The following is a 144,179-nucleotide window of genomic DNA, read 5'->3' as shown; positions in this document are numbered from 1 at the left end:
TGGTATCAAATAGTATTCAGCCCACTTAAACGAAGGGGGGGGGGGGGGGTTACCCAACATTTGGGGCTATGTCATCCTGCCCGCAACACACAGCAAGGAAGTGGTAGCCTACTGTAAAACCGTTTCAGAAAGGGGGCGGGGCTGGACAAGATGAATACACTCAGTTGTAAATGGCCACATCTGCTATAGAGCTCCTGCGGTCACGTGACTTTTGGTTGGGAGCCACCATTTTGGCAGTCAACATGACCACCGGTGCCAGTGTTTTCTTACCGAGCGAGTATACTTCTCATTTTAATTCAAGTGAAATTCGGCTTTATAGTACAAAATTAGAGAGATTAAATATAAGCGACCCATATAATTCACCCGGTGTGCTTTTCAAGAGCATAACCTCCTGCTCTGAAGACGATGTACCCGACTTGCGCTACGCAGACATCCACAGCTATCTTGTAAGCTTTCCATCAGTGTACTCAGGAGACTCCCTCAGAGCGTACAAAAGCTTGGAGGCTTACAAATGGTGTCAGTCCGGCTTCGTAAACAACATTCAACTGTGGAGTCTTACATCCAAAAACTTCGGCATCATCACTGCAAGGGTAAGTATTAAATTATTCCAGTTTGATAGGCAGTGTCACGTTAGCATTGTTTGTTTATTAGCTTGGCTAGCTACGGAAGTGTCACGTTAGCATGTTTTTTAGCTTGGATAGCTACTGCAGTGCATCTGTAACTTGCTAGTTTGTATTTTTGATCGTACTCAACCAAAGTGGCTGGCGTTTTTTACCTTTATTTATCTGTTTTGGAATTTCATATAGGTTAATCACTCCCAAAGGCTTAATGAAAGTCAACTAAAGCCATGGGTGGTGGTGAGGAACGACGGTGTTGTGCTGGGAGCCCACTGCAACTGCACAGCGGGACTCGGGGAGAGCTGCTCTCATGTGTCAGCTGTTCTCTTCAGTCTGTGGGGAAAAAACAACGCAAGGCACGAGGAGATCAGCTGCACATCCAAAAAATGCAAGTGGGCCTCTCCCAGTGAGGATGCTGCGAAGAATGTGGAGTACCTGCAGGGCAAGGACATCATATTCAACCATACTCAACAAAATAAAAAGGGGAATTCCACCAAGGGTACCTCTGCGCCCCCATCTTTCCCACCCCTGACTGCTGCTGAGCAAACACAGTTCTACCAAAATCTCTCACAGTGCCGGACTCAAGATGGGAAGTCCTGCAGACCTGCAGTCCTGTCAGTTGTTCGCGGGTACGCCACATCCTATGTACCCAAGGCTGTCAAGCTAGATTTACCTGAACCCCTTACCAGTCTGTATGACAAGAAGGCAAGAGACCTGAACCTGGCTGAATTACAAGAGCGTGCAGAAGGAATATTTGAGGACTTGACTGTCAGTGAGACAGTGAGAAAAGAAGTCACAAGAAACAAGTGAGAAGCGAATCAAAAAGGTTTATTTTCTGTTGACGCACAAATTCATCACTCAAAGGGCACCACAGAATCAGGTACATTTGTTAGTCCACAACATACACTCACAATTTTATCAAGATAAGTAACATCATTTTCTTTCTCTATGTCTGTGAAAGTTATTGGCACAGTGCTTTGTAAGATAGTATATTTCTGACGAAGTACTCCTATGACTCTTTCGATGTGAATCCTTAAAGAGGCTAGAGATCTTGTATTCTCTATGTCAGCAGGATCTAACTGTGTTTTTCCACGAGTAAATGCTGGAATTTTTAATTCAGCCTGACACCTTTCAACAGACTCTTTCACCAGAAACCCCCTGTCTGCCAAAACAACATCCCCTGGGAAAATATTAGGTAAAAAAGTACTGTGTTCTGTAATGAACTTATCACTGGTGCGACCTCCCCATCCAGTAGAAATGAAACAAATTGAACCTTGAGGGCAAATGGCAATTAAATATTTCATGGTGTGATGTGATTTGTATCTTGAGTAACACTGCGCACTGGGTCGCAATCTACTTGGTTTCTCTAGAAATATTTCAAAGCAATCAATGATACAAACAGTCTTCTCGTAGTCACCATTTCTAAATACATATGGAAGAGATGTTCTTAAAGATTCTCTTTCAGGCCACACCACTAGGCTTGGCACCAGTCTACAATACATCAAATTAACACAGTTTTTGAAGTGCCTGGAGACAGTAGTTGGGTCGATGCCAAAATAAAAACCCAAAAAGTCAAATGTTAAGTTCATTCGAAGCTTCATCAAAGTCAACATGTATTGTTGAAAACATGTTATTGATGATTTAACTTTGAGAAATGGAGCCAGATATTGAAAAATGGTCATGAGACATGCATAGGTTGCCAGCCCAGTGAGGACATTCACCTTTTTATCATTGTTATTTAAACTAATCTCTGTCAGGGTCTTCCTATTAATCTTTTCCCTTAACAACACATTTTCAGCCCTTAGAGCTTGGCATTCTTGCTCAAGACTCTGGATGCGGGTACAGCAGGTTTCAGAGGTGCATGGTGGTGTTACTGGTTCAGGCTGGACAGGATCATCGGCTGAGTCTTCCAACGGATCTGTGATGGGGGGCTCCTTCAAAGGCTCTGTGATATGGTCTTCTGGGGCTGCATCAGTTGATGTCCTGATGAAAACACAGAAGCAGCAAAATAAGCTTTCATGCATACAATACTGATGGCAGTTTGACATGTTTACATGTTTACAGTTTGACATGTTTAATGGAAATCATATGATATTAGCCTTCATTAAATGACTGGTGTGACGTTATTGTTTATAACCATATCACGGCAGTTAACTATTTGAAATAAAATAATCTGAATAACACACCGATCACAAGTAGACCCAACATGTAATCAGACAGGAGTTTGATCTACCCACCTTTGACGGATGGCTTCTGCAGATATCTTTGCCTGCTCTACTTTGTGCAGTTTAGCCTTCTGCCTTCTGTTAAAAACCTCCAGTCTCGTTTTATGTCTCCTCTTCTCTGGAGATGGAAGGTAATCGAAAATTGAGGGGATAAAATCCGGACTCAACGGATTATCACTCTTTCTCCCTACAAAATAAGAAGGAATATTTCAACACGGGTTTGTTTACCACTAGCTTGCTACAAGCTAACTTGCTAACTGGCTAGGCTGCGCCAGAGCCACACTTGTTGAGTTAAAAAGGGACATCACAGTGTCCGTTAGCTATAATAACTGGGTGCTACTTCTTAAATTAAACTAATTAAATTTAATTAAACTGACCAGAAACTTTTTGTAGCATTGTACTGTATTCCTTCACCCACCTGATATGAAGTGATCACTGCATAAGCGAAAGCCAACGGCCGGGGGGTCCCATCTTTCAGTCTTTTTCTGAAGGCTCCTGGCTCTTTTAATCGCTCCAATCCACTTCTCCCTCCTCTCCGCGTCTTTAGGAATGCGATAATACGATACACCTTTCTTTTTCCCACGCCTATTTGTGCAACCTGGTGCACAGCAGTTATCCACCATCCTTGACAGTCTGCCAGTGCCTGTCAATTTACTGCCGCGATGACTGCCAAAATGGCTGCCCCTGTCGTATCTCGTCACGTGACCAGCATATATGACATCATCTGCAGGAGCTCTATGGCACCCATCACAACATAGAACCGTTTTTAATTAATCACAGAGGATGCTTATTAGATTGCATGCCTGCCTTTTTTATTGATTTGCAGGAACTCTACTCTGTTGAACTTTCAAAGCCGTGAAAAAAGGGCATAACAGTGATATTGATATTCACACAGTGTTCATTTAAATGTGCTTACAATTCATGGGCAGTTGATTTTGTTGTATCCACAGGGATGGACAATTTTACTGAGTAAGGTTTTTTAATTAGCAGGACCTTTTTCAAAAGGTCATCGTGCACTTGATAATCAAGCAACCTGTGTCAGGATTTAGCCGCTAGACTTGTAATATTCAATTGAAGATAGCTGACTGTCACACAGCGTTTTCACTTATTGGTGATGCAACATCTTTGAGTAAATAAATGCTTTTGTTCTATAGAAAGACTTAGCATCCATAAGCCTGGTCTGATCATTCTGTACGTGCAGCAAGATTTTCCAAAAGCTTTACTGTTAAAGCAACTGCATCCAAGTGTGACTGTAGGTTAATGCAAGGTTCAGTACGAGTCAAGGCCAAGTTTCATGTCACATCACAGCTCTTCATTCATTAGTGAAGAGCTGTGGACTGGTGCAGTCAGAAGCAGTTAATAATTCATCCACCTGTGCAGCGTTCAGAACGCTTTGAAAGGCCAGCATCAGCAATCTCGCTGGACTTCAAATGAAGAAAAAAAGACTTCAATTAAAACTGATCAATACAATGAAGAGAGCAAAATAAGTAGGAGAAGCCTGGTTCCTTTGAAGCTGTTGTCTGTGAAGCATTACAAATAGAGGAAAAACTATGATCATCATGGGAAACTGTTGAAAAGATATTCACAGGAGTGTGATTACATTCTTGATACGTTTTGTTTGCAACCTCAACCCCATTATTTCTCATTCTTTGAAAAAAAAAAGGAAATTAACATAGAAGCATTACATTAAATGTTGATACATGCAATGCTTTGTATGATACCACAGACTGAGCTTAAAAGTCAAGATGGTATTATTTTATATTGTCAAAAAACCCTATGAAAAGACAAAAACCCTTTTCCATACTTCCTAACTTCACTACACTGTCTATGGCCCTTTGCTCAAAGACCATTGGTTCCTACTGCAGGTCAATCTGAATATCTTGGTTAGTTAATAAAAAAAAAGGTTTGGTTAAAATATTATTTGGTGGAACTGTTCACATTTGAGAGGTTACACACATTTGGTGCTCTGGTATGTATTCACAATGGCCTGTTCAGACTAAATGTTTGGTAATCTTGCAGTATGTTCACGTCCTCCAATCTTTGTTTGAGAGATGGGGCTGTTATTTTTAAGTCAATAAAAAAAAATAACAGCTCGGTATATCCATCTATGGTCCATTTTTCTGTTGATATTGTTCAGTACATTGCTGAAGATAGCATTGTATGAAGATGGCATCCTAGAACCCTAGAGACTTCCGGTTCAGAGTGACGTAAACAACGTGAGATGCCTAGCCCGCTATACAGCAAGCTAGCTTTTCTATAAGCATTCTTAATGGCAATGACTGCAACTGGCCGTTGATCTCTGGCTAGCTTGGAAATATTGTTATTAGTTTCTGCTTCAAAGTGTAGCACATAGGGTGGCCATCCGTTCGGTTTCAGGTCAGACCGTCCGGTTTTGAATTTCTGTATCGGTCTGCCAGCGCAGCCTTGAGCCGGACGCTCATTTGTCCTCCTTTTAAGCAGCAAAGGAAAAGGTGCTGTCGACAGACATGCTAGCACAGACAAGCACAAAAGCAACGTTCAAAGCGCAGGTGCCTCTTCACTTTTATCGTTTTTCCGTGAAGCTTCTTCTCCTCAAGATGACATAATCTCCATCAAGCATCACCAGTCATATAGGAGTGTAGACTGTGGAACAAAAGTTGATTGCGCGATCTACAACCACTCAATAGTCGCACAACTGCTGTGTCCTATGAAGAATACAGTGATGCAGTCCAGGCCTGCAGCCTGAAAGACATTGATATGGATGGACTCTATGAGGAATATGGCATGGAAGCTGGTCTCAGCTCTTCAGAAATGGAAAGTTGCCACAGTGAAGAGCGGTATCTGAAACTGCTTTCCAAAGCAAAAGTCCCACTTGTGAATCTAAGGAAGGTCAGCGTCTACATCTTATCCATCCCATGTAGCAATGCACATACAGAACGTGTGTTTTCAATGATGACCTCAGCATGGAGAAATGAGATCGTCTGGATGTGGACAGTGTCAAGGCACAGCTGCAAATTTGTGTCAACTTCACATTTGAGTGCACAGACATGTACCAGAGACTCCATAACAACAAACAACTCTTGGAAGCAGCCAGGAAAGGGCAAAAGTATCGAAAATAGACATTCAACCATGTGGTTAGTACACTACAGTCTTAATGTGTTTTGACTTTGAAGGATTCAGTGAAGCCAGAATAAAAACTAAAAGATAATCCCAAAGTGTCCTCCTTTCTGGTGTTATGGAAATGGATGGAGGGTTTGCTTGCCAGGTTGTTTTGTTTGTATCTAAAACGATAAAAAGTACTTATTTTAAGTACTCCTAATTTGACAAGTTATTGCTACCAAATTAGCTCACTGATGCCTTCATCTGTGTCTGTACTCTGCCAAGAGTCTCCTCATTCTCTGTAATCCTACGCCTGCCCTTTGATTTTCTGTTTTTCCTCTATCCGCAAAAAGGGAGCACACCAGCAGACCTATTTGAATCAAGGATCACAAACCAGGCAGCGAATCAGAGGTCTTGGATTGAGCTGTTTTGGCAGCGATACGGTGCAGGGGACAACATTGGAAATACTTTGCACTGAGTAGTGTGATGTATCAGATAACACCTTCTGATAACATTCTGCAAATGAAATTTTTTACAAATACATCACTAGCATCACCACTTCCAAATACCAACAAAAGAAAAAGGCCATAAGATGAGTTTGCAGAGTTTCTCTTCATGACCTTCTGCCCTGCGTTGTTGTTATTAATATCTATTTGAAGTCTTTCCTGTAATGTAGAGAAGAACTGAATATTTGAAGGGTCCCTCTCTGTGCCACAAAGCCATCCTCTGACATCAAGAGGTCATGTTGCTGCTGCCTCTCTACAGGACCAGAAGCATCCAGACGAGCAAACTAATCAGAACATGGACTCCCTGACTCAATCATCCCGTCAGGGCAATAATTACTCTAACGTCATCTTAATTAAAACTTGGCTCTGTAATTAAGAGTCATTGTTTACCTTGCAGGGACGGCATTGATATTCATGTCATCACACACTATTCCTGGCTTTCATTGCCCTTCCTTTGCTTCAGGCTCCGAGCCTGTCACTTTTCTCTTTGGTTATTGATGCTCTTTTTCCTGTCAGAGAGGCACTGTGCGCTTGAGGGGGACCTCCAGCAACACCCAATTATCCCATGTTTGCTGATTGTCCCTGAATGGACAGCGACGGAACGCTTTGATGAGTGGACACCTTCCCAGGAGGTAGGATAGAGGCGAAAAAGGAGTAAAGGAAAGGCAAGTAGGGGTCAGGGATGGTCCAGATGGAAGACGGGACAGAAAGGTTGAGTAGAGGGAGGTAATAAAAAAAGAACTGAAAGTGAGTTTGTGGTGGCATTTGAAATGTCCTAGCCTGTTAGATCATTCAGCGACGCTGAGAGAGTAACAGTCAGAGAACCAACACAGTCACCGGCTAAAATATGGCAGATTTTAAAGAATCATATGTCTTGTTTAGAGTCTGGAGGGAAAGCATTCCCAGTTGGTTTGTCTTTGGGTTATGTCTGTACAATGCACATGCACTACACTAACTCCTGCTTTGAAATTAATAACCTTTCTAATGTGGATATAAAAACTGTGCAGCTGTGTACTGCTGTTCCTGGAGCTTCTCTGTGGTTGTAACGTTTTCCGTAGTAATGGATATTTATCCTACGCGAGGCAGAGCCTGGCCCTGGGTCGATGTTTATGGCATACATTCAACAATTTTTTCTCAATTTCCTTCTCCTCTACTGTTTCTGATCTGTTTCTGTTTGCATCTTCCAAATCATAATACTAACTTTGCCAAAACTCAAAATCGACTAAGCGTGCAAACAATAGATGGGGTAAAACATTCATGAAAGTGTTTCTTAAGCTGTTAGCGCCTTTTCTTTTTACAAACTCTGAATTTCCCTTTATCCATTAAATATATTGCAAGCCTGTGGACATGAAGGTAAAATAAAAACACAATAATTAAATAATAATAATAACTTCAATCAAAGTCTGTTCAGCATAACTTGTTAAAAAAGAGACTTTATCATATGGCATGTCTATCCGTCTAAAACAGACATGGGCAAACTACGGCCCCCGGGCCACATACGGCCCGTTAGGTTTTTTAATCCGGCCCGCCGAATTTGTCCAGATTATAGTAAAAACTCCTTAATTTTCCACTTTCCCTGCAATGCCCACGTTTCCTCAATAGATGGCGCACTCTAACCACATTAACCATTATTGGAGTGGCGAATATTACCGTATTTCCGCTCCATAAGGATTTTAAACCGCTTTATAGTGCGGTAAATACGGCACTCTTTATTTTCACTTGAGCCCTTCTGTGAAAATGAGCGGACCAAAGAAACGGAAAGTGGACAGCGAATGCCGAGTGTTTAATAAGAAGTGGACAACAAAATACTTTTTCACTGAAGTTCGATCAATGGCTGTATGTCTGTATGCCAAGAAACTGTTGCGGTTTTCAAAGAGTACAATATCAGCCGTCACTTTGCCATGAAGCATGCAAACTATGCTAGCAATCAATCAACACAAGAACGGGTGGCTACTGCTCAGAGGTTGGCAGCTAATTTACAGAGTCAACAGAACTTTTTTCACCAACAAACTGCGATTCAAGAGTCAAGTGCCAAGGCAAGTTATTTGCTGGCATTCAAATTAGCAAAGGCTAGCAAGCCTTTCTCCGAAGGCGAGTTTTTGAAAGAATGCATGGTAGAGACAGCAGGTCTCTTGTGTCCGGAGAGCAAAGCCAAGTTTGAAAAAATCAGTTTATCACGCAGGACAGTGACTCGCCGCGTGGAACTGATTGACGAAGATATAGTCAGTGAGTTAAACAAAAAGGTGGAGTCTTTTAAGTTATATTCACTAGCGATGGATGAAAGTAACGACATAAAAGACACTGCTCAGCTCCTAATTTTTATCCGAGGGATTAACGACAGTTTTGAGATAACAGAGTCCTTTTGAGCATGGAATCACTGAAAGGGAAAACGCGAGGAGAGGACTTACAGTGGGGCAAAAAAGTGTTTAGTCAGCCACCAATTGTGCAAGTTCTCCCATTTAAAAAGATGAGAGAGGCCTGTAATTTCTATCATAGGTACACTTCAACTATGAGAGACAGAATGAGAAAAGAAAATCCAGGAAATCACATTGTAGGATTTTTAATGAATTAATTGTTAAATTCCTCGGTAAAATAAGTATTTGGTCACCTACAAACAAGCAAGATTTCTGGCTCTCACAGACCTGTAACTTCTTCTTTAAGAGGCTCCTCTGTCCTCCACTCGTTACCTGTATTAATGGCACCTTTTTGAACTCGTTATCAGTATAAAAGACACCTGTCCACAACCTCAAACAGTCATACTCCAAACTCCACTATGGCCAAGACCAAAGAGCTGTCAAATGAGACCAGAGACAAAATTGTAGACCTGCACCAGGCTGGGAAAACTGAATCTGCAATAGGTAAGCAGCTTGGTGTGAAGAAATCAACTGTGGGAGCAATTATTAGAAAATGGAAGACATACAAGACCACTGCTAATCTCCCTCGATCTGGGGCTCCACGCAAGATCTCACCCCGTGGGGTCAAAGTTATCACAAGAACGGTGAGCAAAAATCCCAGAACCACACGGGGGGACCTAGTGAATGACCTGCAGAGAGCTGGGACCAAAGTAACAGAGGCTACCATCAGTAACACACTACGCCGCCAGGGACTTCAATCCTGCAGTTCCAGACGTGTCCCCCTGCTTAAGCCAGTACATGTCCAGGCCCGTCTGAAGTTTGCTAGAGGGCATTTGGATGATCCAGAAGAGGATTGGGAGAATGTCATATGGTCAGATGAAACCAAAATAGAACTTTTTGGTAAAAACTCAACTCGTCGTGTTTGGAGGAGAAAGAATGCAGAGTTGCATCCAAAGAAAACCATACCTACTGTGAAGCATGGGGGTGGAAACATCATGCTTTGGGGCTGTGTTTCTGCAAAGGGACCAGGACAACTCATCCGTGTAAAGGAAAGAATGAATGGGGCCATGTATCGTGAGATTTTGAGTGAAAACCTCCTTCCATCAGCAAGGGCACTGAAGATGAAGCGTGGCTGGGTCTTTCAGCATGACAAAGATCCCAAACACACCGCCAGGGCAACGAAGGAGTGGCTTCGTAAGAAGCATTTCAAGGTCCTGGAGTGGCCTAGCCAGTCTCCAGATCTCAACCCCATAGAAAATCGTTGGAGGGAGTAGAAAGTCCGTGTTGCCCAGCGACAGCCCCAAAACATCACTGCTTTAGAGGAGATCTGCATGGAGGAATGGGCCAAAATACCAGCAACAGTGTGTGAAAACCTTGTGAAGACTTACAGAAAACGTTTGACCTCTGTCATTGCCAACAAAGGGTATACAACAAAGTATTGAGATGAACTTTTGTTATTGACCAAATACTTATTTTCCACAATAATTTGAAAATAAATTCTTTAAAAATCCTACAATGTGATTTTCTGGATTTTTTTTTCTCATTCTGTCTCTCATAGTTGAGGTATACCTATGATAAAAATTACAGGCCTCTCTCATCTTTTTAAATGGGAGAACTTGCACAATTGGTGGCTGACTAAATACTTTTTTGCCCCACTGTATATGAACAGGTGTCTGCTGTCATCGAGAGAATGAAGCTACCTTGGAGTAAACTTGCCAATGTCACCACGGATGGATCGCCAAATTTAACTGGAAAAAACGTCGGGCTGCTGAAAAGAATCCAGGATAAAGTGAAAGAAGAAAACCCTGACCAGGATGTTATTTTTCTTCACTGCATCATTCATCAGGAGTCTTTGTGTAAATCTGTATTGCAGTTTAATCACGTCGTGGGTCCAGTTGTAAAACTTGTTAACTTGATACGAGCAAGGGGACTTAATCATCGCCAGTTCATTACGTTCCTGGAAGAAACTGATGCGGATCACCAGGACCTACTTTACCACTCGCGCGTCCGCTGGTTAAGTTTGGGGAAAGTGCTTCAACGAGTCTGGGAGCTCAAAGAGGAGATTCGCTCATTTTTGGAGTTAATGGGGAAATTCGACAAATTCCCCGAGCTGAGCGACACAAACTGGCTTTGTGACTTTGCGTTTGCTGTGGACATATTTTCACACATGAATGAACTGAACGTGAAGCTACAGGGGAAAGATCAGTTTGTGCACGACATGCACACAAATGTGAGAGCCTTCAAATCCAAGCTGGTTTTATTCTCCAGGCAAATGTCAAACAAATCTTTCACACATTTTCCCACACTCGCCGTGCAGAAAGAGGCAGCCCGAAATGCGAAGAAATACTGCAAATCACTGGACGACCTGCACAGAGAATTTTGCCGTCGGTTCTGTGATTTCGAAAAAATTGACAAGTCACTTCAACTGGTGTCCTGTCCCCTGTCACAAGACCCCGAAGCAGCACCGCAGGAGCTGCAATTGGAACTGATCGATCTTCAGTCTGACTCCGTCTTAAAGGAGAAGTTCTAGTCTCTTAAACTGAATGACTTTTACGCTTCACTTAACGAGACCACGTTTCCAGGCCTCCGGAGTACTGCACAGAAGATGCTGGTGTTGTTTGGCTCGACCTACGTGTGTGAGCAGACGTTTAGCGTCATGAACATCAACAAAGCCCATCACAGATCCAAGTTAACTGACCAACACCTCAGATCTGTCCTGAGGATTGCCACAACAAAACTAACTCCAGACTTTGATGCACTGGCAAAAAAGGGAGACCAACAACACTGTTCCCACTGAAATTGGTGAGTTTTTCTGCTGTGTTATAAAAAATGCATATGGAAAGTTTGGAAGTGCGTCTTTTAATTAAGAGCAATGCGCATTTACGCACAGCAGCGGTACAGTAGCTGAATTAACACGCCACACATCGCTCTTAATTTTAATTTTGTGGCGAGTTTGTAGAGCGCGCAGTCAAGACAATCCATCCATGATTTTGCGGGGTTTAACACAAGTAGATATTATTGAGCTTGAATATTTCGTTGTGTAATAATGTTTTGAATGTTGAAAAAGTGATTCAATTTTATCAATAAATGTTGATTTCTTTAACTTTGCACCTTCGATTGAAACTTATTAAAAACAGACGCAATCTTGATAAATCACAGTGTGTATGCTATTTTAATCTATTTACATTTCCTCCTCCCAGTATCGTGCAAAATAGTGTGTAAACGCCATATCTTGCATATTCCTTGAGACAAACTTATTAACTGATAAGGGCTATTTTGCTCATTTGAAAGATAGTTAATAAATTGGGTTATAGTGTTCTTACTGTGCTATAAGGTTTGCACACACTACATGTAATGCTTTAGTATATCCGACCCAAACACTCCATCCAAATGCTCCTGGCCCGGCCCCTCTGTGAAATTTTAGAACCCATTGTGGCCCGCGAGTCAAAAAGTTTGCCCACCCCTGGTCTAAGATGTGTCTTGGATTTGCTATAACCAAAAGATAAATGTCAATAATAATTATGATGTGTTTATTTATTTGGATCCTTATTAGCTGTTACAGCTCCTGAGGTCGATGAACACAAAGACTTCAGTATATACAGACATAAAACAGGTTAAAGAAAAGAATATACAAATGACAGCTCACGTGTTTCATTAATATGTTTATCAGAAGCAGTTTATAGTTTGAGTTTGGCGTCTAGGCTCAGGCCTCATCACTCCACATAATTATTTACATAGAACATTGAGTGATGTTTAGATAACTATACCCCAGAGCCTACAGGTGGAAGCTGGGGAGGAAGCTGGGGTGGTGGTGGGGCAGGCGAGCATCGGCAACGTGAACGTAACAGCAGCAGCAGCAGCGAGGTGAACACATTAGCGGCGTGGAAGCAGCAGCATTAGCGAGGCATCCATCCATCCATCCATCCATCCATCTTCTCCCGCTTTTCCGTCAGGGTCGCGGAGGTAACAGCTCCAGCAGAGAGCCCCAAACTTTCCTTTCCCTGGCCACATCAACCAGCTGGGGGATTCCAAGGCGCTCCCAGGCCAGCGAAGAGATATAATCCCACCACCTGGTCCTAGGTCTACCCCTCGGTCTCTTCCCAGCTGGACGTGCCTGGAACACCTCCCAAGGGAGGCGCCCAGGTGGCATCCTCACTAGGTGCCCAAACCCACTCAACTGGCTCCTTTCAACGCGAAGGAGCAGCGCTTCTACTCCGAGTCCCTCCCGGATGACTGAACTTCTCACCTTATCCCTAAGGGAGATACCAGCCACCCTGCGGAGAAATCCCATTTCGGCTGCTTGTATCCGCGATCTCGTTCTTTCGGTCATGACCCATCCTTCATGACCATAGGTGAGGGTAGGAACGAAGATGGCCCGGTAGACAGAGAGCCTTGCCTTCTGGCTCAGCTCTCTTTTCGTCACAACGGTGCGGGAAAGCGACTGCAGTACCGCTCCCGCTGCTCCGATTCTCCAGCCCATCTCACGCTCCATTGTTCCCTCACTCGAGAACAAGACCCCGAGATACTTGAACTCCTTCACTTGGGGTAAGGCTTCATTCCCTACCTGGAGTGGACAGTCCATCGGTTTCCTGCTGAGAACCATGGCCTCAGATTTGGAGGTGCTGATCCTCATCCCAGCCGCTTCACACTCGGCTGTGAACCGATCCAGTGAGTGCTGAAGGTCACAGACCGATGAAGCCATTAGGACCACATCATCTGCAAAAAGCAGTGGTGCAATCCTTAGCCCACCGAACTGCAGACCCCCTCCCCCACGACTACGCCTTGAAATCCTGTCCATGAATATCACAAACACAATTGGTGACAAAGCGCAGCCCCGGCGGAGGCCAACCCTCACCGGAAATCGGTCCGACGTGCTACCGAGGACCCGGACACAGCTCTCGCTTTGGGAATACAGAGATTGGATGGCCCAGACATTGGATCACCCCATACTCCCGCAGCACCTCCCACAGTATCTCCCTGGGAACCCAGTCATACGCCTTTTCCAAATCCACAAAGCACATGTAGACCGGATTAGCGTACTCCCAGGCCCCCTCCAGGATCCTTGCGAGAGTGAAAAGCTGGTCTGTCGTTCCACGACCAGGACGAATTAGCGAGGCAGAGGTAGGTAAATCTGGCAGCTTAAATAGAGCCCCAGATTTAGGAGACTGTGTTTGGTTCTTTGCAAGAGTGGCGAGGGGCGTTATGTGAAAATGCATCATTGGTGCTCGAGTTGACTGCCTGAACTAGCTCGAAGGCTTCGCCCCATTTTTTGGAACGTGATGCTTTTCATGGATTTTCTGATACATTTGGCCATTTGGCGGCCACCCTTTTTAAACCTTAACTACGTTATGTGTATAACAATATGATTGTAGCAATAAACCCAGAACTGATTAGTACATTTCCAATCTTATCAAATCCATTTGGCTTATTTTCAACTGATTTGTGAAATATCTTTTGTCCTCCAATCCATGTTGACAAGTCCAGTTATAGTTTTGGGTTGAGGGGGCACAATAACTGGTGGTGTTTGTGCAAATCTGAATGTTCCACAGGGTATTTTCATATGTCCATATACCCAAAAGTCATGTCGAAATTACACTCCAATCACTTCCATCAGTACGAAACACTCTGGTTTTGAACAGTGTTCATAAAAGGTCTGGTTCCTCTTTGAACAGCTGCTGTAGTCATAGTGGATATGAGTAACTTAAAACACATTCAAGCCACTGCAGGTGGAGAGACAAGCTATCCACCCATGTCCCAAACACATTATTTAGCATTTTGTTTTCTGTATAATCATAGATTCTGTCTCAGTGCTAGCAACCCAGTGGATATGTGAGCAGGTGTGTGTTGGTTTCTCACATTAGGGTATCATCCTCTTGGAATAAAGTGGAGAGCACATTAGGAGTTGCAGTCAGCAAAGCAATAGCAGTGCTGGAAAACTGTTTAAAACTACTGTTAACATCTGTTGCTATTCAATGGAACGCTGTTATTAACATTTGTAGATCTGTACTGTTAACAGTCAGCTTGCCAACCTACTGCTGTTTCAAAGACATATTTTTGCCCTGAAACTAAAGCTAGTTATATTGGTAATAAGTTCATCAACTGATATTTCCATAGATCCAAGGCAGTGTAACCACAAACCACTCAGCACTTTTATTAAGACTACCACTTTGTCAATTTAAGATGCAATTTCCCTTTTTAGTGTATGAATTGAATGCCAGTGCGAAAGAATCAATTCCATTATCTGTAAATTCAATGGAAAATAAAGTATTCTGAATCTGAATCTAATACTCCAGTTTTTAGATCAGTGTTTTGAAGTTATTGTTCTCTTGTACAGCCCATCCATCAAGTTGTTATCTTGCAAAGAGTAGTTTACTTGTCATTGGGAGCATCACTCTGTAAAACAAGTTCCACTGCCAGGATTTGATTTGGGATAGATTGGTTGGAAAGCTTTTGTTACATCAGAAAATATACACCAGCTTGTTCGACTGCCATAAAGTGACCAACAATTAAATAAATGCTGTATTAATCAAACCCATGTATGTTGAATTTCTTTAGCAATCGATTTTTGGGCCATTTGAACACCATACAGTATCTCCCATTAAATCAAATGTCAAATTTGCGTCAGAGTGTAATGCAAAGATAGTCTCAGTTATTTTGGGATGCCAAAAAAACAGAACTTTCCTGATGGGTCAGTTTTAGGACTCACAGCCATTTGTGCAAGTTGTAATAATTACAGTTAAGGCTGATAGGATAGTCCGTTCCTATGTTTAAATGTTCTGTGAGTTGGGTGATATTCAGTCATCATGCCGGCAGCAGTCAGGAGCTGGTGAGGACACAAGGAGATATTAGTTGTCCAGTAATAAGAACAAGATATATTGATATATCGTTCAACAATTCATGGAGTACTGCAAGATCTGGTGGTTTATTCAGGGGACCGTGGACTTGTTTGTGTGGGTTTCCTTCTTCCCGGCTCTGTAACAAGGCCATGGAATCCTCCAAGGGACCAATTTCCTCCTGTTCTGTGGGCCATGTCCTTGTTTTGTGTTCAGTTGAAAAGGAGGAGAAAGAGGGAATAGAGGTGAGATTAGAGTAATTGGTGTACATGTAAAACCTAGACACCTGTCACTATTTTGTGTCGCCCCACAGTCTGTCAAAGATCGACTGCTTTTTTCATATGTCTCCTGGGAGACATATGTTCACTTTAAGCTGAACAAAAATGGAATTTCAGTACAATAACAGAAAATACTGTAGTGGTTAGTAGTACTGCTCCATATTTCACATTACGACCCTCAAGAACTCGCTGTTTGTCTGCCCTTTGGCCAGCTTGCACATTATTTCCCACCCTCACCTAGCCAGTGGTGCTGAGCTGCAACAAATAAGGGCTCATTATAGACGTCCACCAAGAGGGTGAACCTAACCCTGAGCCAGACAATGCGTCCGCCCTTCATTACTGCAGGTGATTCTGGATGCAACAGGGAGGAGGGGGAGATGATAGCTGCTGTCGGGGCTGCACAAACAGGATGTGACTGGTAAGTCAGAAAGCTCCAGCTCTGTTTCTCCACATTGTGCATCAGGGAAGGTACACTGCCCTTCTGACCCTGGATCAGCAGCCCCCTTCACAAAACAGGATAAGGTCATGGTCAATGTATCAATGTTACAGATTACTATTGTTGCCTTACTTTTCCTTGTGATAAAGGAAAGAACTTCCGTAATTACAAGGGAATAACTCAGGCGTAATGTCAACCTTTTTTATAGTTTCTTTAACTGAATTTGCTTTGCTTTGCTTAGAGTACCAATTTTGTGCAAGCTGTATGCAGGTCAGAATGACTTTCCATGGTAGCACTAAAAGGTCAACTGTTGGAAATACATGATGAGCAGATAGGCACAAAAAAAAGAGATAAAGTAATAAAGATAACTAAATTCACTCAAGTATTCATGTTTAACTTCAGAAAATAATTGAACCATTGTATAACTTCTATGGTGTCATTCCTAACAAGTTTCCAAATGCTTTACTGTGATTGCTGGCAATTTTCTTGCTCCTGTTGCTTTCAGAACATAACAGTTTCCTTATTACTGTCAATGAATTGAATAGTTCTAGAGCACTTGCCTTTTCTATGAAGGTGTTCACATTTTCAGTGAAGATTTTTGTTCTTATGGAGCAGAAATGTGCTGAACTGCAGTCCACCCAGGGTAACCGCCTTTATGACAACACTAATACATATAGAAGAATGTGCAACGGGAGGATTTCTCAGGAAGAATGACGCACAGCCTGTCCGGAAGGTAGAGTTGCTGAACTTGAGTAAAGACTTAAGCCTTGACTGACTGAGCTGAGAAAGTGAACAAAGGAAGCACAAAAAAAATATACAAGGTATCGGTCTAAAAGAAGGAGCAGACGAGAAGCGGGCAATTATGGTTTTTAAAACCCGGCTTCCAGACAAGCTCAGACCAAGTAAGGAAGGACCCACAGCACGCCAAAGAATTGCACAATTTCAAAAGCAAACAAGTGATCTTACAGAGTTCAGGGAGAAAGGAAAGCTCACATACCAGCGCAGCAACAGGTACATCTGCAAGATCTAACGGCCCAGGTGACAGAGGCCAGGTGTCAGTTCAACAAGAACAACAGAGGAAGGCTGGATGGACTGCTAACTCAATTCTTCGCTTTGGCCAATTCAGAGCTACAAAGTTTGTGAGTGTGGGGACTCGCCCCTGAAATTATGATTTGTTCTTGTTTTGGGGGAAATGATGTGCTGTTTGTTTGGTTTTGTGCAAGGTTTGCTGTTATAATGTGTTGGATAATCCCTTTTTTCTGTCTCATTTATGTAAACGATCAGGTATGTTGCTTTTCTTTGTGTATATGATTTAAGATTCTAACTGTTTGTGTGTTTTTTGGGATCAGCAGTGCGGGCAGGAGTTTGTGTGCTTGCGGTTGTGTGTCTTTGAGTGTGTGTGTGTGATGCTCAAGATTTTATATGTACCTCTTAAAAGTTTCAAGTTATTTCCCCAAAAAAGTGTCAGATAGCGTTTTTCAAGAAATATACCTTTGAGACCTGCAATAATATGGGTCCTTGATGGGCCATTTGTTCCATTCATCACATTCACCTTTATTTAAAATGATTCAGAAATAAAATTCAACATTTGGAGCCAGAATCTGTGGTTTTGGTCCCAGGTCTACAGGTACAGCCCCTTCAGTGTACTGAAATTGTACATACAGTATCTTGGCAGTGTGTAAATTTCTCATGAAGCTGAGCAGCTGCCTGACTGATTCCTAAAAGGCCGACCACTAAAAGCATAATCTCCACCATAAATCCACATCTCTTTATAATAAATTCATTAGATCTGCAGAGCTGAGTATGCAGATGGACACAGTGCAGCATACTGCAATGAAAGGATAATGTATGTCACTAAAACAAACGCATACGCCTGTAAATGTGTGCTCAAATTCACATTTCATCCATTCTAAAAACACACATTAAAGTTAGGTTAAAAGGAATATTTGATACATGTTTTAAAGGCAAATTAATTTCCACTATTTACGTACTAAACACAAATGAAATTAGTAGTGCTGGGAAATTATTACAATTTGTAATCGCGATTAAAAGCATTGATATGCGCAAAATTCAATAATGAATTCAAAAGTATTGTATTGCGCACTTTTATTTGAAAAGAACTGCTGTGTGAATCACTTTAAACAAAGACGTTTTTTAACAGCAGTATTCCCTTTACACTGTTGCAGGTAAAATACTTCTTGTGAATCTCAACTTAACATTAATGAAAGTAATCAAATCAAATATAAACCAAAGCTATTTGCCACTGCGGGGCATTAACGTTGTATCTACTTTGTTATAGAAAACAAGTTTCCCTCACAGTGATAAGAAACTTCTACTCTGCAGTGATTACATCTGACTCTGGTTCTATCAGCTCCGCCGTCTGGAAGAGATTTAAAATGTCCATGTCAGAGTTCAGTTCCTTTCTCCATGTTTCTGTCCCCTCCAGTTCGTTCTGAATCTGTTCATGTGAGCGCTCCGGCCCCAAATGCTCTCATTGGTTGAGACGCTCAATGACACCCATCCTAAGCCAATACCGATCAACATCCCACCCCACCCATGATTTGTCTGTATGTGTATTCAGAGCCAGTGAGCAACGGACTTTCCAAATAATAATAAAATATATATATATATAAAAAAGAATGTGTGATAAAATAATGTTGGCGTTAGTTAATTAATGAGTTAACGCAATAAGGCGTTAACTTGCCAACCCCTTGAAAATATAGACTGCATGGTCTTGACATTACTTGTAGTTAAAGTCCTGTGGCCTATCCTTCTGGACAAAGATATCAGTGAGTTTTTGTAGTAGTCCTTTGGATTTGTCTCTCCGTCTCATTTCTTGCTGGAGCTAGCTAACGTGGAGGGGGGGCCAGCATCAGTAATGCCCGCCACCCCCCGGTGCTTTTTAATTCTAGTTTTATGACGAGACCAGCAAGCCTACATATATTTTACCCTTACATTACTTGTGAAGAAGGAGTCTACAAACATTCCTATGCTTAAAATAAAGAGATAGTAACAGGCACACACTTTTAGCCCTGCATGCGTTACAGTTTCAGTTTTGAGAGGGGGGGCCGAACTGGTCCCATTACCCTTGTTTCCCTATATGCAACAGTTCTCAGGATGCGCCAATGGGTAATCCAAACTATGGATATTCCTCGTTGATTGCTGGTTGTGCTAAAACATTGCTGCCTATAAACAATCAAATGAGCAAAAGACCACATTGTAAAATAGGGCTCGCTTTGGCGGCTCACATCTTTCAAGCAGACACAATTAGCAAAATAATAGTTGAAACGGACCCTGTGACAGGGAAACCATCTCAGGCGCCATCTTTGATTTGAGTGGGTACATTTGCTGCACATCTTCTACACCAGAGGCCAGAGAATATCCAGCCTCAGTTCTTTGAGGTCTTACTATTTTGACTTCAAACCTATCAGCAGTGTTTAGCTCTGCTGTCTGGTTGGAGCTCTTTTCTGTGCTGTTACTTGCTGTTTCTTCTGACTTCAGCTCACCAGATGTAGGGTGCATATTCCTATGGAGCACGGCCACCCCCAACCCTTAGAGCTGAAAGTATAATATCTTCACTCTCCCCCCCATGCCTCGCCGTCTGTCTCCCCTCAACCACCGCAGCACCAAGCCAGCGGGGTGGAAAATTGCGTCTTGTCATTTAATTTCCCCAACCCCCCCTTACCCAAAAATCTTTGTTTTCACAGTATTAATCTTTCTGCTTTGCTCCACTTAAGTTGAAAGCTCAGCAGAATGAAGCAGGCTGTATCTGAATCTGCAATCTGTGGGGACGAGTCTGAGAAGGCACAGAAAGATGAATAATGATCAGCCGCCTTATTCGCCCTCATGTTACAGTCTGCTCCCCAGAGAAAGCACTAAATTACCACCACCCAAGGAATCAAGGTTCTTTATTGAAATGCATTACTATTAGGAAAATAACAACCTCATTTGCGTCCTACAGGTGAACACTTGTCTGTTTCTGTCAACTATTTGATTAAGCCAAGCACAAGGTTTTGTAAAATACATTGCAAAGGAATCTTGTCCTGATTAAAATATTGTCACTAAGAGTCAAGAAAAGGCATGTTAATTCCCATGTAGTATCACACCACAAAATGAAAATATGGCAAATATTACATTTACATTTTCCAAAAATGACTTACTGTAGGAATAACAGGATGTTGTGTTGATAATAATATGTTAAAAAAAGGACATGGTTAACTTTACCAAAAACATAATTTTAAAGATCCAATAAAATGTGCAGTTTCTGTACCAAGGGTGTTTGATTCAGATTCAATGATGTCCAGGAAAGTCTGAAACTCATAATGTCTAAATGTGGTTCTACATTTATCCATCCATCCATCATGAACTGCTTATCCAGGGTCGAGTTGCAGAGGAAGCAGTTCCAGCAGATTACCCTATACTTTACTTTCTCTGGCCAGATCAACCAGCACTGACTGGGGGATTCCAAGGCACTCGCAGGCCACCGTGGAGATTTAATCATTACAGCTGGTCCTGGGTCTGCCCGTTTGTGTCCTCCCAGCTGGTTGTGCCTGGAACACCATCCCAGGGAGGCGACCAGGTGGCATCCTAACTAGGTGTCCCACCCACCTCAACTGGCTCCTTTCTACGCAAAGTCTCTACTGCGAGACCCTCCTCGATGACTGAACCACTCACTCACCCTCAGAGAGATGCAAGCCACCTTCTGGAGGAAAGGTGGGTGCTTGTATCAGCAATCTCGTTCTTTCACTCATGACCCCCCCCCCCCCCCCCTCGTGACCACGTGAGAGTATGAATGAAGATAGACCAGTAGATTAAGAGCTTTGCCGTCTGGCTCAGATCTCTCTTCATCACAAGTTAGGGGTAAAGTAATTACAATACTGCTCTCCCTGCTCAGACTCTCTGGCCCATCTCACGCTCCATTGTCCTAGTCCTTCATTTAATTGTGGTTAATACCAGATCTGAAACAGGATACAAATCCTAACCCTACATGCCCATCCAATACCCCAGCCCTACACTCTTATGTTAAAGCTTTGTTAATCAATGATTATGTCATGAGTTGGCCTTGAACTTTAGCACTGTGAGGTGCAGAATTGTCCAATATCGATATAAAGGCCAGGTTCCTGCAACTCCTTACATCCTGGGGTTGTTTGGTGTAAAAGGGTCAAAGTTGTCCCCTGATCTAAGCAGAGGATAGAACAGGTAGAACAAAGGAAAGTCAATGCAAAGTACAAGCTAGAGGACACGTGTCTGACTACCAATCACCTTGTTTGGTCCCTATAGCCTCATTAAAAGGAATGCATTTGATCCAGTCAGACGCTCCCTACCCAGAGTTACCAAGAGCGATCAATTTGTACAAGCCAAGGCAGGCTCATAGAAGACACATGTTTAATGAAAACACAAATAGATGTAGATAGAAAAAGGCATTCATTCAGGCGCAGGGCGGGGATCAGATGGGCTCACGATTTCACCCAGGGAGTGTCGGGAAAAGAGGATTATACTTATTAACCTTTCTGAAATGGCTCATGAGCCAAGTCTTTATTGATGACCCTGGTTATGAAGTCACAATGATTTCTCTAGGAAGCTGAAATGAAAGGTTAAACTATTCACATTAATTGCTTGACGAGGTTGCTTATCGACAGCCCCTTAAGCTTCAGGCAGCACGGTGAGAAGAGCAGAGATAGGAGAGAGCGTCAGAGAGGAGAGGGTGGCCAGGGATTTGATGTTGCTGCGAGTTATGAACAAACTGTTTTTTGATAGCACCAAGCTTTCTAAAGGGCCTATGAATAACTCAGACGGTAGGCGCTGACGACAGCCGCCACGAACCTCAGAGGATTCCATTTTCAATGAATAAAATCACTAGGGGACTTCACGTTGGCAAATACAAAGCATTTGCACATAAATGTCCAGCTCTCACTGCTGGGGCGCACAGAAAAGATGCCACTCTTTGTCTGATTACATAAAACACCACATAGCATTCATGTATACGCAGTATGCACAAACCATGTTGAATTACACAGGACACAATGCAATAAGGCATGTACAGAGCTAGGGTATCCAAAGTTGATGCTAAGGTTTAATCACTTCCATGCCAAAGGAAAATAAATCTATAAGATGAATTTAGCCCTTGGTCTGCAACATCACTGAGGGATAGTGATATATAGTTAGTTGGTCAGTTGTCCCACACTCTGTTCCTAGGACATGCCATCTCAGCTGGACAGACACCACAGAATATTATTGCGGATGTTCAAATTCTTTATGATTTTAGAAACCCCCTGGCCTTTCGTTGCAGGTCTAAATTTAGTCCAGCAGTAATAAGTAAAAGTAAAAGTTGATAAGGGTATGATGGTATGTTCAATCAAAGCATTAGTTTGAATTTGGATACTTTTATTGTGGAATTTATGTTTTAAGTAATATATTAATACTGTCATTATTAGAGAAACAGCAATAAAGAGCTATATTCAAATCTATTCAAAAGCGTATTCACATTAAGCATTGCTCTCTTTGCACTGTGGGGCTTATAATTGATATACAATACGATACAATACAACACTTAGAGGCCCTATTCTGCTTTTTCTTTCTTTCTTTGCTTTTGAGTTTTCTCTTTTCTGTAATGTGTTATATACGTTTTGGTGCATGTAAATGGTCTGCAAAGGCCACAATCCCTGTTGTCCCTACACAGGGAGTTTCCCCGCATACCCCTTGCCTGAAACGCCTCCATTGGACTCCTTTGTTTACTTCTGTAACACAGGGACATCACTGTGTAACACTCATGCTTCTTTTGAGCTAGAAAACATTGTACATTATACGCTAAGGGACGGAACATCTCTAAGTGGTTGACCAAGCGCAACAGAGCCGGCCAGCTAACCAATCAGAGCAGACTGGGCTCTGGTTTCAGACAGAGGGTGAAAAGAGGTGCTGCAGCACAGGCAGTATGAGAACAATAAAGAGCTTTTCAAACATTAAAGCATGGAGACATGTCCCAGTAGAGACACAAAATACAAATATGAACCTGAAAATAAGCAGGATATGTTTAAAAACGTTGATGGATTGATGAGGTAAGGACAGGCTAGCTGCTTTTAGGGGTCAAAACCAGAATGTACATTTTATTATAACTGTGTTATCCCCGAGCCTACAGGTGGAAGCTGGGGAGGAAGCTGGGGTGGTGTTGGGGCAGGCGAGCATCGCCAAAGTAAACGCAGCAGCAGCGAGGTGAAGACATTAGCAGCGTGGAAGCAGCAGTAGTAGCAGCAGCAGCATTAGCGAGGCAGAGGTAGGCGGATCCAACAGCTTAAATAGAGCGCGAGATTAGGAGACTATGTTTGGTTGGTTGCAAGAGTGACGAGGGCCGTTATGTGCGAATGTATCAGTCAACTGCCTGAACTAGCTCGCAGGCTTCGCCCATATCTCAAAAATAATTTTACAAAAATCTAATATTTTTGATGCTATCAGAGTCATATGATGAAGTTAAACCATGTCCTTCAGATAATGTTGATTGAGGTGTGTGCGTGCGTGCGTGCGTGCGTGCGTGCGTGCGTGCGTGCGTGCGTGCGTGCGTGCATGCGTGGGCAGAGTTGATAAACGGAGGGCTGGGCTGATTTGTCGTTTATCTGCTCATTTGAACAAAGAGCTCAGTTGGACAGAGAGTTCATATCCGGGCTGGGCAAACACCTGATAGCCTTTCCTGAACTTCCACACTCACAAAGCTTTGTTTGGTATATCTCCTCACTGCTGTTGTAGCACTGATAGAAGTATTTTATTTTCTATTCCAAGGAAACATGCTACAGGTGGAGGTGGAGGGTTGCCAATGTGAATTTGTGGCAACGGCATACATATATTTAAAGGGCCAGTCCCACACGGATTTAATCTTTAAAGTTATTATGCTATAATGACAGACAGCTGTGTGTGTGTGTGAGTGTGTGTATGTGTGTGTGTGTGTGTGTGTGTGTGTGTGTGTGTGTGTGTGTGTGTGTGTGTGTGTGTGTGTGTGTGTGTGTGTGTGTGTGTGTGTGTGTGTGTGTGTGTGTCTTTTTTTACAAGGTGCACTCAGCTTGTGTTATACTGATCTGCATCTCAGGTAACCTCCCCTCCCAGTGCTGTGTCTGATTCAGCAGCGAGGAAGAACCATGTTGTTTTATCTGTCCAATAATCCTGTTTACTAGAACAATAAGGCTTCCTCAGAGGAAGACATTGTGTTCATTCTCCTCTGGACAAGGACCTCCTCGCCTCCTCCTCCTCCTCCTCCTCCTCCTCCTCCTCTGAGAGATGGTCTGCTGTGTCCTCATGTCTGCTTGTGGTTGTTAACAAGCCCAGTATTCAGTGTGAAGGGTAAGTCCTGCACAACATTATTACACATCAAAACAGCAGGTTACTCAGTGAAAATACCTCCAACCCCCCCCCCCCCCCTTTTGACAGGTGTTCATGCATTATATATTATATATATAAACTTTAGTGCATCCAGAGCAGCTGCCCTCCATTTGTGTTCTTTCAATCATTTCTTTTCAATCACGTTTGGCGCTTATTAACGTCCCCTAATACACACAGTTCTTCAATTTTGTTTTCAATATTTATTTGCATCATCATTCACATAGGTGTTCAGTAAATCATTTTCTTGATTTACTTACAAGTTTTCCATGCCTTTCAATTCTTTCTTTATTTTTCATGTATTCACTGTATTTAAACATATACTGCATATATTTTTTGTTATTCTTTTTAACAATTTTTCTTATACATTTGAATTAGTGGTCTTATTTATTTGACAACTGTGTGTCAGTGATGTATTATTGTATTCCTTTCATAAGTGCTTGGATAACCAAATATTGTTAAAAGTTGTACGATAACAATGATTTTCTCTTTATTTATTCATACATAGAAACCCCATTTATAAGAAAAATAAATATATTTTTTATTTATTCACTCAATTAACCATGTTTTTTATCATCTGATACTTGTTTATTTATGTTTATCCACTTATTATTTATTCCAGTTTCTATTTATATTTTTTTCAAAACAATTTATAACACTCCACAGAACTGACTCATGCAGTATTCCAGCATTTATTTATTTTACACAGTACATATTCACTGAATCATTCATATTATTATTATTTCTTTCAGGCTTTTGTCCGATATTTATCACTTAGGGATCATTCTTGAGAAAAAACAACATCATATTCTTTCCGCTACAGGTTTAAACATTTCTCAGAGTAAATCCAGTGTTCAGTAGAAAGTCATTTCAGGCTTTACGAGCTACTGCTGCAGGGCTGGGGGGGGGGGGGGCAGTGGGTAATGTCAGCACTCCTGTGTGGGCGGGTGATTAGGGCCCAGGCAAGAGACGTCAAATCATATCAGATCTGAAATGTGGCATTATGCACCCTTACTGGAGATTAAAAGCTCTCAGCGTCAGCACTGCCTTACCAGCCTTCACCTCGCTGTTTTCACGTCAGGCCAACAAAATACTAAAAGCTGCAGAGCACTCTATCACAGCCACATGCTTTTAGACCGGCAATTGGAATATGACCCTCTGAGTGTGTGTGTGTGTGTGTGTGTGTGTGTGTGTGTGTGTGTGTGTGTGTGTGTGTGTGTGTGTGTGTGGTGTGTGTGTGTGTGCGTGCGTGCGTTCGTGTGTGTGTGTGGTGTGTGTGTGCTATCAGGATGCTCGCTAGGCCTTCTAAAGTAAGGCAAACTGGACACTCTGAAGCTCTGATGGTTTCTGGGTTTCGGCCCCATGACCTAAATGATCTCTGTCTGAGACGGAGGGACCGTGGACATTTGACTTTAGAACTGACAAGCAAAACCCGGTTGATGTTGTGGATGTCTGCTTTGTGTAGACAGAGAGCTGAGAGACCATGATATTATATTTCTCTGAACATTTTGGAGAGTCATACTTTGGGTAAAACCTCCTCTACTTTTGCTTTGTTTTTATTTAATTTAGGGTTACTACACTGATGCACTAATTAACCAACATATTGTTAAACAATGAATTTATAATTTATTCATTAAATAATGTATTGCTATATTTTGGATAGTTCGGGAGGGAGAATGAGAAGCAATGTGGTAATTAATGAGAAAAGAAACATCTAAAGGGTTAGGATTTATATATTTCCTGTCTGTGTTCTTCTGCTGTTCCTGTTTGTGTTTACTTCCTGTCTGTCGCCTTCTGCTCTCCGCTTTAGTGTTTACTTCCTGTCTCTCTGCTTCTGCTGTTCCCGTTGGTGTTTACTTCCTGTCTCTCTTCTTCTGCTCTCCTCTTTAGTGTTTACTTCCTGTCTGTCTTCTTCTGATGTTCCCTTTATTGGTTACTTCCTTTTCTTTACTGGAGACAGTTAAGCCATGATGAAACCAGAGTTTCGTGCTCTCCAGAAGTATTCCATGGTTTGCTCCCATACAATTTTTCAAAACAAAGTCAGTACGTCAGTGTCAACAGGCAGACATTCTCTCTGTTTTGCAGGGTCACACAAATATCTCAAAAAATTGAACTCTCGCAAATTGGTTATTGCATCAGTCTTTACTGGTGATTCGTTTTTGCATTTCCCTGTGTTTATTTTTCATTTTTCACTCCAATCTACATTGCATTTGTTTCAGTCCTTCACGATGCTGTAGAGAGCCATGGGTGATAGAGAGTTTGTAGTGCAGCTACAGAGTAAACACATTTTATGATGTAGATGAAAATGTGAACCACCCATGCTTTCTCTATCCTTGTTTAAAACTGGCTGTTGGTATTTGAAACATAAGAGATTTGTTTTTATCAATCACTGTATTCTGAAAAGAGAGCATAAATACTTGTACTTTATTACGATGTGTTTGGATATTTTGTCACATCCATTTCCTCTCTAAAGGTAAAACAGCTGTATGTGTGAGAAATAGCATTTTACTTCTGCAGTATAAGACATCTGGCCGTTCATCACTCAGGAATCATTAATACAAAACGAATAACGGCCCGTCCACATGGCACCATTGCATTGACGCTCGACGCACCTGGGGGGATGTCAAGCATTGCCGAACTGCATTGTGGTTCCGTTGCTTCGCTTTGGCTCCATTGCTCGTGGTCAGAGCCGGTTCAGACCTCCATGGGCTACGTCAAGCTGCATTGAAGCAGACTGGAGGAGCTTGTTCACTGTATTTGTTCTTGACAGTATCTCACACCACACTACACAGCAAATCAAGAAGTGGTAAGAACCAACTTCCTCTGCAAGTGACTGTGCCTCCAGTTTCACCACAGGATCATTAATCTTCTGTCTGGCTTCCAGTAAGTCTTCTCGAATCTCAGAGGCCTGATACCTGACTGCATGGACACTTTGAAGCCTGCTCTCCCATCTTGTGTCAGTCCATGACTTCACTGTTATGTTCACATGTTGTTTCAAGATATTCCACCTTTGTGTGCCAGCAGAAAAAAAGGTGAACAGCTTTTGTACATAGCCAAAAAAAAACAACAGCATCTTTGGAGGATTTGGCAGCATCTGCAATGACGAGGCTTAATGTGTGTGCACCACATGGAACAAACACAGCTCTGGGATTCATTCTCAACAGTCTGGCTTGTACTCCTTGGTGTTTACCTTTCATGTTTGCCCCATTGTCATAGGCTTGCCCTATTGTCAAATGGAATTTTCAGATCAGTCAGCTTTTCCAAGATGACTGTAGACAGACTTAAGCCAGTTGTAGCCTCAACATTCACAAAGCCGAGGAAGTGCTCCTTTATCTCTGGCTGTCCCTTTAAAGCCACACTTCTGAGGATAATGGACATCTGCTCCTGGTGACTAATGTCAGGTGTACAGTCTAAGATAATGGAGAAGTATTTTGAGTCTCTCACTTGAGTCACAATAGTTGTGAAAATCCTGTCACTCACAAGCTGTATCAGCTCATTCTGTATGTCCTTACTAAGGTCATGAGCATGTGTCTCTCCGTCTTTAATTCTGCTGACATGATTTTCCAAAACAGGGTCAAATTTAGCTAATAATTCAACCTCTTTCAGAAAGTTTCCATTATCTGGTTGGAAGAGCTTATCTGATGAACCTCTGAATGCTAGGTTTCTTTCAGCTAGAGACTGTGTGATACTTATGAGGCGTGTAAGGACATCTCGCCATCTCTTTCTTTCAGCCTCCAAAGCTGTCATTTTTATGTGGTCAAATGTTTTTCCACGACTTAAGTACAGATCAAGTTCTCTCCACTTAATCATATTGCTTGTGTGTTCAGGACTACCCTCATGCTGCTTCAGAATGACGTTGATATTTGACCAGTCATTAACACCTTCTCCTATTATTTTGTGTTTTTTAGTTTAGAGTTTACAGCAAAAACAATATCTTTTCACCATTTGACAGCCGTCTCTTTAATAATCCTGGATGGAACCTTCTTCTGGACTTGTCTTTGGGGTAAGAAAAATCCACTACTGGCTTGAATGGACCTCTGCGCACCAACTCAGTCCGCATACAGTCCGTTAAGACTGGGGGCCAGTCTGCTGGATCATTTGGTGGAGCAGAGACTGTTGCTTTAGGGTCTGAGCTAGCTTCTGATGCTTGCTGTACACACGTACTTAATGCTGGCTGTACTGGACCTGTGCTGCTGCTGGTTGAAGGTGGCTAATCTGTGCCTGTCTTATCTGGGTCTGTTCCTCCACTGGCTGACTGACTGGACTCTGTGCTGCTTGTTAGGAACTTAAGCATAGCACCTGTAAAATGAAGATCAGGCTACCATTAATTCAGCTCCATCAAATTGACTGCACTTGTTTTACCTTCATATACTTAAAATGTAAGTGATTTAGATTATTATTTAGCCTATTTAGCACCATTGTCATAATATTTCACGAGTTTTATTTATTCACTAATATATCTGCATCTATATTTGCCTGTGGGCTAACCAAGCAAACAAAATGTAATCTTAGTAAATATTTATCCATTACTTTCCATTTTGTATAAGTGCAGTTGTAACTACACTCGAGCGATTGATATAACACTTAAATTACAGAAGCTAGCAAGACGCACACGGAGACCGTCCGGGGTTCACCCAGGGCTCACCGCCCTGTTATGTAGGTCAAACACGGACCTACATTGGTCGCGTTAACCCCAAGCGCCAGACCGGCCCACCAGCAAGCGACAACACAACGGAACCATGTGTACGCTGCGTAACAGTGTGGTGAGACTGCTCTGTTTGATCCACCGGACCTTCAGACTTCTGCGTTGTATCTCCTTCTGTAGAAGGATTTAATGGCAAGCCCCCTTAGCTAATTTCCCAAATCCAAAGTTGATGTAGGTATTATTTCTGTGTATACCGTGAGGGTGAGATGTCAATCAGAATTGGATGTATCAGTGTGTGATGATTAGAGCTTTTCACTCCAGGAAGCATTGCGAGAGTAATCAGAATAATCACTTTAATGATACCTCTTCCACAGAACACCGGGGAACCTCACGACTTCCTGTGTGGTCCATTTCTATTCTGCCTAATGACATGAGGGGGATGATACCCAGACATGCCAAAAGAGCTGTATTATACCTATGTGCCCGGAAACGTACATCTGTAGAATGACTTTGAGGTGGAATGAGTACTCTTTAACAGCTACTTTGAACAACATAAGCGTATAATATTTGCATTTTCTGATCAATGCCAGTCCGCACCATCAATGAAATAGGAACAAGGACATAACTCTAACATTTATTTTCTTTGTCAATCAAAGGGCTGCATAATGAAGCGCAAAAGAACAACACAAACGGTAGTGCATTCCTGTGGAGCTTGTTTTGAGTTTGCCTCAAATCAGAACTCACCATCAGTAATCATCAACTTCCTGTCTTCCTGAGACCCCTGCTACCAGATTCACAGTAGACATGTCAATGTGCAATATGTGGCGCTGTTCCATCCTTGTGGGTCTGGTTACCTGAAACAAGCAGAGATCAACAAGTATGAGCATGAGAGCGGGTCAATGGAGAGAAGAGAGGATGAATGGATGTGACAGAGGACAGAAATGGGGACATGATGGATTGAGAATGGGATTTAAAATGATGTCAAGCTGTATTGCTGAACCAGTTGTTATAGCTTTTGAACTTTTAACCATTATCCCGATCATTGCCTTACCTAAGTAGTTATTCTTTCGATGACAAGGGTTTTCCTACCCTAACCCTAAAATGACGTTGCACTAGGGACAATGTTGGCCTGTCACTTTGGATAACATTCCCATCAGCTTTAGTTGTACTTTGTGTTCCATACTTTTGGTTTGTGTAGAAGATGATGGAGATACCTGCTTGCAATCAGCATTATAGTATTGTCATTGTCCTTGTGACACGTAGCCCATAGCATGAATTTGAACCGGTAGTCTTGATAACCCAGCATTTCCCATAAAGCTTTTTACACCTGAAATTTAAAGCCTTTTTTGTCGTTTTAAAATAAATGTGTAATGCATAAATAAATTGTGTTTTTTGAGGTGATCATTAACAAGCTATGGCTGCTTGTTATTACATCTTAAACTGCACTTATACCTGGAAACCCCCCAGAATTATTAGTAGGACTGAGAGTAGAAGATTAGGACACCAATAAAGATAACCAAAAATTATTATTTTTGAAGGAAAGTGTTTGGAATCACTTCATCAAGTTCACTAAAGACATACTGATCAATGAAACTGCCTCATATCAACCAGGTTGGACAAGACTGAGTTGGTTTAATAAAAGGTCAGTATGTTCCTGATACATATTCAGTCTGATATTGGTCTTACCCTTGACACCTCTCCTGTGTGCTCATGACCCACGATGCTTTGTGTGGAGTACGAGGAGCCGCTGAATCTCTTCAGTTATCCTTTGCCACACATCAATCATGAGTCTACGGGACCTTGCGAGCCACAGAAAAAAATCAGTTTGACCTGTCCGGGACTAAATTAATTATCCAATTACTCTTTTCCAAGTGACTGTGCAGCCCAGATACCTTAGAAGCTATTTACAACAGACTGCCTCACTGAGATAACAAAGGGCCGGTTGCGTATAATCACTTCACATGGTAAACGATTGGCGCAGAACTCCTGAGACTGCCAAAAACTCCCCACACCTCAGAGAAGTCATCAGCATATTTTACTTTCTCTCTTAGGGAAACTGATGATAAGGTAATGAACTAAATCTCACGGGAAGAAGAACCCGGGAAAGTGAAAGTAAGACATAACAGAGGTGATGTTACTTAAAAAAATGCACTTATTTTGCATTCGCACTGACGTCCACGTCAATCCTGCGTTCAGCCACAGTGAAAAAACGGAAACGTTGACTTTAATTAAGTGTATTATGTCAACAAACTTCAAATAACTGTAATACGTTAGTTGGAAGCAAAAATATTAAGTTGTACCATTTAAACGTATGTAATTGATTTAAAGTAACCTAATGAAATCTGTCCATGCAATACATTTAATTAAAGTCAATGTTTCAGTTTTTTCAGTGAAGTTGTTTCTTTACGATTGCAGCCATCCTTTTTGTTTTGATCCTGCCTAAAGGCCTGAGGGGAACAGTAGGAAAACTGTGGGTATCGCTCGCCTCAAAGCTCAATTACACCCTCCATCCACTCATCACCTTGGGGAGAGGAGGATGTTTTAATCCACGGTTTTCCCCACAGCCAAGGATGCCGGCCAGCTGAAAAGATTTATCAGAGGTTAATAACAATCTCGATATATCAAAAGCGCTCCGGCAGATATCGCCACGCTGCGCGGGATAATACGTCTCCCCTTGTTGTCCGAGAGTAACCATATTTCTCTGTAGAAAACAAGAAAGGAAGGAGCATCATACATCTCCTCGCTGCTCGGAAACAAGTGTCAAAGGCTGCTGTCTGTTATTTCTCTCGGAGCAAGGGAGCTCAGTCACTTTCTTACATATGCTAATGAGAACCCATGTCCTTGCTCCCTGTGTCTTACTTTCCTTTATCTCCACAATTTCAAGAGAAAAGCCGAGCTCAAGGGAAATTTAAGTTTTGGAAGTTTCATAAAGAACCACTAAAAATCACTCAAGCTTCGACAGTAACAGATTACATGTAACCGTATTACGGAATCGGGATACAGAAATAAAGATTACTGCTACTTAAAGTGGGGATTCTATATCTCACTGCCTGAATCTGCTTTATGGTTTTCTATTTACTTGGTTCAATTGTTCCGTTTTTAATTCAGCAGGTGAACCTATGTTCATAAAATAGTGTGTGTGTGAGTTTAACTGTGTGTGTTAAAAAAATTGAGCATTTTCTGTAAACTCAGATTTTATTTCTGCTTTTATAAACTGTAGTATGTACTCATGTGTTTCAGTGTTGGTGTTTAGACTACTGCCTGAATATGCTTCATGAAAGGCAGGTTTTTCTTAAAAATAAAACCATTTTTGATCCTAAATATCTTGGTTTCTTCTTTTCTAAGGTCACATTGTTCTGTTGTCTTACATAATACACTTATTTATGTTCATTCTCAGATTGGGTACCTGATTAGAAAAGTGAAGATATGATCCCAAATTGGGCCTTTTTTGTCACAGCGGCATTTTAAAGGCATTGCACATCATTTAAAAAATAAAAAACAATGTAAAAGAAAAAGAAAAGAAAATAGAAACATTCAAAAACAGAAAATAAAACAGAACTAAAAAGTAAAATATATACTGTACATGTTGACCCTAAAAAATAAAAATCAGTAAACTATCTGTCAAATAAACAGAATGAAGGGCCAAATTACAGCTAACAAAATGTAAAAGTAGGATATCATTAACATTAAGTGTGCGCAAATGGCATGTTAATTAAATATATATGTAAGATGTACAGTGTGAAGAAAAGTCCAGTTAACAAAAGACAAACAATGAAATTACTATTTTTACAGGTAACGAGTATTAACCAGTGTTGGGAATAGCGCCGTTATTTGTTCAGTAACGGGGTAATGTAACTAATTAGTGTTTCCGTCGTTACAACACCGTTATCGTTACTGAACGTTAAATGCGCTGCGTTACTATGAATTGATTGAATAAACTACCCGTAGCCTGTTGTCATCCGAGGCTTGGGGTGCGTTCACACAGACTGCCAGTGAGGAAACCGGGTGGGTTAATAACGAGATAAGCGATTATGATTGGCTAAGGCAGAGTCATGTTTCATGGTAGCCAATCAGAGCCAGTGTTTTTTACACACAGCCAGGCAGGACACGCACGCCACACACACACACACACACACACACACACACACACACACACACACACACACACACACACACACACACACACACACACACACACCAAACAGATTCGAGGAAGTAGCAGAAATGGCGAGTCCAGAGCAATCCGATGAAAAGTTGGCATTTTCAAATTGGAGTTATAAGCACTACTTAAAATTCATTGAGGTCAAAGGCAAGAACGTGCATGTAAAGTGTATATATACATATGTAGCAACTTTTTTTTTACAGTAACACAAATAGTTACTTTCCGTGGTAACAAGTTACTTTTATTATAGAGTAATTCAGTTACTAACTTAGTTACTTTTAGTAACAAGTAGTGAGTAACTATAACTAATTACTTTTTTAAAGTAACGTTCCCAACACTGATTGTAACGGATGACATTGTTAAAGTAACCCTCTCAGCCCTGCTTGAGATAGAACAAAGAAAGTTAAACAACAAGAAAGCAGTAATCATGTGAAGCTGGACCTCTGCCAACCACAACGGAGGAAGGAAATTGCGCCTCAAAGGGCTGAAACTTAAAAAGGAGCTGCAAGTTCAATATAGCATGTCAGCGGCCTCATGGGGGGGGGGGGGGGGGGGGGGGGGGGGGTTGGCAGCGAGTATGATGGCACAAATCTGCAACCCTCTCGCTTCATCAGAGCCAATGTCAAACAGAGGTGAAGGGAGTTCAAACACAGAAACATGATTACAGCTTTGAACCGCCGACCCCTCTAACGCTCTCTCACACTCATGTGTATTCATGATCGCCGAACCAAAAGACGCAAGGCCAGGGTGTGGGAGAATCCACGCACAACAACTCTCACACACACACACACACACACGCACACACACACACACAAACACACACACATACACACACACACACACACACACACACACACACACACACACACACACACACACACACACACACACACACACACACACACACACACACACACACAAAGAGCCGGCCCTAGCCCATTGGCTGCCCTGGGCGATACTGAGATTTGCACCCCCCTTTATCAAACTAAGAATTTGAAAGAAAAATAAATATAAACAATGAACACATTTAAAAATAAGTACTGTGGCATTTTACTACCAAAGAGGTTAAACATAGTTGTAGTAGATAGATAGAAAGACAGACAGACAGACAGTCAGATAGATACTTTATTGCTCCCGAGGGAAATTCAAGGTCTCCAGTAGCTTATAGACAATACACACAATGCATACAACATAAAAAGATGATATAAAAATCCACATGAATGTAAATAGATAAACTATAGGCATAGGACACTTGCAGTGGCAGGGCCTGACCCTGTGATTCAGTGTGCATTGTAAGGTGCTCAAGGAGAATGTGTGCCATGGTGTAATGCAAGGGAGTATTACAGTGCAAGGCTAAAGCCTAAAAAGCAGCATTGAATATGGATAATAGAAAATACAAGAGTATCATGTAAACAGTAGGAGAGACACAGAAATCAGCAGCAAATATTAGAATAATGTTAACAGTAGGAGAGACACAGAAATCAGCAGCAAATATTAGAATGTTAGGTATTAAAGTGACAGCCAGTATTCAAGCATTAAGTTAAAAGTTAGGACACATTCCAGGTTGGGGGAAGGAGAGAGGGGTGTGTGCATATGGGCTATTCCCTACCAAAGAGGTTAAACTTAGTTTAACATTGAGCACGCCTAGCCTTACTATTGTAAGTGCAAGCCCATTGAGACGTTCTTGGCTCATTGTTGAGCTAAGGTAAGTTTTAATTCATTTCAATTTTGAAAAGCTTCTCTCTGCAGAAGCTACTGTTACTGGAAGGGTAGCAGCAATTCTGAGGGGAACCCACATGTTTGGAAAAATTTCTCCTAATTTCTTCTCATACAAGAAACTTAGAAGTTCCAGAGTGGTCATGCTAGCTTTTGGCAAATCAGGGAAATTCTGCATTTCCATTGCTAATTCCTTCCCATCCAGGTCTGACTGCCCACCACAGCTGAGGGTTTGACTGAGGGCTTCACACTTCTTTGTGAGCTATTCTTGTGGGAGATTAGGGAAATTCACCAGCACTCCAAACTTATCCTCAACATCACCTAAGGTTTTGAAACCTTCTTGCAATGATGCAACCGCCACACCAACCACCACATTGAAGAAGGACATTTCCAATAGTTTGAGTGCATCCCCCTCTGGCTCATCAGGTGAGTACTGTCTCTTTGTCTTTCGCAGCCTCTTCTGCTTCAGAGCAGTTTCCACATTCATCTCCTCAGAGAGTTGTCTGGCTGATACCTGGGCTGAACTAAATCCATTTCCTCTATAGGTGGTGAGAAAGGCTTCTGCAGTCTTAAGGAGCTGAAGAGCCACATCCAATTGCATGGACACAGACTGCAACATTTTGCTGACATGCTGAATTTTGGCAAGAATGTCATACCAAACCACACTGCAAATGCAAAATCTGTATGATCCTACTTCTTCAGCCAAGGACCGGCCTCAGTTCCAATAACTGCATCTGTGGCTGTATTCCTCGCCTCTAGCAGAGCCTCTCTGACATCGGCTGTCTGAAATCTTACAGCCTGGACACTGTTTATCCGGCTTTCCCATCTGGTGTCGGACCAGGATTTCGGAGTCGTCTTAACATGCTGCTTTAAGATGGCCCATATTTGTGTGGAAGCAGAGAATAGTGTGAATAGCCTTTGTAAGTAGCCAAAGTAATTTTTGGCCTTGGTTGAGCTTTTTGATGCATCTGCTACCACCAAATTTAGAGTATGGGCTCCACATGGAACAAATAAAGCCAGAGGGTTTACTCTCAGGAGTCTGGCTTGGACTCCCTTTGACTTTCCCTTCATATTTGCACCATTGTCATATGATTATCCCCGACAATCCTCAAAGGGAATGTTAAACACCTCCACCTCTCTCAGAATGAGGGTTGAGAGGCTTTCTCCAGTGGATGATTCCACTTCAAGGAACCCCATAAAGTACTCTTTTACTGCTGGTGTTTCTTGTATCGCGATGGTTCGAAGTACAACCGATAGTTGCTCTTGGTGGCTCATGTCAGGAGTACAATCCAAAATGACTGAGAAATATTTTGATTGTTTCATTTTCCTACTCATATGCTACACAATTTTGTGACCAATACAATCAATCAACTCATTCTGAATAGTCTTCCCTAAGTATGTTGTGAGCATTCCTCCTCTTTCAGCCGCAGCAACATGTTGTCTGAGGAATGGGTCAAACTTGGCCAAGAACTCAACCTCTTTGAGGAAGTTCCCATTGTTTGGCTGGTAAAGCCTGTCTGACCCTCCCCTAAGTGGAATATTGCGCTCTGCCAATGACTGAATGATGGCCACCAACATAGTCAGGACCTCGCGCCATGTCCTCCTTTCAGCCTGAAGAAGTGCCATTTCAAGTTTATCAATTGTCTGGCCTTTTTCGAGATGGATCTCCAGTTCCTTTCAGGATGATATGTGCTGTGAATGTTCTGGACTAGTCTTGTGAGTTTTTAGGACTTGGCCGCAGTTTTTCCAGTCATTTCATCCACTGCTGATCAGGCTAAAGCTTTTCATTGAGAAGAGCTTGCAGCAGAAACAGTAAAGACTGTTTGTGTTCTTTGAGTACACCAACCAGCTTCTCCTAATTTTTCCTCCATTCACTAACTTTCGGTAAAAATAGTGGCGATGGCAACTTCGTCCATCCTGTCGTTTGGGAAAGGTGAAATCTGGATTGGTTTGATATGGTCCTCTATTGACTAATTCAGTCCTCCTCCAGGATCAATAGGTGCTCCCCTGACAGACTCATGGATATCAGAACTTGTTGTGGGGGGATAGGGTGTCTGCAGGCTGTGGTGTAGAAGCAGGGGCCGGTTGTGTCTGTTGCTCCTTCACCTGAAGGCAAACACATACAATTGACGTTATTCTTTTAATACAGATACATGTTCTCTCTTGTTCATATGTTTAGATTTATCACTGATCTTGTGAGTCATAATATGACAGGCAGTAAATACATCTAAATCATAATTTTTTAACAAGATCAGTGGTGTTTAATGGAGTGAACAATTATTAAAACATTTGAAAATGGCATTAGGTGTAAATAAATCATTGTTTTGTAAGCTTTTAAGTGTAAAATAGAATAAAGATTATTAAATAGACTTACCTGCTGCAGGCTCTGTAACCCCGGTCTGTGTTTCACTGGTTGCTGAAGTGCTAGGTGTGATCGTAGATGTCCCTTCACCTGCAGCTGAATTCAAGCACAGAGTATAATCAGATCAGTGGAGTTCAATACAATGAATGAAACGATCGAGAATGAGATTGAAAGTCATCATTTTGTAATGAATGGAAGTGTGAGGTTATACTTTGATCTATTTACATAATCTTGAACTAAAACAGATGATTATCGCTTTACTAAAGATTATTCAAAGGATTTACCTGGTCCTGGCTCTGTGTCCCTGGTCTGTGTTTCACTGGTTGCTGAAGTACTAGATGTCCTAGATGTCCCTTCACATGCAGCTGAATTCAAGCATAGAATCCATCCATGATGTTAGTTACACCATTGTATTTGGTCAATTTTATAGTCCTACCACATTAGAACATTGTACAAATAAAATTAGACCATATGCATTGATAGCCCACTACTACTTCTACTACTAAAACTAATACTATTATTACCACCAATAAATAATGATTAAACAACCTTACAAGGTTCAGAGAGAGGTGAACCTGGGGGATCAGCTGAGCTTTCTTCAGGAGGGGTGATTATGTGACATAATTAAAATGAACTTAAAGCTATGTGTGAACTTGTGTCAGTCTGTTCAGCTTCTGAAAGTTGATGTTAGTATAGCTACCACTGCTTGAGACAGGTTTAAAAGCTAGCTCTAGCAAGCTACTAGTTCTACCTCCGTGCTGCTAGTGCTACTACTAGCAAACTCCCTCCATGGGTTCAGAATATTTTAAACTTATTCTGTATGTTTACCCATACACATAATAATATTTTCATTTCAGCATATGGGGGGGCACAGCCATGTTCCTTTGTTTTAATGAGGTTTTATTTCAACAGGGTTTTATTTCATTTTATTTCGTTAATCAATGTTGTTAAGAGAAAGATGTATGCTTAAGGGCGCCCTCCCCCACCACTTTGGAGCCCTAGGCGGGCGCCTTGGTGGTCTATAGTAACGGCCGGCCCTGCACACACACACACATTATGGAGTAGTTAATCTGCACTTTGATGGGTTGACCCTTTCATAGTGCTGTGAGGCAGAAAAAAGAACACAAGGATCGTGACCCTGACCTCTCTTTAGAGAGCAGAGGCAGAGGAGGATCCATGCATAAAATAATAGCATCTCCCTCTCCGCTATCCATGTCCACTCAAGATGCTTTGAGTCAAGGCTGGCAGCTTTATCTGCTGCGTGGGAGACAGCTTCAGATGGTTCCAAAGGCTCAGAAGAGCGGCAGTGTGATGCTTTTAAGTTTAGATGTGGTGGTAAACAAGACGTAATTCAGTCAGACAACTCATATGTTTCTTAGAAGCAGCAATAGTTTGAGTTAGGAGTCTAGGCTTGAGCCTCATCACTCCATAGATTTACATAGAACATTGAGTGATGATTAGATAACTTTCCCCCCCAAGCCTACAGGTGTATGCTAGGGTGGAGGCCGGGGTGGTGGTGGGGCAGGCGAGTATCAGCAATGCGGAGGTCGCAGCAGTAGCATTAGCCAGGTAGAGGCAGGCAGATCTGGCAGCTTAAATAGAGCGCTAGATTAGGAGAATGTGAGGGACTTGAGTTGACTGCCTGAACTAGCTTGCAGGCTTTAGCCCATTTTTGCTAAAATCCCTGTGTTCCCTCCAGAGGGAATTTCTTTCTCACACACTCCCGCCCTGCCTGAAACACCTCCATAGGACTCCATTGTTAACTCCTGTGACATAGTGACATAACTATGTAACACTGCCGCTTCCATTGGCAAGCACTCCAACCCATTGAACGTGATATGCTAAGGGGGTGGGACATCTCTAAGTGTTTGACTAATCACAACAGAGCCGGCCAGCTAACCAATCAGAGCAGAGTGGGCTCTGGTTCCAGACAGAGGGTGAAAAGAGGTGCTGCAGCACAGGCAGTATGAGAAAAATAAAGAGGTTTTTGAACATTAAAGCATGGAGACATGTCCCAGTAGAGACATAAATACTAATATGAACCTGAAACTTAGCAGAATATGTCTGTTTAATGATCACATAAGGTTCATTTATTTTACCCTCTTGTTTTTTTACACCGTACTGGAGAGATTTCAAAATAAGGGGGCTACCCTGCTCAAGGCCACCCAAGCAGTCCTCACAAGGCAAACTGGAATCTCTCATGCTACCGTCCACACTCCATTTATTCTCAGCAAGGCGACTTGAAAAGCCATACCTACATAAGTGTTCACAAACTGATACCAGTGGTATTTTCCGCCATCTAGCCTCAGGTGCACTATGACATTCAGATTTGTGAGTTTGAGCATAACGCAAAGTAATTCAGCTACCTTCTGCATGGGACTGACACTCTCTGGACGAGCAGGGAGTAAATAAAGATGAGTGTGTGCATGTAAATGTTGTTTTAAGCGCTTGTATACCAAATAGAGTCTTAATACTGTAACCACACAGAGTGGCAAGTGCTATTCAGACAAGCTGACACATTCTGAATATGTAATAGGAATGACAATACTGTGTTGTGGCAAAGCCTATTACTCTTGTTAGCTTGGAAGACTGCGACTCAAGCCCCCCGCTACACTCCCTCCGGACCTATCCCTATCCCTGGCTGGTACATCTCTGAGTGAATTAATGAGTGAAAGCAGCTCCTGTAGCGAGGATGCCAGAGTGTGTTACGGCAGCAGCCCCATCCTGGTAAGCGGCAGCGAAGGCTGCAGTCTGCTTCAATGAGGAGCATGGAGAGTGGGGGAGCTGGAGAGGAGAATGGAAGGGGGAGGGATGGGAGTTTGAATGGGATAAAGCTGATACCTGCATCTGCTGCAAACACCACCTGTGTGCAAAACGCAATCTAAACAACAAAGGGTTCAGAGGGGCACAGGAGAATGGATCAGTATGCTTAAAGCAAAGCTGAATATGTCATTTACAGCAGAGCAAGGACCGCCGAAAGACTTACCAAAGGTGAGGTGTAACCTGTTGAATGAAACATCCATTGAGTCGGAGACCTGAGTGAATAAAATGTCTCAAATAAAAACCATCATAGGATTCAGAAGAGCAGTATTGAACATGAGCTATGTGAAGTCTACAAGCAACTCCTCATGATGAAGTCTGAATTTGAATTATTTTTAGTGGACTGAAGAGGCAAAGATAAACAATATTTCCCAAGAAAAATAAATATATTGAACAGATAACTCAAGTAGTAGGGGGTTCAAGGGTTCAAGGGTTCAAAGGTTTTATTTGTCATATGCACAGCAGATACAGCGTATATGTTGGCAATGAAAATCTTATATCCCAGGCTCCTCCAACAACTCAACATACACAGTGCAAATAAGATAAATAAAATAATGCAAAAGTAAGAAGAATTAGTAAGAAAAATTGTTATGCTTCCTGTTAGGCGTGCCCTAACGTCCACACTGCCATTGATAGAGCAGAGATACGGTCAAATGTTGGGAAAGACTGTGGTTATTGTTGCAAAAAAAATCAGGTTGTACACTGGTAGATAAAATAAGGCCCTACATGCCACATAGCCATATTTATATCCATATTATTATTCTGTACCGTCACCTATATAAGATTATTTAATATTGTGGATATTTATTTAGGTGAAATCAATCCTCATTCTGCTTGCACATTGGATCTAGATAGAGATGGTCTAAGGCTTAACACTATGAAATATATATGTTATCTGGTCCGATGTAATGGTCTGTAATGCATTATAAAGCGTTGATAGATATTAAGACCAAGTCTTAAAGACTTTTGTGCTTAAAGTTGGATTTATAAGTCATTGTCTCCTTCTCTTTGAACGTGTCCTTGCCTCGCCCACAATATGTTTGCAATCCATCTCTCATATTATCTTTCTGATTTTACATTTCCATTAATTTATTGATATTTTTGTCACTCCGTACAGAGGACATCTATTATAATAGGCTTAGTTAAAAAAAAAATGTGCGGGGAGTTTGTCCTTATCCGAATCAAGCGTCTAGGATAGATGATGTCATAGGGAGAAAAAATTATGAAGGAAAGGTGCAGTGCTGCATCTTATCTTTCTTTGCTGTCTTGTGTGGCCTGTACAGCGCACAGACCCACAGAACTATTTTCTCAATGTACTTTTCAGTCAGTGGCTACTCAAAGCCTGCTAACTAGTTTTAAGAACAACAGGAGCCAGAAAAGCTATAGTGTCATTGACAAAACAGAATGTCCACTTTTCTTTCACATGCACAATATGCAACACAGCAAACACTAAATATTACCAATATGGCTCTTCCAGACCGAATCACCAGAACACTAAGGGACCCCTCTGTAACCATGGAGTGAATTTTAACTTAGCATAGCATAGCTTAGCATTAGCCTGTAGCCACAGAACTGGGGAGCAGGACTGTTTAACTTACATTGTGTCAACGTACCTGTATTTATGTTATTTCACTGATGGCTTTTTATTCTAATGTCCGTTTAATCAGGGAATTAAAAAGACAAGTTGATATATCACAGACACAAGGCCTAAACCACCTTTTCTAACCAGGACATATTATCCTGCACAGATCACATACATATGAATTTAACTGGCTTCAACAGTTATTTCATTCTGATCTTAACACGTGTCCATATAGAACAAGTCCTGGTGGCCGTCTTTGATTCTGTCATATTAACAGTTTTAATTAATGGTTTTTGGAATATACAAACCTTTAATCGGACAGGACAGTGGAGAGTGATAGGAAAGTGGGAGAGAGAGTCGAACCCGGGTCGCCGACGTACGGTGCAGGTGCCCCAGCCAGTTGCGCCACGGCCGGGGCCTGACTGTTTCATTGTTGTCGCCCTCGTGTTTCTGCCTCCCCTCCCCAGCTGTGGCTTGTGTTGTGATTAGTGTCTTTGTATTTAGTCCTGCTTTCCCTTGTGTTCACTGTCAGTTCGTTATCGTCTTCCATGTGTTCAAGTCAAGTGTTTTTCATGCCCTGGATTTTACCTAACTTTGTATTTTTGTAAAACAGCTTTGGAATAAAGCTCGCCTTTTGTTTGTACACATACCTGCCTCCCTTTTTGCTGCACTTGGGCCCTATTTCCCCAAACCCTGACAGAACGAACTCACCAAAGATGGACCCAGCAGCTGAGCTACATGAGGTGAAATACAAATTAATTTGCCTAAAGAATTTGTCTCGATATGCCTCAAGTAAAGAGGAGAGGCAGTGTTTCTTGTCCATGGCGCGCCAAGAATTGATATCAAGGCCCTGGTTAAGGGGCTCATTTCCGGATTGGGGGTATGCTAGCTCTCTGGCTGTTCCCAACGAAGCCCCTCTTGTGGACCCCTTTTTGGGATCCCGCCTTGCTTTTGGAGGCCCGCGGAGCATTCAACAGGCTCAAAAGGGACGCAAGGCCAGGCTTGCAGCCAAGCCCCCTGCAGCCAAGCCTTCTGCAGCCAAGCCTCCTGCAGCCAAAGCCTCCTGCAGCCAAGCCTCCTGCAGCCAAGCCTCCTGCAACCACGCTGCCGGCTCAAGTTTTATCTCTAGCAGCCGCTTTCCCGGCTGCAGTTCCGGCCCTAGCAGCCATGTTTCCAGGCCAAGCCCTGGCCGCCATGCCCACTCCAGCCACTCCTGCCCTGTCAGTGGCCCGACCCACTCCAGCCACTCATGCCCTGTTGGCGGCCCGGCCCACTCCAGCCCCGCCTGTCCTGTCGGCGGCCCGGCCCCCTCCAGCCCCGCCTGTCCTGTCGGCGGCCCGGCCCACTCCAGCCCCGCCTGTCCTGTCTGCGGCCTGCCCAACTCCAGCCCCGGCTGTCCTGTCGGCGGCCCAGCCGACTCCAGCCTCGCCTTTCCTGTCGACTCCGGCCCCGCCTGTCCTGTCGACTCAGGCCTTTCCGGTCCAGTCGACTCCAGCCTCGCCTGCCCAGTCGGCGGCCTGTCGACTCCGGCCTCGCCTCCGGTCTCGCCTGTCCAGTCGCCTACAGTCTCGCCTGTTCCTGCGCCGTTGGGGGTCCCCCCTTCACCTGTTCCGATGGGGATCCCGCCAACCCCTGTTCCTAATCCGTTGGGGGTCCTGCCGTCACCTGTTCCGATGGGCGTCTCGTTAACACCTGCTCCTGTCCTGTTTGGAGTCCCATGGAGACCTGTTCTGCCGGGGGTCCAGTCGGAATCATGTCTTGCTCGGTTGGGGGTCCTGCCGTCACCTGTTCCGATGAGGGTCTCGCCAACATCTGCTCCTGTCCTGTTGGGGGTCCTGTGAAGATCTGTTCTGCCGGGGGTCCCACCGACATCATTTCCTGCTCCGTTGGGGTCCTGCCGTTGCCTGTTCCGACGGGGGTCCCGCCAACACCTGATCCTGCGCCGTTGGGGGTCCCACTGTCACCTGTTATGATGGGGGTCCCGCCAACACTTGCACCTGCTCCGTTGGGGGTCCTGCCGTCACTTGTTCCGAAGGGGGTCCCGCCAACACCTGCTCTTGTTCCGATGGGGGTCCCGCAAACATCTGCTCCTACTCCTCACCCCGTCAAGTCGGTGGTCCCTCCGACACCTGTTCCGTTGGTGGTCCCACCAATACATGTCCCTTTCCAGTCGGGGGCCCCGCCGACTCAGGCTCATGTCCTGCTGACGCCAGTACTACCGGGGGCCCCACCGACGCCAGTACAACCCGGATTCCCGCAGAAGCCATCTCCTGCCTCTTCTGGGGTTCCGCAGACACCAGTACAAACTGGGGTCCCGCAGACAAGAGCTCATGTCCCGTCGGGGGTCCCGCCGACTAGTGCTCCTGTCTCCTCGGTGGCCCTGCCGTCACCTGTTCCGATGGGGGGTCCGCCAACACCTAATTCTGTTCCGTTGGGGGTCCCGCCATCACCTGTTCCGATGGGGGTCTTGCCAACGTCTGCTCCTGTTCCGTTGGGGGACCTGCCATCACCTGTTCCGATGGGGGTCCCGCCAACACCTGTTCCTACTCCAGGTCCTCCGGAGCGGTTCCGCAGCCTTCCAGAGGGGTCTCACCGCTGCTGACGCCGTCCTCGAGCATGGTCCTGTCGTCCTCCAGCACGTCGGCCTACAGCCCGTCGGCCTCCAGCCGGTCGGCCTCCAGCCAGTCGGCCTCCAGCCCGTCATCCAGAGGCGTGTTGCCGTCCTCCAGCCCATCGTCCAGAGGCATCTCGCCGTCCCACAGCCCGTCGTCCAGAGGCGTGTTGCCGTCCTCCAGCCCGTCCTACAGCCCGTCATCCAGAGGCGTTTTGTCGTCCTCCACTCCGTCCTACAGCCCGTCCTCCAGAGGCATTCCCTTGTGTTCACTGTCAGTTCGTTATCGTCTTCCAAGTGTTTTTCATGCCCTGGATTTTACCTAACTTTGTATTTTTGTAAAACAGCTTTGGAATAAAGCTCGCCTTTTGTTTGTACACATACCTGCCTCCCTTTTTGCTGCACTTGGGCCCTATTTCCCCAAACCCTGACAGAGTGACCGTAATAAGGTGATTTATTGTAAGGTAATTCTTTGTTATTGATAAGAACTGAATTTCCCCAACAACATTAAGATCACGTTTGTACAAATGTGATCTTAATCTCAATTTTTGGTGTATGATATATAATTGATATTTCCCCTGATAGCTATATTAATGCCTTTTGAGCTACTGCACTTATATAATGGTAGTGCCACATTATTATCAACCCATATTGATAAAATGATCAAATAAAATGAATAGTTTAATGATAGGACTTATTATTTCAATTTGTAAATAAACCAACTTGGTCATATGATGCCGTGGCCCTAGTTAAAGTGTTCTCTATGTGTGCTGTAAGTATTACCTTTGTGAAATGTGTTGCCACAGATGAGGGGGCTACATCGAACACAACCACATTTTCAGCCTCATTACTGTTGTACTGTTCCCGGCAAAGAGGACATATGTGCGCAATGAATATCTGTTGTGAAAGGGGCTTACAGCATGTGTGCAGCATATCCAGCATGTGTGTGAGCAGGGTTGGCTGAAAGAGAAAGTCAGAGGATGGCAAACGTGTTCAGAGATGCAGGACAAGGTGTTTTGTGCAATGAAACAGGGTGTTGTTGTACAGCAGGAGCAGCCTGAGTGTGTCCCTGTGTGTGAGAGCGCCGTGCTGAACAGATATAATCAGTGTGTGTGGATGCAGAGGTAATAACTCCACAGGGGGAAAGCTGGGGAAGTGAATCTGTCTCTGTCATGAAGACATGGAGCAATCAGGAAAAACCCCAGCAAGCAGAAAAAGAAGCAGGAGTTAGGAGCTCAGGCACAGGAAGTGGATCACCTGTGTGGAGGAAACACAATGTTTGAAACCATATTAATAACTTACGTTTATCATATCATTTATGAGTTGCTTTAAGGCAGGGGTGTCCAAACTACGGCCCGGGGGCCAAATGCGGCCCGCAGGCCATTTTGAATTGGCCCTCAGCAAATTCTAAAAGTATAATGGAATATGGTCCACAAATTAAACCTTTGATTGATTATATGTTAAAATATATTAATGATCCCAGTGTTCAAATAAATTCAGTCATTCAGAATTTAAAACATTTTCTAACAAATCTTAGTTGATAAAAAAAGCCCAATAACTTATTTCTGTAACAACCTTGAAATTGTAGGCAGTTTTTTCCTTAAACCATTTGAAAGTATCGCGCATTATTCACCTACATTTGATTTGTTTTGCTAACTTATAACTTCACTTATGAGGCAATATTCACCTCGATAAGTGGCCCAGCTCTCCGTATATATTTTTCTGTATTTGGCCCTTCTTTGAATTAGTCTAGCAGTCTGTACAAACCTAATCTAGCAAGGGTTACATGAGTAGGTTAATACATGAGGTCAATTCAATTTAGCAATATGCAAAATGCGCTGCTTAAATGGTTCCAAAATTAAGGGATGGCCAGTAGTCCATTAAAATCACAAAACTCTTTGAATGACAGTTTGTTAAGTTATCCAGCAGCACACACACTTGCAGTACACAGGATAACATGTCTATGTGTGTAGGTGAATTTTGCATAACTTTAATGTAACCTTGTTTGCCTAATTTCACTATAGTGTTAACTGCTGAAATCTGCTTGTTCAAAATGATGGATTTACCATCTTAGGGTATAAGTAAAGGTCTTATGGGAAATTTCAATGATGTTCAGATGGAGAACTGTTTGGAACAAACCAATTTCGGTGGGTGGCCAACGAGATGACGAACAAACACAGCGCTGTCCACTCAGAATTATCAGACTTTTGCCCAGTGCGTCTGTGATTTGTGAGTCCTTTCTACATAAAATGAGTTTGTAAAGGAATAATCAAAAGACAACTTATTGAGTCAGCGACTTTATATGAATAGCATGATTTCCGCAGTTTCACCACTTTCCATCTAAGGAAATGGACCCATAGTGAATGCACAATGGGCCTTGGCGGGACTTTGCTTTCCCGGAGTGCCATTGGAAATACAAGTGGACCAAAAAGATTAAACATGAAGACATGTGGACTGACAGATAACTATTGATCTGGATCATCATGCTGCATCATCAGCACTTCTGTTTTAATTTCCTTCACTCTCTGATTGATCAAGAAAAATTCACCCACTCTCCATCCACCATCACAAACCCTGTGGTTGGGCTGTCATGCTCCAGAGCCCATAGGAACCGCAGCAGTTTATACAGAAGAGGGCTGAGACGCCATCTGGTTATTTGGCTAATAGAACCATCAGCTTTCTCACCAAACAAAGACAACAGCCTGTCAATCACACCAGAGTTCATTTAAATCTCATCAGACACGTTAGGTGTGAAAGCTCCATTTATAGTGTATGCTCTGAGGATTAATTCATAACCAATCATTACACCTGGACATACTGGCTTGGAAATCAGTTCATTTTTATTTGCTGAAGGAAAGTGCTCTTGTGGAAAGGCAGAGGCCTTCATCATCTAATGCAATGTGTCCCAAATGACTTGAATATGAGCTAAATAGTTTAAAAAGGGAGGTGCAAAGTTGGACAATCTAGAACAGGTACATTTTGTGGGTCCCAATATGATTAACATGTTGACCTGTATACATCATCTACTGTGTTTGAATCAGATATATGTTTTGGATGAGTTTGGGCTTCACAGCTAGAAGGGAAGTCATTTTGAAGGTCAACTATCTGGCACCTGGGGTTCATTTAGGAACATATTTAAGATTTTCAACTGAGCTGATACTAGAAGGTGAAGTTAAACACACATGGGCTGATGGGTCAGAAAGAATTACACCACTGCAATAAGTGACATCCTGCACACACCGGCCATTTTTAAACAAAAACTATACAGTCTATTTTACATAATGCATATGTTCCTCTGTGTGGTTACGGATTAAATTATCCAGCTAGTATGGCATTGAAGATGATGTCATGGGCGCGGCATCGCTATGGTTAAAAACTGAGCATCCTTCATACACTGAGGGGTATTATCATGGATGTGTTAAGAAAACTGGACACAGCACGGGAGGTGGGAACCCATCCATTCCTAGGTAAATTGCTCAGTGGCACATAAAGCCAAAATGGCCAGACTATAGAAAAAAATCTGCATTATCGGGGATCTTCCACATCCTAACAAAACAACTGCATCACGTATGTACTCTACTAGGTCAAAAAAATGGACAGGAAAAATAAATGCATTTGGATTTTAGCTCTTTTTTAGGCCCTAATAACTGAAATAAGGCCTGAGCTGTAAGAGCTTGTTCTTACAAATTGATTTACATTTGAAAAAAAGATTTCCAGACGTCTTTCTCCCAGTGCAAGTCAACAGGAAAAGTAGTTTTGGACCAAATGAAATCAGGGTCTGATATGGAAAGTGTTGCGACTTTGAACTTTTGCTTCAACACCCAGCTTTAATCCTGGGGGCTTGGGTATTATCTGAGCAAAAGAAACAGAAAAATGTACCAGGATTCTGAAGTGAGTGCAGCCCCGCAGAGCTGCCCCCCCCCCCCTGCAACCTAAACACAGCATTATTCTAGACCCGCTACAGGACAGCATAGAGTGTATCCTCACAGAGAGGCGGGTACAGGTGCGGTGTAGATCTGTGCGAGGACAGACTAAATGTCAAAGCTCGGTGAAAGGCTCCGGCTGCCAGCAGGAAACAGGTTGCACTTGAAAAGCTGTGACCATGGCAATAGCAGACTAATGTGTTGAGGAAGTCGTTGCCATGGCGAGCATCCTGTGTTTAAAGAAGAGTGCAGTCCATTATTGGTGGGGAGGAAGGGTGTTGCCATGGGGACCAGGTACTGTGGTGAAGAATAAGGCAGATCTGCTGGGTTTGTCAGGAGAAAATATCTTCCATCTGGAGTCTCCCCTGGTGATGCTTAGGTCACCATGTTGCTCTCAAAGTCTTGTATTATTGATATGATTAGCTCCTGTCTCATTACGCTAGATGTCACTCATGCTGTTAAAAGTTTTCAGTGGAGTTTCTGGATTTCTGTCCAATATTTCTTTAGTGGGAAAAACAAACACAGAGTTTCGAGCATGAAAGTCGCAGTCATATTCACAGCATTAAAACACCATCTGCGTTTTCAGGCTGAATGCTTGAGTCAACCCTGCTAGAGTTGATGCCGTTGTGGATATTGAAATAACGAGTGAAAGAATAACAGTGTTCATTATTTACTATTATTGGGTGTGTAGGAGAGAAACTCCCTCTGGAGGGAACACAGGGATTTTAGTAATTTACTTACACAAAAACCTAGAACACACTACTGGGAGGGGAATCCCAAGAAGCAGAATAGGTTCTTACGTATGTTGGATAGCCTAGTTGATAGAGCTGCTGGCCAATGTTGGGGCTTTGTCCCCATGCGGAAGACCCAGGGTTCTAGTCTAGTCTTCCCTTAAGTTCTCACTTTCCAAGTCCCTGCAGCTATCAATAAAACTCCTCGTAAATATAGGATAAAAATATAATACATACTTTTAGATAATGGTTCATTATCAGTCATGACATTCAACCGTTTATTCTACCAAAGAAATAAGAGGAAGATGTATCCCTCGGTTTCAATTTCAAGCATCTTCAAACTGAACAGAGGCTGCACTCTCTGGATGGTGAGGGAACGTTTAGCAGCGGTGGACCTGCTGCTCTGAACCGCTGACCCTGCACAGCACTCACGCTGCGGACACATATGTTTTCCCAGGCAAACACCCGCTCTGTGCAAAAACACACACCACAGGGCTGCACATCAGCTCCTCCACCTTCGTCCTCGCTCTCAATCCATCCTATTTCATCCGCACACACTTCCAAAACATTTTTTTATTTGATATAAACTCAAAGCACAGCGTATATTTATGGTAAAATACATCATTTGATACTGGAGAAATATCTATAAAGGATCCATTTTCAATCAACATTAACAACTGTTTACAAAAGCATTTCAGATAAGGCCTTCGAAACAATACTGATAGATAATGTGAAATATTAAATCAACTTATACACTCCCTTTACACACGGATAAATGGCATGTTCCCATCTCTTTTGGATAAAAACACGTCTTCAGCATGTTTGTGAAGGCAAATATACAAATTAAAGACATCAACATGTATAAAATGATTTCAGCATTATGTTTTTGGCACTGCAAGCCAGACAGTTATCATGTAGCTGTGTGGTATTGCTGCATGACAAAAAACAGGAACACATTCAAACAGAAAGCTGAAGATTTCTATTCATTCATTAAGCACAGATGATTGCAATACGCTCACTAAATTAAAAAAATGTAAATCATGTTGTCCGAATGACTTGATGCCGCAGATGGAGGGGTTCATGCAGCGATGTAGCCGGTGGATAAAACCTGAGTCATTCAGCACGTTTCATAACTACGATTAATATCCAGATTCAGTCTCATTGGATACATTGCACTCCAAATGAAAGTCAATAAATATCTATACTTGGCATCGCTCATTATAGTATATATTTGGTACAAAATGATTAAATAAATTCCCTTTTACTTCACTGTATTGGTATTATTGGCATTGTTTTGTATTGTTATGTCAAATTTTATTTTCTGACAACAAAGTTACTGGAATTTTACCAACACTCCCGTCTCATGCATCGCATATTTTTGTGAATTTTGTGATATTTATGATAAGCACAGGAAAAAAAATGGCGGTGTAGTAATACTAAATTGTCATCCAATCATGGCCTCATTTAAAAGATTCAGTCAAAATAATAGAACCAACAATGTTGTGATCACTCGCTCTGGGTTTGTTTCTTCTGGTTAGAGCCTCTTAATTCTAAGGTAAAGCTGCGTTCACATGATACGTGGTAAAACAGATGACATGTTTCTATAGAGAGAAATGTGCCTGACTAGGCGGGAGCCCTCCCCTCGACGTCGCACACCATTCAAAAATTGTCGCCAAGCGCTCAAAGGTCAAATTGTTTCTACTTCGACCTTGTTTGCCATTGACCTATAGATGTGCTAACTGATCCGATAACAGCTGTATGTAGCGGCACAAGCCTTTACAACACATTTAAATGTATATATATCTAACATTTTATTATTATTACCCTTGTGTGTGTTCCCATGTGTACTTTCTGTCGTATTCTGTCGCTGCTTTAACACCTGCATTTCCCAATGGGGATCAATAAAGGTCCATCTTATCTTCAGCTAGCAGGAGAGGTTGCCATAAATACCAAAGTTAACTAGCCGCTTTCCCAGCAAGGCCCAACGTCACGGTGCGATAACAGCTAATCATGTGAAAGCAGCTTTAATCCTGATATTACAACATACATACACAGACAATAGTGTTCTCCAAACTTTGTGCAAAAGGCTCGAATGTGACTACATAGTTTTGGTCATGAAGCGCTTTGATTTTACTATATTTTTCAAGGTTTGGCAAACAAACAGAATGGTTTTGGTTTCTTCACAGTGCAATAAAGTATAAAATCAGTCATCATATTGGAACCTTTGCGATTTGATCCTCTAATAACACTCAGCCATGGATAGTATGTGGTTTTGGTTCGTGGAGAAGATCTGCTAGCCCAAAAGACTAGGACATTGGCAACAAAAAAAGAAGGTTTTTGTATACACTGTTGTTATGTGTATGTGCGCCTAACAAAAGCACTGTGAAGCTGTGATATGGACATGATGCAGGTAAATTGATTCCATATGTTTAATCAGTTCCACACTGGTTCCATATGGAGAAGCGAAAGTAGGCATGCATGAATATGCTTAATTGTAATTATTATTATTGTCCTGTGTCTTAAGTAGATAATCAGTGGTATAAATGCTGTCTTTATTCTAAATAAATGCTTGAAAATAGTCATATTCAGAAGATACTAAATAACTATTTGCATAATTACCAGATAACAGCTTTGATAACAATAAAAAAGAGGATCTGGCACAGGTACGGTTCCTGTTCTCTCCATCAGTCTGTGTTCCTCTCCAGCAGCTCATTAGTCAGAATCGTTCCCTTTCTTTTTTGTCCAGCAAAAGCAGCGTCTGACTGCACAGAACCGTCTGCAGACCCTCGCAGCAGCAGAACTGATATAGGGTTCACGCCATGGTGTAACCGTAGCTCCCACAATGCAGCGCTACGAGCAGCCGGTCTCTCAGGACCTCCTGGCTCGGGTATTCTGGGAGTTTCAGCATGTTGATACTGTGGAGAGGAGAAAGAAAGGTGTTTCTTTAGTCATGACTGAAGAAAAAGCACTGCGTTGAAATGAACGACCTGTTGTGAAACCTCACTGTGACAGCCGCTCTGACAGCAGAGACACACTGCCCTCTAGTGCTGGGCAACCCCTGTCCCTCAGTTCAGGCTGCCAGGGGGACAGGCTTGGGGATGACATTTAACTATATTCCCCTATTAAAATAAATGAGATTTCTAGCAAAAATACAATACAATACACTTTAAAAACACATGCAGGGAAACAAATCCTGAGTGAAACCATAGCTAAGATTAGAATAGGTAGGCGTGCTGCCTGAACATGCTTTTTGGTTTCCATTAAGACTACTTTTGAGAACGATATCAGAAATCCTGTTTCGTAAATTGAACCGCTTCGGGACAAATCAAGGATTTCTGATATCATTCTCAAAAGTAGTCTTAATGGAAACCAAAAAGCATGTTCAGGCAGCACGCCTACCTATTCTAATTGTGATTTCATTTTATTCCTGCTTTTCTAAACTGTATTATGTGCTCATATTCTTTATTGTTGGTGTATGCTGAATGAAAGGCAGGTTTTCCTAGAAATAAATTCATTTTTGGTCCTAAATATTGCAGCTTCTTCTTTTCTAAGGTCACATTGTTCTGTTGTCTTACATATTACACTTAAGTAATAAATATGTAATTGATATGTGTTTTCTCTTGTATTTATTACATTGCATTTGATATCAGGTTTTTCTCTAAAATGGGTAACAGGGGCACTGCTCCCTCATACCAAAATGCATGTTTTCCCCATAAAATGTTAAAGTGATGCCAGAAAACAATATTTCTATTAGTCAAAAACTGTATAATGAATCCAGAAATATGAAGATGGGGTCAAATAGAGCCTCAGACGGCAGACACAGCTTTGTTTTCACGGAGAATAAATAGGGGATTGATGTCCGGTGGGTCTGCTGGGGGATGAGTGGCAGGAAGCAGGCTGACACTGAAAGTGAGATTGCTGAATTACATCCTTTCTTTTACTCTCTCTTTTTCTGTAGAGAAGGTAAAGAAACTAGAACCCTGGATTTATTTTATATTTGAGGAGCAAACCTCAAACATGCATTATTTTCGCAGGAAATTGGGCGGGGCCGGAAGTAACGTCAGCGCCCTCATACTTTACTTTTATAGAAAAAACCTGGATATTGAGGTAATCCAAAAGTAACCATGTTACATTACTTTTATATTGTACTTAAAATAGTTTTCTGATTAAAAAATATTTTTATTGTAATAGTAAATTACTGATTCATTTTAAAGTAACCCTCTCAACCCTGCTCAACCCCCTCAAAAGACTGACCCGCTGTCTCACGTCAGTCTTGTAGAGTGAATAGCAGGAACCCAGGACTCCTGATTTATTGACAGCACATTGTGAACAGCACAGTGATCACTTTGAAGGTCAGGAACTTTGTCTGATCAGTCATCAGGGACTAACAAACAAAAACTGGACTGTAGTAAGTAGTGGCCTTCTCTCACATCAACCACGACAAGACAAGCATAATAAGAAGGTCCGACAGGTCTGATTAGACGTGGAAAGAAGAAGGCAGTTAAAGCCATGAAACTTACAAAGTGGTGTTTTTTTTAATATCAGTAAGGTCTGTTTGAGTTTAGAGTCTTAGGTATTGGTCGTTTTTATTTGTTTTTGGGCCACATGCCATTACTGATCTGATTTTTCACCTTCTTTTGACCTTCGTCTTTCTGAGAATTTAGTTTGTTTCCTGAGCATTGACAGAGCCTTACCAGGTGCTAGAGGTAGGCAGAAGGTTGGAGGTGAATGGCATTGCAGCAACGGTGAACTTCTGTAGCCCGCTGCCCCCCATCAGGAAGGCGAAGCCCCCATGAGGAACCCTGGAGCTGATGGACAAAAGACTCTCTGTTACCATATGATAAACATTCACACATTCTTCTATGTCTACGACTTTATGGAAATCAGCACACGAACCTTCCAGTGACAAACTGAAGCAGCAGAACCCGCTCTTCCTGGGTCAGGCTGTGCACCACCTCCCAGAACCACTGCAGGACAAACACACACAGGAGCTCAGTCAGAGGCTATGACAACATTATAACACCACACTTACACGGCTCAGTTAAACCAAAGATTCTGATCGGTCAATTTGGATATTCCAGAGGTATTTAATTTCACTAACAGACTTTTGCTAGGGAGGACAAAGTCCTATGCAGACAAATCAATCCACAGAAAGAGGTCCGGTAAATTTAACGTCAGTAAGAAAAAGACTGCTGGACATCAGATAAATCAGCAGAACACAGACAGGAAGTAAACACTCAAGGGAACAGCAGAAGAACACAGAGAGGAAGTAAACACTCAAGGGAACAGCAGAAGAAGACAGACAGGAAGTAAACATTAAAGGGAACAGCAGTGTTTAAGACTGGTTGATTGAAAGAAAATGGGAACAGACTTGGACAGTTACAGAAACCTCGATCAGTGCTGTCGTCATTATAAGTTACATTGCTATAGCCGCAGTTCCAGTCGTGGCGAAGCAGTTGAACAGACTATTGCATCAACATTCCATCCGTTTATATTCTCCCCACCGCCTAGCATTTTCCCTGTAAGTTTGGAACATTTAAACACATTTAAACACTCAAAATATAATTCAATCACTGAGCTGGAGTTTTAAGAGGCACCTGTCGGGGTTATATCCAGGTCCTGACGCATTTTAGAATTGATGTTTTGAAAGTATTGTTAGTTAGTGTAATTAACAGACTGCGATTACTGTTGGTTTTATTTTTGGATTTACTAAAGGGGTAGTTTTCTTTTTTCCTTCTCTTGAACTCCTGCAATATACAGCCCCGGAAAAAATTAAGAGACCACTTCAGCATTATCAGTTTCTCTTGTTTTATTTTTTTTAGGTACGTCTTTGGAGTTAAATGTTTTTTTTTTTTTTTATTGTATTCTATAAACTACTGACAATTTTTCTCTCTGTTGGAATTGAACACACACTGGAATGGCTGCCCTACATGTAGAGATAAAGATTTAAGAAAAAGTAGGAGTAGCTAACTATTGTTATTACTTCCTGGGGCTTCAGTAGTTTAATATGTTCACTTAAGTTTATAATACTGCATTAGTTTTTTTAACCAAGGATGAGTAGAATTTTTTTTGACCAACCTTTTTGCAAAGCTTCATGGTTAAAATGAGTGTGTGTGATGTCAGGCAGAGGAAGAAAGCCCACCTTGATGACCGGCTCCTGAGGGTCATAGCCACTGGTGTACTCTGTGTTCCTGTACCAGTCCTGCACATCCATCTCTGGCATCCCTGACAGCAGGAGCTCCTGCACACACACAGACATGTGTCAGCATGAAAAAAAACGACGGCTCTAAACAGAATTTAAAATCAACGGCATAAATCTGACGGTTAGTTGCACCTCTATTATGAAGATTAAGATCACAGACGAAGATAACTTATTTACAATTACACACATAGGCCCAAAATACACACATGCACAAACAGGACCTATAGACATGCACTATTGGAGAGATGGCAGAGATTACAGGCTGCCGTTGTTCCGGTGCCTGGGAGCCGTTTGAGGTTCAGAACAGGAAAACTGCATCTCTCCAGCTATCAGTCAACTCTCTGTGTTGTGGTCCAATAGGGACTTGAGCCGGCGACCCTTCGTTTCGCACGCCTACAGATGTTTCAGCTTGATTTCTTAACTGGTTATCTAACAAAGACCTTTACTTGAATTGATTTTCAGATATCAATTTCATTAGCTCAACTTAGTGTATTAATATTAATCAAAATATTTGTTTTGTGTTATTGAGGTACACTTATTTTAGGACTGCTTGGAATAGACATTTGTGATTTATTTGGACTTTCAGCAGCAGAACAACACATTTGGTTTTCCAGTGAGTCTGTAGGATATTGTGTGTCAATCTGAGTAAATATAAACTACAGTTAATAAAGGTACAGGGCTGCAGTTGGTGTGTTTGGACAACAATAAAGCTCAATAGCACAAAGGAAATGGATATTTCAGCCTTTGTAAACCCACACATTAGTAAACACTTCTATTGTTGGTTTGTCTCTGGCTGGGGTTTTTGTTTGTCAATAGGAAGAATCTATTTATATTTCCCCATGCTTTAAACTTGTACACCGATCAGAGTGACAGTAATCAGCTGTCTAGATATCCTGTGATGACAGCGAGGCCGAGGCATGTCCGACAAATCCACGCTGGGATAATCATCATGCTGCAATATTGATCCTCGCACAAGTGAGGACATTAAATCAGCCAACACACACAGAAAAAAAAACCTCTAGTGGAGTTGGAAGGAAGGACGGGCTTCAAGGTGACCCTAGCACCCAGCCCCATCCAGACATGGCTAATCAATCCCTGCATCAGAGCCGAGCGGGCAGGCAGGGAAACAAGGAGAATGCCAACAGAGAGAGAGGTTGGATGAGAGAAGTAGAAAGACACAGGAGGATGACTAACCAATTCGTATTCATCGAAAAGTTGAATGAGCGAGGGGGGGATGAACGTGTGGAATCCTTGCAGGAAGGCGTTTATCTGAGGCTGGATGGCCCGCGTCATCCTCAGCTCTGTCACCAGCTGCACGTACTCGGCCTGAGAGAGGACACACAAACAACCACGGATCAGAGTCCCCAAGTACCAACACTGATAGAAGAGTCAGAACTCATACATAGTTATTCTCTCGGCTCCTGCTGGACTTTTTTCCCGCTTGGAGACAGTGCCCTCTGCAGGAGAACTGCAGTACTGCACTCTCTAATTGGGACTCTTCGTGGCAACTAGCTTGAGCAAAAATCAATCGCTCATAGGAGACCAACTACAGATGAATACACCAGAGGGGCACTTAAATTGCTCTTTAATTATGCATACTTTACTCTGTCATAAACAACATAAACGTAAGACACCAGTCCAAAGGGAAAGAGCCTGTCTCAAATATGCAGATTATCTCACATCAAGTGGTTTTATATAGTGAACGCCGCACATTTAAATCAATCCAATCTATGAAAATGACCTGGCTTTGGGCAAAGTTTAGTATTCTGAGTAAGCTGCTTTCAAAAAGCAAATGTGTGGGTACCTAAAGTTTTTATGCAGCACCTGCTGCTAAATATGAGTATAGGAACTCTTTTTTTTAAAAGGGGTAGTTTGAAATGTACTTCCTTCTTGCTGAAAGTTAGTGAACATTGATACTACTCTCAATCAGATAAATGCTTTTTAGCTTAGCTTAGAAAACATAGGAAACAGGAGGGAAAAACTAGCTTAGGTCTGTTTGATGGATTAAAAACCACCCACTGGCACTTCTAATGCTAACTAATTCATATGTTAGATGTCATTTGGTACAATGTGTACGAATTTGAAATTGTGGTTTCGTTTGAGGGTGCTAGGCAAACAGTGCAGAAAACTGGCATATTTTAAACAATCTGTAATCTTCCATAAAATTACTTCTTTACAAAAAATGGTATGTATAGTTAACTGTGTCAACTATCCCGGCCGTAGATACTGTAACATTTACTTGAAACTAACACTATCAAATCTGATTTTCTAAAGAAGGAAAATTAATTTAGCCTCCCGAAGTCCTCTCAACCTTTTCTTTTCAGCCTTGTTTTTAAATTGAAATCAAGTTGACATCAAGTTTCCATGACAACAAGATTACACTGAGAAATAGGAATATGTAGAAAATCGGACAACAGGTTTAGATGCAGTTTAGTGACCCCCTCTCCTTGAGTAGTGATACATGTGGCTGCATTCAACTGCCACTCAAGGGAGAGGCTGTGTAGTGAGAACATGTTGCTTTTTTTACAACTAAAGTGTTTTCCTTTTATGTTTTATTGTGACCACTTTAAAAGTTATATCTCCATCCATCTTCTATGGAACCTTTTCGGGTAATGTAGTCCCAGCTGGAAGACCCTGATCTCTTTTTTTACCTATAATGAATATAATACAAACGTAAAATAACCCACTTAATGTTGCCCTGCCTCTGTGTGTCTCACCTTGTTGTCCTGGGTGACGAGAATGCTGGTCCCCCCCAGTTTAAGCGGCACTTCCTCCATGGCCCCGAAAACATCCGTCTCTACGGAGAAGGTGAGCTCCAGCCCAAGATCACTGATGTCGTTGTCCAGGATCCACTGCAGGTTCTTGGCGTACTCTGGATCGATTGATGACACGTCCTGGTAGTTCACTGGGATACCTGCAGAACAGACACACAACAGCATGAAGTATCGGCCATCAGGAGGCCGTTGCAGCAATTTTGTTTAAAGGATAACCCAAAAGGTCCTCAGAACACAGGTTGTTACTCAACACTTGGTCCTCACAAGTGTAGCAAAACAAACATGCAGATACACACACATCAGCTATATAAGATAAGTGTGGGATTTCTTTATTTTTGAAAACCTGTTTTTTAACACAAAATGTTAATCTTTGATATTCACTTGGACTCAACATCTATAAAGTACAATTCTGTATTTTTTTAAACAAAGTATCTCATTTTAGAATAATAGTCAAAGAATAAATGAGATTACAAATAAAAAATAAAATAATGTGGATCCTGCTATACCTATAACGCTGAGAAATACATAGATGTTATTTTCAAATGTGGCTTCTTAGAAACACTATGAATTGTTATGACAGTGAATCTACAAAGGGACATTTTGAGCCTTAGTAATGTACACAATTCAGAGATTCCCAGAAGCTTTGGGTGATGTAACCCTGGAAAAGTAATTTAAATGATCCTCTAGCTGTTCCTGTGTTTGCTGTTTCCATGTACAGAAATCAACCAGCCGCATTGTTGTTGTTTTAGCTCTTAGATCTGAAGTTAAAAGTTGTGCATTTCTTGCATATTTTCTACTCTGAAGAAACATTCACATGACAGAGGAAGTCACGCTGATTCCAGCTGTGTATGTATGATGCATGCGCTCCAGTTGGACCCGAGAATAGTTCAAATTATAGGGGGTTAAAGGCAAATGGTCCCATTTATTATACCATCAACCAACTCACTAGTGTGACTCTTTCCTACAGACATAAGAGTGTTCTTTACCCAGAATGTGTTTGTAGAAGGAGCGGGTGAAATAGATGTTGACCAGCTGCCGGTGGTACAGAGCCAGACCCAGAATCTGACCCGCAAACTGGAAATAGTTCAGGTGGTCCGGGTTCACTGACGAGTTACTGTTGGGCTGAAAAGTGGTGCCTGTGAACACACACACACGGTCATTCTACAGGACTAAGTTAGACATACTCCCACTGAATGATGTCAGAGTAAGGAAAACCCCATGTACCATCAGCTGACTGTGTGAACAGACCATAGTCTGGGTTGATGATCTCATTGGACAGGACGTCAAACCACTCCCGGACCACACCCTGACCCTGTGACACACAGGAAGAGAGATCAGACAGGCTCTTTTATACATCAGCTGACTGCTGGAACAGAACAGGGATTCAAGCAGTGTGATATGAACTCAGAAACCCACCATCCCCTCCTCGCCATGGAAACGAACAGCGATGCCCTGTTTGAGTTTCTCATTGGTGGACTTGGAAACCATTTCACAGCTACTCCTGAATATGGAATCTGTTGGTGAGAGCAAAACAAGTACAATTGGTATACTGTTTTGGATTGTGATCTGAACAATTACAAGATCTTTAGCATCGATTAGACCGACATGAGCAGTGTAAAACATTTTTAATCAATGTGCTGGTACAGCGGAAGTGCCCACAGTGAACTGTTGTTAGCCAACATGCAAGGATTCTGCTAGGTTACTGCTCGAAAATACGTGATAATGTACCATGTGATGTCTCGTGGTATAAAAAGTCATGGTTTTATAAGTCAAGCTGGCCTATCTTCATCACACATCATCTCATATGCACCTGTAAAAACACTCCGACACTAAAGCAATCAAAAATGCCTCAGCCTGCATGTTCCAAATTCAGTTAGTAACACTTTTTCCAGGGACGTCATGGTAGGTCTGTTTCAGTTTTAATGTATTCACTGAATTTTCACACTGTGCAACAAGTGGCACATTTCCACTCACTACCTCCATGTGCATTTGCCAATAGAGCGGTGCAGTAATGATTCCTAAAACCCGGAAAAGACTTAGCATTTCACCACTTTCAGTTCCCTTGTCTCATTTGTTTAGTGACTGTTTTTTTAACGTGCTTGTGGTTAGAAGCCTGAAATAAGTCCTGTGGTCAAAACAAGCTAACGAAATGGTCCAGTTTTGTTCTACAACATAAAATATGTGTGTCATAAAAAACAACAGTTGCTTTAGTTACTTCTAAACGTCATCACGCAAACACAAGATTGCCTTTAGCCTAGTTAAGTTAATTCGTATGATTGCCACCATGATGTAGTTTGTTTTTAGCCTTACGTTAGCATTTGATTTCTACTGATTGCATTCATGCTTCAAAATCTCAAAGTGATGTTGATATGTGGAGGTTATCCTGCTGAGCCAAACGTGAAAGTATTGTAAGCGTGTGTTTTTCTGCAATATATCTAAACCCAATGGGGAAATGCAATTGTTTTTTGTTGAAGGAGCCATTGCTATGCTTACTTCCAGGTGGGCTGTCCATAAATACGTAATCACTGCACCTCTCTGTAAGATAGGCTGCATGACCTAAGCTTGTAAATGTCATCTGTGAGTGGACTTTGGTGAGTTACTTTCATCACCATGCACTTCCTGTGTTCCTGTATGAAGAGGCGGTGTACCTCTGTGGATGAGCAGGATGTCGTTCTCGTTGACCGGGCGATGAACCATGTCTGAGTCTGGCTGGCCGGCCAGCAGATGCTCGTAGAACCACTCACAGCGATCCTTGAAGGGCTGAGAGGGGAAAAAAATAAGACTTCATCCCATGCTGCACAGCAATTTCCTAAACTAATCACCACTTCGCCGTGCTTTCAACTCTCAGACTGAGGATTTTTCAGTCTCTACCGATGGCTGGGAAAGCCTTCAGAGCTGAAACACTTGTCTGTAATACAGAGATGAGGCTCGGCTCTATTTGCATAATGTATGCCTTTGTTCTCTGAGCGGTGGAGGAAGAGTGAAGGATGTGCGTGGTAGAGTGAGACAGGCTTTTCCTCCTGGGGCTGCAGGGCGTACTGAGCCGAATCAGGAGATGAAATCAAATTCACCAGGTTAAAGTCTGTAATTAAAACAAGGGCCTACTCCCAGGCGAGCCATAATCCATGGGTAACGAGGCTGGAGCGCTGCAACTCAAATATGAATTCTAAAAGAGTGAGAACTGCACACAACGCGCGGCAGCACTTACAATTTATGAAGCCGTATAAAACGGGACTTTAGACAAGTGTTATCGCCGTGTTGTAACACCGGTAAATGATCCTGAAGTGAAGACAGGAGACTTTCAAAGTCACTTTACAAAAAGTCCCTGAAGACACAGACACACACACACACACACACACACACACACACACACACACACACACACACACACACACACACACACACACACACACACACACACACACACACACACACACACACACACACACACACACACACACACACACACACACACAGGAGTGTAAAAACAATAATAATAATGTTATTTTAAATAGAAGATATTAAGTAATTGTTGATTGGCTATAAAATGTTGCCCCAAAAAGAAATATATATTCAGCTTAAAATAGTTTAAAATAAAAAGGAAAAAAGAAGCATTCATAGAGCGTGGAGTAGCTGGAAAATAACCTGTTTTATAAATGAATTCAATCATTAATGAAGCATCAAATGAGCTGAATAGTCAAATGGCTAATCGATTAATCTACCAGTGACTTGGGAAGAGCGCATAGTGGATTTGTGTATGAATATTCTAAATTCAAATATATATTTGATTTGTAAAAAAACTCACATTTGAAAATGAATATGGTATTGTGGAAAAAGCAGAACTGCAGCTGCTATCTGTAAAGTTTAATACATTCTCTGCTGCACCACGGGGAACTTTCACTGACTGAAGATGTGCTTCCATAAGTCCCTTAAATCATGTACTGAGACATTTCCTCCTCTCTTACCTGGCCCTTTATGATATGCATGAAGCGTGACATCAATTCTGGACACTCCAGGAGGAAATGGAAGTGGTTAAAGATGATCTTTGGATTCCTGATGGAGAGGAGACAGAGGGAGGAAAAAGGGGGAGATATAAGAGAGAACAAAGAAATAAAAGTGGCCTCCAGGTAAAAGGAAAGAAGTCTGTAGGTGCTGCTGAGCGGGAAGATGAAGTATGGCACTCACCTGGTTACAAAACACTTGAGCACCTCGTCATGTTTGCAAACAAACTCTATGAAGCGAGGGGACGTCATTCTGCAGGATGAAGGAGAGGTAGGACAAGAGTGAGGAATGAAAATATTCAAATCAAAAGGAAGCACGATGTTAAAGGCTAAATATGTATTGAAATACACTTCTGAAAGTGGCCTACAAATCAGATGCTACTTGAGGCAGCAGTGTGTAGGGACTTGGGCTTTAAACCGAAGGGTCACCGGTTCACGTCCAGATCGGACCAAAAAAGAAGGAGTGTGGAACGGTAGCTGAAGAGCTCCTGGGCCCATTCGAGGTGCACTAAACCCCTAACTACTCCCTGGCGCTGTGTGATTAAACTACAGCTCCGTAAAAAATCTGTAGACCACTGCTGCATTATCAGTTTCTCCGGTTTTACAATTGAGTTTTTTTAAACTACTGACAACATTCCTCTGTGTTGGAATTCAACAGACACTGGAATGGCTGCCATACATGTAGAGATGGAGATTTACGAAACATTTGGAGTGGTCTCTAAAATAAATTCTGAGCAGTAGAAATAAAGGTTAATCTTCATCTTTTTCATCTACTAACTTATCAAACCATATTTGTTTGGTGCAGACACTCTTAAACACTTCTTTTGTAGTTTTAAAGATAATTCCTTTAATCTGATAAATATAATTGCTGTTATTAACTGGCCTCCTTGGTAAGCAGCAATTAGAGAAAGGTGAGAGCAGTCTGAAGTACGCAGCAGTCGCAGTGGGGAGTGTGTTTGTAGCAGGCCTAGCAGTGGAAGAAGTACTCTTGAGTAGATGTTTACATGAGTATAAGAAGCAAGACTCAATTTTAAAAAATACAAGCAAGTCCTGCATTCACAGTCTATGAGTAGAAGTACAACATCTTGGCATCAAATTATTCTATAAGTAATAACAGTAAAAGTACTCAATTTCAGAAACATATATATTCATTACTTCATTAAAGGGTGACGCTTATTGTAATTACTTGATATATACTGCTCCTGTATATTATAACCTATAATATATATTTATTTATTTGTAAACTTTTATTTCTTTCTAGCTATTAATCTAAATCTGAAAAGTTACTGTTAATGAAAGCTGTCAGATAAATATAGTGGAGTAAGTGCTTCTAAAACGTATGACGAGCATAAATATAAAGTGTTAAGTAACATAATAGTGAAATACTCGAGATAAGTCTTAAAGGACATTTCTCTCCGTATATTGATGAGGTGTGACGGGTGACAGGTGGGGGCTGACCCTTGTGGCATCTGACAGGAGCAGCACATGTAGAAGGCCTGGATCACAGCGCTGAGGCGGCTGGCTGTCATGGAGATAACGTCTTCCCCATCCGCGTACACCTCCGTCTCCATCACCGTCTGAGGGTCGAGCAGGGAGGGCAGCTTTGGCGTGGAGCCCGGGTGCTCCACCTCCCGCTGTTTGAGGAGCAGAGAGGCTATCTCGCTGCTGGAGGACGAGGAGGATGGGTTTTTCCTGTTCCTGTCCAGCTCTGTGGAGATAAGCACCAGCCACTCGTCCAGGGAGTGCCACAGCAGCTCCAGCGGCTGGGGAGAGACACAGGAGGTAAGAGATCCCTGAAGACATTTACAAAGCTTAATTCAGAAGCAAAAGCTCCAGAGAATGACCAAATTCAGACTAAAGCAGCATAGAAGTTGGTTGTATTAGTATGGTTTATCAAAATTACAAAAAACATTTTTCCTTACTTACCTTTCTGGCTATCTACAACACACATTCCATTCAGGTTTTGAGATGCTCGTCTCTGATTAATTTTGCCTCCACATTGAACATCCTGTTGCCGAACATTTGTTTTTTTTCCTTTGCATAGTCCATATTCTATGGTTTTCAGTTCTATGGAAGAAATATTATACTGTATTTGGTGGGGGCTGATATCTTGTTTCATGTGGTCTGAAAACCACACCCATCTGAATGGCTGGATGTTCTTTTGTTACTTGGGTGAACAAACCCTTTAAAATATCCTGCATGATAAGGAGGGTTTTTAGGTTATGCCTGGGCAGAATCTTTTAGAAACCTTTTTAAAAAGCCTATAATTCCTCATCACCGTGTGATTAAGGGATTTAAGAAATTAGAATAGATAGCGTAGAGTTGAGGTAGAGAAACTCCCTCTGGAGGGAAGACAGGGATTTTAGCCATTGCAGAAAATTGACATGCACAAACACTCGACAGGAAAGGGGAAGAGCCCAAAAGCATAATAGGGCCCCTTTAATCTTTCTGTTGTGTCATGTTAGTGTAGGCAGTGTGTGAAATCTTTGAGCAGAACTAAATTACATTTACAAGATTAGAAACACTTTAATGGATGTATGTTCTGATATAAATATATAGATAACAAGATATCAAGTGTGTCAATCATGCAAACATACTCAATAATGCAATGCATGAAAGAGCATTTGAACCATATTGCCCCACCTGTTCAAACCCACCAACATGCAACAGGGCCAAACATGTTCAAACAGGTTATTATATATTAGATTAAATCATCCGTCAGATGTTCACTCAGGGACAGATGGAAGGTAAACCCAGCTGAAGAACCATAGAGAGTAGGATTAAGGGAATACAGGGTTCCAGAGATCATACTTCCCAAATGTCAACATGTCAATGTCATTGACATGTAGAGGTTTGTGATTAATTGCAAAAGATGAAAATATCCATGGCTCACATCAAAGAAAGCAGAACCTGTCCAGGAACATTCATCTTTTTGTACGGTCTCCACCTCCATCTGCCTCGCAATCATCTGCAACCAACGGAGTCAATTCATGGTGCTGCTTCAGTTCAGAGGATACAGTCAGGTCAGTACGATTATTTGCCATTGATTGTGATACTGCCACCAGGACTTGCCAAAGTAAAGCATTTTCAAACCCCACTCATTCATGCTTTAAAGCTGCTGTAATTAATGCATTAATATCAGCATAGGCAAATGACTTCCAGCACTTTAGAAACAAACCCACAATGCATTATCAGCACCGTTTGGAGTCTTTTAGCTCGGTTCTTTGCTTACTCTGACAGCCTTTTTTGTTTAATATTAATTCTAAAAGCTGGAGTATAGGTTGGCAGATACTAAATATTAATATTTGAGTAAAAAAAAGTAAATAATAAAATAAATAAACATTTTGATAATGGTCACGTTTCTTAAAGGTCACGTTTTCATAAAGATAAGATAAATGAGCAAGTCAGTTAGATAGCAATACATTCCACAGTGCAAACAGGAAGAAATCAAAAAGATTATTTTTTGAAATTGTAAAAATATTGTACTTGCATTGTATCTTTTGTATCAAAAGTTAACCATAATAAAAATTAAAATAAATGATGTATGCTGCAGATTTAAACATTGCACTACATTAGTCTATTATAACATATATCTTCAGATTATGATATATATATATATTTATATTTTTTTTGTTTTATTCTCACACTTTTGCAAGAGCACAGAGCATATGACTTCAATCCCAGCTCCTGCATTGTGCTTTCACAGCCCATTCAGATTGGTAACATTCGCATACAGCTCCACTCACCTTAAACACCTGGCTGCGAGGGGTCTTGTTGCCGTTGTAGCCCATATCATTGCCATTGTTGGGTGATGAAGGCCCCAGGAGGAACACATGGCAGAAAATACGAACGATTCTCAGCAGACTCTTCATCTGAGCCTCATAACTGCTGGACAGGCTGAAGGGTGGAGAGAGGGAAGAGGAGCTTCATTTGAATGCAGATACACAAAACCAAGCACACTGACACAGATAAAACAAGTACAATGCAGGGAGGCATGATTGTATGTTGGTCATAGAGTATGTAATTGTCTTACCAAACTAAAGAATTAAGATATCAGTTAGAACAGAGAGAATACATAAAACTGTTCAATAATCTGTAGTGGGTTAAATCTGTATTTACATCACAAGCAATATGGATTAAATTGATGAGAACCACAGATTGCTGTTTTTACATTTCTGTTTATGTATGGATTGAAGAAATACAACATTAAGTTAACTGAGAACAATACATAAGCAACCAAAGAAAAACTAAAACAAATAAGTGAATCAAATATGTCCGATTATACCTAAGGAGCTTATGTCCATTGGTGGTAGCCACTTCAGCAAGACTGATCAGAATCCTCTGGTAATGACTGTCACTCTGCTGAGAGACATGCTCCAGAACCTGCCGGAGCTACACAAATACACACACACACACACACACACACACACACACACACACACACACACACACACACACACACACACACACACACACACACACACACACACACACACACACACACACACACACACACACACACACACACACACACACACACACACACACACACACACAAAGTTCCAATACCAAGTTCCATAATAACTATTTTTATGAGGACTTTGGCTGAAAATGAAACAGCATTAAGAATGGGAGGCCATAGCAGAATTATTTTGTGAGGACCACCCAAAATGTCCTCCCAAAACAGGTTGTTTTTAAACCATTGGTTCTCACAAGAACAGATACACATACAGTACACACACACACTACAATACATGTTTATAGAGGGGCTTATCAATGAAAGAACAGTAAAAGCTTGGCTAACCATGTTCTCTTTCATTTCCTCATTTTGTGTCATCTGTATGAGGGTCTGGAAGAGTCTGCCGTGGTGCTGGATGAGGATCTCACAGGTCTCCCCATATCCACCCTGAACACACACAAAGGGGGACAGTAAGTGCATGACTGGAAGAACACAACGGTAACAGGGAAGAGTGTAAAATGCATGAATATGTATAAGGTGGTGCCCTCACCTGCACACAGAGATCCAGAGGAGTGACTCCATTCTTGTCTGCGAGGTATTTGGCTGATCGAGAGAGCAGGATCTGCGCCGTGTCTCTCTGGCCATGGCTAAAGAAAAACACAGTAATGGTGTCAAGCACTGGCACTGATATACAAAACTAACCATTTAAGATATTTAAGAATATCTTTTGACAGGTAAAAATACAATCATTGTTTCTGTTATCCAGTAAATCGAAGATTATTTACTGGAAAATCTGCTGAAGTCTGACATATTGCGTTGGCTACATTTAAGACGTAACACATATGCAGAGTGACTGTTAGGGTTTAGTTTTAGAGGCCTAACTTTTCTTCCATTTATTGTAGTTAATTAGAGTTAAAATAGCTATAGCTATGTATGGGAAACTGTTACTTTACAATTGCCAGACAAATGCAGACAGAAACTTATAATTGCCAAACTTCCAAACTGCCACTGTGTCCTCTCAGTCCTATCCTATAAATCAGTTCAATTAAAAAAATACATAGACACCTTATGACGCATTTCTATGAAAAAGATCCTGCAAAACCTTGTGTGAAAAAGAAGACTGGCCTGACTGTACTTTGGATCAAAGTGATGCACTTAACACCACCTTCACATACATTCATTAAGTATAGTGGAAGGGGGGTGTAGCAGCAACCAACAGAACATATTATAAATCTACATGCAATGATATCACTCTTTTATAGCCTAACTGTCATTTTGTAAGCTCAATTCCATAGACCGATAACATTTGACAGGAACCTTTCCAATGTGTGTGTGACATTGAAGTCTTCCAGGACAATGTTGGACTAGCACCAGTTCTTTAGTTTATAATGTATTGTGACATGTGAATTAAATCAAGTGAAAGCCAAGTCTTTCTCTAAAAGTGTTTGACAGTATTGTAATGTTCAGGCGTCAATGTATATCTGCTCCTGAACAGTGAAGATAAGATGGAGTAAGAAATAAAAACACATTACTGGCAGTGTTTAAAGACAGGTTAATGGAAATACACTTGTGTTGCTGTTGTTTTAAATGATGTTCCATCCATTACTACTGGAACAGACTGCTTTTTCCTATTGGAAATAATATAATCAATATAGTGTTGCTGGATAATATGTATCGAGACGGTCATTATAGGTCTAAAAGTGAAGTGGCGGATGACTTCACCTGCAGGCGAAGTAAAGAGGCGTGGCTCCGGAGACGTTGGGGCGGTTGATGTCGGCTCCACTGTCCAGAAGACACAACACCGTCTATCGGACACAACACACACTCATCATACTGGAAACATACTGGGTAATAAGATGAAACAAACGGAGGTCAAAAACACCATGTTTTTAATAATCATTTTAAAGATTTTACAGAAACTATTTTGCCATCTACATTCCTAATTTGTAATAGATGAATGATCAAAGAGAAGGTTATCAGGGAGTCTAGTATATTTTCACATGTTTGGACAGTAGATCCATCCAAATACTGTCTCTTTGGATTGTGCTTTCAGATCCAAGTATCCACAGCACAGCTTTTGAAATACAAAGTTAAAATATTGTATATCTGCAGTATAATCCTTACTAAAATCATTACTAAAACTTTGATATTATTTTTTCGGTTTGCTTCATCTGTTATTTGTGCCGGCATTGCAGAAAAGGACTATGAACTGATTTATGTGATTCTGTAAAGATGCTATGTACATTATGCTGTGACAATGTTTTACAAAAATGTTCAATAAAAGTCAATTACGAAAAAATAAATAAATAGAAATGTTTTTCCTACAGTGACTTTACAGGGGATGTGAAGCCTCAACACTGCCAGTTAAACACATCACTTAATGCCCTCGCACCACAGAGCACAAAGGCCTGAGAGCCTAATAAATAACGCTTTAACACATGCAGCTAAAGTGAATGGTGACACTGGTATGTAACAATTAAAGAGATGTTTCTAATTGGCTCACAGTTTTGTGTCCGTTCTGACAGGCCACGTGTAGAGCTGTCTGCCCCATGGCGTCCTCCACGTCCACGTTGGTGACGTGCTGCACCAGATCATGGAGAAGCTCCGTCCTCCCGTTCACCGCCAGCCAGTGGATCTGCAGCACAGCGTCACATGGACAGTCACTATCCTGAAACCACTACAACCCTTCGCCTATTGCGGATTACAATGATATTCAATATGAGCTGCAGCCGGGGGACACTTACAGCGGTCAGACCCTCGTTGTTGCAGATGTTGACATCAGCATTATATTCTAGTAGTTTTCCCATACACTTCTTCTGTCTGAGGGAGGCGTGGAGGGAAGTGTTAGTTTCATAAAGTCACTCTGTTTCAGTGGTGGAGTGTAATGAAGTACATTTACTTGAGTATGGTAGTTAAGTGTGACAATACCTTGATTAATACTGATCACAGCACAAACATTTAAACGGAGCATGTAGCAATGTAGCATGGTTTTCTTACCCGTTCCTAGCAGCGAGGTGCAGGGGGGTGCAGCCGGAGATGTCCTGGTAGTTTGGGTTGGCTCCTCTCTTCAGCAGCAGAACCAGACACTCCACTGAGCCACAGCTGAGAGAGAGAGAGAGAGAGAGAGAGAGAGAGAGAGAGAGAGAGAGAGAGAGAGAGAGCAGCTGAAAACACTTGAATGCACACAGAATCCCTCCCCCCGCTCAATACCGACACATCAGTATTTATAAAAACGTTTAAAATTAAATTAAATGTTCAGTGTACAGATGGATGTATTTCAATATAAACCCTGAACCAGATACAGGAGAACATTCCTGCCCACTGCAACAACCCTGTATAGCAACTCACCTCTGGCTGAAAGATAACTCTCTGCTCCATAGCCTCTCTGTGACCACTGGACTTAAACCATTACTTACTGTACATTCTATATGTATTCTATTACTATTGCACACCTCTCACACTTATTGTACATCTTACATCCTGCTTTATATTTAGTTTTTGTTAATATTTTCTGTACATTTTTTGTCACAAGTGTATATTTTTTATTTTATTGTATGGTAACTACATTTAAAAAAATTCCCAAATTGGGATCAATAAAGTAATTCTATTCTAAAAGAACAAATTGTTCCAAAAGTATATTTGTGTAGAAGTAACAGCGCATATTTTTTAGTGGTGCCATTTGGTGTGTATTTATAATCTTCCCTTTTTTATTATTTGTCCTGCAGTTTTTTCTGCTGACAAGCGGAGCGCTTCGTACGTGCACTGTGACTCTAATGCGCTTACCACATGTAGAATTCTATTTATATTTTAAAGGCTCATTATTACAGTTTCAAATTACACTTGATTTAATATTTTTGATACGTTATGTTACTAATAACATTCCTTTTCAGCCTTAGAACTGAAAACATTAATAGTGAAAAACTGATAAAGAAATAAATACGACTACGGTGCGACTTGAAACATGCTAACTCGAGGACAACCCTACATGCTATACTATTAATGATGAGTCATAACCAATCGTATCTTTACACAAAAACCTAATGATGCACAAAGCACAAAAAGAAAACACTGATTGGGACATTTTCAAGTCTAAATGTCAACTGCAAAAAGTCTCTCAAAGACAAACAACACAAGGAAGACACTAGTTTTTACATCGGCTCAGTCGATATGCAAAATATCAGCAGTAAGCTACCGTTGGCTCTCCTACCTCTCATAGGGACTACTGTGTTTTCACAACTACTGGCTGCACCACAAAAAAAGATTTAGATCTTGTTGCAATTTAGTTTAATCTGTTGGACAGGAAGGAGGGTACTGGCATACTTCAAGGGTGTACTACCTATAAAATGAGAGAGCATATCTTACTTGGCAGCGATGTGTAGAAGACTCCTCTTCACTCGTCCAAAAGCATAGTTCACATCAAACTTGGAGTTGAGCAACAACTCTGACACTGACCTTTAGGAGAGAGGAAGGAACGAGTAAATGACTACTTAATGAAGCATTAATATGGAAGAGAACAAGCGGCGAAGCATGCCACGATACATGCGTTCTTCCTCTAGCTCGGAGATCAGTGTGTGTCGATGCTAATACAAATCTCATTTTGTCTTACCTGTGCTGGTCAGCCATAACCATCGGCATGAGTGTGTAGACTGCAGTCTCATTGTCTGTGGAGGGTGGAACAGAGGAGGAATAGACCTTGAGACTATTGAACTTGACATAGCAGGACAAATGTAACAAGACGATCCCCTTCTGAGTTATGAGACTGAACTCACCTGGGTTATCCATTTCATATTTGTGATTGAAGGTCAAATATTGCTAAATCTTAGTAATAAACCAGTCATGATAAGTCACCATTAATAGACTGGAGACTAGGTGTGCGGCTTAAGAATCAAATGGACACTGGTTCAAGTCCCCGGGTGGACCAAAATATCTTTGAGCAAGACACCAAACCCCCAACCCTTCGCTATCACACCTGTCTGTAATTTTATTTTAATAACAGAGTAAATAATAACAATAGATTATGCCAAAGTCATAAATTCCAGACTACTGTTACATGAAGTGTATCATTTATTGGCAAACACCTAAAAGACATTGTGTTGGCTTAGTGCTTCTTTTTATTTATTTTTTATTTAAGAACATTCCAGTAACTTTTCACAACGTTTTAAGTGTATTTTAAATGAGTCGGTGCTGTCAAAACAAAACACTGAGCCTTGTGGCAGCTGCTGTATGGTAGGCTGTAAAAGTCAATAGTCATACACTGAATACAGACCTATAGAGTATATGATACAGACATGTCAGTGATGTTCCCTGCTGTCTGTAGAATGAACTCAGAGACCGACAGACAGAGGCAGGGTGCTGTCACCTGTCAGTCTCTCTGTTTACCCTGTCAGCTCCTCTGTGCTAGCTAAAGCCGTTAGCATCCTGTACCTTCCGGGAGTTCCACCGTCCTGGCCCGGCGGAGGGAGCGGGTCAGCCGGCTAAGCTGTACGTTGAGCTGCTCCATCGCCCGTTCCATTATAGGTGAACGATCCAGAGAGAGAAACCGGGGGAACAAAGCCTCGCCCGTCAAATTTATGTCTTCCTATTCGGGGGGTGTTGTTCCTGGGCGTCGTCCATGGGCGCAGGCAGAAGGGGAACAGTTCCCTTTCAGACCTCTGATTTACTGCTCTTCTCCTCTCCTGCCACACTGTTCTGCTGCACAGCCTCACTGCCCAGCCTCTGACACTTCCTGTTGTGATGACGTTTACGCGCTATGTGGTGTGGGTGATGTAGTTTCCAAGGCTTGGTGCATTAAAGTGAGCATTTTTGCAGGTAATTTGCTAAAAATATTTGTATTGGCCATCAAAATCTTTTTATATTTGTTTTTAAATGATGGTCAAAACCCTTGCAACACCAAGGGGAGGTAAATGATCAAGAATATCTGCCTTGATATGATCTGCTCAACTGTAGGCCAATTATCAGTAGCAGCATTTTTAAAACTAAGTGAACATAAAGAAGTTGAGATTGCTGTATAATGTACATTTTGCACAAAACTGTGATTATTGCACTCTTGCTGAGTGAAGTAGCAACCAGAATAACAAAAGTAGACTGCCAGAGTGTATATTGCACAACATTCAAATAGTCTGTAGTGTGCCGTGGTGGTTTTAAATTCTAACCGCTGCAGGATGGACCGGCGGTATCTCTCGGTGGGACACCGTGGGTGAGGCAGCATGTAACTGAAGGAGCTGGAAAGTGTGGACAGGGCTTCCTGGACATGTTGTCCAATAATGATGACAGCTTGGCCAACATTTTCCTGTCCCCCACCTCCTCCACAGTGTCCAGAGGACTCCTCAGGACAGAGCTGGCCTATCTGACCTGGTGTCTGTAGGCCCCTGAGGTCGGGCAGACACCAACAAGGAACAGACCATCACCGCTGAAGCCAAAAACAAATCCTTCTCTCACCTCGCTTTCATTTGTTCTTCGTCAGCTCTAGTGTTGTTTCACCCAGTCCAAGAAGTTGTTCTTTTTTCTCGGAGATGTATAATTCAATCCAAGCTAGAACACAGACATGATGCACAACTGTTCTAATAAACAGAATTAAGTGGACTATTTCTTCTGTTATACCCCAGCCCTTTACAAAGACAGAAACATGATGGGTGTAACTCAGAAGCATCACAGTAGCTTCAGATAACCTTTGGAATCCGTTAGACTTTATTTAAAATATAAGGAAGGAATATTCAGTAGGGTGCTGAAGTGATGGCTGTTGGAAGAAATTACCTCCAGACTGCATCATCACTTGGATCATTACATTGACACATTTTGCTGATTGATTAATTAAAAAATGTTAAAGAAAGTTCAAGGCCATTTTTTTCCCGGCACAATTTAAAACAACAAAGAAAGTACATGATGTACAAAAAAATACACAAACAAATAAAGACAAGCATGTTCAAAATTCAAAACTATTCAAACTAATTCGTTGTTGCCTTATATCATTTGTAAAAAATTGCAAAGCAATTGCAAAATACAAAACAGATATGATCTTTGTTAGTGGTGTTATTCCTACTGATAAGACAACATTATCATTAAGTTGTCATCTGATTCAATGTATACATAAAATATATACTTGCATAAATGTAACTGCTTCTGCTTAGCAAAGGGCAGTTTTAGAACGTTATATAACCTCCAATTACATTAAAACTATATCATACTTGTTCACAACTGCTACTGATTCATCTATTTATATCTTAATCTATAGGTAATATAAATCATTTATGAGGGATCAGTCTGCCTTCCAGATATTGACAAATAGTTATCTAAAAAGTATGTGGAACTAAAGAAACTGCAATATAGGGCATAGCTTCTCAACAGTTAGGCCAAATTATTTTTTAAAAGTGTTTTGAATGCTGAATTAGAGATAAATGATGTATGATGTGTGCCTTCACACTGGATAAGCAGCCCACTGTGCTGAGCTTTGTATAGGTAGCTCACTGTGGCCACAGGGGGGCCCCCCATGTCATAAATCTGAAAAGCAAAGAACTAAGTACAACATTTATTTTTACAAAAGTTACAATAATAACAGCATCCAAAAATTGTATATATATAGCAAGCAGTGTCAGGACATTTCACTCTAAATATATATTTAACACCCACAGTGCACTCTTTTTTTTCACAGTTTTTCCCACAATGACCCTCACTAACAAAGATCCTGTTGTGAAAGTTGTGAAAAGTATAAGTTTGTGTTTAAATATAGGAAAAAGTTGTGGCTGTAATATGAAAAACATAATTATGGACTTGCATCAATGCCTATGATTTACAGAAACAAATGAAAGTATTAACCTCTTTGGAAATACAAAAAAAGCTCTCGAAACACACTTTACACTGCTACTGCTGACCATCGTAGTCAGACAGTTAGCATTTAGCAGGTGAATATAAAGCAGCAGCCAGATGTTTTTCCCTGGAGTTGGTGGAGACAAAAGCCAGAGCTAAAGTTACATTCATCTTTACATACAGACATCTCTTCAGGGTGGTAATGTTGCTTTGTGTCCGCTGGATGGGAGACATATTCATCGTACCAACTTTGTAAAGCTGCATTCACATGGTACAATATTTGCTCTTTTGCTAACTCGTAGGTTGGGCGCAGATCCCACCTAGTTAAGATTTGTTTCTATGGTTACCCGCAGCGGGGTCATCTGATTGGTGGTTTGCAGGAAGGTCAGCGGTAAAAGAGGTCTAAGTTGAAATAAATTGCACTTTGAAGGCAACAGTTTGCTACAATTTCGAGCAGTGAGCAACAAGGGGGTAGCGCTTCTGCGTAGTCGGCCAGCAGAGCTCTCTCCATAGAGACACAACGTTTTACCAGGTATCATGTGAGTGCAGCTCAATAATATGACAATATGTTCACTGTCTGTTTTACGACCTATTCACAACTGTCAATTATTGTAGATTCAAAGAAATACAAATAAAAATCTGATTCCTCTACCTAATCGTTTCAGAATTTACATAAACATTTCCTTTTAATGTTTTTTTTACCAAGATATTTCACTGTTTATAATAAACTTGTCAGTGGTAGGTGATCACGAACATGTCTTTGACCTTTCTCACCGACATGGACTGCCAGATATCCTTTTACCCAGGATAGTGGCATGGCTGATAATGCGGGCCATAAGGACCAGGCCCTGGTTGTGAGGTTATAAACAGACCTACACTACACAATGTGACAAGCCCCCCCTCATGCAGCTACACCTCCTCAGTGGTGGAGGTGCTGGGCATACGGTGAGACTCGGAGGGAGAAGATTGCTCGAAGACGTCATCCTCCATGCCTTCTTCTATGGGCTTCATCTTTTTGGAGGCCCTGAGGCCAGGAGATTTTTCTAAAAAGGAAAAAATATGAATTTGAACTCAATCAATGAAGTGTTTTCATATACCTCTTTTAGAGAGTCTGTATTTGGCATAAATTGACAATTATAACTGGAAGATTTTCTCTTTTTTTTTTCCTCAAGCAGATTCCCATCTAATTCACATTTGTGTATCTATTGCATAATTATAAAGTAATGATATGGACCGCTTTTTTTCAGACTTGTATGGACAGTTTAAAAATATGCTCCAACCTTTTTTAATGATCATATACTAACATTTTTAGTCAACAGCTCATTTTGGGAGGATTAGCTATTAATTAGCGATGGTGTTTTAGTCTTTATTATTGTTCTTGTTCTTTTTTATATTCTTTTATTTATTTATTTTACAGTTTTCAATATTTGATTGTAATTCTTCCTTTTTTGTCATATGTCTTCCTTACTTATCTGTGGTTTATTTGTAGTAAATGTTTGGATTGTTATCTTTTTTATTGTTCTCTTACATATTTTACCTCATACTCTTGTGTTGTATGCCATATTGTAAAGGCACTTTGAGCTTGATTGAAATTATTTTGATGTTATCGATAAGAAAGAATGAAACACTGTGGGAAGCTACTTTAGTACTGTAGGCACATGTTTTAAACAAGGTTAGTATGATTCTATCCTAAGCATTTTGCTCCACATAAGTGATCGCTCACTGTCTATAAGAGCTTTTTCACCTTTTGCTCATATGCACTCAGAAATGGAAAACACATTTCATCCTGGCTCAATGACCAACAGAAGTGGTCACATGTCACAAAGGACATTATTTTCAAATGTGAGTGTACACAAACACACATACACACACACACACACACACACACACACACACACACACACAGCCCGGCACAGGGTGAGTGGATGGACAGGTACTGTGGATGTGTTTCCATTAACGCTGACAGTCACTGCATCAGAACTCTGAGAGCCCTGCAGAAAGAGAAGCTGCTCTTCAGGACGAGAAAGCATTTTGAAGAGTAACACACATACATGTGGTTTTCGTCTGTTTCCAGGCTACTACACATACAAATATTTTTTGGGGGAATATTATTAATTGATGTCACTTGGGTTTAACAAACACGGTTTGCATAATGAGGAAGTGGACTTCTTGAGGTAAAGGCTGTCAAAAGCTTGTGCCAATGTGAAGTAGCTTGCAATTCAGTATTTTCCAAAACCGTGTTCTTGTCACAATATAAAAGCTTATTCCGACAGCTTTAACAACAAGACACTCTACCCTCCTGTAAATCAAAAATATTCCTTTCACTCAAATCAAATATGCTTTAAAATATCTCATTATTTACATTCAAGTCAATTCCCAGTGACAGCAAAAAGACTGGGTTCAGTTAAGTGGGCGACTTCAGCACTGCAGTATTGCTCTTCCATTAAGGTTGGGTAATCAAAAGGGACAGAATGAAAAATAAAGCAGCAGGAGTGAAGATATTCTGAGCTTGAGAACATCTTCCTGATAAATTTCCATGTTTTTCCAGATGCACGACCCCTGATTGTGCTTTAGCCTTTCTGTGAATAATCTCCAACTCCTCATCAATAGGAAGTTATTATTATTTTTTCATTTTGGATTTTGTTCTAATATGTAACTGAGTTTCGGTTCCCAACGTCTTTTAGGGCTTGTCCTAATGAATATCACAGTTAGCATAATTAATGGGAGGGCCTAGCTAAGCAAGGTACTGCACACGTTAGCTGCTAAATTTGCATCTCTTGCTCCTCTCCAGCTCCACCCTCTTTTCCAGATATGGTCACTTTTGGTTCCAAAAAACCAGATGTTCTGCCAAAATGCTAAATTCAAGGCATCAATATGGCACACAAACAATTGGGTGATGTCACAGTGACAATATACACCTCTTTTATTGTTAACTCAGTTGGGCCCAAAAATACTTGTTCCTATTGTCTTACATTGGGAAATAGATGTTTGTAAATCATTGGATCTTTTTTATTTTTTTTATGCGACTCAACTAGCCAGTACAAAAACTTGAATAGACCCAATTTAAATGTACAGTGCCTTAAAGTTGTGAAAAACTCTAAAGCTGAATCCAGAGATAGTTTTCCTCTCCATTGATTTGGGCCAAGACCAGCGGATTGGAGGTGGGGCTTAAAGGAAACTCGAGTGTGCATGCTCTATGGGCCAAAAGTCCCAGCATGATCCAGGCATTTTTTGTACATCCAGTCAGTCCATTTTGGCTTCATGCACCATTGAACAGCTTTCATAGGAATAACAAGTCCTGCTTACGACACCTTATCCAGTTCTCTTAATACTGAATACTTGTTTGCTGTAACAGGGTCAAGGTTATGGTCAACTGGAAACACAATAAAACATGTTGTGTGATAATGTGACTTACGTGATGAGCCTGCAGAACCTCTTTGTAGAATCTGGTTAAGAACATCTTCGGTGTCGCTGGTGCTCGCCATACTGTTCCTCATCTGCATCATAGACAGCTGAGAGCACAGGCTGGGCTGACGGTCCATCTTCTTCACTGCCTAGGACACAACACCATCGTCATCGTCATCATGGTTTGGATATGTTATAAAACGGTTTTCTGTATACTTTGTAGTGGACCCACCTTGTCACTGAGTGTGGGGTCGTTCAGAGAGTACAGTTTGTTGGTGATGTCTTTGCCGATGAGGTACCTGAACACCTCGTTGAGGAAGGTGTCCGACTCCAGGAAGAAGGTAAGCCTCTCTCGGGACCAACAGAGGTACTTACAGTTCTCCTCTGCCACGATGGTCACCTGTTCATCAAACACAGAAACATCTGAAACTACAATTGTATGATCTCTCCAATCAGTAGAAACATAATTTCACCATTGCAGTCATCAAGGTGTAGGGTTTTCCTTTATCCATAAGATTTGTTTCTTACCTGAAACTTCTCTCCTCTGTGCATCTCAGTGGACCTGAACTCTGGAGAGTCAATGAATGCATTCGTATAGATGTTGTGCAGGAAGTGGCTCCTGTATGATACCTTCATCCTGTCCCACATAAACAATACAGTCAAGCTCACAAAGAAGAGATCCCATGCACATTTTACTCTTTCAATTATAATCCATTTTGTGGAATTAGGGTTAGGGTTGTGTGAAATCTTGATGATATAGACACAAACAGACATTACGTACTTTCCCTTGAGGAGAATGCTGAGGCGTTCGTCCACGGAGGTCTTGTCCTCGGCTGCGTAGGCCTGGCCCTTCTTCAGAGTCTGGATGGTGCAGAACTGTCCTGTGAGCCTCTGGAACAGGGCCTCCTTCACATGCAACGGCTCAAACATCCGCTTGTAGACGGACCGAAGCTCCCGGTCAATCTTGATCTGACAAAACAAAGACACGGCCTTTACTCAGCTCTCTAATGAGAAGCTAGCATAAAAAGCAAACTTAAATTCATGTTGAGGAGGTGTCTACCTCAATGACTGCTGGCATTATCAATATCTGAGGCTAATATTTTTGGTCTCCGTTGTATCCAGCAGATAACCATCAACAACAAAAAAAAAAGTCAGACTCAGAGACTGTATGGCAAACATGTGTCCAAAGCATCCTTACATGTTATTGGTCACAACTAGTACAAAGATAAACCAGAATACTTACAACTGCAATACCAAAAAACGTTCACCATGGTGTGTGGATCAGGTCCGTCCTACATCCAGAACAGGGTGATTCTCTCAGTTCGCTGGAGGCTCTTTACTTACACTAACCCCCCAGTGGCACCATGCACTTGTTCTGCATCTGATTACCATAAAGCGGGACCAAATACAGGATGATATGCTACTTCCTGCCTGAGCCAGTGTTAGCCTGAACCATTTGGGGAAAACGGCCTGAATGTAGGGCCATGTGATTGATGATGCAGAACTCACCGGCCGGCGCTTGTACAGGAGGAAGAACAGGTGCATGAAGTTGACGAGCAGAAACACCACGTTCCACACCATCACATCCAGGTTGCAGCGGTACAGAGTGGCCCACAAGATGAAGAGAGCACATCCTGCCGGGTCAGAGACACCGAGCACACTTGGTTTAGGTGAAGATACATTTTGAAACTGAATGTCAACTACTTCTCAAATTAAAGTTCAATACTACTGTCTAGTTTAATATCCATTCACTGAGAGAAAATACAGGATTCAGCACAGAAAAAGAAAGAAATATAAAGAACGATACACAGAATAGTCGGCTAAAGAGGCAACTAATTTACATAGCAATCCGAATGCTGTTCGTGGATCACAACCAACCACAATTTTGAAGCTCAAGCTATAATTCTCGTTGTTAGAAACAGTAAGAGAAACATGTCAATAAGAGTGTGAACCCGAAAAAAGTGCAAATGAAAAACAGATGGTCTTAAAATAGATAACTTGGCTCAAACTTTTACAATTCCTTTATTTATTTCACCTTACACGTTGAACTACTGTTCCTCTGTTAGTTTACTTTTCCTCTTTCTGTTTCTCTGTGAAAGCCTCTGAGACTAGCTTGTGCCAGAAGGCAGTATAAATAAATGAACTGTAAAAAAGTCCCATATTTACAGCTGCTTCCTGTCTCCTCTCTCCTTCCAAGCAGAAGATAAACATGTTGGAAGTGCTTTTTCCATCCGCCATTCTCTCCATCTGTCGCTGCACAGAAACTGCCTCAGCTCTCCTCAACGGGTTAAGTTGAACTTAATATATTTGATCTAAACTTAATATTATTGCTTTCAACTAACCTAATAGTTATCTGAAATCTGTTGACATAAAAACATTTAATTAAAGTCAGCGTTTCAGTTTTTTAGTGCAGAGTAGAAATAAAATAGTGCAAGATAATGTTGCAAGACCAATGTACTATGCAGATGAATTAATACAACAACATTTTGCACATTTCACATAAAGCTACCTTCCGAATCTGAATGGCTGTCCATAACAATACTGCACATGTTTTATATTATTCTATGTTATTTTTACGGGTATATGCATGTTTAATATATATGTCATGTACATATGGCTATGTTTTAATGTTATAATAGTTTTCTTAAGTTATTGTATACATTATTGTCTTCTTTGACTTTTGTGTTTATGAATGCAGTATATACACCAAGGCTAATTCCTCTTATGTGTTAACCTACTTGGCAAAAAACCTGAATCTAATTCTGCTGAACGTAGACTTTATGTAAATGTAATATGTCAACAAACTTCATATTAGTGTATTTAGTTAGTTGAAAGCAATACTATTAAGTTGAACCTAATATTTGTTATGTCAACTTAATATAATTGCTTTCAACTAACCTAATACAGTTATTTGAAGTTTGTTGCCGTATTACATTTAATTAAAGTCAAAGTTTCAGCTTTTTCAGTGAGATTCTGAATTTGATTTTGACATGTCAAAATCAATACAACAAGCTAAATGTTGCAGAGTGAATGTTAATGGAGTAAATGGGTTGTGGTTAGGATTTGTCAATATTTAGGTCACTTTTAACTAGAAATACATGTATTATTAGCCAATGTTCCCTGCTTCAGTGTTATCAGCACAGGAATGGGGACGGGGGGGGGGGGGGGGGGCAGACCTGTCATTAGCAGGAGGCGCAGCAGGATCATGTGCAGGCTCATGGTGCTGGGGAGGATCAGAGCCAGCAGCAGGGACAGGCTCCCCAGGTGGAAGAGGAGGTGGTGCGCCTGATCCCATTCTGTGCAGGAGGTGCCATTCAGCTCTGCAGCTCCTGGAGAGGCGGAGGGGAAGGAGGGAAACGTGGTGAAGAGGGGGGGCAGCGCCGGGGTGGAAGACATCCTGCGACGGGGTCACCTTGAAAAGTAGGGCGAGGTTGGAGAGAATGTGGGTAGAGGAGGATGAATACAGATCTGAAAACACTGGGTTCTTCCTGGTATGTTCCACATTTAGCGCTAATATTATCACCTTTAAAGCTGTTATGTTTAACATGTTAGCAAACTGTTTACTTTTAGGCCTCCAGCAGCTTTCATTCACTCCTCCCGAAGAATGTCCAATAATAATAACCTTTTAGCCTCAGTTTAATCGTCACCAAAAAATGATATGCTTCTTTTTGCAGCATACCAATGTGGGGGGGGGGTGGGGGGAACGACTCACTACTTATTCCTCCTTGACCCAATGGCCTTAAAGTCACACCATCATTATTGCCTTTTTGTCTTACATACTTATGGAGCTTTTGTTCCAAACCAGGAGATAATATGGCTTTTATACGTTGTATATTTTCTATAACTGTCTAAAGATATCATATTGAAGCTTTTTACTGAACATGAACCTAAAAAAAGGAATCATAGGACATTCAAACATTTTCTTTAACTCTCATATATTTGGTAAGAAAGAGTTCATGTCCCCAGTAGTGGAATGTAACTAAGTACTTTTTACTTAAGTAATGCATTTACAAGTATAATTTTGTCGTACTTGTATAATTCCATTTTCTGCTACATACTTTTACTGCACTAAAAGTATCTGAAACTCATAGTTGCCTTTCACGTAAATACATGTTTATGTTATGTACTGTATGTACTACTAATTTACTCATTATTTTCATTAATGTGCTCCATATTGACAAATTGCAACATTAAAAAACTGTTTTTCAATGATTAAACAGAATAATATAACATTCTATAATAATACAACACATTAGTACTTTTACTTTTGATACTTCATTTTTAACCTAGGACTTTTATTTTTTATGGTGTATTTTAATTCTGTGTTAGTACTTTTAGCAGATGATCTGGGTACTTTTTCCACCATGTCCCAGTGTTCCTCCAGATATTCCTACAATAAACTGCATAATGACGAACTGAAGGAGCTCACATATTACCATTTTGTTTGTTATTTCTCTACGTAGACGACATACTATTCTCCCACTGTATATGTGAGAGTATCAGATGCTGTGTTCCTGTCGGCTGATGTGACGGGGCTCTCGTGTTATAAATAGCAGTGGGATAAACACCCAGGCTCTCAGAGGAATATCTCACAGCTTCTACTTTCTGACTGTTGTTCAAAGTACAGAGAGGAAAGCGTTACTTACCGATCAGCAGAGCAGGAGGAAGATCACTGAGAGACTGAAGCAGTGAGGGGACTGCAGGCTGGACCCTCTGAGGGGGGGGGGCGGGGCGGCGGGGGGTCCACATTCCACGCAGCTGACAGGGAGAGACTAAAATGGGCAGGAAGACGACAGCAGAGCATGTGCAGGGGCTGAAAGCTCCAGCAGGGGGGGACAGAGCACACCGACCCTGGATCTGTTACTGGGACGGAGACTTCAAAATGGTCCCCTATTATACTGTTTTTCAACAATATATTAAAGGTGTCGGATACATACAGAACATGTCTCTTGGCTGAAACACCAAACAGATCATTGCAGCATCCCATAAACCCCTCTGTTTCAGCCCTGTTCCAAAAGTGCTGATTCTGTGTGTGTAGCTTTAAATGCTAATGAGCTGCTGCTGGCCACGCCCCTCTGACAGATGATTGGTTTAAAAAAAACACAATGGAGGAGAGATTCAGGTGATAAGGTGGGCAGGTGTAACCTTGGTTGGTTATTGGCTAATGGTTTCATAACCGAAAAAACATTGTGACATCACAAAGTTGGCAAAATCTGATCAGCTCATTTTCAGACAGCTTTTTATATATCAGGACAAAAAGAGAGAGGGTCTTTGTTCCTGAAACTTCCCGGATCGCTTTACACAGGGGGAGACACATATTTATGTTTAAAAGACATGAAAAAGTGGATTTTGCATAATAAGTCTTCTTATTGTGCGTAATATATAATATTTAATAGATGTTCATCTTTAAGAAAGGTTTTATTATGGAAGTCCCTTTGGACACACATTGGATGATGAATAAAACACAATTTGATTCAATATTAATTTGAAAAGATAAACTTACTGAGCCTTCTGCTGTCAAGAGGAAACCACGTGGTCAAATACATATTTGATTCCTTGCCCGTATTATTTCGTTCACATTGTTGTATGAGGGGGTTACACAACACACACACTCACACTCACACAACATGTTGTTGATTAACTTACCCTCCAAATCAAACTTTATTTATATAGCACTTTTCATACAGAGGCAACACAAAGTGCTTCTCTAGCCAAAAATGTAAATGAAACAGTAAACCTCCCATCCTTCCAGGAAACAAAATAAGAAGTAACACATGGCTTCGTGATGAGTCATTGTAGGTCTTTGTTGTTACGGTTTTTGTGTTTAAATAAGACAATTCCACAAAATAAAATAAAGTATTGTTTATTTTTTTCAGCACAATTAGTTATTTACATGGCACAATGTCACATTAGCAAAAGCCATTAGTTTAATCTGTCACTGTTACACATCTATATACTGTACAGCATACTATACAGCAACCTGGTGCTCTTTAGACATACCAAATATACATTTACAACAAAGCACATCAATGCACTAGCCATTTTTTACACACACACACACACACACACACACACACTTTCCTACACATTCTTGTGTGGAACACGATAAAACAGTTCTTCAGTAAAAATACTTAGGAATTGAAGTATCTAAAAAGTGCTCAGAACATATGTTCACATCAATTCCTGGAAACTTTTCCACTTGGTGTAAACAAAAAAGAAAATCCTATTGCTGATTCAGCTTTACAGACAGATTGACTAAACAACACGTTCACGGTAAAATGCACATCATTAATATAAGTAATACATATATACCTCAAAATGATAGTATGTGCATGTGTGACATGGAGTTTTTATTGCACAGGGTCAGAAAGCAACAGCTAGATATACTGTATAATGTATGCATGTTTTAGATACACAGTGGGGAGTAGCTGATGTAGCTGGGTAGTTGAATGAAGGGATCACATCTGGATGATTTTTGCAGCCATAATAAATGAGCCATTCACCAAATAATTCATTTTATTGGAGTAAATGATTGGTGTTTTAATTGTTGGATGGATTTGTTGGCCAAACAAATGGCTTTTACAGCTGTTCCTTTTAGACTAGTTGAAAACTGAATAAAGTACTGCCAGTGTGCACCACCTGTCCAAAATGACTGGTTCATTAAACTGTTGTTTATTAAGAAACAACTTTAGCATTAACCCTTCTTCAAGTCACAAATTGTTATTAATGTATTTTAAATATGACCACTGAAAAAACAGAGTGGACAGTATAGATAGATCAGTTCTAGACTTGTTCCAAGTTTTCCTCAAACTCTCCGACGACAAGCTAGCTTCTAATAGTGTAAAACCCTTTTCCCGCCAAATGTACCATGTATATGCAGGATATAACTGCTCCAGGTTTGGTAAACTGTAAAACAAAACAAGTAGAGGGCATCAGATACTTTGTAATTATAGATGTTGCTTATTTAATTTCTCTTTAAAACTCTAGATAGGTGATTCATTACAACGTACGTCACATAGCATGTGTCATGGGCCTGTCAGGTCTTTTTTCTATTGCATGAATACGTGGCCCCAGTCTTACACGTAGCAGCAGCCCCCTTGAGAGTATCCTCTGACACATTGTGTGTTTTGACACAGCCAGCTCCACCTACTTTATGTTGAGATCTAATAATGAGGGCAGATTAAAGATGATATACCTGGAAACACAATGAATATACATAGTGCAGCAGGAGAGTGTGTGTGTGTGTGTGTGTGTGTGTGTGTGTGTGTGTGTGGGGGGGGGTTTAGGCAGTCCTTGGCCCCTGCAGCGGCACTTGCAGGAAGACATCTGCCTTTTCTAATTCGGTCCCAGGCATGTGACAGTAACTGGGTAAGCGCAGGTCGTAGCGGTGCCCGGAGTTGTCGAAAGCCTTGTCGTTGAGAGAGTACAGCTTGTCTGTGATATCGTTGCGCACCACCAGGGCAAAGATCTTAGCTATGTAGCGATGTTTGGCAAAGAGCAGATAGAGTTTCTTCCTCCTCCACGCCACATATCTGCAGGGGTTATCGGCACGCAGCGTCACCTGGGGAGAGGCAAAGAGTAAAGGATAACAAAGAGATGAGGCTGACAGGAAACATGCTGCCATTCATGTGTCAGTCAAAGGAGAAGTCCACCTTTTTACAATGGGGGTCTAATCTTGTAGTTTTGCCCATAGTTTAAGCAATGGCTGGGATGGCTGTGACTTACCCTCACAAAAGGTTTCCAACAAAAAGCGATGTAATATTTCCATTGGATTTTGGAATATTGCAGAAAATAAGATTGTTGCAAACGTTTAAAATAATTGCACGTTTTGTTTGGCAGGATAATCTCCACATATTGACACTAATACATGCAAATGATCGTCTTCTTTACCTCCTCTGAGACATGTATCATCGTATGGACCACTGCAAACAGGATAACAAGAGGTGCAGCGAGAGGAGATTGCATTATTCCACTCAGGAACATTATTTCAGTCACTCATTTTCTGTTGAAGCTGCGCAGCCATGGAACTCAATCCCAGCTACAATCAGACACCAGACTACAATCAGTTCATTAAATCCCAATTCAAAACGTGGTTAGTGAGGAATCAGCTCTGTCAACACTGATACAATCTTCTGCACAGAACCCCCTGTCTCTTGCACTGCGTGTGTTTTAACACTGTTTTCTTTTATTAACATTTCCAAGACTGTATGTTGCATGTTTTTATTGATTGTATTTACTTGTGTAAAATGAAATTGGTCTTCAGGGTGACTAACAAAATCTTTCCAGGGACTAAAGATGGAAAAAAGCCTCTGTGCCAACTTTCATAGAGGCTCATTTCTCTCAAGGGCAGAAGTACCCGTATCTGGGCCCATGGAGGATGGGCTTATGCTCCGCCTCCAATCCACATCAGCATGGCCCGGCTCAGTCAAATAATTGGAGAGAACATGGATTCAGCTTTTGGTGCATTTTACAACTTCCTCTTCATACTGGGCAGTTGGAGATTTAGTTCAAAACAATTATTTGCTGATTTACAGACGTCTCTTTCCCAATGTAAGTCAGTGAGATTTGGCACAAATGACGTCACGGACTGACACGCAAATTGTAGTAACACAGTTTGACCAGCTACAACCTTACAACACTTCCCAGGGGCTTGGTAAATAGAATCAAACGATGTAAACAGCTAAAAAAAAAACACACGACTTCACGTCACCACCGCTACGCTAACGCAGCTAATGTTTGCCGTGATGATGTTCACTAGTCTCGTTTAATCGCTTGTTATCAACAGACTTTTTTAAGAAGCTTTAGATATTCACCAGTGGGGTTTTTACTGACGTGTTTTATGATGTAGAACAACACGAGGAAATCGTGTTAACCACTGACCCTACTTCAGGCGTCTAACCAAAAACACTTCGAAAAACCGCTGACTTCGAGACGAGCGAACCACAAATGCTAAAATGCTAACTCATATCAGGATTTAGGACTCATTACTTCTATAATACATAACAATGTTAATAATCAAAGTCTGAGCATTTGGGGAAAGGACATTTTGGTTTGTATGCATGAGCAAAAAGTAGTAGAAATAATAGATATTGGCCAAAATAAATAAGAATAACCTTTCAATGAATACCAGTGTGTTCATGAAGGGAGAGTCTCTAATAATATGAGCAAGTATCCCAGCGAAGTATCCAGTGACCATTCACAACACCAGGAGCCAGGCGTGGCTCGCTGAAAATACAACGCTGTTATCGTAAATGCTTTTCATTTAACCTTGCACGTTTCCTGCCATGACATGTCAAATTTGCAGTTGTGATGGAGAAAACAACGGTAAAGATGTATCAGAATTTGCACACACACTATAATTGTTTCTAGGAACAATTTTATTTACTAAGCTTTATTGGGATCAAGGTTAATACAGAATTTGGTGTGTAAGCCTTCTCCTTAAATCAGTGTAGTATGCTTTACGCCATAAATGTAACAAATGAGTAATTTAGTTTAAGTTGATGGTGTCATAAAGGTGTGTGAATATAAAATGTGGGTTAAAGGCATAACAGTTTATGTTTTGCAGTGACATTCCTTAGACATGCACGTGTGTTCAATTGACCTGGAATACCCCCTCCTCTGAAGGTCGGAGAGAGTCCCACTCAGGTGAATCCAGGAACTGGAAGGGGTAGATGTAATGCAGGAACTCCCCGTTAACCGTCACACGGATTCTGTAGGAGAACGGATGCACAGTTCATATTACTCATCCACATTCCAGTGGGAAACATTATGAGAAGAAAACAGTCAGGGTGGGGCTTAAAGTGCAACAGGATTGAAAGTCAACACAACAACTATACACACAACACTGCTGTGTTCGTACTCCAGCCTGTACTGCAGGATGGGAAATTATGGGATAACACAATCAGGATTCTTTTTAAAAGGCCACTGTCTCCCCTTACAGTTACATAATGTCTAAACAGATTACTGGTGCATTTGTAAACAAGTGTGGTACTAGCAGGATAATAATGTTAAAATGCATTTCTTTTATGTTTAAGATCAGTATATTCATTTTAGATTTAACTGCTTGAATTGTATTGATGGTTTTCATTTCGGCTAGTTGCATTCTTCCTAATTAAAAAAATGTATTTCTGTAACAAATGATTTATTCTCTGTCGTATTTATTTGCACTGCATTTCATTTTGACGTAATCCAAAAGTAATGAAAAGTAATCAGGTTACATTACTATTGCATGTGCAAGTGTGCACATATTTGTACTGTGTGTGTATTAAAATATGTATAAGCAGAGGGGGAAGTGAATTTCTCCAGAGGGGATCAATGAAGGTTCCTCTTTATCTTATCTTAATATTATGATACTCAGATAAGGTTACTAATACATTTTTTAAATTGTAACAGAACCAACCAGCTAATAGCTCCTGATGGCATAAACTGTGTAAATGTTAGCGGATATATTGACAGCATCTGATAAAAAAATAATACCTCGTGATGTTTAAATATCCATCCCTTTAAAACAGTTTCCAATGTTCTAAGAACTCAGCTTAAAAGAACCATCAAATTCAAAATGTATATTATTCACCACATTTCAGTTGAATGTTAAAACAGACTTGGTCTTTATCAGAACTACCAAATGTTCATTTATTTTAAAGATGTTCTTATGATGAAATAAAAAAAGTGTTTCTCTCAGAATTGGACATGTCAATTATTAGAAACAACATTGCTCATCACCAATGACCCCAGTGGAAAATCAGAAGCATTAGCGCATATAACAAAGTAAGAAAATGACTCAGTCTGATGGAAAATAGGGAAATATATCATTTTGAATTCCACTGTAAAACGTTTAATTGCATTTAACATATTAAAAAGACAAATACACCTGATTGACAGAGAGCTGTGACACTGTTTACACACAGAAAAAGTTGATATTTAACTTGCACCATTGAGTCATTTGCACAATTTATTTGTTTGTCTTAAAAGTATGCTGCTCTGTCGGAGGACCCAGAGAATTCAGACTCCATGCCAACAACTATGATTCAGCTATTGTGCATGACAGTAACACTTCCTAATCTTTGTATCTTTAAATATAGTATTAGAATACATTCTATGCGGTATTGCCTGGGATAAAACACAGGGTGGTTTTAATGGCTTTAATGTTTTTCACCTGTGTTTCTAGGGGAGAGCTCCAAATGAAGAGTCTATGGTAGCATCATTTGTGACAGTGTTGCAGCAAAGACTCTGCTATTGTTTAGTGTGTGGCAATGTGTTTTGTCCTGCGATAAATGTGCCTCTCTTTGAAAGAACTGTCCCTAATCTGCAAAATCAGTATTTCTACTTTTGCTGCTTTAAGTTTATTTTGATGCCAACATTTTCTACTTTTACTTGAGCTACATTTTGATTGCAGGACATTTCCTTGAGTACTTCTACCTTAACTTAAGTACTTTTTCCACCTCTGGTTAGCCTTAAACAAAACCTGCAAATAATGTCCTGCAGTGCAAGATGTCAAACTCCAGTAAAACTTTTAAGTACAGTCATTGTCAGACTTCATATGAGATGATGAAGGTAAACACAGGTCACCTGCCGGACAGCAGCACTGACAGCTTGTCTATGGCGGTCTTCCCCTCCACGGCGAAGCACTGGTCCCTCTCTAAGGTGTGGATGTCCCCCTCACAGCAGGTCACTATCTTCCCGAAGTGTGTGAGCGACACCCCCAGCTTCTTGAACATGCAGTTGTAGAGCTCCTGGAAGTCCTCACTGAGGGACACGCTCCTCAGGCGGTAGGAGACATGCAGCAACTGTCCCAGACACACCCCGAACAGGGCAAAGCTCCACAGGAAAGAGTCCGTGGTACACGGGTCCCCCCAGGCCCATAGGGTGGAGCAGAAGAAGCCCAGAGTGAGGAAGGTGAAGAGGTAGAGGAGGCCGTAGAAACCACTGCCACCCATGAAGCCAAGGAAGAGGAGGATGTTGGCGAGGTGGAACACGGAGCCCTCCGCGGACTCCCGCCACTCCTCACACAGAGGCTGCCCCGTCACAGCCTCCACCGTGAAGTTCAGAGCCTCCACGTCCAGATGCTCCATGTCCGTGTCAAGTGAAGAAAACTACCAGAACATTCCACACAGACTCACATAGGAGCTCGCAGAGTCAGAGAGCGTAGGAACACGCGCAACATGTCCCGAGTGTTCACCTGACTGTGTGAAGAGCACTGAGATAACACCGGAAGTAGCATCAACAAGGGCAAAAAAATGGGAGCAGAGCCGTATATAAACGTCTCTGAAATGGAATACCGAAAACTGACGAAAGATATTTTCTAAATTATTGTTCCCATAAGCAAAGTGACTTATATATATATATATATATATATATATATATATATATATATATATATATATATATATATATATATATATATATATATATACACGTATATTTCATGTTCTAGGGTTTGGGCAACACACATACTTTTACTAAACTAGCAACAAACAGTATGTGTATTGCATATGTATCCAACTTGTTGTAAGTAAGTTGGTCAATTAGTTGGCTTTGGCTATCAGAACATATGATTTATGTTCCATTCTGGTTCTATGATCACACCAGAAATTAAGATGTTCAGCAGTATCTTTATACCTCAATGAAAATATTTTACTTTTACTTTGAAAGTCAAAACATTGTATTTCCGGTTTGTATGTTTCACTGTGTAGCTTGACCATGGCTGGCCTCAGTAATAAAATATGATGTGAATATGACCGCAGGGGTCCCTTTGGTCCAGCTGTCCTCCTGATTCTGAATATGAACTGTGATGTGTGGGGGAAATTAAACTAAAAACCAATTAAAATATTATTAATAATAAGTGTTAAAGCTGCAGTGTGAGTGAACTTATTTCCTCTCATAAATCTGACATATAAAGGGTTATGAAAGTGAGCCTGCTAAAGGTGACTCTTACTGTTTACTGGTTGGGAGAAAGTGAGTGTGGGTGATATATCTGGGGCAGCAGAGAATCCCATGTGTATTTCACATCAAGTCGGACATAAGGGGTCTGGCCCCGTTTTTCGGATGAGGAGTAATGACAAAGGAAAGCAGAGGAGGGGCATCAGCTGCCAGTTTTGGAGCTATTTTTGTAAGGATGAGAGAATATGTATCTGCATATATGTTTAACAAGCAAAGGGGTTTATCTCCCTACATTTCACCACCCAACATCAGTCTTTTTAAATCTGCATACCTACTTTTTAATTGAGAGAAATCAGATAGCCACCAGGTTTTGGGAGTAATGGATTACATGTAACAGGATAATGTAATCAGGATACAAAAAAGTAACTATTCCCTTACAGTTACATAAAAAGATGTAATCAGATGACCCACAAATTATAAATTAGTGTGCATGAGCTTTTGTTAATCTGTAGTATGGGCTCATTTGTTTCATTGTTGGTCTACTTCCTGAATTTGCTTAATGAAAGGCAGGTTTTTCTAAGGTTCTAAGGTTACATTGATCTATTTTCTTACATAATACACTTAAGTATTGATTTTTCTTTTGTCTTGTATTTACTTGCATTATATTTGATGATGATGTAATCGAAAAGTAACGGATAGTAATCAGGTTACATTACTTTTATATTTTGATACTCAGATTAGGTCACTGACTACATTATTCTCATAGGTAACTAGACATTGTAACAGAATACATTTTTAAGTAACCCTCCCCAACCCTGACAGCCACACAAGACAAATGGCCAAGCAGCAGTAATGTTGGTGCGCATATAAGGAATGATGTTTATATTTTCACTGTTAGGAGCAGATGTGTCCAATCACACTCCAGATTCTCCAAAACACACTCCTGAGAGACACACAGCAATAATTAATCCGAGCCATGGCTGCCAGTCCTCTCTTATTTTTAGCTCTCCCTGGATAGATCTCTCTAGGTTGGGGGACGGGCAGTTGCAGGGTTTCATGCTGCAGCCAGAAGGTCTCAGGTTTCATCTCCAACATTACAACCATCAGTGTGTGTAGAACAGGGTTGGGAGGGATCCTTTCACTAGTTACCTTTTTTCTAAATAAAAAAGTAATGTAACCTGATTGCTTTCAGTTACGTTTGGATTACCTCAATATCAAATGCAATGCAAATAGATTAAAGCAATATCAATACTATTTTTAAGTAATTGTATTACGTAAGACAACAGAACAATGTGACCTTAGAAAAGAAGAAACCAAGATATATACTATAGGATCAAACATGCTATTATTTATAGGAAAACCTGCCTTTCAAAAAGCATATTCAGGCAGCAGCCTGTAAACCAACACTGAAACACATGAGCACACAATAGTTTAAAAAAGCAGAAATACAATCAGAGCTCTGTTTTAGTTCAATACACACAGTTTAAGCTCTCACACACTATTTTATTAACATATAGGTTCACCTGTTGAATTAAAAAAAACATGACATTAGACTTTTAAACATATTCTTTTTTCATTCATGTTTTAGTCAATTTGTAAATATGTGTAATTAGTGTGAATGCTGTACAGCCCACTACAGCTACAGAAACCATACATATATATATATATATATATATATATATATATATATATGTATTCATGACTTCTCATTATGTTTTTACATTAACTTCATTCCTGTTCACATTTCTATATCTATATTTTTTATTTCTTATTATGTATACGCCTTTTCTACGCTCATTTTTTCCACCACATACATATGTATAATAACAATGGCAAACCTCAAGAACAACATTTATGTGCTATACTTAATATTTAAATAGAATAACACTGATGTGAGTATGAAAGAATAATTATAGAAGAAGACATACTTTATTTATCCCTTACAGGGAAATTATTTTCTCAACACTGTGTTTTTCTTTGGTCAAATCGGGACGTGAATTGTTGACCCTTTGGATCCCAGTCCAAGCCCCTACAGACAGAGCCAGTGCCACCCAAAAAAAAACAAGGTATCATAGATGGATGGGGTGCTTGGCTCCTCCCACTAGATCAGATGAGCTGCTCCCAGTGGGGTGGCCTAGTATTCAAAATGAGAGGGAAATGTTTGGTGTTCCGGTTGTGTGCAAAGACTGAGCAGGAAGACGGATGCCATTCCCTCCAAAACTGGAGGTGAGTTGCTATTTGGATGTTTTTCTCAGAGCGGTGAGATGATGTTGTGTTTTATTTTTTGGAAGGTAACTTAGCAATGGTTCCCTTCAAGAAAAAGCTTCTTTTTTTTTTTTTGCTTGGTCAAATTCAGGATGTTTGTTTTTAAATCTGTGCTCACGTAAGTCTGCACTTGTTCATGGTATAATTCTGTGTTCACTGACGGTCACTGTGTTTAGGTAATCTGCCTATTACTGCCTAATCTGCCTCACAGTACTGTCTCTCTAGGGCCAGATAGCACTGCATTTTGCTTTGTGCTTTTGTTTGGTTATACAGTTTTTTTTCTGGTGTTTAATAATTTGGTTGACTCCGATTGAAATAATGTCAGGACTAGCTGAGTGAGGGGGACTCTTTTCTTTTCTCAGCTCCTGGCATTGCAGGGCTTTCTGTTGATAGGACAGGGGCTCACACAAACTGAAAGGAAACTCAGTGTAGCAACCAAAACTTCAATAAAAGATGTCACTGAACAGGTTAACCTTGGCCCATTTTTTCGACTAGTTCTCAATAAGCAATCCATATTGAAGTTAAGTTTCACAATGTTTAATAAATAAAATTACAAACAATCACCCTCTTTTTCTTTCCACACACAGGCAGCACACCACAGGTGGACTAAATAACCTAAGCCACACCCAGGTGACAATTGCCGGAAGTGACTGTAAAAAAATTATAATATAATATGAACGATCAACAAGGACCAAATACATTTTTTGGCTCCAACAACCAGACTGACTCTTTTCCAGGACTCCATTACTGCCAGAACTGTAACAGTTAATCAATTGTTCATTCTCTTGTGTCAAAGGAACAAGATTTAGGGGATAATATTCAGAATTTTCATATGCGTATAATCACCTGAAAGTAATAATTATTTAGTTTTTTGTTAGCTTAGAATGAGTCCATCTACATTTAGTGTGGATTTCCTGATTTCCTTATTTCTAATAGAGGTGATTTAATTAATATTTCAGAGCCAGTTACCAAAATCTCCTCCTAGCAAAAAATTGAACCTCAGAACCTATACCTAAAGTAGCCGACATGGGTCAATACATTTCAATCAGTAAATAAAAGTTCTGCAGTTTCAGATGTCTTTTTTAACACATACTTTTTTTTATGTAACCCTCCCAACTCTTCCTGTTGTACCTTGTTGATGGAACAGTGACTTATAGGGAGCTATAGAGAAAGTGTGAAAAAGCTGGCGGCGGAGGAGTGCTTAAGGTGGGCTTGAGGCGTGGGAATCAGAGAGTAAGAGGCATGTGACATTATCCTAAAATCAATTTGAAGAGTGAGGTAAAGGCAAAAAGCTCAAAAGAGGCTGCTTTTTATCTGAGGTGAGGGTTATTTCATAAAGCCATTCTTCATTTGACCCAACCCATCAAAGGTCCATGAAGAAGAATGAAATCTGCACCTCGGAGGGAAACTGAGCCCATTTGATTTTCATTTCTCGCCATCAAGACATTCCCTCTCCTCATACAGTGCAAATTGAGGGAAGTATTTTTGTCACAATTGCTGGATCTCTGCACATCAGCAATGCAGATCAATGCAAATGATGTGCGTTCAAGTCTTTGTAACAGGAAATGAAAGAAGAGCACAGACGATTTGTAAGGCCCCCCCCAACAAAAGAGGATTTGAAAAGGAGATTGGCTCCCTTTATCCCCCCGCATAATTAGAGAAGAGGAGACAGAAGATTTCTATCTGACCTTTTTTCGCCGTTACCCAAGAGGTTTCTATTCTCTCAAGGAACACAGACTTTCTCTACAAAGTCCAGGGGGAGACGGGAGGGTACGGCTAACTTCACATTTGGGCTGTCACATTTACTCTTTAAACCATAAAGATGACACAACACACACATGTACAGTGAGAGCGGCCGTACATCCACACGTACAACATAAACCCAATAGACATAAAACTCAGGTTTGGGGAGTAACAGATTACACGTAACAGCATTATGTAATCAGCATACAAAACAAGTAACTGTATTCCCTTACAGTTAAGCAAAAGAAAAACAGTTCCTGTTACATTTATATGAATTGAGGAGTACTAGCAGGATTACAGATTAATTTTTATTTTAACTAACCCGGATTAAAAAGTGTCAGCCTTGATCAATTGATGAAGTTCAGAAGATTGAGGGATCCAAAGGAGTCACAAAAAGTGTCTGCTATCAAAAATGTTTCAGTCAACCAATCTGGGTCGTACCACCCAGGGAAACTCCCTCTAGAGGGAATTTGGGATTTTAGCATTTGCAGACCATTAACATGCACAACAAACTAAATAACACGCTACACGAAAGGGAAAAGCACAAGAGCACAATAGGACACCTTTAAATTCTCTGGTTGCTCAGATGCTTCATGGATATTTAGTTGCTGATTAAAGTTCTTCTAAATCAATGTCATATAAATTCTATTCTTTATCTCAATTTGTCCAATAATTTAGTTTAGACCAAATACATTCTCGTGCTCAGGAATGATACGACTAAATGAAGTCCCTAACTTGTTGATGGATGTGTCAGCTCGTCTTATAAAAATGAAAGCGAACTCATGCTGTGTGGAGTGCTGATTCATGGCAGCGGGGGTGCACTGCTCAGACCTGAGCACCTTTCAGGGAGGTGTAGAGGACCATTCAGTGCTCCTTCACCGCCGTAAGACGGTGTGTCACCACGACAACCACAATGTTATCTTCATTACATCCCACACTCTGTCATCTTGTTATTGGTGGTTGTTGTCATGCAGACATTTCACTGCCACCTACGACTCAAACATCTGGAGTTCCTCTGAGAGCACCAGCACTGATGGAAGATTCAATAGTTCAGTAGCAGGACACACAGCAGCTTCCTGTTGGGTTCTGGTCAGAGAAGTTACTTTTATTAAATACATTTATGTTAGTGTGTATAAGTACAATTCAGCGCTGATTATCACTCCATCAGGTAATTACATAGCTGACCTAAAGTACAAGATAAATATCTGTGCTTCTCTAAAAACCTCACTTTTGAGTCATAGAGTAATATTCATATTTAAATGTGTGTACAGAGAGTAGATCACTCTACCCACTAAAGTTGAAGGACTTGCAAGGATAGAAACAAATGATTATTACATGTTTAATTACGCTAAGAATGTCTTCTTTGTTTTTATAGTTACAAGTTACAGCAGCCTCTGTTCCAGGACTAGTATCTGTAGTTTAAATAGAAATACTGCTTGTGCAAACATATAATACAAGGACTGGCATTTCTCTAAAAGTGTATGATATCCAGGGCAGCATCATATTGCTGCCATAATAACTAAGTTAATAATTAAAAGCAACAAACATTGATTTTATCAATCACAGCATATATTTATGTATTCTCTTTGATCATTTAGTTTTTGCTCCTTGATAAACGTGTTTGAAAAAAAAAAGAAATCTCATTATACAGTAGTGTGAGAGTTGTCAACAAGTTTATTTTAATGACAAAATGGTTATGCCTAATAAGAAGACATTGCAGTTGAACGGGCGGGAAAGACATCGTGCAAGGGCGGGTGCAGCAGGTCTTCAGACTCCAGTGTTATCTTATCCTTTAACAGCTGCAAAATTAAAATGATAAACTGATGAATGCATCAGCAATTATAATTGCTATATTATAAAATATAGTATGTTTTGATTTTGGACTGAAGTACATTTTGCTGTTTATTTGTATTTTATTTAGCCTTTGCAGACCCTTTACATGAACAAACATCTCTATAACACACTACAGAAAAGGAAAACCCCACGAAGTATAATAGGGCCTCTTTAAGATCAGGGCAGCTGGTGCCTCTGGTGGACAAAATGAGACATGACATGTGCAGCACTTGAACTGTTTTATATTCTCTCTCAGCTGGGCACATACAGAGGACCAAACTAATTTCTCAGGACAGACCGAAACACTTGATATTTCCTTTTACATTCGCATTGGGAAAACACTCCTTATACTGCAAACAAACTTCATATTCAAACAACACAGGGTCACATACTGTAAAAAAGATTGCATCTGACACCGTCCTACAGTAGCGACAAAGGTTACACTGAAGGAAATGTACTTTTTATGTGTTGGAATGTAGTGTTTATTACACACACACACACACACACACACACACACACACACACACACACACACACACACACACACACACACACACACACACACACACACACACACACACACACAGAGTGGCTGTATAAATAATAGTAGTCTCAGTGGAGTTTTAGTGTCCCAAAAACACTGAACACTTGACGATTTTAGACAGAGAAATAAAAATAGTTTAATATACCACAACATATTGGCAGATTTGGTTTGCTGTTAGCCTAAAAACACCCAGAACATAAAAACATTTATAAATCCAGCCACAGTCAGACACACTGTGGCTGGATAAAGGGGCGCGGTTAGCTGTTAGTGTGTTAGAATCTTTAAACTCATTTACACACATAAAACACTCTTTGTCTCTCTGTCATACACACACACACACACACACACACACACACACACACACACTGGAGGTCCTCTGAAGGTGCGTCTCCTCTTATTTGAGTGCCTGCCAGATGATGATGATGAAGATGATGAGCACCAGCGACAGCACCATGGACAGAATGCACATCCTCTTACGGGACTTCCTCTGCACACAACAAGGGATCGAGTCAGAGTCAGGACACAGTGGAGCGGAAATTGATATTACAGTTTATTAATTATTATACACTGCATGAATCAACTACTGTAATAGGTCTTATTGTGGACAAATCACAGGAAGAAACCTGAAAATTAAAAAAACGTGTTTACTCTGGTTATATAATATTAAAATATATAATAAGGCTTTCCGTCATGCTATGTTTTCTTAGATCAGCTCATTATCAAAGAAGGACACGGGAAACTCCAGATTCTTGCCCTGACAGAGAGCCAAAGCTCTATTACGACAACTCCTTCATTGATCAGCTTCGTTAATGATACAATTATAATTATAGACAAAATGAGTAACCTCCTGGCCTTAAGCAGTACCAATTTATCTTCTACCACAGGAACTCTATGAACTAAGGAAGAGGATTAGGGCCTCATCTTAAGGGTATTTGAGACTTTTGAGCCTTTTTTTATTTTACAATTCAGAGATTAAAGTTGGAATTCTGAGAAAAATCTTGACTTTAATCTCAGAATTTAAAATAATTCACTTGTGGTTACCGTAATAAACCGCGGTTAAACCTGACATCGACTACTCTTCAACAATTTCTTCTTTTAAGCTGCCAACCGCTCTCTTGGACCCCGTTCTAATTGGGCTTCTTAAATAAGTTTTACTATAGTTCCATATTCAGTACTATCAATCTGTCTTTATTGTAAGGCTACGTAAGTGCCAAAAAACTCAGTTTATAGGAATATGAGGTTGTGACAGACACCAGTTGTAAGAAGCATCAACTTCTTGTTGTTTTGGATTCTCACCTAGAATTTACAAAACCTGTTCTCTTATACATGCTTTACTGTTTATGTTATTATGGTGTTTTCATGCAGGTTTCCATTACTCTTACCTTGTAATAGGAAGCCTTCTGCAGCTGGACGGTCCCCCTGTCTACATGCACCTCAGCACTCTCCACATGGGCCTCTATGGTGTCTGTTTATCAACACACAGGGGGGGGGACATGAGCACATCCAAACCTCATGTGTAAAGCATCAACTTTCTGAATGTCTTCTGACTCACCGATCATCTCCCCCTGATCGTGGATCATCACAGCCAGGTCCTTGAAGATCTGGTTCACGTCCATGATGTTGGCCTGGGGAGGACAGGGGGAGGGGTTAGCTGGGGGACAGAGCTACACAGTCCATCCTTCTGAGAGGGAGGTAGGGGGGCTGTACTGTACCTCCAGCTGTCTGATGTTGGTCTCTCTCTCCCTGATGATCTCCAGGTCCTCCTCTGTGATGGGGGGCTCCTCAGTCTGAGTCTGGCTCTCACTCCACTCATCTTCACTGCAAGAACACACACTTTATTTCACAGCGATGTAGCAATTTGTGACATTCTTTGAGCTGATGTAGTTAAATGTAAAACTGCTCCGACTTCCCCTGAGGCTACTTGAATGTTACACATCCCAGATTGCCTTAAAACAACCGACATGGGGAGAGGAAAAGTCGATCCATCACACATATTCTGCCTGTTGCCTTTTACCGTTCATCATTCATGTGTTTATAGACGTGTGAAGTAGTTGTGTGTACAAAAGGCTTACCTAATGTGAAGAAGCCTGAGCAGAGACATCTAATCCGTAGCTAGGGTCCGCCCCCTTCAAATTCAAATGATGCTGGCTAGCTGTTTAGATTCACTTTCCGTTGAACACTTTAGTGTCAGTTTGTTTATAAGTGCGTCTTTGAGCATTAGCAGCTTATTAAAATAAAGTAGTTTCTGTTTTTCCGTGACGTTATATGTTTACTAAGCGGTTTATGGTATTTAGTAGCAAGTTTATATAAAGGGGCATCCTTTATCCGTGTATAAGTAGCTGCACTTGTAATAGTTAGATTTAATGTAGGTTATTGCTGATTTTTGTTAATTTTCTTTAGATCCAAACTCACATTTTGTGCCTGTGCATCTACATATGAATTATATTCAGTTAATAATACACTTTCAAAGGAAATCTTTTTCTGTGTCCTAACTGTACACCCTGTATTGTTGTCTTTGTTCCCTACCAGCAAGAGCTTCATTACAGGCTGCTTTAAGAGCCTTGGTTCCAAAAGGAGGCATTGACTTTTGTTTTCACTCATTGGCCAGTATACAGCCGACAAAAAAGCTAACTATAAGGTGATACTATTTTCAGCAAAAATGTACTTGGCAACTTTAAATGTCTTGGTGTAATCATTTATATTTGAGAGTACAGATAATACCGAGGGGTCATGTAGTTTTTTGGGGTTCTCACACACCCATAGGTGTTCACTTCATTATTGTCTTTAACAATAGCCATGTACTGATGAAACAGTGTGCAGTGACTCAAAGAAGAGAAGTACAGCATACTGTATTTCAGGCTTGCTGTGGCTTTCTCAATCTAAAATTGTGTTTTAAAACTAAATAGAGGGTGGAATGAGCTGAAGGTGAAAGATTTAGAAACCCTTACTCTTCATATGTAACCAGCTGGTCAGTCACATTGCCTCCATCTCCCTGTAGACAGTTACAAAACAGATTGTGAACATCAGCATGCATTACTTTGATATCCTATTAATATAATGCTATTTGTTTAAGAGTAATCTTTAAGTGGTGTCACAGTAAGCCGGTCCTCACCAGCACTCTGGACCCGGCCCGGGCTCTGGCCACGGACTCCTTCTCTCTCTCCGCTGCCCTCCGCTGAACCACCTGGAAGTTGTTGAGGGCTGCAGAGAAATCGTTCATCAAACGCTCCCTCTGAAGCTTCTGCTGCCTCTGTGAGAGAAAAAAAAAAGAGAAAGGAATATTGTTGAGAGTCTTGTAACAGGAACACAGATGTAGGAGTTCATTTTGTATTGAGGCCCTGCATGTTTGATAACATTTTCAAGATTTTAGTTTTTTACTGCAGATTCTAAAGTTGGCCAGCAACAACCTGTCTGTCATTCTGGCTTTTTGCTGTTTTTTTCCACCAAAACATTTTGTAAAAGCTTTGGTGATGACATGCCTGAATCTGCTGTTTGCAGGTGTTGAGCGTCTCAAAGGTCTGTTATTATTTTAAAGTATATTTCATCTACAGGCAACATGGATTGTGTTTTATTTTTTTATTAGAGAGGATAAATCAAAGATAATGCAGGAAAAACAAATCAACTCTGAGATCACTCAAAAGATCCCACAGCAGGCCCTGGATCCTAAACCTTTAATATTGTTAAGTGTACCTTCTTCTTTTGTTATATTCATAATCAGCATTTGAAAGATGTCAGTTTCTCAGCCAATATGCTGTAACTCGTGAATGAAATGATCAACTAGTGAACAAAAATGAACTGGCTGCTTATTTAATATAAATAAAGGGTACTCTTATTCATTGGTTTGTAATTCTAACAGAAGAAGGCAAGACGGAGATTTTGATGCAGCCTACTCCCACTTCACATCCTGGAGTATGTCAGTAAATTAAGCATCATTCTCTCCACATTCAAGAAGGACGCACACGATTATTCTATCATCTCTACATAAATCATAATCACCACAAATGCGACATTCTTTTAAATGGAAGGCACCATTTTAAATGTTCATTTGTGTTTACAAGGCATTTCTCCAGTTAAAGTAGTGCATTTCTGTTTAATATATTTAGTAGATTGTTATTATTTTGTATTAGCTTTGATTTGAGCGCCCTCTGCTGGGCCCTGCAGACTCCAGTCCTGTAATGGTCTCAGTTAGAACCCCACAGTAAGTTTGTTATTGTATGTCCTGCATGTTTAATGTTAAAGTGGCCTTCCAAAAACCATGCTTTTGTTACAAAGTGGTGGTGAGCAATTTGTTACGCCCTTAGATGTAAGGCATCAGCATCCAACAAGGGAAATGATTTAGTTCTTCGCTTTAGTATTTTTCTGGGCTGGACTGTGAGCAAACTCTCATCATCAGTATGCTATCGGCTACATGCAGTGATATTAAGTTTCTCTTTTCTCTATTGTCCCCAGCTCTGGGTTTTTGATGACACATCAAGACTGATCTGATCGTGGAATAAGAATATCATGGTATTCATTCCCTATGATTTCACTGACTTAAGGAAGTTTAAATGCTTCAGCATACAACGATATGTTGATCTATCCAAAGCTAATGGTTTATTCAAGAGTTGGTACAGAGACATGCAGTCAGGGGATGCCGCTGTCAGACTTCAATGAAAGTAGAAGTCACATAAAGTAAAACAATAGAAGATAATAATAATACTATACATTGTATTTTAATGGATAATTTCAGTTTGATCCCTATCAGTTTTTATAGTCAAAATCACCAATTTCCCAGGACTCTGCTTCAAATAGAGGGAGACGTCATTGAATACTGACCTGCAGGCCTATGTGTGTGTTTTAAATAAGTCTAATATGAGACACACAGTTACCTCACCACTAGGTAAGTCAGTGTGTAACCTCCCAATCAAATGGTGAATTCCAGCTTCCTCTTTGGGGTTCATATGGGTGTAACTGTGGCTCTGATACTACCCAGTGCCTCTTTACCCATGGACCTCACCACATGTCACTGGTGTGGGCTGACCTGTTCTGATGGAGACAGTGGGGGGGGCAGTGCCCCCAGTTCCTTCAGGTGTCTGTTGGTTTCTTTAGCCAGCTGGTTGGTGTAGTGCTGGAGCTGTTGGCTGCAGGGGAACACACACACATGACATACAGCTCAAATCCTTATTCTCTGAGATATTATCCAGGGCACTGCTGGTCCCAGGTCAGTACTCACAGCTTCTCCTTCAGCTCGGAGCTCTCCTGTCTCTGTCCCGGTTGGTTGAGGAGGTTTTTCATCTGACCAGCTGAGGAGAAAAGGGACAATTTTATTAGACAGGGAAGGGAGGGTTACTGCAAAATGTATTCTGTTACAATTTAAGGGTACTATTTACCTGTCAAACTATTTATTGTATTTATGTTTAAAATAACATCTGACCAACATAATATGCTCTTTTTAGGTGTTAATAACATTGTAATCCTGCTAGTAATCCCCAATGTTATAAATGTAACAGTAATCTGATATCTTTTATGTAACGGAATACAGCGTTTTTGTATCCTGATTAGATATTCCTGTCACATGCGATCCGTTAGTCCCTAAATCTGTTCATATCATTAAAGTAAATATATTCTACTGTACATCATTTTAATCTGCATTCTCTTTTATCTTATTCTTTTTTTTACATATACTTAATCCTGCATTTTACTTGCACCACTGTATCAATACTTTTGATTACACTATTTTATTACCTATTTCTTTGTGTCTTAAGTATATTGTATGTTGCACTGTGTTGGTCTTACAGTGAGACTTTCCTTTCCCACACTGTAGTTTTTGTGCATTCTATAATAAAACCTTTACATTTGAATTTGATGTGTTGACTAGTGATCTGGTATTGAACAGGTTGTTTTCTGCTGTGTGTGACAGGAAGTACTCACAGTTCTGGCTGATCTTCTGGATGTTGGAGCTGCATGTGTGGATGAGGCTGCTGAAGTCCCTGGGCTGGGACCAGCTGCTGTCTGCGCTCATGTAGGACATCCTGACGTCTCACTGTCACCGACAAGAAACACGAGCTAAACACACACACAGGGAGCGAATAAAGCACACTTCGTCTCATCAGAATATATTTATACTTCAGAGAAATTCAGTTTTTGTATTGAAACTACTTATAGTGTTAAGTAGTCTCACCAATATCAGATTTCTCTGAAAGGTATAACATAGCATGACATAGTGTGTATGTACGTAAAGTTAGTCACTCTGACTTTAAATCTTAAATACAAATGACATTTGATGCCAACTTCCATCCTCGAGTTTATCTTTTAATCTAAAATCCTTCACAATTACAGAGCCTTTGAAGAACATGAATGCAAAGGTATTATGAGGGATGCGATGTATTAAAGTAGTTTAACTACATTACAAATAAAGTAAAGTAAATAAGTACCATTCAGAGGTACTTGAGATGAACCATTTTATCTTTTTACTTCCACTGCACTACATTTTGAAAGACAATATTATATTTAAGTTGATTTATTTGACTTAAATTACTAGTAACTTTATAGTTTTAGTTGTCATTTAATGTCAGCTGTGATACACACTCAATAATCACAATGATTCTGAAATAGGTCGTCATTTTTGTACTTTTACTTTTGGAAGTTTAACTATTTTTTGATCCCATTACTTTTTTATTTGCAAAATATCAGATCAGAATGTGTTTATCTGTCTGAGAGATGGCACATTTACATTTTATTTTGTCTTTATAGAGTCCCTATAAAGACAAAATAAAACCGGATTGTTTTTTTTTTAAAGTGGCAGGCACACATTAATAAAACAAATGTAATAAGTACACATTCAAAGTACAAAAGACAGGTAACAACATTATAAACAAGTGAAACAAATAGAACATAATGAGGTTGTTGCCAAAACAGTAGTAAATAATAAAGTATAATAAAAATAGTAAATATTTAAATACTAAGTAGTACATGACAGTATATTGTACCACAGTGGTATCATAGTCTGTGTTGTTGTGTGTGTGATGGTAAACCAGGGATTTATGTTTTTACTTTAGAGTATTTTATCAAGTTAGTATCGCTTCTCTTACTTAAGTATAATATCTAAGTAGCCTATTTATTCCGCCATTGCCTATATGTGGGCTTCCCAAGGTATTGAGTAATTGTGATATAGTGTGTAATCTAACATGATGGAGTACAAACAGCATGTAACGGAGGAGCGGACCTGCTCTCCTCTTCCTCACTGTGTACAATAAAGAGGCTGCCGCTATATAAAGAATAACAGAGGCGCGCGCGAGCCAAACCCAAATCATCGCGTGGATCGTGCCAGATAATTCTGGAACGAAAATAAGCACACAGCCATACAGACTACAGCCTAATGACACCATACTAACCGTCTCTACTGCTGTAAACTAAGCATTTCACTCTAGCATAAAACAAACATTATATCAACAGTCGTCATTCAACGGTAACAACAATATGTCACGTGCATCAAATTAAACCTAGATATGTTAGTGTTGTACACAGCAGCTTTAAAACATTCCTGCTAATACAAATGTAAGATATTTACAGTAAATGTCTTACTTGGCAGAGAAGCTGACGTTTGCAGTGTCTGTTGTCCAAATGTCTCAGATTAATATTTCTAAATCAGAATTAGCGAACCCAGCCTGTGACGTCACGCGTACCGAGCTATAATCCAACGTTGCTGTGATGATGCGTTCACTGACAGCAGCAACGGTGGTTAACACAAGTTCTCAGTGAGGTAACAAATTGTTGTAAACTCTCACGTTATATTTTACTGCTGGAAAATAGTTTCTTGAAGGGTTTTAACTGCCATTCTAGCATACTTTGAAACATACAGTTTTGACAGGACATGTTTTGTGCCTCTCCGGATTCCCCCTCTGTGATGTGTAGACAAGTAGTCTGCACTAGAAGCTAACATTCCATTTAAATATTCAACGTTGACTAAGTGATCTGCTGGAGTAATCCCGTGCCTGTCCCATGACTCTCAAACTCTAATAATAAACCTGAATGCAGCAGCCGGGCAGCCGGGCAGCTCTGCATGTGATAGCTGATATAAATCAATATAGCAAAAATAATTATAATTAAATGAATCCAAGTGCTATGACCAATCCATAAAACGAAATGTTTTAAACATATTTGTCACAATTATGTGATCGGTGATCTTTGACTGTTGTAATTATTATTTAACTTTATTTTATTTTTTGTTACTGCAAATTCTGATATTAAGCCTTATTTTTCTTATTCTTTGTAGTTTACGGTACTATATCATTTATCATGTGTTTATAAGTAAATTCATAATTTTAATCAATATACCTACTTTTGTTAATTTGTGGTTTTGGAAATTTGTATTTGGTAAATAATAGTGTTTATCACCTTTTTAAATACAAATGTTCATTAACAGCATAACACAACAACAACGACGACGACAACAACAACAACAACAACAACAATTAAAACGATATTCAATCCCAAACATCAAAGATAAAATGATATAAAATAAGTACAACACAATATGTTGCTTTTGGTTCCTCCTTGCATTGCATATTAAATGTTTTTTAACATTAGTAAACTCCAGATGTGCGTGTGCACATCATAGTTTGACTAGTCAGGAATTATCATCTGGCTTTCTTATTGCACAATGTGGAGTTCAATAAGCAGCAATTACAGAGAGGCTCTAAAAAAAACAAAACATAATTATACCATGATGCAAATGAAGTGATGCAGTGATCACAACTTGTAATGCATCCTCTTATCTTTCAATGTGTTTTCTCTTCACACAGAAAGCACAGTCTGCAGAACACCTAACACAAGTGCAGGCAGACTGGCTAATCCACACACAGTCTCTAAAATTCAAATGTGCCGTCCCAGTTGTAGTGAAAGGGTAGGGGAATACATTCATGATCTTTGTTGTAATGGTTACATTTGCAATTTAAATGTCATACTGGGCAAGGTATATACTCTGGTACTTCTACTTTTTATTACTGTAAGTACCAAATCTGAGTGCTTCTTCCATATCTGGTAAAAGCTGCATAAATACATATTGCTGAAACATTATTGCTGTGTGATTTATTTATTTTTTCACTGACAGATGGTGTTGATGCAGTGCCTCCAGTAGAGGGGGGGAGTGTGCTGTGTTCCACTGCTGTGCCTGAAGCTGTCTGTAGTGCAGCTAAGTGGGAGGTTTTGGTATCATGTGGGGCGTTTTATTATCTCCTGTTGTACCTTTTATTGAGTTGTTGCATGGTTGTTGCAACAACAGATATAGTTTATTACTTTGTGTCTATATTCTGTGGTTATTTAGTTCTGACTTAGTGGCAGTGCAAACTGTATTTATAATATTCTTACTTCCTGTATTCATACCCAAACAACCACTGGCATTGGCTAGAAATACAACAGTAACAACTTAATTTGCTTTTTACATACAGTATTTATACAGAACATAGTTGGTTAATTTTCAGACTCAATATCAGCGTATATCGAGTGATTGTGAAGGTAGTATCATTCCCCAAAAATCAGTATTGGTGAGATGTTGGTAGAATGAGGAGGATTAATGGGGAAACAGTGAGGATAACAGCTGTGGAAAAGCCCCGGCCAAACCAAGTGTTGGTAGTTCATTCATGCAATGTGAGTAAATATATATAAACATAAACTGGTTCCTTTATGAGATCTGATGTGACGTGTTAGAAAATAATCTTTGCCTAGTCGTCTGATATGAAATGAAAAACTGAAATGCAACTATGGTAGACATAAAATAAATGTATGTGTGTGTATGTATGTATGTATGTATGTATGTATGTATGTGTAAGGTAGTGACCTGTTTGCGCCACAGGGTGGCACTGTGGCGCTGTTAACGCAAGTTTCTGAGGTTTGCTCCGGGAGGGACGCCATGTTTTTTTTAGTGTATCTGCCTGTGTTCTGGAAGGTAAGCGTGGTCATAGCGTCCCGCATTATCAAATGTTATGTTAGAACCGATTCCTTTTTTTGTTGGTTTGCTCACGTTTATTGTTCAGTCACATGTCCGACTAAAGTCCGCTGTTGTTATTAACATTGTGTTTGACTGTTTGACGTCTTAATCGTGTGGTGAGTGGGTGGCTAGCATGCTACTGGGGCCTGTGTGAGCAGGGCGGGAATGTGTGTCTGGTGTTGGCGGTTTAACAGTGATGTTTATTTTTTTATTTTGTGATATATGTTGTTGTTGTTTTTTTTTTAAGTTGATTATTGTTTAAGAAGATTTATTGAGAGTGTATCTGCCTGTGTTCTGGAAGGTGTCCATGAAGTCTGGTGGAACGAAGAATAAAAAAAGGTCTCAGCCACAATCCGAACTCCTGTGTCCGGTGTCTCCTTCCCTCCGCTCGCTCCTCGACAAATAAACAACAATTAATAAACACAACGCAGAGTCCAGGGGAGGTGAAGAGGGTCTGGCAGCGGACGCGCCAGAGGCAGCGGGTTACATCTTTGGTGCCGTGACCCGGATTGTGACGCTCCGAGACCAAAGACTGAGAGCAACTGAAACGGACAGCGCCCTACATCCCAAACAACGCTGGATGCCCGGGCTGCATCTTCATCAGTGAGCGGACGGTGTGCCCAGTTTCAGCTCTTCCTGATAAACTGTGTGAAGAATACGGCTGGGCATAAGGGACAGTTGCTTACTGTTGCATGCCTGCTTCTGGAGAGTGCAGTGGAAGAACGTCCACCTTCACCAGCGTATCCTTCCAAACATTGAGTGGGACATTAAAGTGTGTGATTTTTGTGTAAAAAAAAAAAAAAAAAAAAAATGCTTTGAAAGAAATTTCATTTAGTAACAATATTATGAAGTGGTAGTGCTAGTGGTTAATTGCTATTCTTGACATTTTAGAAGTTTGTGTACAAGGTTGTGTTAAAATTTGATAATAGTGTTGCACATACTTCATGACACGTTATCATACAAGACATAATAATCTCACGTACAACATTTACATTCTGAGGTAGCCTTGCAGTATACAGATTCAGCCCCAGCTAGTGAGACAAAATGTGGAGTGACTATGCAGATTCCCCATTAAGGCTGGAGGCAACCTCTGCTGTGGCCTCAGACATTAAATCCTCCCATGGTCCTGCAACAAGCCCCCACCATGGAACCCAAATCCACCCTTCCTGTGGACTAATGAGTGTGAGGAGGCATTTCAGTCCCTAAAAAGAAAGCTGATGACTGCTCCCGTACTGGGCTACCCAGACTACAGCCTGCCGTTTCTCCTTCAGACTGACGCCTCTGGGGGTGGGCTTGGCGCTGTTTTGGCACAGGTGCAGGATGGAGCTGAGAGGGTCATAGCCTACGCCAGCAGAGGTTTGAGCCCGGCAGAGACGAGGTATCCTGCACACAAACTCGAGTTCCTCGCTCTAAAGTGGGCGGTGACAGATAAGTTCTATGACCATCTCTACGGACGCAAGTTCTCTGTTCAGACAGACAACAACCCCCTTAAGTATGTGATGACCTCAGCGAAGCTGGATGCTACGGGCCAGCGGTGGGTGTCGCGGCTGTCTGCATTCGACTTCGACATCCAATACAGACGGGGGCAGAGTAACTCAAATGCCGATGCTCTCTCTCGTTTGTCCACTCAGGAAGTAACCCAGGTCCTACAAACTTGCCCCCAGCGGGTGACCAGCGAGCAGTGGGAGACACAAACCATGCCAGAACCAGAAAGCCCTCCAGGTGAGGGTGCTGCTGCCTCCACAGAGCCTGTACCCAGCCAACTCCCAGAAGCAAGTGAGCCCTATGGGGACGTGGGGACAGAGTCACTCCCTGCCATGACAAGGCAGGAGATCCGCACAGCGCAGAAGGGAGACCCTGTGATTGGCCCAGTCTTGCACTTCAGGAGCCGGAACCAAAAACCATGCCGCAGCGAGAGGGTCGGAGGGGGTGAGCAAGTGTGCCTTCTCTTAAAGGAGTGGAGGAGGCTAACGGTAAAGGATGGAATCATGTACCGCTGCATTCAAGACTGTCAGAGAGGGGCAGTGGAGCAGCTTCTGCTCCCAGAGAATCTCCGCACAGCAGTCAAGACTGCTCTTCATGATGACTCAGGGCACTTGGGATTTGAGAGGACATTGCAGATGATAAGAGAAAGATTTTACTGGCCAAGAATGTTCCAGGAAATCAAGGCGTGGTGTGAACAGTGTGAGAGATGCTGTCTCAGAAAGACTCCTACTGCAAATCTCAGAGCTCCCCTGGTCAGCATCCACAGTAGCACACCGATGGAGCTTGTTTGTGTGGACTTTTTGACCCTGGAGAAATCCAAAGGTGGTATTGAAAATGTGCTAATTGTGACAGACCACTTCTCCCGCTATGCACAAGCCTACCCCACCAAAGATCAAAAAGCACGCACAGTTGCTAAGGTGCTATGGAGAAACTATTTCTGCAGGTTTGGCTTCCCAGCAAAATTGCATGCAGACCAAGGGCGCAATTTTGAAAGTGCTGTTGTGAAAGAGCTGTGCAAGTGTACTGGCATCACTAAGACACACACCACACCATACCACCCCCAGGGTAACGGGACCACGGAAAGGTTCAATAGGACCCTGTTAAACATGCTGGGGACGTTAGAGCCTCACTTGAAGCCCCGCTGGCATGAGCATTTGGATGCTATGACACATGCATACAACTGCACACGGCATGACTCGACTGGGTTTACACCACATTACCTGATGTTCGGTAGACATCCCAGACTCCCAGTTGACCTGATTTTTGGGCTCCCCACCAAGAATGAGCCAGGTGGGTACAGTGATTATGTCCAAACTCTCCACGACTGTCTGTCACAGGCTTACGCTCAGGCCAACCAGATGTCGCGGCAGGCTAAGGAGCAGCAGAAGAAGTACTATGACAGAAAAGCAAAGAGTCAAGTCTTCAGTCCAGGGGATAGAGTTTTGGTCAAAGTATGTCATGTGGAGGGGCGGCAGAAACTGGGAGACAGGTGGGAGTCTCGTCCATACATTGTGATGAAAAAGCAACCTGGCATCCCTGTGTATGTGGTGCAACCAGAGAATGGAGGGACAGAAAGAGTGATTCACCAGAACCTCCTGACACAATGTATGTTTCTCCCAGTTGAGCAGGGCGGAGGAGCAGTGGGAGAGGAGGCTTTGGATGTGAGAGAGGCCGGCACTGAGTCGGATACAGCTGAGGACTGGATGACGGAGGATGCAGAGGAAAATGTGGGGAGAACACGAGCTGGGAGAACAAACAGACAGGATGAGCACACAAGCACAGAGAACATGGACATGGATGCAGGACAAATGAGTGGAGGGGAGACAAGTGGAGCTGTAGTTGGTGACAACACCCCTCAGGGTCCCAGTTTCCCTAGGAGAAACCCACCAAGGAATCGACGTCTCCCACAGAAACTAAGCTGTGAGGCCCAAGTCATAAAGTCAGAGGGTGACCAGGAGAAGATCAGAAGAGGATGGAAGTTGTGGCAGAGGGTTAAAGCAAGACGAGCAGCAGGCCACGTGTAACACAGCAGTTGTAGTACTGAGTATCTGAGTGGTAGTTACATACGCAGTCATGACACAACCCAATCATTTATTCACCACACATGTATTACCTCTAATGAATTTTTCATTGTTTGAGCGCCACACGTTAAGTGGGTGGTCTTTGTTCTGTTTATATTTACATGTTTGGTTTCATCTGATGGCTGGGACGCCATCAATTAAAGAAGGGGCGGATGTAAGGTAGTGACCTGTTTGCGCCACAGGGTGGCACTGTGGCGCTGTTAACGCAAGTTTCTGAGGTTTGCTCCGGGAGGGACGCCATGTTTTTTTTAGTGTATCTGCCTGTGTTCTGGAAGGTAAGCGTGGTCATAGCGTCCCGCATTATCAAATGTTATGTTAGAACCGATTCCTTTTTTTGTTGGTTTGCTCACGTTTATTGTTCAGTCACATGTCCGACTAAAGTCCGCTGTTGTTATTAACATTGTGTTTGACTGTTTGACGTCTTAATCGTGTGGTGAGTGGGTGGCTAGCATGCTACTGGGGCCTGTGTGAGCAGGGCGGGAATGTGTGTCTGGTGTTGGCGGTTTAACAGTGATGTTTATTTTTTTATTTTGTGATATATGTTGTTGTTGTTTTTTTTTTAAGTTGATTATTGTTTAAGAAGATTTATTGAGAGTGTATCTGCCTGTGTTCTGGAAGGTGTCCATGAAGTCTGGTGGAACGAAGAATAAAAAAAGGTCTCAGCCACAATCCGAACTCCTGTGTCCGGTGTCTCCTTCCCTCCGCTCGCTCCTCGACAAATAAACAACAATTAATAAACACAACGCAGAGTCCAGGGGAGGTGAAGAGGGTCTGGCAGCGGACGCGCCAGAGGCAGCGGGTTACATATGTATGTATGTATGTATGTATGTATGTATGTATGTATGTATGTATGTATGTATGTATGTATGTATGTATGTATGTATATATAGCATATTTAAATGTGCTTGCTGCTTGTGTACACACATCTGATCTACATGGAGTTAGTGTCCCCTGGCTGCAGTGTAATGAAGTCAAGGCGCAGATGAGTTCCTGGGAAAGAGACGAGGGGCACAGGGACACTCAGCAACACACACTGCAGCTACGTCAGAGTCTGAGAGCGAGATAAGACACTCACTAAAATAATCAGCTGCAACACTTCATTGAAAATGCTAAATCTAGAACATGTGTCCGTTACATACTGACCCACCCAAGAACATTTTAATTCCCTTAATTAATTCTGTTTACGGAACATGAATGGGGCGGCAGGAGCTCAGTCTGCCAGGCTTGGAAACTGAAGGGCCAGTTCACTTCCTGGTCACTGCTGAGTTGTCCTTGAGCAAGGCACCAAACAACCATCTGCTCCATAGTACCAGACAACCTGGCAGCCTCTTTGCTCTGTTACACCTCTCCATAAAAAAGTGCATCTGCTTGTGCATTTGAGATGTGTGTTTGTCCTGTGTATATACTGTATGTACTAAAAGAGTGGCTTCTTCCGCTTCTTTTGATTTAGTGTAGTAATGCAGTGAGATGTAGAGCTGCTCAGGGGGGTGTCACGTCAAAGGAAAATAGTCCAGGTATTCTCTGTGTGTTTATTGGATTAAATCCATAGTGGCAAAAATTAGGAAACATAACAAACAATATTTCACACGGTCAGATAGTGCAGCTGGTGAAGTCAGGGCCGGTGCAGACTTGCTGTTGAAGGATTTAATAATTCCTCCTCCCCACTAGTTGGCTTGGAACGACACTAAACTGCAGGCTAAGGGGTTGGTTAGTGGCCACTGCATCACCTTTGGCGCAGTTCTCTCTAGGAGGAGGAAGACTGACTACACCAGCAGAGGAAACTGAATCTGGGGTCAAGGGCCGGTGATAAGATAAGATAAAGATAAGATATACTTTATTGATCCCAAATTAGGATTGTTTTCCTACAGCATTATAACAAACAAGGCATTGCACATATGCAGAAACTAAAGAGTAAAAAATAAACAATTACAAAATAGAAAATCAAACATATCTACAAAAAGTTAAAAATATAAAAGTTGACCGTGAAGATAACATATGTAAACGTCCTGACGGATAAAAAAAAAAAAAACGGGCTAATTTACAGCTGACACAATATAAAAGTGTTACGTCTCTTTTTGAATTCATTTGCCTTTATTGACACGTTGAAAGCTCATTTGTCGACATAAGTTCCATAGTGATAACATACTATATATTTGGCCACTCAAATAAATACCTCCAGCAGTTGGAGCTATCTTTGAATTAAAACTCTGTCCATACACAATATTTTTTGTATGAAAACACAATTTATAGGAGACTAAGCTGTCATATTTTCCACTGTTCTAGTGTTCTTCAATTTGATGTAGTACAGTCCATTAGATGTAAGGGTAACTTGCTCCTCTGTGGGTCAACATAACCCTTCAGTCTGGGTAAAACGTCAAAATTATGGATGCACTTAAAATAAATGGCTGTGAAGCTGTTTTGGACAATTGACACATGCTGTGTGTTGCCTGTGGTGGTTGGCTAACACTTCAGAGAATCAATTTAGGAGAATTACTGGAAATTGGAAAACACATAAACATCTAAGGGAGGCTGGGTTTCACTTCATGCCATTTGGTGCTTTCTATTACATTGCATAATGTCTGTTGCACAACAACCGAAGACAAAAACAAAGGAGGTGTAGATCTGAGGCTGTTCTCCAGAGAAAAAACTGTTGTTCTGAAGAAACAGACTGTAACAAATGACCTTACGCTTTTTATTATCAAGGGAGGGAGATTAGCTATGTGTAAGAAGGCCATTATGATTTACACTTTCATTTACAAACAACATGTGGGTCCCGTTCATTCAGATGAAAGTTGCTCAGTTTTGCATGAAGCCAAAATGGCTGTACACTGAAAAAACTGAAATGTTGACTTTAATTAAAAGTCAGTTATTTACCCAATCGTTGTTTGGAGCAGCCAATAAGAACCAACAGTTTCCTTATGACTGTTTCATTTGTGTACACATTTAGATGTAGACTCAGTAGGCCATTCCAATGTCAAAACAATGATTCAACAGCTTTTGATATACTCTAACACTGCATCAGAAATTAGACTAATGTGAATTGAGGCATTGATTAAAATTTAAATGTATTAAAAATATCTTCGCAACACAATACTGGTGACAGATTTCTCTGTTTTTGATTTGTATTTCCCTGGCTTGAATTTACAGGAATAGTTCGATCAGGAGAGAGTTATCTCAAACATTGTTTGACATGTGCATGAGATGATAGATATGTGAATACTCTTTGGTGATTAGAGCCCAATCGGGATATCATACATCTTAAAGGGGAGGTAAGTACAATAGGAAACCCCTCCAGGGTCTAGATATGGGTGGTGATGTTGAAGATCTGGATTTGATAAAGAGGGGTCTTCTAATGAGCATGAACTGGGCACTGGATATGATGACAGGAAGTGGAAGTGGTTGAGCATTAAGGCCTGAAATCACAGCTGACTGCAAGAGAATGGAGAACAGATTCAAAGTTTGACTACAGTGCAATGATTGGCTGTTGGAGATTGTTGTAAAATGTAATTGGTTAAGAGCTTACGTCCGTTTTCAGCTGACTAGATGCAGCTGAGGAGTGAATGAATGTTAGGTATTCTTCCAGACTTCAGCTTCATTTATCTCTATGAAAAAATGGGATTTTACTCCAAATCACTATGATCATAATTTTAGTCAATTATTAAGTCAGATATTCTGTAACTAGTCCAAAGGTTGGGAGATTTTGACATACTAAATGCTGTACAGGAATATACACTGCCCGGCCAAAAAAAAGGTCACAAGCCTGTGGGGGCAGTGCTGTGATCTGGGGTTGCTGCAGTTGGTCTGGTCTAGGTTCAGCAACCTTATGTGCCCAAAGAATGAGGTCAGCTGACTACCTGAATATACTGAGTGACCAGGTTATTCCATCAATGGATTTTTTCTTCCCTGATGGCACGGGCATGTTCCAAGATGACAATGCCAGGATCCATCGGACTCAAATTGTGAAAGAGTGGTTCAGGGAGCATGAGACCTCATTTTCACACATGGGTTGGCCCCCACAGAGTCCAGACCTGAACCCGATTGAGAATCTTTGGGATGTGCTGGAGAAGACTTTGAGCAGTGGTCCTAATCTCCCGTCATCAATACAAGATCTTGGTGAAAAATGAATGCAAGACAGAAATAAATGTTGTGACATTGCAGAAGCTTGTGGAAACGATGCCACAGCGAATGTATGTCGTAATCAAAGCTAAAGGCGGTCCAACGAATATTAGAGTGTGTGACCTTTTTTTTGGCCAGGCAGTGTAGAATATACGGTATATCTGTCATGCAAGATGGTCTTTTTAATCCCACAGAAAAATGAGGCCTTAACTTAACGTTATGAATAAATGAAACAAATATTACAATAATGTCAAAACATTTTCCCGTCAACACAGATGAAATGGGACAGAAATAAGTGGTTGTGAACTTTTGAAAGTAAGGAGCAAGTCTTAACCAATCCAAGCTGCTTGATTTGAACTAAATGTTCTGTGACTAGATCCTGCTCTGATCCCTTTTAGTATGCGCTGCAACTCCAAAAGGGAAATTAAGTGCAGTTTTCCGAAGTGTGATCTTACATGTCTGACATTATTGGAAAAATTTCCATCACACTGTGTTATATAACGGATACAGTGCTTCGTTCAGCCACTGACTGGAAACAGAAAGGCCAGGAGGAGCTGTGTAGAGTGGACTCCAATGATCAGATTAGTGAGGGAAGTAAGAGGACAATCTGAGGGAACAGTAAACTAACATCAGCTGTCGATAAGATACTCCAGTTAGTTAATAATAGCATAGTTTACAAATACTCTGCTGCAAATAGCAGTTTGGAATTTCACTTTTTATTTAACAATAAAGTTATTAACATCAAACTGTACATAAGGTACAAAATGTGAAGGTACTCATTCTACACAACAGCCCATTTGAGAAATATGCATACTATACGAATGCATTCATCGTGCAGGTCAAGGAGGATTTTTTTTTTTTAATTGCATGTTGTGCAGCAACCACATGGCTGCCTTGATTACAGCAGGGACAGCTGATAACGCTAAATCCGGCTAGCATGACGGAAGGAACAACGGGTATCTCCACTGAAATCTGGAGAAGGAAACAAAGGATGCAGGATAAACTGAAAAGACGAAGGAGGAGATCTGGGTACAGATTTATAGATAAAAGGAAATACAAGCCAGGTCCCCCCCCCCCCCCCCACCTCTCAATATTTGTGACCCTCGACTTTTTGTAGAGCAATTTTGTTTTGTTTTTCTTTGTTGAGGTGCTGCTGGTTTGCATCAACAACAGTGTTGTTGAGCAGCAACCCCATGGCCCACTTGTTTACACCACTGAGTAGCTAATCGTGCTAAACCCGGCTAGCATTGTGGATGGTACAATGGCTTTGTGAAAGCTGGGTCAAAATGTATGGAGGAAAGGAAATATAAGCCACCTCTTCCCACTCTCATCATGGGCAACGTAAGATCAATGGCTAATGAAATGAACAAGCAAACGGCATAAGCCAGGAGTCCGGCAGAATGTCTGGAGTGTAGTGCAATGTGCTTTACTAAAACATGGCTGCACCAGGATATATCTGACAATAACAGTTTCATTAGACTGTTCGGGCAATGTTTCCTTTGATTGCTTCTGGACTGTTCGGGCCACAATTGCACAGAGAGCTTCACTATTAGCCTGAGTCTTCATCATGTATTCACCTTGAGTCTGGATCTTCAGTCCCTGTTCTGTGGGGGACATCCTGCTTTGTTCCTGTGCCTAAGTGCTCTGTACCTGGTGACTAACTTAGCCCAGTGACTTAGGTCTCTAGCAAAAGATCATCAAATTTAGTGATGAATTTGAGTGAATAGTTAGCTGTGTTTCCACTGCATGATAAAGCTCTATTCAACTCAACTCAAAAAGCTGCATTTTGGTTTTCCATCACCAAAAATGGATCCATGTCTACAGACCATTTGGAATCTCAAGAAATATAATAAGCCTCCACTAGTCAATGTTTGTCCTGCCCATGAGAACTTTCTCAAAGTTTGTGTGTCCTGCCAAACAACCTCGGGTTCTCTGTGTATTTTTTCCTTCTATCTCTCCCTTTTTTCTCCTCCCTTTCCTCTCTTTTTACTCATGCTTCTCTGTTCTGGACCAACAGTCGTCCTGGGACCCCTCTCTCTCCCATGGCTATTTTGCCTCATTCCAGATGTTTGATCTGGATCTCTGTTCTCCAGGAGATTCAGGATCTCCTCTCTTGTCTCTCTCTCTTGTTTCTTGAGCAAGATACATTGTTCTGAATTGCTCCAGGTAGCATGGCCAACAGTGTATGTGAGTGTAGACTGCTTGTTAACAGGTCTTGTTTTTTACTGAACAACCAGACTCTATCTGTCTATCTTCACCTTATTTGTCTTTATGCATCCCATTTGATTGAAGGCCAATCCGACACAAACATCGACACAGACTAAACGAGTCACTGATTCGATTTTGTTGTTCAAATGTCAAGGTCACTGTGACCTCACAAAACATGATTTTGGCCATAACTCAATAATCATATGCTTGTTCAAGGGCACTTTAACAGGATCCAGGAGGCAAACTGGCATCTCTCAAAGTAGTCTAGTCTCGGTCTCTGGTTCCCAAGCTAATTATCTACGGACTGAACCATGAAAAAAATAGTTCTTAAAGAGCAAATACAGTATTATGCTCATTTTTTGTTTCATAGTAGTATAATGTGTCTCTAATGTGTCATGACTCCATTCTTTAATGTTCAAAAAGCTCTTTTTTTTCTCATACTGCCTGTGCTGCAGCTCCGCTTTCCTACAGTCTGCTCTGATTGGGCAACTGCATAAAGATGTCCCGCCCCTTAGCCTATCACGTACAATGTGTTGGAGCAGTAGCCAATTGAAGCTCAACTGTTACAGTAATAGTAATAGTAACTGTAACAGAAGTAAACAAAGGAGTTGAAGGGAGGCGTTTCAGGCAGGGGGGGGAGTGTGTGGAAGAGAAACTCCCTCTGGAGAGAACACAGGGATTTTAGCCTTTGCAGACCATTCAAATGTACACATAGCTATAACACACTACAGGAGAGGGAAAACCCCAAAAAGCATTATAGGGCCTCTTTGATATTTAGAGGTGGTTTCTGGTTTGACAGTGACTATATGTAACTGACTGTCAAGCATATGGAAAAGATACATACTGTATATCATGTAAACACACCGCATGCTACAGTGACAATATATGTGTATGTTATTCTGTTGTTGTTTTTTAAGATGAGTTATTATGACATTTTTGCTCTAAATGACAGATGAAAGTGATTGAAAATCGAAGAGAGGTAGCATGACAAGAAAAAAAGGCCTATGACTCGAATCAGACTGGGGACTGAAATTAGATTTTATAGGACGTATCAAATATTGAATTGAGAATGATATATAAAACATTTATAAATGTGAGTATAAAAATGTTTGCTACGAATGAAGATACGTCAGTGAATACATCTGAGTGGAACTTAAAATATATCTAACTGAAAGTAAAAACACATGTTGAAGTGATAGCGAAAATAAATGCAAAGACGAATAGACGCAAAAGTAGAATGCATGTATGTGAGAGTAAAACTGTATGGGAAAAAGGAGAATATCAGTGGGAGGCCCACAATGAGTTATGGCTGTCAGGCACCTCATAGTGTGCTGGGTGTCCCTGCAAAGACAGGACTGCTCAAAGTGAAACCTCCCTGGATGTGAATTTACTAGCTTAGCTGTTTCACAAAGCTTTACCAGTAACAGGTCAATAGGGACATACACCCATTTTTATTCCCCTAGTGCTTTATCTGGCCACAAAAAAAAAGTGAGTTGGGATATGTGAGCATGTTATCCAGCTTTTCTCAATAGCACCATTAGTGTGTAGTTTTTAGGTCACGACAAACTAGTTACATGGTACATATCTGCAAAGGTTAATTCTAAGGTCATGCTTAGGCAGTAGGTTGCAGAATTTGACCTCTAACAAGTATACTGCCATAAGTAATATTAATGTGCCAAGTGGGGGCAGCATTGGTTGCACAGTGGAGAGTTGGAGGAGCAGCCTGAGGGGAAAGCAGCACCTGATTCCCATTAATCCTCTTACATGGAGATGCTGTTGTTTTAAAGGGTGGTTAAGCCTCAGGAGAGAAGACCAAATGAAAGCAATCTGTAAAGAAAGAGAATAATGAATGCATGACTTTTTATATGTTAATAAATGCAACTACCATAAACTTAAAAAGTTTCAATTCTCAGTTTAACAGTCAATTGTTAGTAAAGGAAACTGAAAGAGAAATATTGCTTATCTGGTTTCAATTCTCTCTCACATTAGTTGTAATTAGGCAGAACAGAACCATCAATTGAACATGAAAATGACATGCTGATAATGAAATCTTCCCCATGGATGGTCCTCAAAGAAAATGTGGAAACCACTTCCAGGATCCTGCTGTGGCCCCTCACTGGTGTTGCTGGTATGTTATATAAAGATGGAAACCAGCTGCCTCTGCACACAGGCTTGACTTTTGCTGGTGGAGGAGGCCAGTAAGAACTTCAACCAAAAAGGCAGAATATTGTACCAACTTGGGAGGAATTGAGAGAACTGATCCAGGCTGTCATTGCCATAACCCTAACCCTCGGTCCACCTGATGGAGGTCTAGCGTATAAGCAAGCAAGAGTTTATACAATACCACTTTTAATACAGAAGCTACTAAATGCATAATAAAACCTGCTTAGAAAGTTCCCCTTTTCACATTCATGTTTTTGACCCGTGTCAATCAGTGTGAATGGATCTCTGACTAGAAGGCCTCAAATAAAACCAGTAACGTCACACGCATGTACATCTGTTGACCAATAGAGGGGTGCAGTAATGAATCCTAAAAGCCAGTAATGACTTAGCATTTCACCAATTCCAGTTCCCTCCTCTCTAAGTCACTGTTTTATTCAATGTGGTTGTGGTTAAAAGCCTGGAATATCTGTAGTAAACACAAACTGAAGACGTTTTGCAGCGCAAAAAAGCACATTTTCTGCAATATACCAAAAAATCCCATTGCTTTTTGTCGAGGTAGCGCTTGCAATGCTAACTTCCGGGTCGGCCTACAAAATTACGTCATCACTGCACCACTCTGTAACAATAATGTTTAATTCATTTAGCAAGACAGACAGCATTTCTTTATGACAACCTTCTTTATTGCACAACATTGTTAATCTCCGGAAATATTATATATCCTAATGAAGAGGATAAGGGAGAAAAGTCTTGAATGCAGAAACCATAGATACAGCTGTAATACCATCCCTGGTAATTCTGAGTAAACGAGTTGTGTGTGTGGGAGGGTCTGCAAGGATTGGCCACAATGTGAAGGTTTCCATGGATAAACACTCCCTTCAAAACTTAAAGATGTCCAGGGTCACATTTAAATTTCTCTGTTGGAGTCCAACTACATGACATCACAGTTCATTTGTGTATATGGCTGTTCAAATCAAATAAATGTGTGCCACATTGTGATATTTCATCAAAATAATATAAAAAACACAGCCAAAAATAAACAGTTTGCACCATGCAGAGCGTGCAAAAGCATTAAATTATGCGCTCTCCGGTGCAACTGGGAAGCCATGAATCCTGCTGAGACCAACAAAAAGAGAAACTGTTCTGAACTGCAGGCTGTTTATACAGAGCAGAGGGGAGGGGACACAAGAGGTTGTAAGTAGAGGTTGTAAAAATGTAAATAGGTCAATATGTAAAGCATTTGGAGCTGCCATGTAGGTGGGCAACTGGAACATTTCTGGATACATGGTGTCCATGTTACTCCATGTCGAATAAATGATCAAAGAATTTCATCATAACTTTGTTATGATATGGCATTACAACTGTCTTATACTGGACAAATTCACCTAATTCTGGGTGATGACGATGATGATTGTGCTGTTTCCATAGAGATTCTGCATAAAATTGCCTTCTAAACCAAGTTGTCCCTTTATATTTAATGGATGCTTTCTGTATAGAACATTTAAAGGTTTTACAACCAACATGTACAGGTTTATTATAACCAGAATAACTTGTTTTTTTTCCGTCTCAGGACACTGAAGAAATAAATGACACCAAAGAACCAGTAATGCTGCTGATGGGTGAGCTTCTTGCGGGACACTACAGACTACTGAGGATGGGATGGTGGAATATGTCAAAGTCTAGCTAATTGACAGCCAAGAGAAGCAACCCTTTGGATATCCAGGGCAAAAACCTTGCCAACCTGACCCCTCCTTTTAGTTCAACACCTATCCTGATTCCTGAAGTCAAACATGTGGTTAAGCGAGTACAGAGGCTTCTCAAGTTGTGTGCAAACTGATGGGAATTTCCAGGAAAACCAAATCCATCCTATTCATGTTAAGCAGAGAGGTCACTATCCTAAGGAGAAAAACTCTCCAAAAATGTACTAATTCAGAGGCATCACCCCGCTTAATGTGGACGATATTCTTCATGGTGTTTGCAGCCAGGTAAGCATATCACTAGATAAACACCAGTTACCATAAGGCAGGCATACAACGGTTTCCTAACTGCTTCCTATCCAGATAGCCAAGCATAGCAAAAAAAAAACAAGGCTTGACTTAGTGCTCATTCATGCACCCCTCTATAAAGGACTAGAGGGCCATTGACCAATGTGCCGTATATGTACAGCTGGAGTGTAAAGCGATGCCCACAACTAATATGAGGAACAACCATTTTTTTCTCAATTGTCAGAATTAATAAGGATACTAACAGAAAACTCTAATTATGCTGTCCCCAATATTTAGTCATCGGAAGTTTACCTTTGATGACTTCATTAATGGGTTCTATTCACGAGAGGCTGGTGCGTGGGTGTAAGGCTGGCTGTGGTCCCGGTTTAAAATGTTTCAGTGTTTGAGTGTTTGGCTGTGCAGTTGTAGACCTTGCTCTGATAAGCATTTGATTCTAACGATCTCACTAATGAAGTTGGATGATATTTCCTTTTTATTATGTTTTTTGTTTCAGGTCTTCAAAGGAAAATGTTGTCTGGTGTACATAGAGTACAAATTAAAAAATGACTAAAATGTGGCTGCTGTCACAATGTGTTTCAACGTGTGGGTCCTCAGTGGATCTGTTGATGTTTAACACATTTCTTTTGGTGGCCGGGGGCACAATACCTTCTTGTAGGAGCAATACGTAACTTCTCTGTGTGTTGGTTTATGTGGTATTTCTCACTTATTATTATTAGTGCTTGGGGCAGAGTTAGTGGTGTTTCTTACCTGATTGCATTTACCTGCTCACTTGTGGTTCTGCATGGACAAAGAGAGGGGGGAGTCAGGGACACAACATTTTCTGTTGACCGCAGTTTTTGCCACATTGTCTATCACAATGTTTGATCGCGTTCCAACACATTTCCATTGTGTTTGTGAGCGTAGTTTTTTCAAGGTTCAACGTTCAAGGGTTTTCAGATGCACAACAGCTACAGTGTAGTTATGGCAATGAAAATCTTAGGTCCCTTAGGTCCCTACATATTATAAATAGGACACAAGACAAAATACGGATAAAAGAAAATAGTGTGAAATGAAACAGAGCAGTTTAAATTTGAGTAACATAGTGCAGGTACTTTGTTAGACAAGTCTAAAAGTAGTGCAGATGAAGTATATCCATGTCAGAAAAATAAGCACAATAAGCTTAATTATGCATGGAGTGTTGAAAAAGTGACCAAGTATGTGTAGGATTCTATGTCTGTAAATATAATGAAATATACAATCACAGAATGTCAGGTTAAAGATTAAATACTTGGACTGCCTACAGCAGCAACACTTCTGTTTCCACAAATGTATGGCATCATTGACATTATAAGAGGATCAGATACATCAGCCTTGAGGTCCCAACACTTTCTATGAAATGTGTGAGAAATATCCTTAGATTCTGGGTGATCAGCTATGGGAAAACTAGGGACTACTAACAGTGACAACAGGCCTCTGTGTCTCGCATTTGAGCAACTGCTTGAGATCTGTGATGCTTTATTCATACTTTTGCCACATCAAGGAAGCAAATCATTCATTCTCTTTGAGGGGAAAGAGTACAGACTGTAGCAGAGCGGGGGGGGGGGGGGGGGGGGGGGGGGGGGGTGGCTGCAGATGTCTGCTGCACACTGTCCTCCTCTCTCAAGGACAGATGACTGCCAAACTGGCGTTCTTCTGCTACTTGATACTCAGCAGTTAATAATGTTCTTAATGTAGTTGGTGTCCTTTAAATGTCAGGTCAGTCCCTCTATGTCTGTCCTTTGGAACTTCTGTCATTTCATTTTCTCTTTCTCTTTCTTTAGATCCCTTGTGTTCTCAGAACTCCTGTCTCTGCTTGGTGTGACATGGACACTGAAAAGGGTGAGGAGAAGGACAACATTACTGTATCATGATATTCCATCTATTCCTAGTTTTTGACATGGATATTAGGGCTTATCTTCAAGCCTGTTGTCTGGTGCTATGAGCCCCTACTGTGTGGAGAAGGAGCCATAATTGCAACTGTAGGACATATTCCAGTCGACTTCAAATATCCTCTGCAGGGTCACATGGTTACGTAATCAGGATTTAGTAAAAGGTAACTGTATTCCCTTATAGTTACATAAAAAAGATGCAATCAGATTACTGTTACATTCCTAAAAATTGAGGACCTGCTGAATATGCTTAATGAAAGGCAGGTTTTCCTATCAATAAAATCTTTGAGCAGATGACATATTTTTGATCCTAAATCTTGGTTTCTTCTTTTCTAAGGTCACATTGTAACAATGTCTTATACAATACACTTAAGATAACATCTTATTGATACATATTTTTCACATTCATTTAATTGCCTTAAACAGCTCTGGAAAAAATGAAGAGACCACTCCAAATGTTTCTTAAATCTTTGTCTCTACATGTATAGCAACCCTTACAGTGTATGTTGAATTCCAACACAGAGAGAAAATGTCAGTAGTTTAAAGAATACAATAAAAAAAACAAAAAAACATTTCACTCAAAGACAAACCTATAAATAATAAAACCACTGAAAATGCAGCAGTGATCTCTTAAGTTTTTCCAGAGCTGCATGTGATATTGAGGTAATCCAAAACCAAACGAAAGTAGTCAGGCTGCTTTTACATTTGTGTTATTAAGTTAATGATTACATTTTTAACATCCGTAACGAGTAATTGTAACGGATGCATTTGCGACTTAAGGTTTGATACAGTTTGACACATTTTAACATCAGATCACAGCACAGCTGGGTATTTTGCCCCAAATTGGATCCAAACGGAACTAGCTATCAGCAACCAACAATGGCTAAAACTGTCTGTTAAGGTGCATTGTGTTTCTTTCCGCCTCCTCTCTGACAAAGCTTCGATTGTCCGTCCAACTGCTCCTGTACCAGCAGTCACACATCACTGTTTGTAAAGCCAAGGGACATGAGTTGAGATTGTCTGGCCACATTCTTTGATATTCAAATGACACATTGCTGCACAGACAGGGTCTGTGAGAGGGGGGGTGTGGAGAAAAGCGACCAACTTCAGTCGAATGAGTAGAGAGTAGAGAGATTTTGAAGTGGCCCGGAGCAATGCAAATGTGGGCGATATGTTATACAGACACATGACTTTTTCAAACATTTGGACCGTCTGTAGTGTAAATGTTTTATCATTTTAATTTACACAAAAAAATATATTGCACGTCTATCCATCCTGGGAGAGGGATCCCCCCTCTAATGCTCACCCAAGGTTTCTTCCATTTTCTCCCCCATTAACTATAGGGTTTCTTTTGGAAGTTTTTCCTTGTCCGATGTGAGGGTCAAAAGACAGAGGGTGTACAAACTGTGAAGTCCCCTGAGACAAATGTCTGATATTGGGCTGAATAAATACACTTTTTTTGATTGATTGATTGACCGATTGATTGGCTGATTGACTGATTGATTGATTGACTGATTGATTGATTGATTGATGTGGGCTTGAATATCATGCTAGCTGTGACTATTTATGGATTGGCCCCTCCCTGCTGGAGGTGACAGGGCGGTGCCATGCCATCCCAGTGTGGTATATCTTGAACTCAGGACTGTGGACTCTGAACCCTCAGGTATTTCTTATAGAGCTCAGAAGCTGTCGTTGGTTGCAGTCCTGGCAAACTGGCACTAAAAGGAGTTTTCGGAAGTCGATAACACACCATGACTTTGCATCCCTCCCTGGATGGGTGCAGGATACACTCGTAAGTGACACGTGATTCGGAGACGCCAACTTCCTTGACCAGAAAGGACCTTTTTTCCGCATCGCCCTCCCTTTTCCTCATCAGCTCAAATTCACCTCGGTTCAAATTGAAGACGACAAGAATGATCACATTCATCATATCCCACAATGACCATTCATGCCCGTCCTGTGACGTGATCCGCTCAGACCGCTGCGTGCCAGAAAGCGACGTGAGACTTCAGCCTATGAAATCTCTGCCAACCGGAGCCCAGGCTGGTCACCCCCCCCACCACCACCACCAGCCCTCCTCACCACTCTGCATACCCTCCCCCTCTCCGGTGGCCTACGTGCAGACTGGCAGCATCTCAGCTCCAGCCTCTTTCTCCTCTCAATTAGATTCTGCCCCCTCCCCACCGTGCACTGTGTGAGTTAACATCACCCCATATTACCCGATTTTAACCGTCACAGTGTTTATGCGCACACGCACAGTTGCATTACAAATTCACACAAATTGTTGGAGTCTGTGCACACACATACACACTGTCAAAGGGCTCCAGCCACATTAATGGTAATTATATGCAGACTACATTACTGGTTGCAGTACCCATTCAACAGTGCAGCAGAGGATTCAGCCCTTACATCTTCTCTTTTAGAACTGCTTCTTTTTTTTTCCATTTGATGAGATATTTTTTTTTAAATAGCAGAATGATATTGATTGATCTGCTGTTTGATGATTTACTAAGTTGTTTATTCAGTATCTTGGCCCCTAACCATACCCTTTGCTAGTAAAGCTAGATGTTTTCTCTAAATACCTTGTATTTTCTCGTAATTGCTATATTTGCATGATTTACATTTCAATTGGGCCCAATAAACATATTACTACTACTTATACTAGTACAACTTAATATAATATTATTAATACTTTCCTAGATCTTGCACTCGGTTTTGTCACTTAATATAGCTCCTTTCTCTTAATATTTCAAGAGAAATGTCACTGTTACAGCATATATATTTGGAATAACTTCTGCCTGACTGTTTTCATATTTAGGAAGGCCAACTACAGGAGTCTACTACCAAGTTAAAAAGGGCCAAGGTTATTGCGGCTTAGCTGGCTAGACACGTGTTTAACTGTTGAATGCATAATTGTACTTTCCTAACGCACAATATCGATAAATCACTGTCTATTTGCAATTTGTATGAAAATAATATTAAAGTAGGCCTACTACAACTGCAAAAGGCAACCTGTTGCTGCAATTAGGGGCAGAAATGTAAAAAAGAAATGCTGGCATAAAATTACTTACCATATAAATAACCAAATTATATATTTAATCCACACCACTGTTGAGCAGGAAAACCAATAGCTGCCTTGTTCAAACCCGGGAAGCTAATTGCGCTAAAGCTGGCTAGCATGGTGACCAGGAACAACAGCTATTCCCACTGAAATCTGGAGAAGGACACAGATGATTAATGGTAAACTGAGGAGACAAAGGAGGAGAGCTGAGTCCAGATTTATGGAGAGAAGGAGATATAAACTGTGTCTCCCCCCTCTCATTGTGGGCAACGTAAGATCACTGGCTAATAATGTTGAAGCTAGCGGCGTTAGCTAGGATTCAGATGGAATGTTTAGTGTAGTTAGATGTGCTCTACTGAAAAACGTATGCACCAGGATACATCTGACAACAACGTATCGTGTGGTGGCTTCAGGACTGGTCAGGTTTCACCATGTCCTCATGACTCTTCAGAGGGTCTGTGCTGGCAAGGATGTCCTTCATTGTTCCTGTGCCTCAGATGCAGTGTCCCAGGGGCTTGAAGGACATTTATTCAACATTTTTACTTCAACTTGTGTTTATACACTGCCCCGGCCAGAAAAAAGGTCACACACTCTAATATTCGTTGGACTACCTTTACCTTTGATTACGGCACGCATTCCAGCCACGGCTCGCCCATAGAGGGCGCTGGGGCGCCAACCTCCCGCTGACCTGCCTGTTATTATTATTATTATTATTATTATTATTATTATTAGTAGTAGTATTAGTATTAAAACATTTTAATAATCTTTCTCATTTTGAAAAATAATCTGTGTTAATTACATGCTAATAATGATTTTACTTTAGAATGTGTTTAGAACTCTCCAGAATGATATTTGCATTCACGTTCACGTTCAATGTGTATCATTTTGGTAGCCAATTCGCCTTATTCACCTGGCGGCCATTTTGAAACTCGAACGAGGCTGAGGGGTACACAAACCCGGAAGTTTGACTCCGACGCATACGATCTATGGAAGATTCAGCAGCACCAGCAATGGAAGCTCCAGTGTGGACCACCAACCTTTCTTGTTTGCCAGAATTAACAATTCAAAATGTGGAGCAGTGGGCCAGTACCGACTGCAACATCCCCCGGGCGGTGTTAATTAAAGGATACAGTAACTGGATCGAAGGTTTTATCCACGACATTGAAGGTAAGAATGGAAGCTAATTTACCTCAGTTTCTGCTAGCGTGTAGCAGCTAGGGGTAGTAAGCTTAGCTGTGATATGGAGTTGTTGACTGTACTATGTTTGATTTTATTTAAAACTTAACATGTATTTAATCGACAGTTAATAGGAGCCCAACACACATATTTGTGAGGGCTAGGTCTTTTCCCTCGGTGCGGAAAAATGAGTCACCGTACAACATACAGGTATCATAGTGCTAAGTGGGCAAACTGCTCAGTTCGCAGAGCAGTGCCACAGTTTAAACCAGCTTGCTAAATGTTCATTATGAGTTTTATCAACGATGTACCTTTCCCTGTCTGACTGAAAATAACATGTTGATTTTATCTCATTAACATGTTATCTCTAGTTGATGTAATATCACATAAGCCTCATTGATATCTACTCAAATACAGTATTATCTTGTTTCAAATTAGCAAAGCCAGACAGCGCTAGGTGCATGTTGCTATTGCTTGTTGACAATGATAGTATAATGACAGTATAACTATCAGGTAAGTGATAAGGTAAGCTAAGTATTAACATTCATAAGATAAGAGTTGCTCAGTTCTTGGAGCAGTGTATCCAGGGTTGAGGAAGGTTCACTGCACACTCAGTGTATGTGTGTGTGTGTGTGTGTGTGTGTGTGTGTGTGTGTGTGTGTGTGTGTGTGTGTATATATATATATATATATATATATATGTATGTATATATATATATATATATATATATATATATACATATATATTCGTTAATAGCAACTTTTAAGTGTCAAGTGTCTAAAGTTTGATGATCTTTTCAGGTGGAGCTGTCACTTGAGCAGCCATTTATAAGGGAGACTCGGTGCAACTGTAAAGCTGGCTTGGTACAGTGCAACCATCTCATTGGGCTGCTCTACACTCTGGCTCACTTTGCCAAGATGGGCTACACATCTGTCCCCCCAACAACGAGCAAGACATCACTGCCTCAAGCCTGGCACGTTCCATCGAGGGCCCTGGGTGTCAGTCCAAGAACGGTGAGCTCTGTGAGTGTCTCAAAGCTTAAACCACCGGTTACCGACGCACCTCCGCAAAAGAGGCAACTCTCGTCTGCAGGGGTGATGTCGAACCTGTACTGTCCTGTGCCACTCCCACTTCCATCAGATGCATTTGCAGAAAGCCTACACCGCAACTTGAGTCAAATAAACAGCAAGAGTCAGATGTTCAAGCTGCTGGAGGCGAACAGAAAACAGCCTGCTGCTCTTGTCTCTACCGACTTTGGAGACCTTCCAAAGGGATCTGTGCTTACTTACCACGCAACACAGTCTTCCAGGACTAATGATGATCCCCTCTTTCCCTTACCATCACAGCCATGCTGATTTTACACTGTCCTGGATGACACTGAGTCGTGCTACTATGGTGGTCTGGTGGTCACTCAGGCTGTTGCAATACAGCTTGAGATAAAGACAAGGGAACAGAGCCAGAGCAAGACCTGGCATAAAGTTCGAGCCAACCGTCTTACCTCCTCTTCCTTCAAGAGAATTTGTTCAAGGGTGGCAGACTACAACGTATTAGCTGCCGATTTGAAAAAGAAAATAGTGCAGACTAAGGCAGGGTATATACAGAGATTCTTAAGTTGAATTTACTACCTTTTACTACCTCTTTTACTACCTTCAATTTTTTTTTTACTACCAGCACGACTTCAAGCTGCAACTGTAGCAGCGTAAAGTGTGAAGTAAAGTGACGCGTAAAGTAATGAAATATCTTTCCAAAACGAATTAATAACATATTTCATCACAATTTAACAGGGTAATTATAACTTCCACCACTGGACACAAAAACTGGCCAACACACACACACACACACACACACACACACACACACACACACACACACACACACACACACACACACACACACACACACACACACACACACACACATAGAGAGAGAGAGCGAGAGACTCTGTAGGTGTATGTGAGTGTCTGTTTGTTTGAGCAAGCTAGTGAGCTACATTTAAGTAAGAAGGAACTCTACCATAGGAGTTGGATTAATCAAGATGACACAACAGGCCTTGGTCCATAGTTTTTACTCAAAATGTCAAAAAGTAACAATTGCATAACAAAAACTAATTTCAAGTGGTTAAATTAGGGCCTTGAAAAAAAAGAATAAACTAGATAATAATAAAGTGCAACTTTCACTGTAATTACAATATCTTATTAACAAAGAAATAACTTTAACTTCAACTGGACGCAAAAACTGTCCGAGAGAGAGAGAGAGAGAACTTAAACAACAGTTAGCCAGCAGGGTCACAAGTGCCTCAACTGTGTGGCCTTTTCTTCAATCATTTTATCCACTTGGAGAAGTTCTGCTTTTTTTTCCCTGTGTCTTCTCCGAAAAGTGTTTGATTTTGTGATGAGCTCAGCCATCTTTGTTCCTGCCTTTCCCTCGGCCATCTCTGCATATTTGTCGGCGTCATTTTGGAGTGAATGGCACACACTGTGGAGTACCTGCCGCCGGTTCCGGAGGTCCTCCAGCTCTTTCTCTGCTGCTTTCCTCTTCAGCTCCTGTGTGGCATTCTCCTTTTTTTCTGCTCACTATCAAGGTATAGCCTGTATTGTGACCTCGATGAAGCAGCAGAGGCCAGGAGCTCCTTGGTCAGAGGAACTTTCAGAACGCCGCCACAGACAATTACCTTATCGAGAGATTCATCACGGAGGTTGCACGTTTCTACCTCCTTATTTACTGAGAAGCCTCTCTCCACTGTGGCTTGTCCATGGGACAGGAGGAGAGCACTTTGGCAGAACTTTAGCAGGTCAGGGTGGGACGTGCAGAGTTTGGAGTGGAGAAAGACATCCAGACGCTGCCTCAGGGGTTGGAAGGAAACAAATTCTTCTTCTCTGCCCACGACCGAGAGAAAGGATGTGAATTGCTGAATGATGACATCACCTGCAACATTGATACGAAAATTAAGATATATTAATTTCATTAACACATTCCAGCCAACTGCTTCACCATCCATTCGACAAAAGTACATACAGTACATCGTAGATACACATAATAGTATCTGTAGCAGTGGTTCTCAACCTGGGGGCACGGAGGTCTTGTCTAAATTACAAATTGATACAATTGCGCGTCGGTGACTTGTTTAGCTGAATCTGCTTGCAAGGTGCCAAAACACCTTCTACATCAAACAGATAGAGTAAAATCACATAACTCACAAGAACACTGGATGTGGCTATCAAAAAAGAAAAGAAAAGTAGAATAATTTGAGTGCTTGAAATCATGCATTGACATCAAGGTTGGTGGGGGGGGACAATATTCTAACCTTTGAAAGGGGGGCTCAACTTGCAAAAGGTTGAGAACCCCTGATATAGAGAGCTATGAGAGCATAAAGTTTAATTTTGTAAAAGCAAGACACTTTCACACCTGTCACAGTAAAAAAGCAGAAAACCACAAAAGAGATTCCACGCACAAGACCTTAATCAATTTGAATAACTTATCCACTTCTACTGTCCCTATAAAATATGTTCTTACCAGCTGCAATGCCACCTGCCAGCTGCTGCCCCTGGATGAAAGCCTGCACTAATGACTTCATCTGTAGGATGCACCACTGTGGATCCCTGGCCATCCTTGTGGGATCCAAACAGGTGATCTGCCTAACTATGGGGAATTTCAATGGCGATTTCTCCTGCAGTTTCTTTACGATCTTAATCAGACCCTGCAAACACTCTTTTCTGAGGTGGAGTACAGAGAGTTCACCTATCTTTGATCCTGGTTTGCCCAGGAGTGCCTATTAAGGAACATTAAGGAACATTCATGTCAATGCTTTCTTTGAAAGGAAATGTTTACATAACTTATTGTGATGATAATATGAATACTGAACAAATTGTATTTGCTAGTTGATTTGTGCAAGCATCATAATTCACAAATTCACCCCGCAAAACAAATAAACAACAATAAAATTACCTTGATGGCAGATTCAGCCCCCAAGCCTATATCTACCCTTTTGAGGGAGACCCAGTTCTTCTCCTCAGAGATGTCCAATTTAATCAGCTGCAGGGGGGTTTGGTCCTGTAGGAGTTCCCTTTTGATGAACCGCCGCAGTAAACTCTGATGATGACAACAACAACAAGAAGATAGTTACCCAGACATTCATATACATTAATATAGGTTTACATTCAAATTAATTAATCAAAATCTTTACAGTGAAAGTTAAAACTTCTCGCAATGGCGAGGAAGAATTGAAGCTTTGGGATTAAGAGTGGATCCCCTTGTGCTGCCAGGATGGCATCACAAGAGGCCGTGTTTGGTTTTGTGACCTTCTTATCCTCAACAGCATTGACAAACTTCTGAATCATGGTCCAAACTTCCAGGACTCTCTCTGCAACCGGCACATTTTCCACCCATCTGTGGCCGCAGAAAGAGAGGGGAAAGCAGGACGACCCGGTGATGTTGGTGTAGTCCTCTCTCCGGGCAGGAACGTTGTGGAAGAGGTAATGGAGAGCGCGCAGGAGTTTGTCAATTTGCCAGCCTGTAAAGCCTGCCTTCATGGCATTGTGGAGGGTATGGAGTCCACAGCTCCCAACCATCAGGACTTGAGCACCTCCATGCAGCTCAGCATGTTCCTTTTGAAGGAGATCCAGGAGTTTGAAATTTACATTTGGGCCATCCATTCCTACTGAGAGAAGCTGCCTCATGTTGAGTTTTGCAACACATTCCTGTGAATTGTCACACAGAAGTTAATGTATTGCTTAAGTAAACCACATTCAATACACATCAGAAGGTAATACTGTATATGCTTCAAATCAAACATTTAGCTTTATTATCCTAAAGTAAAACATGAGTCAGGTCTTGGGATACATTTCACAGTGATAGATATTAGGCCTATGTCAAGGACTGCTTTGTCAAAGTTAGATCATTGGTTCTCCAAATGTGGCTCACTATAATAAACTAAATCCCTATAATATAGGTTTGGCTTTATCAGAGCCATGCTCAACCTTCAGATTAAGGGTGCGTTCGTAAATTGCCACTCCGAGCACACTCTGAAACGTTTTAACAGTTCGGAAATTCACGGCCAGAAGAACGCTCGTCTTTTTCAAAGTTAGAGCGCGATTCTATTTTTCAGAGCGTCAGATTGAATTTACGAACGAACGAACGAATTTAAGCATAACGGCTAACACTTTGACCTACAGTCTTGTGACGTCTGGTCACCCTAAGCTTTGTTGGCTGATACATCTTTTTAATTGCATACATTTTACAATATTATATTACAGAAATTCAACAGTAAGCTAAATAAATACAATTATCAAAAATCCATGAAAATGTGCAAACAATCTCCCCTATGTAACCAATAAGTATAATAGGAAAATAAACTTACTTTGATGTGCTGCAACAGATCGTCAGCTCTCCCATGTCCCAGGAATTGTGAGCCAAAATACCTCGAGCGTACACAACCATCCTCCAAAAAACGAATGTGTATGTCCATTTGTTTTTTCTTTGACGATTGATTGAGGCTCTCATCGAACATAAGGACGTACGGTCCGGCATTATTTATGGCCTCAACCAGTTGCCTCTTAAAATAGGGTGCGATGCCAAATTTTATTATGTACCCGGTTTTATCCTTGCCCAAAGCGAAGGATTTGGCGATTTCGGAGTCCGGGAACATATTTCTGAACAGCTCTCCTATGCCTTCGTTCGAGTTGAACGAGTGGTGTTTCATTGCTACATCTAAACACCACAGTACCTCAGCCTGCAAGGTAGAGGTGGTAGTGCCTAGCGTCTGCTTCTGACCGTCTGTCGTGCACCTGTTGCTGGTGGTAGGACTACTGGCAGGGTATTGCAGGGGGAGAGCAAGCGAGGTTGAGGGAGCAGTGGAGGTTGAAGGAGCAGTTGAGGTTGAGGGCGTCGATGTAGCCGTTGTGCCAGTGTAAAACAGTGACAGCGGTAGCTGAGCGTTACGTCCACGCATCCTAGCTTGGTGGCTGCTTGATAGCATGTGCGATTTCACCGCCTTCACCCCCATCCAGGTAATGCTTATCGTCTTCTTGCAGACGTTGCAATAAGCCTCTTGGCTGTTGCCAACTACTGGCCTAAGCCATTCTTTAAACAACGATTCCTCCAGCCAGAGGTCCGAAAATTTGCATTTGCCCATGTCTTAACTGGCAAACTCGCGAAGAGGTTTGACAGCAAGCTAGCCGGGTACCTAAAATGATTTTTTTTTTTTTTTTTAAATCAATATGTTTATATTGGATTATCTCCGTTAATATTGGTAGTAAATGAAGTAGCGTAATTGGAAGTTAGTCTTAACTAAGTTTGTTGTAGAACAGATAACAAGAATAAGAAACTCGAACAAGATCGGAATAATACTGTAGGTTATATAAGGAAAGACCCATTGCTTGAGGCATTTAGTGTCTTAGAGTCCCTCCAGATTTCTCAGTCATCAGCCACCGGACCAGGGCGGGCTGCAGTCACTACAGGATATCCTCTAACCACGGCCAGCATGTCTTCAATGTCCGTACGCTCTTCATCGGTTCGCCCGGTGGCCAAGTCGGGTCCTTCATGCGCCTCAATATATCCCTGTATCGTACCTAAAATGATTGAGGGAGTGCGCGAGGTACATGTGACATCATTGAATAGCCGCGAAAATTTTGTTGGATTTAGCAGCAATAACTAAGGGGGGCGTGGCTTGGCGAACTTCAGCACCCCCTGCTCAAAATTACTTCCCGCGGCCCTGCTACTTGCAACATGAAAATAAATCCACGCAAGTTTAGTAATTTAAGGAGATAGGCCTGCACGTAAATTACACAAATAGAAAAAATCATACACCCAGCTGGATTGGTGTTCGAAAATTTACTACCTCGTCAGATGACGTTTACTACTTTTCACTACTTTTTACCGGCCTTAATTCGGCCTAATTTCATTTACTACCTTTTACTACCTTTCACTACCCCGCGGCAACCCTGTAAGGTGATGAAGAGAGGTTTGGAACTGGAGCCTGTTGCTGCGGCCGAATATCAAGACCTCACTGGCTATGAGATCTTCCCCTGTGGGTTTGTCATCAACCACTACGCCCCACACCTAGGTGCCTCACCTGACCGAAAAGTGATTGACCCCAGTGCCTCACCAACGCACGGCCTCCTGGAGATCAAGTGCCCCAACAAAGGCAGCGTGAGGGATTGCAAGTACTTGCGTTGCAAGGCTGATGGTAGCCTTAGCCTGAAGACCACACACGAATATTATTTTCAAGTGATGGGGCAGATAGGCATCACTGGGTTGAAGTGGTGTGACTTTTTTGTGAAGTGCAGTGATGACCATCACTTGGAGCGGGTGCACTTCCAACCAAAGGAGTGGGAGAACATGAAATGTAAATTGGACACATTCTTTTTCTCTCACTTTCTGCCTTCTTTGTGTAACAAAATCATATAATACATTACTGACACTATCTGTTTATGTATATAGTTCTCTTTTGTTAATGTTTTTCAATGCTATGTTCCTTAAGTAATTTCCAATGTTCTGACCTGTTCCTTTTCCATACTTTTATGTACATAGTTACCTTTACAAACCTAGACCAACTCAATTCAATTCAATTTTATTTGTATAGCGCCATAACAATAAAATTGTCTCGAGGCACTTCACAGAGACCAGAGCCTGAGACCCCCTTAGTGCAAGCATTAAAGCAACAGGGGCAAGAAAAAACTCCCTGTTTGTCAGGAAGAAACCTTGAGCAGAACCACGGCTTGAGCAGACCATTGTGCCAATCAATGTTTTTTGAACAGCCTGCTTTCAGATGTTCTGGTTCCTTGTCCATGCTTACAGTATACAGGCAGGCCATTTTACTATTCCCCCGTACCAACTTCTATGTACAAAGTTACCTTTACAAACCTAGACCGTTGTGCCATTAATGTTTTCTGATGTTCCAACCTATTCTGGTTCCGGTATATTAAATTGTAAAGTTATGAAGGACATCATCCATGTGTAATACAATTGTACTTTATTCTTAAGATAGACATCCAGTAGCTTACACACACATACACGTTAAAAAAAAATGAAATCACTCACAGGTAAAGAGCATGAAAAGTGATTATAAGGTCTGACAGGGACTGATCCTGTGATACATTGACCATGGTAAGGTGCTATGGTAACAAGTTCACATATTGTATAGATTTGTAAAGATGAACAATAATGATGGTAAAAGTTTTGTATAGATTCATAAAGATGAACAATAATGATGGTTAAGGTTTTGTATAGATTCATAAAGATGAACAATAATGATGGTTAAGGATTTGTATAGATTCGCAAAGATGAACAATAATGATGGTTAAGTATTTGTATAGATTCGTAAAGATGAACAATAATGATGGACATGTATTTGAATAGAATCGTAAAGATGAACAATAATGATGGTAAAGGATTTGTAAAGATTCATAAAGAAGAACAATATTGATGGTTAAAGTTTTGTACAGACTCGTAAAGATGAACACTTTCTATTCAAGGTTTGAATACATTTGTGGATATTAAGATTTCAGTTGTATAGATTTACATAACATTGGTAGATATTTACGTTAACATTACAATTTTAAAAGAGAGGACCTTGAAAATTAGTGAAAAGGGCACAGACGGCCCACAGTTGGTTAACGGAGCCCACCAGTGTCATGGGTAAGACTTTATCAAAAATATGGTACTCTTTAATCCGCCTAATAGCGCGCTCCACATGAATTCTCAGTCTTGCTATCGCTTGAGTCTTTCGAACTTCGTCTGCAGTGAAGTGTCCACTTGGGCCTAAAAAAGGAGGGATTACAAGGGAGACCTGTCTTTCAGAGAGAAGGTCCTTGATGAGAAAGCTTTTATCGGCCATTACCATATCTCCTTCTTCGAGAAGAGAAAGGATACCTGATTTTTTGGTAATTTCTTTGTCAGATATTGAACCTGTATATAAATCGCTGACAAAAGTCACTTCACCTGAGGGGGCAATGCCTATTAGGCCCTTAAATGTGGTGTTACCTTTGTAGTGTGAATAAATCGCTGAGTTAAGGACCTTGGAGCTAGGTTTCTGTACATGAATTTCCGTGCAATCCAATATAACTCTAGTAGCAGGGAACGTGCATTTAAAACAATTTGGCATAAGTTCATCCACAGTTTTCCTTGAAGGCCACATTGGAAGTGATCCCAACATAAAATACAAAAAATTTACCCAGGTCACACAGATCCTGCTTACTGTTGACTGTGATACATGGAAACGGGTTGCAAGATCCTGCTCAGGAAAGCCCTGCCTAACCCTACAAAGAAAAAGAAAAAACTGGTCCATAGTGGACAATTTAGAGGCGCTAAAGCCTTCACGAAGTACCTCTCCACTCATATGTTTAAATCGCTGAGCCTGACTCCATCCCACCATATTTTCTGCAGTAGGTTGCAGGGCCATAAACACAGCTTTAAATGTATCGTAATCTGGAAACCCTGTATAAAATGAAATCTGTTTATCGTCACCTTGAAAATTTGAAATCAAAAACTGTTTTTGTTGAAGCTCTAAAATTAAAAGTTCTTGATCACCGATGGTCTTGCGGGCTTCCTCGAGTTGATCTTGAAGTGAGGGCAGTGTAGCATATTCATGGTCTTGGTGCGGAGGGGGTGTCTCTTCACTGGAAGTGTATAAGAGAAACATATTGATGGACACATTAGGTCTTTAACAAGGATACTCATGCTCAATTCATGTAACCAATTACACCTTTTGCGTACCTCAACACACTCACACCATGACTATCATCGAGATCCGTGGAAACATTACTGAAAATCATCAACAGAGAAATACTGTCACTACACAGTTAATACATGCATTACAAACTTGTAACTTAATTCATCTAAATACTACCTTGCAGTTCTAACAACACTCCTCCTCTCTGGTCTGGCAGAACTCCATGCAAACACAGTTGGCACAGCTCCCGGTTTTAACTTGGTGATGCCAGTCTTGCTTTTCACAAGGCAGTCTTGGAGGAAATGCTCCGAACACACTTTTGTGTATGTGTTTATCTGCATCAGTTAATAAAATGTAATCATACAAACATTTTAACATGTATAATTTCTAGTGGTGGGCATAGATTAATTTTTTTAATCTAGATTAATCTTGGAATTAATCTAGATTAATCTTGGAATTAATCTAGATTAATCTAGATTAAAATGGCTCATTTGAATTCTGCCGAAGGCATTCAGAATATGTGTGCTACCCAAATAATGACTAAAAGTAAGTCTTTGAGAACGGGTTTCTCAAGCCAGGTGGTGCATTAGACCAGGGGCTCATCTCCAGTTTCCAAAATGCATCACAAACTGCTTGAGAAAGCTGTTCTATGATAATTGGTGATGAAAATAAATCAATGACAATGAGATGTACTTGTGTTTATTAACTGTTTATTTTTAGTTGAACAGTAGGCCTATATAACAGGTTGTAATGAACTGTTTACAGTCAGTAGCTTTGTGTCAGTCAAAGCTCTATTTCTCCTTCTTCCACCAGTCACTCAGGCAGACCAGTTTGTTCACATTTTCTGGTGACAAACAAGCTCTCCTCTTCTGCACAATATGGCCTGCTAAAGAAAAAAGTCTCTCGCATGGGACAGTTGTGGCAGGGGTCCCCAAGTATTTACGGGCAATTTGGGCCATCTTACCATAGACAGCAGTGTGCTCCGACCACCATTTCAGTGGACACTGATCTAGACTGGCACTGGGCTCTACCTTGTACCTCTCCACTGTACTGTCTTCTGGTGTCTCCTCATCTGATTCTGAGTCGGATCCCATCAGTAGCAGGGCTGTTTTCTTCTTGGGTGGCTCAGGGTTCTCCTCCCTGAGTGGCTGCACAGCAGGTTCTTCTCCCTTCATCAACGCACTTAGCTTTGCCCACACTGGCTCCCTCTCTGCTCTGGGCAAGCACTTGAGGTCCTTAAATCGTGGATCTAGAGCAGTCGCCACCTTTGATGAATAAAAAATAATAATTATTGATTGATGAAAATGTCACTTTCCAAATCCAACCTCCATATTTCTTCATGACTTATTCATCTGGCTTTACAGTCTATTATGGTCATAAAATGCAGTTATCTTCTGGTCACTCTGACATACCTTAAGCCATTCCAGGTTTATTTTCTCCCTCCGCTGGTTGAGGTCCTTAATGAAGGCAGCCTTGAATCGCACAATATAGGCAGGATCATCATCTGAGATGTTCATCGCGTGCTGGAGGTGGCACAGGGCAGGTAGAACCACAGAGCAGGATACATACTTATCTCCACCAAGGAGCTCAGTGATGTACCTACAGACAGACAGACAGACAGACAGACACACAGACACACAGACACACACACACAGAGCAAAAAATTATTAGTGACAGATTCATTTAACTCAGATGACACATTTAAGGGCAGGTGTTTCTTACATACAAAGTGACATTTAAAAACTTGTATGCCAATTCATGAACACACTATCTTTGTAGACCATACCTGCATGGCTCCAGCAGTTTCTCTAGCTTTGCCAACTTCTCATAATCCGCATTTGTTGGGAGGGCCAGGTTGTGCTTCTGCAGAGACAGCGTTGTGTGCAGTGCGTCTCTGTTGCGCCTCACGCGCTTTATCATCTCGAGAGTGGAATTCCAACGCGTTGGAACATCTTGCACGAGTGACTCCTTAACTTGTCCAAGGGAGGATTGTTGGACATTTAGCTCGTCTGAGTTGGCCGGACTGTGTTTGAAATGTCCGACCACTTTACGGCACTTGGCCAGTGCACCATCAAAACCACCTTCCCGAAGTGACATTACAATAGCTCTCTGTACAACATGCGCAACACAGGGCAAGTGCTCGAATGGCAGTATCCTCCCTGCTGCCACCATATTAGGAGCGCTATCTGTTCCAATAGTGCTTATTTTGTCAGTTATCCCCCACTGATTAGCGACGTCGAGGAACTGCCTTGCACACGCTTCTGCAAAGTGACGCTCCTCTGTTTTCATCACACCTAACGGACAGACAAAGTAAATTAGAATAATTTCACTACTAGTAGTAAACATATAGCAATTATCAAGAAGCAAACATAACGTGGTGGTAATTAATAGGCTACGAAATTAAATTATGTAATTTAAAATGACATAACGTAGCATACCTAAAGCGAAGGAGTGAAGTTCCCAGCTAGCATCGATGAGGTGTACTGTAACGCCGAGGTAGTTGTCGTTGTTAACGGACGTCCAATGGTCCCCAGTCAGTGCTACAGACCTCGCCTCTACCATCTTCTCAACTTTCGTAGCTTTCTCTTCTGCGTGCTGGTCATGTATTCTCCTCATGATAGTTCGCCTCGCAGGTAGTTTGTAAGATGGGTCACCTGTGGCCGCCTGGAGAACAAGCTCGAGCCCGTCATCTTCAACCACGCTAATCGGCCTGCAGCTGGTGGCAATCCACTGAGCGAGGAGACTAGTTAGCTTGGCTGATAGAGCTGTGCTGACGGGCTTGCCTCTGTTGCACTCAAACATAGTTGTTTGACGACGAGTCTTCCCCCGCGCTACATCAGTGCTTGGCCCGGCATCTTCCGCATTAGCTGAGGGATGCTTTGCGTTTAGGTGGTACTTGAGACTGGATGAACTACTACAGTAAACTAATTCCGCATTGCACAAGGTGCAAACAACCTTATTTTTGTTGAGGTTTCCATCGGGAAGCTTCTTAAAAATAAATTTCCCCTGAAGCAAACCCGGCGGCTTCGTCTGCTGTATCCATGTTAGCATGTCACGTTTAATGTGGCTGATTTGACCGGGGTCAGATCCACAGACAGAAGAAACACAGATCAAAGACTCGATCTCGCCCCCTACAGTGCAATTCGGCTAGGTATACATCCGCGCTAAATTATCAAGGTGAAAGTCATCATAGCTTGCGTAGTATAGACCCAGCTCCCAACCCAACTTTGAGAATAGATTAACGGCGATATTTTTTTTTTATCGCCGACAAGAGTCTCACGTTAACGCAGCACGTTAACGCCGATAACGGCCCACCACTAATAATTTCATTGATCAGACTCAATGTGACTCCTACATCCTCATCCTAGCTAGGAAAACTGATGTGATGTGTTTCCTAGGTTAGCTTGTGACTAGAACAATACACTCAGAATATGCTTATACTAGTGAATTTGTGGTGGTAGATTTTAATAACATACTACTAATGGACTAGACTGTATATTTCAACAACCTGGCTCTCCGCCTTAATCTATCCAGGGGCGGCTCCAGAAAATTATTGTTGGGGGGGCAATGGGGGGTCTGATTTTTTATAGGAGGTGCTAGTGAATTCTGACATAACGAACACCAAACACCACTGTTCCCGGGCTAATACACTACATTGAAATGCACGTTACTAAATGTTTATATACAACAAACACAAGCATATTTAATTACTTGTATTTAATGAATCAACAAACAAGCAAGCACAAGAATACAATTCAAATCATAGCCACCACAGAGAACATCTGTGGATTTACTAGTGGAACAGAATTGTAGCAGTGTGTAGTGCAACACAGTATACTCTTACCACTGTCTCACTGAATCTTTTGTCTCACCTCTGATCTCCTCTTTACTATCTCTTCACTCCTGTGTTCCTCTCTTCTTCCCCTCTTTTCCTCTCTAAACTCATCTTCACTATCTCTCCTCCTCTGTTCTCCTCTCCTTCACTCTCCACTTCTGTCTTCCTCTCTTCTTCTCTCCTCCTCCTCTGTTCTCCTCTCCTTCACTCTCCACTGCTGTCTTCCTCTCTTCTTCTCTCAACTCCTCTGTTCTCCTCTCCTTCACTCTCCACTGCTGTCTTCCTCTCTTCTCTCCTCCTCCTCTGTTCTCCTCTCCTTCACTCTCCACTGCTGTCTTCCTCTCTTCTCTCCTCCTCCTCTGTTCTCCTCTCCTTCACTCTCCACTACTGTCTTCCTCTCTTCTTCTCTCCTCCTCCTCTGTTCTCCTCTCCTTCACTCTCCACTGCTGTCTTCCTCTCTTCTTCTCTCCTCCTCCTCTGTTTTCCTCTCAATCAGTCTTTTTAACTGGTGAAGTTCTGCTGAGAGGTTTTCAATCAATACGCCATAATGTTCAGCCATGGGCAAAAGAGTATCTTTGTCCAAGAATGTCTCATGTTTTGGGTTAAGAGCTGCTGCTCCTTTTAGAACGTGACAGCTGTCAGAGGAAAAGCGCCTGTCCAATTCACTGATTAATCGATTGATTATAGGGAAATAGCAGTGGTTCTGATAGTCTTCTGAGGTTTCCAGCGGCTCTTTTGATCCTGTTTGGCTGTTCACCACAAAGTCCTGCAGGTGGTGGGGCTGTTTTTTTCTCCTTACCTGTGGGCGCTGCAGGTCAATGCCAACTGTCTCACACATATCACTGGCACACTCCCAGATTTCCGTCCATGTTTCAGCATTGCGTTTGTCATTGAGGGTATCAACAACGGCAAAGACCAGATCAATGGCAGATGCCAGCTCCAAATCTGTGGCCTGTAGATGATCAGATAAGTTCTTTGTGAGCTTGAATATGCTCTCCAGCATACAGATGTGCACAACAAATTGTGCATCAATCAGTCCAATCAGTGATCTTGCTTCAGTAGCTCTATGAGCATTCGTCTGGTTGCTCACATCCACAAGAGTTGCTAAGAGAGCAGGGAGAGTTCTTTTTATTGCCCACAGTGTAGAATATTGGCAGGCCCACCTGGTATCTGATAGTCTTTTCAATTCCACTGTGCGTTTGGTGGGCTCAAGGTCTTGTTGCTTCTCCATGAACACCTTGTGAGTCACTGTCCCAGAAAAGAAGTTGTACAACATCTTGACCGTTGCAAAGCATTCTGCAACTGGTTTCACATTATGTACACAGTCAACTAAAACCAAGTTTAATCTGTGTGCAGCGCATGTGGCACTTCTCGGCGAAACTTTTCCTGGACACCATTGTTGCACCCGGACATGACAGAGGCCCCATCATAGCACTGTGCAATGCATGCATGTTTGTCTATGCTACACTTAGCCAGTGTTTGTTTAACTGATTTGTGTAAAGACTCTGCATCCAGGCCCTCTGCAGAAATAAAGTCCAGAAACTCTTCATCATATCGTTGTTTAGATATCGCAGAACAACAGATATCTGCTCTTTTTTTGCTCACATCCTTTGTTTCATCCACCATTAAAGCAAAATGCTCTCCCAGCTTAACCTCGTTGCTCACTTGTTCCCTCACCATGCTGGCCATAACATCAATCAGCTCATCCTGGATATCATGATGCACATATTTGGCATTCCCAGGTCCACTGGACAATTTCTTTGAGACAATGGTGTCAAACTTTCCCAGCAGATTTAACAGTTCAATAAAATTACCTCTGTTTGTGGACTGCTGATCTTCCCTGTGCCCTCTCTGTGCAATTGTTTGACAAGCAGTAAACCACAGTGATTCTATGACTGCTCTCATGTACTGCCTGTTTTCTTGTACTGTTTTTTAATGTCCAGCATCAAGCTTAGTAATAATCCTTGAACTATTTTTCATCCTTGCCTTAAACTCACACCAGCCTTCCATTGCTAGTTTATGAGAAACACGTGCATGGTGTTGTGTTAGTTTCTCACCTCCTTTCCTCCAGTTTCTGAAGCCAGCGTGGGTGAAGCTCTTTTCTGAGTGACCAGATGTCCGAGCATGGTGGGGAAAATGCCGACAGGCAAAACAGAAAGCAGCATCAACTGACACCGAGTATTCCAGCCACGCGTATTGTTTAAACCAAGACTGGCAAAAACATCTTAAAGTTAGCTGGGAGCAAAATGCCCGACACGGGTAGGACTTCTGCTGAGGCTGCCTCGGTCCCTCTGCTGGGTCTTGGCTTAAATCCACAGGGCCAGGTTTCCCGCCACCCAAGATCGGAGCTACTCCGCCCTCGCCCCCGCCGACTCCATTACCGCCGCTTCTTCATCCGCCTCTTCATCCTCACTGTCCATGTCCACTCTGTCCTCCTCCATCGTACTGTGCATCCGCAAATCACCGCCGCCACCACCATCATCCACTCTCATCCGCTTTCTGGAAATTAACGTTACAAAACGGTCCATTTTGCTCTGTCACTCGCTAATCTGCTCTGTCGTTAACTAGCCGCTATGCGTCAACCGCCACCAACATGAACGTCAAACGCACGTCTGCGTGCCGTCTGCGTGCAAACTGCCAATCAAATCGCACTACACATACTAAAAAGATACAGACGCTTCTGTAATACGGACCACTACAGCAACGTTATAAACAATTGTTGTCGGACGGTTACCTATGATTGTTATGTCTCGGTGGTGTCTTAATTTTTCCTTTATTTGGATTATAGTTTGTAATGCTTATATGTTTCGAGGGCAGGGGGGGCAAATGGGGGGGCAAAGCCTTTGACTGGAGGGTCTTAAGACCCTGCTTGCCCCCCCCCAGCGCCGCCATTGAATCTATCTACTAAAACTTGCGAGTTCAAGCTAGCAGTAGCCTGGCTAGCTGCTAGCGATACAAGCTAGTTATGGAGACGGCTCAGCCTCACAGCAGCAGACATATAAAACTCAATAAAACTTACCTTAAAATTACGACCAGGATCCCTTCTGATTTTTACTATCCATTGCCGACGTAGTCCATGATCGATGGGGAAACGGTGAAAAGTTCTGTCCTCGGTTAGATTTTTTCCTTTTTGATGATGTGCATTGGGGAACACAGCAGTGAGGCGCCATTGAAATCGCGTTATGAGAACTCCCGGAAGTGGTAAGTGTACCCCTCAGGCTCGGTGGAACGTTCGAGGTGAATAAGGCGAATAGGCAATCTTCCCTGGGCTCCAGTTTGCTCAGCACTACAGTGCTGGAATTTAAGCCAATGGTTTCCCGGTTGCTACGCAAAAAAGTAAATATTTCGCCAATCAGCGTTGT

The 144,179-nt window shown here is 41.3% G+C and overlaps 5 protein-coding genes and 2 long non-coding RNA genes across 9 annotated transcripts; 1 reads left to right on the top strand and 6 right to left on the bottom strand.

The window, feature by feature from the left end:
- The first annotated feature begins 199 nt into the window (after positions 1-199).
- Positions 200-1,796, top strand: LOC134861347 (uncharacterized). The gene is made up of 2 exons (XM_063878475.1): positions 200-590; positions 807-1,796. Exons 1-2 carry the CDS (start codon positions 243-245, stop codon positions 1,425-1,427), a joined length of 969 nt encoding a protein of 322 aa, XP_063734545.1. The 5' UTR covers positions 200-242; the 3' UTR covers positions 1,428-1,796.
- LOC134861348 (uncharacterized) lies at positions 1,425-3,513 on the bottom strand. The gene is made up of 3 exons (XR_010165394.1): positions 3,261-3,513; positions 2,855-3,029; positions 1,425-2,600 (listed from the first exon to the last, which is right to left on the bottom strand). It is a non-coding gene; the product is annotated as an uncharacterized LOC134861348 (long non-coding RNA).
- Positions 3,514-49,798: 46,285 nt separating this feature from the next.
- hace1 (HECT domain and ankyrin repeat containing E3 ubiquitin protein ligase 1) lies at positions 49,799-72,359 on the bottom strand. 3 transcript variants are annotated; one of them, XM_063879478.1, is made up of 25 exons: positions 72,101-72,359; positions 71,283-71,337; positions 71,039-71,128; positions 69,674-69,778; positions 69,421-69,496; positions 69,180-69,311; positions 68,399-68,481; positions 67,227-67,323; positions 67,022-67,123; positions 66,503-66,609; positions 65,964-66,114; positions 65,111-65,185; positions 63,676-63,980; positions 62,402-62,470; positions 62,182-62,269; positions 60,865-60,976; positions 59,633-59,730; positions 59,441-59,528; positions 59,203-59,352; positions 58,160-58,356; positions 56,637-56,768; positions 55,383-55,481; positions 54,137-54,207; positions 53,935-54,048; positions 49,799-52,155 (listed from the first exon to the last, which is right to left on the bottom strand). In XM_063879478.1, the coding sequence occupies exons 1-25, from the start codon at positions 72,186-72,188 to the stop codon at positions 52,053-52,055; spliced, it is 2,787 nt and encodes a 928-aa protein (XP_063735548.1). In that variant the 5' UTR covers positions 72,189-72,359; the 3' UTR covers positions 49,799-52,052. The 3 variants fall into 3 exon arrangements, with proteins under 3 accessions (XP_063735548.1, XP_063735550.1, XP_063735549.1); XM_063879480.1 differs by lacking the exon at positions 56,637-56,768; XM_063879479.1 differs by lacking the exon at positions 65,111-65,185.
- Positions 72,360-73,340: 981 nt separating this feature from the next.
- On the bottom strand, positions 73,341-82,588 carry bves (blood vessel epicardial substance). The gene is made up of 8 exons (XM_063880212.1): positions 82,531-82,588; positions 81,061-81,296; positions 79,394-79,518; positions 78,666-78,853; positions 78,413-78,521; positions 78,117-78,284; positions 77,895-78,033; positions 73,341-75,522 (listed from the first exon to the last, which is right to left on the bottom strand). Exons 2-8 carry the CDS (start codon positions 81,278-81,280, stop codon positions 75,389-75,391), a joined length of 1,083 nt encoding a protein of 360 aa, XP_063736282.1. The 5' UTR covers positions 81,281-81,296; positions 82,531-82,588; the 3' UTR covers positions 73,341-75,388.
- Positions 82,589-85,166: 2,578 nt separating this feature from the next.
- On the bottom strand, positions 85,167-90,090 carry popdc3 (popeye domain containing 3). Its single transcript, XM_063879687.1, has 3 exons — positions 89,453-90,090; positions 87,486-87,594; positions 85,167-85,445 (listed from the first exon to the last, which is right to left on the bottom strand). Exons 1-3 carry the CDS (start codon positions 89,953-89,955, stop codon positions 85,167-85,169), a joined length of 891 nt encoding a protein of 296 aa, XP_063735757.1. The 5' UTR covers positions 89,956-90,090.
- A 6,337-nt stretch (positions 90,091-96,427) lies between these two features.
- On the bottom strand, positions 96,428-105,030 carry LOC134861394 (syntaxin-12-like). The gene is made up of 10 exons (XM_063878579.1): positions 104,712-105,030; positions 103,059-103,193; positions 102,361-102,430; positions 102,169-102,268; positions 100,261-100,398; positions 100,097-100,140; positions 98,861-98,966; positions 98,701-98,773; positions 98,531-98,613; positions 96,428-97,635 (listed from the first exon to the last, which is right to left on the bottom strand). The coding sequence occupies exons 2-10, from the start codon at positions 103,156-103,158 to the stop codon at positions 97,543-97,545; spliced, it is 807 nt and encodes a 268-aa protein (XP_063734649.1). The 5' UTR covers positions 103,159-103,193; positions 104,712-105,030; the 3' UTR covers positions 96,428-97,542.
- Positions 105,031-137,675: 32,645 nt separating this feature from the next.
- On the bottom strand, positions 137,676-138,443 carry LOC134861476 (uncharacterized). The gene is made up of 2 exons (XR_010165412.1): positions 138,395-138,443; positions 137,676-138,247 (listed from the first exon to the last, which is right to left on the bottom strand). It is a non-coding gene; the product is annotated as an uncharacterized LOC134861476 (long non-coding RNA).
- Between the last annotated feature and the right edge of the window lie 5,736 nt (positions 138,444-144,179).

This window comes from Eleginops maclovinus, chromosome 3 (assembly GCF_036324505.1).
Source record: "Eleginops maclovinus isolate JMC-PN-2008 ecotype Puerto Natales chromosome 3, JC_Emac_rtc_rv5, whole genome shotgun sequence".
NCBI lineage: Eukaryota > Metazoa > Chordata > Actinopteri > Perciformes > Eleginopidae > Eleginops > Eleginops maclovinus.
The sequence above is the reverse complement of the archived record's forward strand: the minus strand, read 5'-3'. Positions and strand labels throughout refer to the sequence as shown.

Excerpts from the sequence above, each read along its gene's own strand:
- bves (XM_063880212.1), bottom strand. The coding sequence starts at position 81,280 with ATGTCTTCCACCCCGGCGCTGCCCCCCCTCTTCACCACGTTTCCCTCC. Across the intron at positions 78,854-79,393 it reads TCCTGTACAAGCGCCGGCCG|ATCAAGATTGACCGGGAGCT; the intron begins GTGAGTTCTGCA and ends TTGTTTTGTCAG. Across the intron at positions 75,523-77,894 it reads AGGTTCTGCAGGCTCATCAC|AAAAATCTCCTGGCCTCAGG; the intron begins GTAAGTCACATT and ends TTTCCTTTTTAG.
- LOC134861347 (XM_063878475.1), top strand. The coding sequence starts at position 243 with ATGACCACCGGTGCCAGTGTTTTCTTACCGAGCGAGTATACTTCTCAT. Across the intron at positions 591-806 it reads TCGGCATCATCACTGCAAGG|GTTAATCACTCCCAAAGGCT; the intron begins GTAAGTATTAAA and ends AATTTCATATAG.
- LOC134861394 (XM_063878579.1), bottom strand. The coding sequence starts at position 103,158 with ATGTCCTACATGAGCGCAGACAGCAGCTGGTCCCAGCCCAGGGACTTC. Across the intron at positions 102,269-102,360 it reads TCCGAGCTGAAGGAGAAGCT|CCAACAGCTCCAGCACTACA; the intron begins GTGAGTACTGAC and ends GTTCCCCTGCAG. Across the intron at positions 100,141-100,260 it reads GGGCCGGGTCCAGAGTGCTG|GGAGATGGAGGCAATGTGAC; the intron begins GTGAGGACCGGC and ends AACTGTCTACAG.
- hace1 (XM_063879478.1), bottom strand. The coding sequence starts at position 72,188 with ATGGAACGGGCGATGGAGCAGCTCAACGTACAGCTTAGCCGGCTGACC. Across the intron at positions 66,610-67,021 it reads AGGAAATGAAAGAGAACATG|CTCCGGCAGGTTCTGGAGCA; the intron begins GTTAGCCAAGCT and ends GTATTTGTGTAG. Across the intron at positions 62,471-63,675 it reads TCCTGTCAGATGCCACAAGG|AATGACGTCCCCTCGCTTCA; the intron begins GTCAGCCCCCAC and ends TTCATCCTGCAG.
- popdc3 (XM_063879687.1), bottom strand. The coding sequence starts at position 89,955 with ATGGAGCATCTGGACGTGGAGGCTCTGAACTTCACGGTGGAGGCTGTG. Across the intron at positions 87,595-89,452 it reads TCAGTGCTGCTGTCCGGCAG|AATCCGTGTGACGGTTAACG; the intron begins GTGACCTGTGTT and ends GTTCTCCTACAG. Across the intron at positions 85,446-87,485 it reads CAGAGGAGGGGGTATTCCAG|GTGACGCTGCGTGCCGATAA; the intron begins GTCAATTGAACA and ends GCCTCTCCCCAG.